Raw genomic sequence first — 144,179 nt, forward strand, 5'->3', positions numbered from 1 at the left:
GGATGTGGCTCCTGGGGGCAGGGGAGGGATGCTGTCCCGAGGTGGAGGGGGGATTTGGCTGTGTCAGAGTCCCTTTGAAGTGATCGTTCCGCTCTTTGCCATAGCAGCGCTGTGGCCTCCTTGCATTAATATCCCCCACAGTCCTCTTTTCGAATCCTCTTTCTTGCTCATTTTGGCTCAGTGAGGCATCTGTTACGAGGCTCCAGCTCAGGTCAAGACACTTCGTTGGATGTGGCTTTTCTTGGCGGAGGGAAGCCATGTGGAATTCTAGTGCCTCCTCGTGGTATCTCTGACATTTCCAGCTCTGCCTCACCCTCTAGGAAAAATCACAAGTTTTTCAATGGCTAGTATTTAGGAAGCAAAAATAATCTTTCTCCATGGATTAATGTACCCATCCATCCATCCCTCCCACAAACTTTACTGAGTATCTATTATATTTCAGCTGGACCCTAGAGATAATACTAATAAAGAGATAAGCCACTGTCTTCACAGACTTCACAATCTGGCTATGGGAAGGGGAAAAAACAAGTGAATAGCTCCTAGTAGGACAAAGAGCTCATGGGAGAGTGACCGAGGGAGGGACCCACCGTCTGGGGAAGTCGTTTAAGTTATGGAACCAGAAGATATTTTTGAGCTGGATGTTCAAAGATGCTGTCCCTCAAGGTTGAAAGGTGAAATAATGACAGTAGTTGATCAAACAGGGGATTCCGCCTTCAAAATAAACCAGAGTATAACACGTAATAACACCCGCCTTTACCTGGGTTCATATGCTTGCTGCCTTCCAAGCAGGTCTGCAGTCAGGAGCAGGTACAAAGACAGTGCTGGTGGGAAAGTCCGGGAAGAAGCTGTCAGTATTAGACTAAATGTAGCACAGCATTGTTGGCTGACACCTGGAGCAGAGACGACAGGCACCTCCTGGAAGGACCAGGCTCTTCACTGGGCAGACGATGGGGTGTGTGTGTGAGCAGAGAGGCACAAACAGAGGCTGGGAGGAAGGCACAGACTCGCCCCCAAGAGCAGGGGGCGTTGTGAGCTGGTCAGAGGAGGTGGCACTTTAATCTGAAGGCTATGCAATCATTGAAAGATTTTAAGCAGGGTATTGATATAATCAAATGTGTATATTACAAAGGTCATTTTTATGGCATTATATTCACGACGCTCACAAGTTCGAGAATGACTCCCGGGCTCTGGATTGGGTGAATTTGTCGAAGCTGGTGCCCATTCACAGAAAGAGCGATATAGGAGGAGAGGCTGGAACAGGGCAGCTACACCTACTGGTTTCTTGTGTGTTCTCCCCTAGGTATTCTTTGCTTCTACAAGCGTATTTCCCTTGAAAGCAATTAATGAATTCTATTTTGGTCATGTGTTTGAAGTGCCGGTGGAACATCCAAGAGGAGGTTGGTGGCAGGGGATTTAGAGTTACTGAAAGCAGGCTGCCTCGAGATTGAGCTCTGAGGCTTGTGAGTCTCTAGAGGGAAAACAAAGTCACAGGCGAATGAGCAGAACAGGAAGAGAAGACAACTTTGAAGAGCATCTGTATTTAAGTGATGGGTAGATAAAAAGCCAGTGATGAAGGCCTGTGGTGGACCCAAGGGACTGATTGTTCAACACCACTCCTTCTAGAACTGCCCCCAACACCATGTTTATTGAAAGAACTGCCATGTTCTTTGGAATTGACACCCTCAACCTCATCCAGCCCGGTGGGCCCCTGACACTAACGAGAACAAGAATGCCTCCTCCAGTCTAGCGACAGTCCATCATTGATCCAGGGGTGGGCGGCAGACCCAAGCCAAGCCTGAGTCCTCCCAAGGAATTTGTTTGTCCTCCCAAACAAATTATTATTTGTTTAGGAGATGAAACATTTTTAAATTTCGGTACATAGCTACAGCATTCGTGTGCCCTGGCCTGGGGACGGAGTGGGGTGTACTTAGTTTGCCCTGTCGCCAAGGAGTGGGTAAATAGCTGAGTCACCTTTTACCCCCAGCAGAGACCCTCAGAGGACCCAGATCCTGAGCTCCAAACATCAGGATCCAGATATCAGGGCTCACTCGGCTCCAAAGAAGATTGAAAAACCTGCTCCCAGGAAGGCCAGCCCTCTGCTCCTTTGTCCCCTGCCCACTCTAAGACATGAAGCCCTCTGTCTGGCCAGCCAGGCAGGTCTGTTTGTGAAGCCCAGGAGAATGTAATCATCCTTCCATGTGTAGGAGCCATACTAGGTCTCTGATACCTCATTTTGGAGCACCCTGAGGTCAGTTTCTGTATCCCCACAGGGGGCAGCTGGGGATATAGCTCTAAGCCCTCTGGGAGGGTGAAATTGGGAAGCTTCTAGTGGAGGAGGTGCTGCCTGAGATCCTCATCTGCCAGCAGCCAAGTTTTCTGCAGCATGTTCCCCAAGGCTGCCTCCACTTCATCTGAGGTCTTTGGGTCCTGGGAGATGAGCCAGTTGACATGAGCCACAGCCACAGCATAGAGCACAGAGCACCAGCACAGACGGAGTGCACCAGGAACAAGAAGAGAACAGAACAAAACAGAGAAGAGTGGAAGGAGGGCCACGTTGTCCTCCCTGGGAATTTTCATGTCAAAATGGAAAAAAGAGCCAGTCTTCTAGGTGTGGCTGAAGTTGTAAGACATCAAGTTCAAAGTTGTTAATGGCCATGCTCCCTACCACGTGAAGATCAGCCTGCGGGACTGAGACTGATGACCTAGAAACTTAGAGGGGAGCAGATTTAGAACAGTCTCAAGGGCTAGAGACCCTGATTCCATTGGCTCCTAGAGCCCAGAAGCATCCTTGCCTTTCCTGAGCTCTGTGTTCACGTCTTCCTTCCAGCCTCTGAATGACCCAGGTTTTCTCCCATAAAAGTCCCCTAGATTGAATTGAGCTTCTGCCCGTGCTAACAAGAGTACTGACTAATAACATAAGGAGACTTAGACCAGGCATACCAATAGGAGACAAAGCTAGAGAGTGGGGCTACAGAAGCAAAGGGGTAAGAGTTTCAAGAAGAAGGGAGTGATCACTCCAAAAATGTTGCATTCAAGTTGAAAAATACTGTTAGATTTACCCTCAAAAAGGTCACTGAAAACCTTAATGACAACACTTTTAATGGACTGATTAGGGATGCCAAACTGAAGCAGGTTTGTTTTTATTTTAACATTACGAAAGTTTTAAGAGAGTACAGGGCTCATCCACTAAGGATATACTGGTTTCTTTTTTTTAATTATGATTTAAAGTTACAAAATTGAAAAGGTACAAAAAAATCTGTAGTGAAAAATAAGTCTCTTCTTTTCTAAAGTATCCCAGTTATTCAGTTTTCCTTCCTAGGGGCCCAGAGACAATCACTCTTCTGGGTTTCTCCACTACATTTACAAAGATGTTCTAAGTAACACACACACACACGCATTCTTTTTCCTTCCTCCTTCCCTCCCTTCCTGTTTTTCTCTTTTGGGAACATGCTATTCTGTACCTCAGTAGTTTCACTTGATATGTCCTGGAGATGGCTCCATATCAGGATCTATAGAACTGACTCATTCTTTTAGACAGCACAGTTGTGTTCCACAGAATGGAGGCAACAAAGTTTTTTATAACCAGTCCACTACTGATGGGCATTAACCTCTTGCTATTGCAAAAAATGCTCAATTAAAATTCACATGCCATTTCACACTTGTGTGAGTATATTTGTAGGATAAACTCCTAGCAGTGGAATTCTTTTGTATGTCATTTTTATGGATATGGACAAATTTCCCTCTACAGAGGCCACCCCTACTGACAATCGTATCAGCAATGTATGAGAGAAAGCATTTCCCACCACCGGTGCCAGCACAGGGTATTAACATTTTTTTTTTTTTTTTTAACTTCTGCTAATCTGTTAGGTGAAAAGTGATTTCTCATTGTAGTTTTAGTTTGCATTTCTTTTTTATGGGTAAGGTTGATTTTCTTTTCATAAACTTAAGAACCAGTTCGTTTCTGTGAAGCCTGCATTCATCTTTGCCCATTTGCTTCCTAAGTTTTTTTCTTGTGGAATTTTTCCTATTGACTTTTATCAGCGATTCAAATGCTAAGGAAATCAGGCTTTCGTGTGTGATGTGAATTGCAAATATTCATTTGTCTTTTGACTATGCTTTCTCCACAGAATTTTTCTTTAATATAGTCCAATTTGTCAATGCTTTATTTTAGATGTTATGTTGTCTTTAGCAGCCCTTGTCCATTCTGAGATTATAAAAATAAATTTGCCTTTTTCTTCCATTTCTACGGTTTCATTTTTTACATTTAAAAATATTTAATCTATCTGGAATTCATTTTGATCTACAGTGTGAGACAGAGATCCAATCTATTTGTCCCCTCCATGTCTACCCTGTAGTCTCAACACCATTTATTGAGTAATCTATATTCCCCCCCCAACTGATTTGAAATGCCTCCTTTATATTTGTGTCTGTTTCATAACTTTCTATGGCAGAGGAGCTTTAATTCCATTCCCAACCTCATCCTTAAAGAAAGGTTCATTGATATTGTTTCACTTTTAAATATGGGAGAGACTTGAGCGTGTCTGTATGTGGAAGGAGAAGAGCAAGTGGTGAAGAAATGCAGATGAGGCACATGTGGGGTTGTGAAGGGAAAATGGGTTAGGATAATTCATGACAGATCCGAAGAGCTGGTCCATGTGCCCACCTCCAGCAAGAGAGACTGTGCTCTGTGTTTTTCAAGGTTTTCTTGCATAATGTGAGGTAGCTTCCCCTCCCGCTCAGGTAGTTCTCCCTCCCAGTTCGTCAGTCCTCTTGGCCTCTCTTCTTCCCCATCCAGTCTGGAATTTGCGTTAATCCCTTGTGTTCCCTCATGGGCATTCCACTTCTCTTGACACCCAACCTAGATCAATGCTATGACTCATCTTGCCTTCTGCTCATCTCTGTTTCAGTTCCTCTTGCTTGTCTCTTGGTGTGTATTCCAAACCTTCCAGACTCTGACCTCTTCCTCTCAGCAAATGACCTGTCTCATCTGAGTGGAATGCAGGTTCTCAACCTGGAGTCTGTGATTGGGATTCAGGAGGTTAGGAAACTGAAATTATATGTAAAAATTTGAGTAACATGTATTTTTGAGGAGTGAAACATCCATAATTTTCATCAGATTCTCAATACCCCAAAAGGTCAAAAAGCCTTTAACTCAGCAAATTGAGTACGCCAGGTATAACCTCCCTTCACTTTTGACCTTTACCTAAAAACGTACCTACACCCATAACCACAGTCATTTCCTTTTTCTACTTTTTGGAGCATGGGATCCCTCTTCCAGTTTATTCAAAGCCAAACCCCTATACATCATCCTTTAACTCCAGCCTTTCAGCTAGATCATTTTCTCTTACTTACTCCATCTCTCCTCTCCACTGCTCCTTCCTTTCAAATTGTTCTCTCTCACGCCTACGCATACACATAACAACAGCAACTTCACCACCTGAAGCCCCTCTGCTGGCCTCTCTCTTTCTGTTTTGCTCTCAGCTCACCCCTCAGCGGAGCCTGGTACCTCTCCTCTGTGATCTCATAACGTCCTGTACCGTCTCTGTCCTGTGCTTGCGCTGCGTTATTATAGCTGTTTCTGTGTATCTGTCTCTCCCATCAGGCTGTGAAGTCGAGGACCACATCTTATTTATATTTGTTTCCGTAGAACGGCGTCTTGCACACTGTGGGAGCTCGATAAGGATTTGTAGACAGCAGTTAATGGATTTAGCTGTTCTTCTCTGGATCTCCTTCTTCTCTATTATGTCTTTTCTTGAGGTACAGAAACTAGAACAGGAAACAGTTCTCTAGGTAAATACACCCCAGGTTTTTCTAAATGTAGCACAACTTTTTTTTCTTGTATTTCTGTTACCTCTTATAGTACCCAATACTCTACTGGCATTTTGGCTATAGACCAACCCTGAGTTGGTCTAAATGACTTCTGAATCGCTTTCTGCACTATAACCAAAAACTCAAACTCATACTCTTAATAAATCTAATTTGCATTATTAATGCCTAAATTAATGTCATTACTGCCCACACGGAAACCCAGTTCCGTGCAAGGCAGTACTGGCAAAGCTCATTTAGGAACAGTTACCTTTGTAAGAAAAAACACCTTTTATTCTCTTCAGAATGATACATTTACAAATTATCTGATCGCCATATATAGGAGGCCAGCAGCACTATGGCAATAGATTTGATTGCTAATTCTAAACTATTTATTAGAGAACTACCTCCACTTGACAACACTTTAAAAAATCCATTTCTAACTAGTCCACATCAGGCTTTTTATTGATTGTAGTGGATTCGGGTTTTTCCCCACATTTTTGCCTGCCCAGAGTATATTCCCTTCTTTTGGTAACAACACCTCCAGTTTCCTTTAGAGAACCATTATGGCACAGAGGCTAGACACTTGCAGAGCACCTGACGAATCTAGTGGCCCACCAGTGCCCTCAATCAATGACGAATGGTTAACTAGAGTTGCTAACATCAGGCCCCATCTTGGGCCTGAAGAAGCGAAGGGAACTTTGGCTCCTATCTTCTTATATTAGTTTTCTAGGGCTGCTGCAAAAAACGACCACAAACTTGGTAGCTTAAAATAAGAGCACTTCTCTCTCATGGTTCTGGAGGCCAGAAGTCTGAACTCAAGGTGTCGGCAGGGCCACGCTGCCTCTGAAGGCTGTGGGGGAGAATCCTTCCTTGCCTCTTCCAGCTTCTGGTGGCTTGTAGAGTTCCTTGGCTCATGGCGGCACCACTCCAATTGCTGCCTCCATCTTCTCATGGCCTTCTTCCTGGTGTGTCTTTGTGTCTCAAATCTCCCTTTCCTTTCTTGGATAAGAACACCAGTCATTGGATGTAAGGCCCATCCTAAATCGAGGATGATCTCATCTGGACATCTTTAATTTAATTACATCTGCAAAGACCCTTATTCCAAATAAGGTCACATTCTGAGGTTCCGGGTAGACGTGTCTTTGGGAGCACTGTCTGGCTCACTACGCTTGCCTCTGGCACTCCTGCAGACCCAGCTCTCCGGGTGCTCAGGAGACGAATCTGAGAATCTCCTATTCCCTTCCTGCTTCCTCCTAGTTATGCAAGTTGGGGATTAGTGTGGCCCCGACTTTGGATAACCTCTCTTGAGGGCTGGCTCAGAGATTAGACACCTTCTGTCCAAGACACATGATTAATTGGCAATGTCAGGAAAGTTTCCTTGCTATTGATTGGGTGGAAGCTGGCAATTCTTCATTTTGTTTCATTTCCCTGTCTTCTTTTTTCTTGTCTTGTTCGTAAATGGAAAAGCTAAATAAATCATCTTGAATTGTATTGTGATTTATAAATTGCAGCAGAGTGGGGTGAATAAACGGTGACAGCCTCATTTCTCATCTACTGTGTGATAAATGTACTTCTCCATGTCAGAGGATCTGATTGAAGCAAATAAGTAGGCGACAAGCAGTACTGTCTTATTGGGCAGAACCCACCCCGGCCAAGTCATCTCGAAAGCACGTCAGCATGTGCATGCTGTCTGCCTACACCCCTCCGCACAGAGACTCTTACCATGAGAACTGGACTGGAAGATACTTCATGAAAAGGGGATTCACAAATTTACCAGACACATTGGTAAACCTGGGGTGAACTGACAGGTAGGTGGGTAATATCCCATTTTGATAAACAAAATACTGGTCTTCTCATTAGAAAATGGGTGGGAATAAAAAATGAGATGGGGGCTATAGCAAATATCAGACATTTTTGCCTTTGTAGCATGTGTTATCTTGTTTCCAATCACAGCACTCTTATTTTCTTTAAGAGAACTACCCTCCCATGTTCTCAGTCCATGTGGTTTTGGTAGGGTTTAACCCACTCTTTGGCTCCACAGGTAAGGATGTGAACTGGCCTGGGTTATTGGGTGTTGTGTCTCCTGACCATATGATTGATTCCTGGTGAACAGGTGGCCAAAGCTGGTCCTTAGAGCCAATCAGCATCAGTCCTTGGGCGTTGGCTGTAACAAGTGGGAAAGAGAAGCTTTCTTTTCATTGGGTTGCTAAGCTGGTAGGATGTCACTCTAGAGGTGCTGCTATCTACATTTGTCACCAGCTGGGAAGGCCACCTAACAAAGTCCACACAAAGGAAAGCAGGCTGAGGGGATGAGAACAGAATCCTGATGACGTAATTTGCACCTCCAGATCCAGTTGTACCTAAAGCCAGGGCTACTTTCTGGACTTTTCAGTACATGAGTGAATAAATTGTCTTTTTTTGCTTAAGCCTGTTTGAGCCACGTTTCCATCACTTGTTGCCAAGAGTCCTGATAAATATAGGAATTTTTCTGAGGTCATAGAAGTGAGTGGGTCTGTCTACAAAAGTTGTCTGAACGGGCCTGTTATCCAGCGGTCTGCAATGACAACCATCATTTACTGCTGGATTTTGAGCTAATTGCTTAAATGTGTCATCTTGTAACCATCACAACACCCTGTAAGGTATTATTGCCTCCATTTTAAGACAAATTACAGCTGAGCTAGGTTGATGAACTTGATCTCAAGTTTACACACTTAATGGCAGGGCCAGAATTTGATTCCAGGCTGCTATTTCCAAAGTTTATGCTCTGAACCAGCACAGTATAATTCCCTTATGGTAATCAGGGCTCTCAGCAGCAAATGAAATAATGTACCTGGCCAGTGTAAGCAGGCCCAGAAGCTATGTGACCAGGGATACGTCCAACCACTCTGCAGTGCTCCTCCAGTAAGGCAGTGTCACCACCACTCCACACATCACTGGTCTCCAACATGGTGGGTCACACTAGCGATGCTTGGGACTGGGTACCAGAAGTGCGACCTCTGCTGCTGCTGAAGATCTGGCCACCTCTACCACTATGCCTACCAGAAGATGATTCTAGGAATGTCTGTTTCTTCACTTTCCTCCCCTTGGAATCCCAATTCCACCTCGGTGCATCTGACTGGCAGAGCCCCGGCCACATCCCTGTGCCCTAGCAGCAAGGGAGGCTGGGAAATGAGTTTTGCCTTCTATCCTTTGAATCAAGAGGCTCAGTGGCCACAGCACGATAGCAATTTGAATTTTTTTGATTCTGGAAATCTTAATATGCCATGTTTGGACCAAATCGAGTTTGCTTCTTGTACTTTGGAGTGCATCAGAATTACCTGGGGAACTTGCCGAAAATAGATGCCCCACCTCAAATCTACACACAGAATCAAAATCTCGATAATAAGGCTAGGGCATCTGTATTTTTATTAAGCCCCCAGGGGATTCTGATGAACACCAAAGTTTGAAAAACATTGATTTAGAGGTTTTTGCTGACTAAATTGGTCCACACAATGTTTCTTCAGCTACTGTCCTTCATCCCTCTAAACTTAGGTATTACTCAGTTCTGGTAAATGCTGAACTAAAGATGCAGTCCTTCTGGGGGTTGATATGTGCTTACTGGAAAGAATATAAATGTGATTTTTAAAAAGCTCTTTATGATCAGCAGATAAAAGGAAATACCCTGAATCCATCTTTTCATGTTATTTTCTTGGAAGCGTCACAGTATAAATGGGTCAACTAACATGTCATAAATTGATAAGAGAGTTCTAATCTGCCTTTATTGACAAACTGGTTTGACTGGCAAACATTTTTAACTCTAAGAATCTGTTTTCAAATACGACAATTTTATTAACCAGTATACAAGTCTGTTGGGAAAGACTAATTTAAAAGACTAGAACATATCTAGTTAAAATGAAGACTGAAGAATGGCCACAAATTCTGGAGTTATTTTCTGGCCAATATCAAACTAATTATGACTGTATCTATTGTAATAAGTAGCAAACTTAGGTTAACAAACTGCTTTCTTTATATGTGTGGTGTGGATGAGTTGTTATAGTAGTATGTATTGTTCAGTGAGCAAAATGTGTTGCTTTCAGCCATTACCCCAAAAGATAAAAATCATCATAAGTTATATATATAGGCAACTCCATTTCTTCTTTTGTGCCTGGTGATAAAAGGCGCAAGTTTATTTTCATCTCAGGACTGACTGTATGAAGAGAAAACTTTCAGACTAAATATCTCATCACATGGCCTGTTTGGCCAACATTACCCCATCCTAAGGAAACCAAATGGAAGCTCTATAAAGGGCTGGACAGTGGAAGGTGATCATAAGAGATACTTGAAAATGAGCTTTGAAATGTTTTTCAATATTCTAGTATAGGTCCTTGAAAATTTTCAGTCTTCGAACAATCATGTACTTTTGCTTTTTGACATTATTTTATCTATTATCTTTCATTAGCAAATGGAGAAACTGATATCTAAAAGTAAACTTACTACTTTTCAAGTTCTTTAGTAAAATAATACCTTAGCTGTCAAAGGTCAGTTACCTAAGACCTCAAAGTACCACAGGAACATTAACTGGTTAATTCTCCCAAGGGAAATAGTCATAAGGTAGAGACCACCCCTGGAGTTCATCTTTAGCATCCCTCACCCTTTCAATGTTCTGCACTTGCAAGGTGTTCCATGATCTCATGGGGCCCCAGTCACCAAGGACAAAGATCTTCTAAGCTAACCATTCCTCCCAGGGACGTTTCCATTTTTTTTTTTTTAAAGTTCTATGATGAATTGCATGAACCTTACTTTTTGTTTTTTTAAGATTTTTTATTTTTTTCCTTTTTCTCCCCAAAGCCCCCCTGGTACATAGTTGTATAGTCTTCGTTGTGGGTCCTTCTAGTTGTGGCATGTGGGACGCTGCCTCAGCGTGGTTTGATGAGCAGTACCACGTCTGCGCCCAGGATTCGAACCAACGAAACACTGGGTCACCTGCAGCAGAGTGCGCGAACTTAACCACTCAGCCACAGGGCCAGCCCCCGTTTCCATTTTAAAAGGTGCCTAAGAGAAGGCAGAGTCCATGTCAATAGAACTAAACTTCCATTGACAGTAGAATCTTGAGCCCTGGAGCAGCTGGCCAGTAAAAATGTTTGAAGAATGAAAAGTTTTAGGCATCAATTCACTTGATAGAAATGATAATCCCCTCTTCATAATGCAAGTATTATTGGTACTGGTGATTGTAGCTTTGCAACATAAAATGATCATGTATTTAAGAAAATTTAATACAGGAAAGAGGAACATAAAACAAGGGCAAAGGGACTGTTTACAGGAACATATTATAATAAGTGCAGTGACTCTCAAACTGGACTTGACAAAGAATGACAGGGTATAATTATTAAAAATGATACCCTGACTCTAACCTCAGATTCCCATTCGATAGAGGTGGGTTTGGGAATGTGCATTTAAACAAGCTCCCCAGTTGATCTGATGGAGGCAGTTCAAAGACTACAAATTAAGAAACAGATCTACTGTATTCTCCAGCCCCTAAATGAAAAGTTACCGCCATGTCCTGGAATTCTAAAGATTAACTGATATCAATCAATCAACTGATTGATATAATCAATGGGTATCAGTTGAATTCATCTGGTGCTATTTAGCTCTTAAAAAAATGTATATAATCCTCAATAATTAGGCCTAAGAGAAGTGAACAATAACTAATAACAAATTCGGGCAAAAAAACTCACCCACCAAAACCAAAATTTAAGCTCTACTTAAATTACTGCAGTTTTGGTGATAAACTATAGGCAGAAGTTCAGTGTACTAATATTCTGATAGCTGATGACTGTTATTGGGGTTACATGCAGGTTTTCAGAGCAGGGACCTAAGGCATGCATTCACATGTTTGGGAAATTCTGGAAGGCCAGTAGGGTAGACCTTTGGTATTAGGCCCCATCTGGCCAACTCCTACGAGACGTTTCTGACTTGGCTGAGAAGTACTCTCCTCTAGGAGGCTCCTTCCACCTTCTGGATTGGGTTAAATGCCCTCATATGGGCTTCCTAGTGTCAGTAGCAAGGACCAACCCTGAGCATTTGCCACTACACACCACTCACTGGCGTGGTTCTTCAAACACCACAGAACCAATGCTTCAGAGCCTTGGCACAAGTGGTCAGTCATTTTTCACACTGCCAGCTTCTTTTTCATTTTTTAGGTTTCAGCTGAAATGCCATCTTTTCAGAATGACTTTCCTTATCACCTTACTTAAATAGGATTCCTATCCTCAACGACCTGTTACAGTCTCTCACTACCCTGTTTTCTTTATAACACCTATCACAATTTACAAATACTTGATCTTTTTTTCCAGTTGTATTGAGAAAGAATTGGCATACACCACCGTATAAGTTTAAGGCATACAGCATGATGGTGTAATTCACGTATATTGTAAAATGATTCCCAGAATAGGTTCAGCTAACATCCATCTTCTCATATAGACACAACGAAAAGGAAGAGGAAAAGAGAAAAAAAATTTCTCCTTGTGATGAGAACTCTTAGGATTTGCCTCTGACAACTTTCCTATATACCATATAGCAGTGTGAGCTAGTCATCATGTTGTACATTTACTTGATCTTTTCTACTGAGGTCTTTTTCTGCTCTCCCACTACCATATAACATCTTGAGGCAGGGAATGTGTACTTACCTTTGAATACCCTGTAGTGACCAGCACAGAATCTCCTCTCAAGGAGGAAGGCTCTAAGTGTCTGGTTCACCACTGCGTTCTTAGCACCTAGCACACCCTCAGGCATTTAATAAATGTCACTGAATGAATGAAAACACACTATTCCCTCAAGAAATACTTATTACAGGGAAGTAATCTGAAAACTCAAGGGCTTTCTTTTGTTGCTCCTGTATGTCCAGATTTCTATCATTTAATGCTGAGCTTTTGTACCGTAAAGTATCTCCTTTGATCACTTTCCCAGTCCTGTCTCCCTAGTAGTTCAGTTTCTAACTCTGACCCCATATAATAAAAAACCAGGACTTAAAAAAAAAAAGAGGTTAATTTCCTCTCGAAATTGTAAGAGAATACAAGCTTTCTGAAAGAATTTGGGAAAGAGAGAAAGCAAAAAAAAAAGGAGCTCATAATCACCAAACCAGAAAAAACCCACCAACTGTTACATAACCCTATGATATGCAGAGAAATGGATTCTTGGTTATAACCCAGCACCAGCCCCTCTGGTGCCATGCTGCTCTTAAAAGCATTTCCAATTTGACTGTCTCGCACTTATAAACAAATTGTTAATATTTGTAGTTATACTGGGATAATGAAAATCTGGCAAATGAGTTGGAGTAAGGATCTTTTTTCACAATAGCCCAATGATCTGGTTGGTCAGAATACATCTTTACAATACTGTCTGCTTCAGATAAGCGAATACTATTAAAACAAAAGCAAAAGACCACAACTTCTCAGATACAGATGAAACTTTATTTATACATAAAAAAATTACACTTCAGGAATTCTTCTCTTCTAAAAACGTCTTTTAATTGTAAATTTCAAAATGAAAAGATTGAAAGGGGCAGTGTATAGCTTTTTAATTTTCTACATAATACAATCACATTTAATGTTTCAAGCTGCAAAAAATATACCTCTCCTATAATAGGAAATGCATGACCTTTATAACTGCGGACTTAAATCACAAGATGGCATCAAAAGGCAAAATAAAACAAATTAATATTCTGAGACAGAAGACCTGGTGCTGATGTGCATGGGTCCTATCTCTAACCACTTCCCTCCGTGGTAATTCTTCCTTGTAGGTTTATAACTCAACAGAGAATTTTTTACTAACAACACCTATCATTACCATGGAAAAAGTGAAAAGAGAAGTGATAAGGGCTCTTGTAAACAGTCTAAAAATTATCTCCCATGATCATAGATTTCTGAGTAATAATATTAACATTATCCACCCTATAAAAGAAACAAAAAGTGCCATAATGTTTTGGGATCAAATAATTTATATAATAGTCATTAATCTAATCTGGAGCATGTAAGCCTCAGTACCATTGAAAGCTCAACCTCACTTCTAAAAAAGAAATTAATTCAAAGAACCATTAAATGTTTGTGATAAATTAAAAGTCAAGTGGTTGCTACATCCCAACGAGATTAAAAACTCTTAGAAGACTGTGGCTTTTTTTTTTTTTTTTTAACAGCAGGGCTTAATTTACAATGTTTTGCCCGATACAAAAAGGATTTAATTTATCTGATAAAACAGTCTTTTTATGGGTGCAGCCACCATCTCTCACCTTTTGTCTCCCCTTCCAATTCCACTTGCTAAAGCCATTTATTTACCAGTAACATGGTTATTATTTGAAGCATCTAAATCTATCTGAGACGACAATTTAGAGAGCTGGACAAAATTATATAATTTTAAGTACAATGAACTTAAATGTCACCTTCAACAGTTCAAGCAAACTTTTGAATTTAGTGTTGCTCTTTTTTCTTCACTTTTAAGTTTCAAAAGAGGTATCAGTTCTACAAAATTTGGCCAAGAGGTGTAGGAAATTAAAAAGTTCTTATTAGAAAATGTCCACAATCTCAATTTTCTGCCAGATGGACAGGAGACTTGATTTAATGAGGCCATTTGCAGCTTTGGAAGATGGGACGGGATGAAGTGAAGAACACCTTGCCATGCTGTGCCAATAGCCCCTTTGCTCTTTATCATCAATGTTGTTGGGGTTAGTCTCTCCAAGGGGCAAAAAACCCTCTGATCTGGGCTTAAACTTCGTTAAAACTGTCCTGGGGGGGGGGGGGGCAGGAAAAAGCTTCAGACCTGAGGGGCCAGTGAGGTGGTATCTCACGGCAAGGATCAGGCAGAAGAAGCTCTGCTCCCTTTTGCTAAGGTCATGGACACTCCAAGGGGGAGGGAAGAAAGAGTGAACACGTAATACAGAAACACCCCTATCCCCTTGAGATGAGAGCAAAGCAAAAATAAGTATCCAGAGACGACATTTTCACCTTAAAAAATACCAAACTTCCCAAAAATATATGTTGAGAATTCACATAAGGATGAGGAACTAGAAAATATTTCTTCCTTCCATTGGGGAAAAAATTGTAAGAAAATTACATGAAAGCAATAGAGGTTCTTGTACAAAGTTTTGTGTTCAGAAAATATCACCTACTAAAAATGACATCTTCAGTCAAATGGTAGTTCTGTCCAATTCTGCTTAGACTAGAAGCTTTTTCAATTTGCTCAGGAGAATAATTCATTTTGTTAATAGCGACACTCCTTGAGTAGGCTACTGTTTGCACTGATGTTACAGAAAGCATTATTGTACTGCTATGATTAGAAGGAGGGTAATTTGTACCATAATTGGACTGGACAGTGTACTCAACTTCCGTAAAGCCTAAATCAACTAGGACTCAGAATCATTTTCCATTAAAACCTCGTGCTTCATCAAAATTAGGACACACACCTAGCAGAACAACTGGGCTTAATCTGTAAGAAAATATAACTTACAGAATTTGAATTTAGGCTTTAACTATTTAGCATTTCCCATGTCACATCTTAAGAGGCAGTGCTGAAAGCATTACAAACTCATTATACTCCCATTGGAGTGCTTATGACTACAGTTTCCAGTTACATTTTTGTATTCAGGGATTATGAGTCTGACTTTTTAAAAAGGCTATATTCATGATTGATATAAAAGATCTGTCCTCAATAAATTAGCTAAAATCTGTTAACTATAAATGGGTGAAGTAAGATCATCCCAAAGCAGAGCTTAAAGACTTAGAAAGCTTTGGCTGAGATCACAGAGTCTGAGTCTGGACTTGACACTGCTAATGGTTAATGGCGTATCTTGTCCCTCAGATGGCCTCCCCTAGAAATACTCATTAAAGTTGGAAAAATCAAAATAGTTTTTCCTTAGCACACAAGACAACACAGAGGTCCCTCTTTCTCACTTAAATAACCAAAAAACCCAAACGACAAATAAAAAGCCCTGAGTGCCCAAACAAGCAAACTGATGACAAAACAGACAAAACCTCTACACCCTCTGGTTTCAAGTAAACGTGTCGTCACCAGCTGCAGTATAGAGGGAAGACCCAAATGATTTCAAAGTCGTGGATTTCCCGTTAAGGACCTGACACACGTACTCCAGCGTAGCTTAGGAACCTCCGACGAGGAGGTCCCGGGGTACTTGTGAGACACCAGAGAAGTTCAGGGAGTAGGGGGGAATCTTCGAAATAATTATTTGAAGAAAAGCCCAGGCTTCCTCAGAAGCCAAAGACACATGAAACTCTACTCTACATAAGGAACACAGATCTTATGTTTCCACATGACTTTAAACGACGCACAGAACAAGGTAAGTTTGTATGGTTCTTAAGACTAAAGATATTGCTGATCTTAAGAAACTCAAAACAAAGGAATAAAGGTGGACAGACAGATAAAAGAGTATTCTTCAACTTTTCTTCACTGCACAGGGAAATCCCCCTGAAGTAAGAATAAGAAAATTCAGTAAGTTGGAAAATATTTCTAACTTTAACTGTATTTTCTCTTAATACCACATTTTAATATTGTGTATTTAATTCTAATATTTAATATTAAAGCCACATTTAATATTTAATATTGATGTAGGCTTCATATAATTAAAACTCATAAAAATTTTAAGAAGCAACTTCAGCTTTTATGTAATTCTTTAATCACCATTATGAACCCTTGTCAGATTGGGCTATGGATGAATGATGTGATGGTTTTGAACCTGAGCTTACAGAGAACCTTTCAAATCAGTGAACATTTTCTAATTGCGATATTGTTTAACATAAAAAGACTGCTAGCAAACCTCCTTTCTTCATTCTTGAATAAAGCATGCATATTTACCCAAGCTCCAAACCACACTTTCCTTTGCCATTTCTCATAAACTAAACTTTTATTTTAGCATTTTTAACAGCAAGGCCCTGTTAGGTTATTATGAGGACAAGGCTGCTTTACCAGTAAACCACATTTTTCACCCTACAGGCCAAATTTTCAAAAATCACAGTTTATTTATAAAAAAAGAATTGCAGGCTTATAATCTACTTTATTATAAAAGGAAATAGATTTTTGCACACAATTTATAGATAGCGTATTTAGAAAAGTTCAAATTTATCAGTATGAAAACAAATCTCACCGAAAGATACTTACTTATAAAAACATATTGCCTTTGCCATGTGAAAATCTGGTGTTCAGTTCTCTAGATTTCTTTATCAGGGCTTTTTTCTGAGCTTCATCAAACCGATTAACTTTGAGATCCTTATCACGGTCAAATGGTATTCTTTCTTGGGGCTTATTTTTATCTTCAGCAGCCTTGTTCTTTAATTTTTTATGATGAATGTCCATAAGAGATTCTGATCTTTTTGATTCCTGGTGAAAGAGAGTAGAAATAAAAATCTTAGTTTGTATAGATTATTGACAGAATATGATCATGAAACAAAGTAAGTAGTAATGGTCAACATTAAGAAGGGCTATTTATAAAACCCAGTAGGTTTTTCCAAATGCAAGACAGCATCTATGAAGAAAATATGTACCAGAGCAAATTCAATCCAACCACAATGAAGATACCAACTAACTACGTGCCACACCATAAAAAAAGAGCAAGACAGAGAGGAAACAAATGTTTAAATAACCATAATGAGAAGCATCGTATGATGTGTCAAGATTAGAGTCTGAACCAAGAACACAGGTGAGAAGGGAAGAGCAATTACACTCTTGCTTGGGAGCCTGGTTAAAGCTTCACAGATGCAATGGTCTGAAGTAAAAACAAGGGCAAATCAGAAAAATCACGGCACAGAGGTGATAACATTCAAGACCTGTGCAGGTTAAGCTGAAATATTCTATATGCTAAGACAATTTTCACTCCTTTTAGTCTTCTGTTTTTTCTCTTACCTCTCCCATTTTCATTCTTCTTAGCTGAAATAGGTATTCACATTTTCAAATCTATCTAGTAGGATGAAGTCTGATCAAAGGCAATTGGTTTCATACATCAGAGATTCATTGCAGACCTTTCAGTATTGACTAAAGTAAAAGACAGAATGGCTGTGGACTGAAGAACAGGGAGTGGACGCAGGAATAGATGCAGGCAGTATAGACCAGCGGCCTTCAAAGTGGGCTATATGTATCCCTGGGGGCTACACGGAGCAGATTCCATGGGGTATGAATGCATGGATAATTCTAACGTTATTCACCCACAATTCCCAACCTCTTCATGAAGCCCTTCTTAAAACTGAGTTTGCTCAATAATTCACCTGGTGAGGATGTCTCCCTTTTCATTATGGCCCCTTCCCACTTAACAGAGGAGAAGTCTTTCCGAATCTCACTATAGAGTATTGCCCAGCAGAGCGAGCCTCCAGGGCGTCAGACAAAGAAATCTGAAACACTTGTCTGAAGGAAGCTGCCTCCAACGGAGGAACTGTAAACTGGAAGGACTTTGTGTCCTGTTGTGCCGTAAACATATTTCTCTTAAAAGTGTAACGTCCTTTAGAAATGGGTGCTTTGGTTCTTGTTGGAATGTTCTGAATGCAGATATACTGAAGAGTGGAAGTATGGAAGAAAGGGCAATTTTCGCTTAACAACCACATCTCTTCTAGGCCCTGCCTCCTGCCAAAGAAGATACCTGAGAGCAAAGATGTGAAAAGAGCTCAGTGCAAGCAACACCACAAGGCACCGGTAAGAAACGGGGAAAGTGGCAGCATCTTCTCTCATCCAGAAGACAAGCTCATGGTTCCTACTTACCTGCTTTACAACCCAGAAGTGTCACTGGAGTGATCATTAACACATCTATGTGAATGGAAAAATGACGTCAGACTTTCTGAGGGACAGTAAGTCTGACGTGGCTGATTCGACAGTGAGAACTGACCTCATCAATTAGGTTATGTGCCAATTATTTCTTATAAATTGGATGAGCTCAATCTAGAGCTAAAGGTTTGAGCAGAATGTACAAAAGACGTTGTATTAGTAAATATTTATTTAAATTAGCACTATTTCCACTTTCTCAATCCCTCTAACTCCATAAATTAGTCATTTCATAAACCTTGGTAAAGTCTTTTAGAAACAAATTGATTTGCAAGTCAAGTACTTTCTACTTCTTCAGAGTTAAAAAAAATCAGATATTGCTAAGAAAAAACAGGCTATCAATATATACAGTATATGGAGAAATAGTGAGGAGCTTAAGTTCTGAATTCAGAAAGATCTGGATAGCAATGAGGGTTCTGCTGTTTTCAACACTGGTGACCTTAGGCAAGCAATTTAAGCCGCAATTTCTCAGCTGTAAAATGCTAGTAATAATAGTAATGATTTCCAAATATTTGGATGCGGGAGGAGTTAAGTGATCTAAAGAAGACAAAGGACATAGTGCAGTGTAGGGTACACAAGAGTCACTCAATAAATGTCACGTGTTAGATTTATTAAGCCTTTGCTATACTGTAATCCTCACAATATCTCTGTAAATTAAATGTTATTATTCCCATTAGACAAATTTGGAAAGACAGAACCAGAGAACAAATGAATGAGACCAATGTGAAAAGAAAATCAAAGAGAGCTGACAGTTGAGAGATCATTAATAACAATTTTTGTGAATGGATCACTATGAGGTTTAAGTAAATAACTCAAATTGTTTAAAGAACTGAATGACATTGCTGTAACAAACTGCATTCCATTCTCATCCACTACTTTATGTAAACATGATTTCTTAACTCTTAACTCTAAAACTCTTAACTAAAAAAACAAATACACAGGGCTGGCTAGTGGCAAAGTGGTTAGGTGTGCATGCTCCACTTCAGCGTCCTGGGGTTCGCCAGTTCAGATTCTGGGCGTGCACCTACACACAGCCCATCAAGCCATGCTGCGGTGGCATCCCACATACAAAATAGAGGAAGACTGGCACAGATGTTAGCTCAGGCCAATCTTCCTCACCAAAAAAAAGAAGAAAAACAAACAAAATTATACATTTGATGTTGATAGCTGTCTTATTCAAGCACTAAGTAAGTAACATTCATCCAAAGACCAGGAACTAACTGGAAAAAAAGTCATTAAACATGAAATTAAATTTACATTTTACTTTTTATGTTTAATAATTATTTATAAAAACCTGCAACATGTTTACATTGTTTTGATCAAATGAAATTACAACTTAATCCTGAAGGAAAAACAGCATAAGCATTTAAAGACTTAGACACAGGAAATAAAAAAAAATCAAGTTATGTGCATATTTCTATTATAATGAAATATGACATCAAATATAATCAGAAAAAACTTTCAAGCGTGAAAGTGAATTCCGATAGGATAAAATTCTGTGGCAGAAGAGAAATGAAATTATGAATTCAAGGAGAAAAAAGAATGAAATAAAATTTCCAACTGTTAAGGAAATGCTTCTTTATATATATTTTTAATGGATAATAACAGATATTGAATTGCTAGGGTATTTAGATGTCATTTGAAACATTTAATAGAGTGATATAATATGCTAATATATATAAATTACATCTTTGGTAACTACTGAGACTTACAATGAAAATTTTCAGACGTCAAGTAAAAAGCTTGTTTTAGGGGATACCAAGCAAATACACTTGACCATATCTGACTAGCTGAAAAGAAATACAGAGTCCTGAGCCCCATCACAGACTCAGTGAATCGAAGTTGCCAACTGTGGGTCTCAGAAACCTGTGCACTTAAAAATCACCCCGTTATCATACAGGTGACCTATCAGATGTGGACCCCACTGTCAGGTCATTCTTTCTGGTAGTTTGGTATTAACAGAGAGAGGAGAGAATGGCAATACAAAGGAGAAGTGAAGTAGGATGAATTTTAGGATGGGGAACTATAATGTAATATAATTATACATAAATGTATAAATGTAAAAAAGCTATGCTATAGGGCCGGCTCTGTGGCTGAGTGGTTAATTTGGTGCGTTCCACTTCGGTGGCCTGGGGTTCACCGGTTTGGATCCTGGGCCTGGACCTATGCACCACTCATCAGGCCATGCTGTGGCGGCATCCCACATAGAAGAACCAGAATGACTTCCAACTAGGATACACAGCTATGTCCTGGGAGTTTGGGGAGGAAAAAAAACGCACTATACTATAAAAACTTGATCTTCTAGCACCATTTCTCCGCATTTGTCCACCCTTTCCCTGCTAATGAGAAAATAATAACTCATTAATGAGATAATAATGATGAAGGTAGATAGGCTGTCAGGAGTTGGAAGGGGAAGGCCTGAAGGTATAAGAAAGAGCTGGAGAAAACAGAACAAAGTGTGGAGGAGACGTGAGAAAGAATGAAGCAGTAGAGGCCCTACTCTACCTAGAGACACTACCGGGAGAAATGATTTATATTGATGAGCAAAACTGTATAAAAGGTAACAAAAAGCAAATAGAAATGGAGAAACAAAGACGGCAAGTTTCAATTTACTGATCCCCCCATCTTAGTAAATTAAACATCAATAAAGTCAGACGAATACATTAAACCACTGGATTACTATAATTAATTCAAACCACTCAAGTGCTCAGATTTGTTAAGATAAAGGAAATGAACTGTTGTGTCACTTATTTCAGGTGTTCTGCCTGTGTGGTTGAGCGTATCCGCATATTGTGGCATGCATGACCAAACCAGCACTACTACTATAAAAAACAACAGAAACACCCGGAAGCAGTCAGTTCACTTAAATTCACAGCTGAAAGCCAACTCATGCAGAGATCAATTTGCTAAATGACCAGTTTGCTGATTTACCAAATTTAATCACTTAACAAAAATGTGTGTGTTTTGCAATGTTTATAAAATCCAGAGCAATTATTTTGAATGGAGTGGTTTTTCAGCAGCTTTTGAAAATTCCATGCTAAGATTCTACTTGCTTAGTTTTTATTTTGTCTTCAGGGTAATATTTTCAAGAGTGTTCAATTAATCAAAACTAAGAGTTACTGAGTGGTTAATCTTGAGACTCTATTAATATTTTGAAAAGTAAATCTCATAAGTAACCAAAATTTCAGCATGAGTAGAATCCTAACTTTTTTGATGCATTTTAAAGTAAACTGCAGACATCATTTACATGTACACCTCAGTATTTCAGTATGCATTTCATTAACTAGGGTTTAATATTTCTTTACAAGTTTTTCTTTCAAGGTAAATTTCCATACAATGAAATGCACAAATTGTAAGTGTACATTCACTGAGTTTCACAATCCGAACTCCTATCAAGATCTGGAGCATCTCCATCACCCCAGAAAGCTCCGCATGCCCCTAGGTTCCTAGTCAATCCCCACTCCACTCCAACAACCATGATTCTGATGTTTTCCTACCGTGGATTCATTTTGCTTATTTTAGATCAAATTCATATAAATAGAATCGTATAGTATGTACTTGCTTGTGCAAGACTTCTTTCACTCTGCACGATAACTTTGAGATTCATCCACGTTGTCACATTTATTTGTAACTTGCTCCTTTTAATTGCTGAACAGTATTTCATTGTATACACGTTTGGTTTCTCTTTCTCTTATGATGGACACCTGGCTGTTTACAGAATTTAGCTTATAAATAAAGCTTCTAGGAACGTTCCCGTATAAGTTTTTTGAGGCTATTATGAATGAAGCACGTTCAGGTCTTTATGGGGACGGGTTTTCATTTGTCTGAAGTAAATACCCAGGGCTGGAGCTGTAGGGTCATGGGGTGGGTGTATGCTTAGTTTTATAAGAAATGCTCATTTCTGGTAACAGAAAAAGGCCCAGCTTGTTAATTTTCAGCTATCGTTCTTTTCTAGTATAACTAACTATGGCTATAAATTTTGACTCTTCAGTACCACTTTATTTTGCATGCCACAGATTTTGATGTGTTCTATTTCTGTTATCATTCAGTCCAGGTATTTTCTAACTTTCGTTATCATGTCTTTGACGTAATGTTTAAATTTTGCATTTTTCTAATTTCCAATTGTATAGGGCCTTTAAGTTATTCTGAATTTTAACTTAAATTCCTGTGGTCAGAGAATATGGTTTGAATGATAGAGATTCTTCCAATTTTGTTAAGACAACTTTTGAGCTGGTCAGTTTTTATAAATGTTCTATGTGGGTTGAGTTTTTGGTCAGTTTCCAAAAATGTTTCACGTATGCTTCTCTGTGTGGTGCTGGTCTACCGACATCCAATAAATCTTGCTCACTATATTTTTAGTATTCATGGAAATTTCATAATTTTGGAACAGAAGGTAATTCTCCTGAACACCTTTCAGGGGCTGACAGATTCAGTGATTTACACTGATTCTTCGAGCTGGAACACTCACCAGTTTTTTTTATGAGTAAGAGACTATAACAAAATAATGATATGCTAAATGAACACTGACTGGTTAGTTTATAAATTTAGATTGAACCATATTTGAAAACATTTTTCCTCCCACATTTAAATCGTCACATCAAACATTCCAAATCTGCTTATAGTTTACAAATTTATGAACTGAGGATCTCTAGGAGTTGGTAGGGCTCTTGCTTTCTGACCACATGCTACTGGTCTCTAGGAGTTAAATTTCTGATCTATGAGATCAGTAAAATATGAACTCAAAACAGTATATGAAATGCATTAAAAAGCCCTACACAAATGGATTTTATACAAACATATAAATACAAAAGAGTTGAGTATTTTTCAGGATGTGGGTACAGAAAAAGACTGAGGTAAATAGGAAGACATATAAAAGAAAGAGAAACGAGAGAGAAAAAATAAGAGCATTAAAAGACAGAGGAAAATAAACGGTTATATAGTTTTTCCTCTTACTTACATTGTATGAGGATACCTGCTCAGCCAATCTCTTTTCCCTTCCTGACAGCACGTGCTCTTCGTCCTTCTTATTCAATGACTTCCTTGCTTCTTGTGTTTCCTGAGGAACAAACATAGATAATACATTACTGAATCATATAATCAAGAGAAAATAAAAAAGAAATAGTATTATTTTTACTCAGATTGAGTAATAAGAGACTAACGTCAGCCAGGCTTGTTGAATCTCTTCCCACTAGAAATATTAATATCCTTGATATGGGATCAGTTAGTGTTCTACCCTGTAGTTTCCCTGAAAACATGAAAAATTTTTTTAGCCAATCAACAACTAGAAGAAATCATCTATTTATAAAACTCACAAATGAGTCTGACAGTGATGAAAAGTAGGAAAGGAAATCAGGCTTTAAAAGAAATACTACATTTTCTGTTTTCAAAACTAGTAAGATCACTCAAGGGAAAAAAGTAAAGAAAAAGAAAAGTTTACATTTGGAAAAGAAGAAATAAAACTATCTTTATTCACAGATGACATGATTGTTTACGTAGAAAACTCCAAAGAATCTACAAAAAAACTGGAACTAATAAGCAAACATGGGAAAGCCGCAGGACACAAGGTTGATATATAAAATATACTAGCAACAAACAACTGGAATTTGAACTTATAAAAAAATACCATTTACAACAGTGCACACACAAAAATGAAGGATGTAGGTAAATTTCCAACAAGTTTTAATTAGAAAAAAATATATTCTAGAGAATACATTCCCAACCAGGAATGAGGTAAGCCCACATAAAAACAATTGAAAACCACTATTCTCAAAGCATATATATATCTATTTTTAAAGATTTTATTTTTTCCTTTTTCTCCCCAAAGCCCCCTGGTATATAGTTGTATATTTTTAGTTGTGGGGCCTTTTAGTTGTGGCATGTGGGACGCCACCTCAGCATGGCCTGATGAGCAGTGCCACGTCCGTGCCCAGGATTCGAACCAGCGAAACCCTGGGCCACTGAAGCACAGCACGCAAACTTAACCACTCGGCCACGGGGCCGGTCCCCTCAAAGCATATTTTTATACTGTTGGAATTTGCTTAAGAAAACCATGGAGGCCTTCTACAATTTTTATCTAAATAATGTACTAAGACGCCACGGTATTTAATAAAGTACATTAAAAACATAGGAATAAAAACAAAGAAACCCCCCCCAAAACCCATAGGAATGGCCCATTTCTTATTTTTCCCTAAAAACTTTCCCAGAAAACAGATGCTTTTACTTATAAATATTAAGAGGAAAATGACGTTATGGTAAGGATGGAGATAAAAAGCTAACCATCTAATATGAAGGGTTAGTAGATCTAGTCAAGACTGGGAGGCGAGGACATAAGAGATCTTAGTCAACTAGCTTGTGCGCAGCACTTCCATTTCTTATCACAGAGCAATCTTAATTCTTTTAGGCCACGTTGGCTAATGTGAAAACATTAGTGGTATGGGAGATGTATGCTGGGAAATAAAAAAAAAAAAGTAAGATGAGTGGAGAGAACCTATCAAAAAGGAAATTGGCTAAGATCTGCCATGACAAAAATTAGTCAGGAACTTTACACAAGATCAAAGATACTAGAAAATGAATAGCTGTGTGATACTACACAGTTTGTGCCACAGATATAAGTCCATGGCACTATGTGCTGTAGTATACTATCACATAAAAGTTAAGGAGTAACAACGATCCCTTTATGAGTCCACTATAAACACTGAACAAAACATTTTCAGCACTGAAAAGAATGACCGGATCTAAGGAACTCGGTCACTGGGCCTGAAATCACTTAAGTTCCGTTTACTCCATTTTGCTGAGATATTTTCCTCTGAAGAAGACTCCCTGCAATTCTGGCTGTAGGCTAGACACCTTTTCACCTACAGCGAGGGACAGACGGGCGGAAAAAAGCACAAATAAACGGAGGCACAAATAAGTCCATGTAAGCAAGGGAATGAACTGTCTTTTTGGAGACAATCTTAAAGGCTAAATTATAAAAATGCCAATACATTATTTTTATAAAACACCGGCTAAGAAAGAGTAGACAGGCATTCCAACACTAGTCGTTCCGGGCGTGCGGCTCACTTCTGTACCACATCTTTTGTTACCTCTTCTGCACCACGTGGGTTGGCTCACCTCACCTTTCTATTACAACGCTCAGATTTTCTGTAATCTTCAGGACACAAGAGAACTTATGATTTTGAGACATATTCAGGGTAGGGTGCTAAACCAATTCTCTTCTAAAATGTAAGCTCCTTAAGGAGCTTTTTCATCTTTCTATTACCTGTGTGAGGGATCAGAATTGGTCACTCCAAAATGTGTCTCTTTGCCTTATTTTTAAGAACAGGAGACTCTGAAAGAAACTTTGACCTTTCCCCTAACTGCCTAAAAGAATTTAAGATAAAAGGCCTGTCCCCAGGACAGATCATCACCATAGATAGCTCTGGGTGACGGTCCTTGCTAAGCCTAGTCTTATTTACCAAACATTTGCTTTTCTATTTCCACGTGAATTGCCTTCCTCCACTTTGAAGTCCCAAACCACTGCCCTCGAACACCCTCCTTTGTCTTTAGCCGAAGATGATATTTAAGGTGGCAGCTTTGGCCATTCTGGCTGAGTTGGTCAATTTTCCTGGGTTTCTCCCACGTAACTTGATATAAAGCTTTGTTTGATTTTCTCCTGTTATTCTGTCTCACATCAATTTAATTTGTAGACCAGAGAGAAGGACCTAAAGTGGGTAGAGGAATTGTCTTCCTCCCTCACACCTGCAACCAAACACAATGCCTGGCAGAGGAGGTATTTAATTTATAGTTACAGAATGAAAATAGAAATCTCCATAATTTTAGGCACGGATGAACAAGATTAAACAGAGTTAGGGGAATGAATTAAGTGTGGAACTAAGTCAGAACTGATAAAGCTACGATCATAAACTGCCAATTAGTCAAGTATTTAAGATTTGAATGGATATCTTAAGGGAATTAAGACCTTGGGATGGAGTAAATTTAAGAGGTAGTGTTGGGGAAATTGGCTCAAGTCCTAACTTTACAATGGAATTTTCATAATAAACAGATTCAAGAAAAAAATAATAATGTATTTTATGCATACTTTCTTGGGTTTTTTTTGGGTAAATTATTTAATGTATTAATGACAGAGCTTCTTTTCTTTAATTGAGGTATAATTGACATAACATTATATTAGTTACAGGTGTACAACGTAATGATTTAATACTTGTATATATTGCAAAATGATCACCACAAAAAGTCCAGTTAACATCCATCACCATTCATAGTTACAAAAAAACTTTTTTTCTGGTGATGATAACTTTCAAGATGCACTAGCTACCTTCAAATATGCAATATGGTATTAACTATAGTCACAGTGCTGTACATTACATCCCCGTGGCTTATTCATTTTACAAGTGGAAATCTGTACCTTTTGATCCCCTTCACCCATTTCACCCAACCCTCCCCCAGCTCAGAAAACCACCAATCTGTTCTCCCTATCCATGAGCTTTTTGTTTGTTCATTTGTTTTTAGACTCCACATATGCGAGCATACAGTATTTAACACTATTAAGGAAAGTGCTTCTTGCCTATCTTGACAGTAACACAAAGCTTAGTACAGCTGAGATATGGTCATTTTGAGAGTCTCTACGTATCATCTAACTTGCTCGGTTAATCTGCGGCTTTGGTTTTTTCAGGATATCTTAAAAGATACACTTTCAAGGAGATGGTATGATGTTGTTTAAAGACCAGGGGATTTGGAATTATAGAAAGGTCTAGAATGGAATTATTGTGCATCACTTACCAGCATTGCAATTCTAGAGAAGTCGACCTCAGAGAGGTTAGTTTCTTCCTCTATAAAATGAGGTCAATAAACCCATGTTTCTGGGTTTTCTTGAGATTTAAATGACACAATTTATTGGGAAATAGTAAGCAAATAGTTAGCTATTGGCGTCACTTTCCTTCCTTATAACTTTTCTTCAGGGGGAAATCTGTGTTTTCTTTTTGGAATCATAATTTTAAAAATAGTTTGTTGTTTGTGCCATGGAATTGATTTCGACTCCTAGGGATCCTGTATACAGCAGAGTGGAACCCTGCCTGGTCTTTTTGTGCCATCCTCTCACCCTCTGGTGCTATTCATAGGGGTCCCAGAGCCTACTCTGTCTTAGTCTAGAAGCTCTAAGGAACCCTGTCTACCATGGGTGACCCTGCTAGTATTTGAAATAATAGTGGCATAACTTTCAGCATCACAGCAACATGCAGCCACTACAGTTTGACAACCAACAGATGGGTGGTGTGGCTCTTGGATTAGGAAATGAACCTGGGCTGCGGCAGCGAGAGTGCTGATTCTTGACCACTAGACCACCAGGGCTGGCTTTTAAAAACAGTAGCCTTAAATAATTCTGCCTTCTACCTTCAAAATAGAGCCAAGAGGAACAGAAATACGTGAACAAACCACCCTCTCACCTTAGCTTTCCTTTCCCTGTCAGCTGGCGTATCTGTCCAGACTGATCGATCTCCAGATTTGTCATCAGCTCTTCTTTTAAAAGCTCTGGGCCCAAGACCAAAGTCCTTCATTTCCGGGGGAAGCTCAGTCATCCACGACTCCCTTGTAATTGGTTTAGATAAATCCTTTAAGAGAAATAAAATGTTAAAAAAAAGAAAAAAAGTAGTTGGAAAGTGTGTGTGTGCACATAAAATATTGAATAAGAGACAATGTTTCTTAACTGAGGTTTTAAAGTTAAATAACAGACTTCAAGAGAAAAGATTAATAGAAGGGAATAATATTTTTGTCATATTGCTACAAATACTTTCACCTAATCTATTGTTCTTTTGACTTTGTTATCTTTTGCCATATAGAAATTTTTAGATAGGCAAATTTGCTGGTCTTTCCTTATAGTTTCTGTGACCTAGCTCCTAAATTTTCTTTATACACATACATACACACACACAAGCATACATACATACAGACATATATATACACACACATATATTAATGTCTATTTTTAAAATTTAGATTTTTAATCTATTTAGTCTATTTCTCAGAGTAAAATATATTTAAAACTTACATCATCTCCTTTAGTCAGTTTCTCTTTCATCCGCTGGGCCCTTTTTTCAAACTCTGTCGTTACACTGTAGCTCACAGGTCCTTTTGCAGGCATTGGTCCAACAATGTCCTCATCTTCACTGCTATCTGTTCCCTTTTGAAACAAGACATTACCTTTAAACCAAGAGCAGAACTACAGATTATAGAAAATGATCCTAAATTACTCAAAATTTAACTGAAACTGATTAGCTAGAGACAATAAAATAAAAAAGCAAACAATGTATTCCTGGCTCATCACAGTGACCTTTTCTCTGCCTTCCTCAAGGGCACAGTGCAGAGAGGACAAATCCATGGCACGTGGATTGTCCCACCTCTCCTCCTATGTCCAGGGCAGACCTCTTAAATGCTTTCAGCTCTCTTTCTGATGGACACAGATGTGACCTCAGAATTCTCAACATGGTATTCTAGGCCATTATCACTGACTGGTCAGAGATGACACAAGTTGAAACCATTTTCCTTCCTGGTACCGAATAAGCTTCTTGGAATAAGATGCACACAAGTAAGACATTCTTGGAAGCTGTATCAGCCTTCGTGATTTAGTATAGTTCACTGAAATAGAAATGCTGTGCAATATCTCACACATGCTAACCTGAATGAGTTAATTTGGTTCCCAAAGTACTTCACTTACTCAAAAGATATAACAGTATTGTAATAATTGAATTCAACTTGTTCGTAATCAATCACTTTAATAAAGGGTTTTCACGTAAGACTCTGTGTTAGATGATACATACACTAGGGCTGAAAGCAGTCCTTGTCCTCAAGCAGAAGCTAGATTGAGACAAACAACAATAACACGTTTGTTCTCCAGCTCTGAAAGGCAGCTGCTTCCTCTTATTTTTTTCAAACTACCAGGATCAGGAGTTCATTTGTATTGTTTACATTTTCCCCACTAACCACTAAAGGTAACTTCCATCTGTGGTTTCTTCTCTGAACCCTTACAGCAATTGCTATTGGTATGAATAATTAGATAATTATATATGGTCTAGTGGCTTACTCTAAATGTCTCTCACACACACACACACACTCTTAATAATTACGGACTTTGGTATACAACGCCTGATTTGGTCCTCATAACAAAACTGTGAAATGACCCTACTACTCTTGTTTTCTTTTTGAGGAAACCTAGGTTTAGAGAATTCTATTTTGAAAGGTTAAACAACTTGTCCGAGGTTATAAAACTAGCATCTAAGACCCAAATATTCTAAGATCCAGGCCAGTATTTTTTCTACTAATACTACAGCAACCCCTCTATTATTTTCTTTATTTCAACTGTTAATGATTTAACTTTAAGTGTGTATAGCTTATCTATACAACAGGAAGCTCTTCAATGTCAAAGACATGACCTTAAACATATTTATAACCCCCTACACATATAATACTTGGTGCTGTAAATGAGAAGATATAATAGATATAATGAACTTTTAAAACTATAAGAGATAGGGTATCAATATAGTGCTGAAGTTTAAGATGATGGGATAAGCTAATGGTATTTTTACTTTCATCTAACACGCGATGATTTTATGAAGGTAGAACATCAGCACGTCTTGCATATCTTGGTAGGATGATACCCAAACTTTTTAGAAATAAAAATCACTTAGGATGTTGGGAGACACAAACTAAATGGGTGGTTGGAGGTGCAAGTAGAAAATCAGGCCCAACGCGCTAAACCGAAAATGAGAAACCAGAATCATAAACCCAAATCCAATCTAGGTATTAAATCATTTTGGTGTCCTAGATGAGTTATTTAAACTTTTTTTAAAAAGCTGAGTTATTTAATTAAAAAATACAATACAAATTATGTCCCCTGTTGGTTTAGAGTTTGGGCTGCGAGGCAGTTAGACCTAGTTTCAAGGCCCCAATTTGCCATTGTGTTAGCCCTGGGACCTCAGGCACAGTAACCTTTCTAGGTCTCATTTTGTCTTCCAGATGGGGATTATAACAGCTCCAACCAATAACTACTCTATTGCTAAGAGAACCCCGTGTTTTGTTTGTCCTCTTTGGAGCCATGCTTTTCTCAGGAAACTGGGACTGTCTCCAACTCCTGGAGAAAAATGTTGATAATTCTAAGCCAATCACTTTGGTCTGTAGGGGAGGAAGACATTTCCTCTACCCACTCTGGGTCCTTCTGGCCAGAGAATGAATTAAATTCACATGAGACAGAATAATAGGAGAAAATTAAACAAAGCTTTATAACGTGTACACATGGGAGAGCCTCAGGCAACTTGCCAAAATGGCTGAAGCCACCACCTTAAATATCATCTTCAGCTAAAGGCAGAGGAGGATGTTGGGGGTGGGGGGAGTCAGTTACTGGAGTATACCAGTACCAGACAAGCACAGTAAACAAGAGTAACATTATTATGCAGATTTAAGTCCTTGTCTTCCGCATTACGAGTTTTTAGAAGATAAGGTCATCCCCCCTCCTTCTTCCTGGTACAGAAAGGGAGACAGCTTTACAGATGGAGATTTCCTTTACAAATGTAAAGGTCTCTTAACAAAGGGTAAGTAAATTCTACTTTTCAGAGTTTCTTTCCTGTCTGCAGCTTTTTTAAAAGTAACCAGCCCAAAATATTCCTCATGCAAAAGAGACATATCTTGGGGTGGCCAATTCCAGTCCCCTACAGGTCTCATTCTTCTTGCCCAACTGACTGGCTTAGGTATGGGCATATGATTCCATTTTGGCAAAAGAAACGCGAGGAGAAGTCTATAGGAAACCTGGGAAAGTTTTCCTCCCTCTAAAAAAGGGACACAGGATAGGGACCATTCCCCTTCCGTGTCTGGACATTGTCATCTGCATGTGAATCTTAGAATTTTGGCAGGCTTCTTGGTATAATGAAGGGGTCAGCCTAAGAGGAATCAACATACTGGCAATGATAGAGAAGATGGAAAAAAACTGGAGCCCTGGATGATTTCATTAAGCTGTTGAATTAATGAACCCTGGAATGACCCCACCTCTAGACCTCTTATGATGTCTGAAACACATTTCCCTTATTTTGGAAATATAGATTAGATACCACCCAAGAAATTACAAAAACAACCCATTTGCTGAGTAGACTAAGACAAAGTTCCATTTTGAGTTGGATTTTCTGTTATTTGCAGCTAAAAGCATTGTGGCTGACACACCATAACCTAGGATTGCTGTTTGAATTAAATTAAGTTTATACAGTTATGCAAATATAATTGAGTCATGCAAACCTAAGTTTGTGTTGTGCTTTACAGCATCTGGCTTATGGCAAGTACTCAACAAATGTTAACTGTTAGCATTATTATGTATGTCTTAATTTGGGAGTATACATTGTGAATGAGAGACTAAGAGAAGCCTCTCTTTGAGAAAGGAAACTATGAAATCAGAAAAAGAAGTGTCTTTTGAAAAAGGTTTTGTTAACGGGAAATCATAAACCGAGAAATTCAGAATCAAGATTACCCTGAACAGGCATACTCTGAAGTCATCCCTGCCCCATCCTTACCCCTTACCTTTTGCTAAGAGAAGCTAGAGAATGTAGAATAGATACCATCTAGGGAATTACCTAAACTATCCACTTGTTAGCTAGGTGGGTTAGGATAGAATTCCAAGTATGAATAAAGTTGAATTACGCTACATCTTTAAAAAATTTTTATTTTGAAAAATGTAGTGCCAAGACAAGTAGAATGAACACCCAGGTATCTCCACCCCAATTCATCAGTTGCTAACATTTTACTACGTTCATCTTTCTTTCCCTACCCCTCTGGCCTCTCTCTGTGAGGCAGACACACACACAAACACACACACACACACTTTTTTGGGACTCATTTGAAAGTAGGTTACAGATAGCATGAAAAGGCCTTAGACTAAAGCAAACTTCCTTCCCACTTTCCAGAGGACAGTGGGTTCCATTTCTCTAGTACTCTTTTTGCAGACAGAGCAGTACTTTGAGGCTGTGGGTTTGATTCAGGAAGCTCACAGGGAGCTCAATTCACTCTACTCTGCCTACCGGAGCCTGTCCCCGGGCCCAGTCCTCTAGAGTTTATGGCTGGGTTGATAAAACCACGCTGGTCCCCTGCTGTGTAAACTTGTGTTTACTGCTCTAGCTTTGAATTCTCTCAATGTTATTAGCACCTGTGGATTTCCCTTTCTTTCTTTGGAGCTTAGCTCTCTATTCTTTGTTGCTATTTTATTTTTCCCCAGCATTCCTCTGTGTTTGTGGCAGGGCGAGCCTAGCCTGACCATGTCAGCTCAGTCTCCCATATGGCTGGAAGCTGTCCTCTAGTAACTTATTCTTGTATTTAACAATTTTGTTAGAAAGGATTCCTTATAGTTAATGTAAATTCTTCAAGGTTACTCTCACGGCACATGTAGTAGAGGTAATAATAATAACAGTAGTTATTATAAGTTGAATAGCTACTGTTCTGATTTAACCCTTACAACAACCCTATAAGATAACAACCTGCATGTTCCTGATAACAAAACTAAACTCAGCCAGGATTCCAAGCTTGACTGGCTCTTGTCTACCTCTCTCTCTCTTCCACCTTTCTCCTCATTCTCTCCACTCTAACCACACTGGACTTCTTTAACCCTCATTTTCTTTCTCTCTGCACTCTTCTGCCCTCACATAAACTATCTGTAGTCTCTGGAACAATCTTTCCTGCCCTTTCTGCTGAGCTATCTCCAACTCATCAATCTTCAGTTTAGACATTTTCTCAGAGAAAAAGACTTTTTCTCATTTCTTCAGATTAGGGTGCCCTGTCACGGTTCCACTATATTTTGTCTCACCTTTTGAATCACTCATAGTATCACAAATTATTTCTTTAATAAATGTATTCCTTACTACGCTGTAAGTGTGACAACGGCAAGGACTGTGTCTAACTTACTCATTCATTCAGTAAATACTTTTGAATGGCCACTGGAGATAACACAAAAAGTCTCTGTCCTCAACGGCCTCACATTCTAGTGGGGAGAGGTTGACAATACAGAAAAAGAAGTGGTATCTTAGGTGATAAATGCTGTGGAGCAAATTAAAGGAGCGAAGAGGACAGGAGTAAAGGGAAGAGAGGTTAGCAATTTTAAATTAGGAGGCCAGAAATGACTTCATTGAGAAGGTGACATTCCAGGAAAAACTGAAAGTCTGGGAGGGAGGCAAGCCACACAGACATCCAGGAGAAGACCATTTTCAAGAGACTTGGTAGGTATAAGGGCTCCAGGGCAGGAGTGCACCTGATGTATTTAAGGAGGTATAACAAGGAGCCCAGTGTGGCCAGATTAAAATAAGAGAGAAAACCAGGGAACTAATAGGGGCCAGACTGTAGACGGCTCTCTAAGGCCTTTGGCTTTTACACAGAGCGAGAAGTAGAATATTTGATAGTTTTGAGTGTGAGTGACAGCATCTGACTTTATTTCATCCAGGCAGCTACAGCTGCAGGGCTGAGAAGAGGCAGTAGAGGAACGAGGGCGAAAGCATGAAGATCATAAAACAGGTGAGATATGATGTCGACCTGGAGCAGGGCGGTTGCAGAAGTAGCTGGATTCTGGATGTGTGTTAAAGGTAGGAACAACAGAATTTGTTGACAGATCCATTTCCGTGACTATGTGCCTGACACATTGTAGGTACTCACAAATATCATTGAGAGAAAGAGTAAATGACTCTGAAGTTCATGATCTTAACCCCTGCGTTACATTGCCTTTAGTGACAAGCTCAGTGGAACTGTTGAATTCTCAGTGGAGACACAGAGGAGTCTCTTGATCAGATGAATTCACACACAGGAAGCCACTGCACAAGAATTTAAAGTCATAAGAACTGGGTGATTTAAAGTCGTAAGAACTGGGTTTGAGTCTTGGCTTTGATAAGTCCAAATTGTGCAAACTTGGGTAAGCTACCAATTTCTCTGGTTTTTAGCACCTGTAAGATGTAGATCATATCTGTTTCATAAGGCCATGGAGAAGATAAAATAATATCCATATAAGCGAAAATGCACTACAAATTATAAAGTACTTTACAAATCTCAGCTACTGTTCAAGACCACACCTTTAACAAGAAAATAGCCTTCATATTTGACTCTAAAATCATTTCATCTATTTTTTCATAAAATCACATATCCACCAATGCCTTCATCATAAACAGGCATCAGAGCTGGATAGAGTTAATTTCAACATAAAGATCATTATTAACAAGTTCCTCAGCTTTCTCTCTTCCAGATCAAATCACAATGACTCCTTAAACTTTTCATCATGTTCTTTTTTCTAGCACTTTATTTAGAGCTTCCCTTCAAGGACGAGAAGCATGAAAAGGTAACACCCTGTCAACATGCAACTGCCTTGTGATTTTTCTAAGAGCATCTCGGATCTATGATAAGCCTTTGATTTCATCTACCGACGTTACAACCTTAAATTCATCTGAGCATGACTGCATCTGCCATTACATCTGAGGCAAACGACTGCAGCTAGCACTACATAATGTTTTGAGTTTGTTACATCTTATTCTTTAAACAAAAATTTTCCAAACCTCGGAGTCGAAATATGATGATACTTGTCCTGGATCATCTCTGCCTTTGTCACTTTTCTGTATAGACTTAATAAAACCAGGCGGCAATGCAGGACCTATGATAGGCCTGAAAAACAAAATGCACCTTTATCATTCTCCCTGACTTTAGAAAGCAGTTTCCAAAATAAAAGGTCACACACACACACACACACACACACACACACACACACACAAAGCCAGAAAATAACAAATGTTGAAAATCAGAATTTCATTCAACATATTTTTACTAGATAACCTGGTATTTTTCAACTTAGCATCTTTAAAAAATCTCATTTTTGCATTTTAACTTTCTGCCTGTTAGTCAATGATTAGAGACAAAACCAGGAATTTTCAACCTGTCAGTGGTGTATACTCACTTCCTAAAAGAACTACATTAAATAAAAACATTTTTTAAAAAAACAAGTCCTTACTATGGACTAAAGCCTGTGAAGATCTTTTCTACTTTGTACCTTAGCTCTCAGTTTTGAAATTCACTGTCCACTGAAAAATGCCTTAGGAGCATTACAATTGTAGTGAGAACCACTTAGGTGGAAACTGAGTTTTAAGGACATATACAGCACACGCATATGCCAGACGCTACAACTGATGGTCCATGTGCCAAGGTGGTATAAAAATCTAAACACTCCCCTCACTAATAACCCAATAACGACGTGGAAGTGTACAGGAATGAAAAGAGCTCATTTGAGACCCACAGGAAAGGGAAAGGTTGGGGGCTAACCATATTTCAGCCAGTGCCCCTTTCTGTTTCTTCAAAACAGCCCTGGTTGGTATAAGTCACTCCATTTTCAAGGTGAGCAAAATAATGCCCAAGGACAACACAAACTAGTAAATGACACAGCTGGAGTCTGACCCCTGGTCTCCTGGATGAAAAAGTTCATGTTTTTCAAGCTGCCCTGTTGCCACATTCGGAGTGAACTATCATTAGTTCAAAAGGGAGAACTCCCTAAATTCTGCATCTTAAAAAGAGAAAGTCTTACTTTGTGTAGGGAAAAATAAAACAGAAAGACACTTTCCTCTTTCTTTCACAGTTTTAAGTTTCTTCATCCTTTCTTTCATACCAATGTTTTTTCCAGAGAGTCACTGTGCCAGTATTACCAACCAACAGGACACTGCAGGCCTAAGCCCAATTTTCCAAATTGCACTGTGTTCAATTAGAGCCTCTCAGACAGGCTTCCTGGCAGGGGAAAGACAGTACTGAGAGTCAGAAGGCCCAGGTTCCGCTCCTGGCCATTTAACAACCTCTTGTCTTGGTTCATAAAACCTCTTTGAGCCAAAACAATTTTGCATATGAAAAACAGGCAGGTTTGGCATTGTTAGAAAGATCAAATTAGCTATGACTTATAAGCTATAAGGAAGTACTGCATGGGTTTTTTCTGAGTACAATTTTTAGCAGATCTACAAATGCAATTACAGCTCAATTCTCTGGTCTCAGGGAATTTGTGAGGATAAAATTACTGGTACACAAAATCTTAAAATATGGTAAAGGAATATAACCATGGCATGTTATGGCTGTATAAAAAGTTTATGCCTACAATATATGCTACCACCTGTTTACTTCATACATATACTTTATTATTGCCAAAAGAGAATTCTCAAGAAAGAAACTGCTATACATCTAACAATGTATTTTCTTGAAAGGAATGTTATATCCCAGCAGTCAGCAAATTTTCTATAAAGAGCCAGATAGGAAATTTTAGGCTTTGAGGGTCAGATTTGGGTCTCTGTTGCATATCTGTCTTTGCTTTTTTAATGACGTTTTTTTTTCCTTGTATGGAAGATTCACCCTGAGCTGACAGCTGTTGCCAATCTTCCTCTTTTTTTTTTTTTTTGGCTTGAGGAAGATTTGACCTGAGCTAACATCTGTGTCAGTCTTCCTCTATTTTGTATGTCGGTTGCCACCTCAGCATGGCCACTGATGAGTGGTGTAGGTCTATGCCTGGAAACAGAACCCAGGCCACCGAAGTGGAGCGCACCAAACTTAATCACTAGGCCACAGGGCCGGCCTCCTAATAACCCTTTAAAGATCATTCTTAGCTTGGGGGCCATACAAAAACAGGCAGTAGATTGTCTATCCTTGTTATTTCTAAAAGGACCAAAGTTATATGAAAGTTAGGAGCTGACAAATGTGATTATAAACTCTGAATACAAAATGTATGACAGCCTTTTCTATTTATTCTTGCATATTGGTAAATAGTGTTCTGAATTATAAGCAATTTGGTGTGCAATTTCATACTCAGCATTTAAAAATTTTACAATTCCAAGAAGAAGACAAGAATCAATATTTACCATATGTTCACTCTGTGCTAGGCACCATATAAGATACAGACATGTATGTAATATGTACATAAATATGAACTCTCAATCACTACAACAATTCTGTAAGGTGCATGTTGTTTTCCTGTTTCACAGATGACAAATTTGAGGTTCAGAGAAGTTAGTCAAATTGTCTAAGTTAGCACAAAGGGATTTATTTCTTTTATCAATAAATAATTAAGAAAACGCCCGAATTAGAAGTCAAATACCAGGATTCTAGCCCCAGGTCTACCATTTACTATGTGTGCACCCTTATTTGTTTAAAAAAAAGGGGAAGAAAGATAACGTTCCACACAGCCTACCAAAAACCCTTTGTGAGTACCAAAAAGATGTGGAAGATTTTATACACTATGAATGTGTCATAAACATGTAAATAATTATTTTTATTATAGGAATTTTTCATTATAATTATTTTTATTTAAATAATTATTTAAAATAGTATTTAAATAATTTTTATTTATATGAATATTGACTGTTATATAAATATATGTTAAAAACAATTTCAGACTGTTCTTTAATGAATTAACAGACACTAGTTGAAATACTCAGAAAAGACTGGCCTGAAATACTACACATTATCACCTTGGAGGAGAATCGTCCTGTTTTTTAAATCCAGGAGGAAGGGCTGGTCCAAAAAAGCCTTCATCATCATCATCGTCATCTTCATTTCTGCTCTGTTTTCTGAAAACATGGTAGTATAACTTTATGCACATACGTCAAAATTTCTTTCAGAGAAATTTTAATTTTTAAATGAAGCATTAACTTCAACCAGTTATATAAATACCGAAACAACAAATTAATCTTGCCAAATAAGAAAAAGTGGACACCAGATAGATCTTCTACTAATCTTTTCTTGGAATTCATTTTGGCCTAAAATAGTTAGAGATTGGTTATTTCTTTACAGCAGTAATATATCAATTTTCTATCATTTTATGTGGTGTTGAAGACTCTACTCAATGAAGTTTCAAATAGTCTACTTGCTAGATAATTTTGAGCAAAAAGTTTACGACTTTGGCTTTTAATCTCATTCTTTTTTTTTTTTTTGAGGAAGATTAGCCCTGAGCTAACACCTGCTGCCAATCCCCCTCTTTTTGCTGAGGAAGACTGGCCCTGGGCTAACATCCGTGCCCATCTTCCTTTACTTTATATATGGGACGCCTGCCACAGCATGGCTTGACAAGCGGTGTGTAGGTCTGCACCTGGGATCCAAACCCATGAACCCCAAGCTGCTGAAGCAGAACGTGTGAACTTAACTGCTGTGCCACCGCACTGGCCCCTAATCTCATTCTTTAAACGAGGCTTAAGTTGCTATTTCTGTCTCATAATCTTTTAAAATGCATCAAAAAAACTTGCTACCCAATAATAAACAAAGGTTTGACATGTTACTTACACGGACCTGTGGCAAGTAAGGCTAGGCTAGAGGGAAATCATTCATTTACTTAAACAAAAAACATATACTGCACAGACAGTTTTTAAAAAGAAATCCTATGGTTTATCTAGAATACTTAGTCACTTTAAGGAAAAATTCTTTTTAGAAGAATTTTATTGAAATTCTAGGTATCTCCACAGCTACATACTACTAGAATAAATTTCTTTGTAAAAGGTACAGTTCATGAGGAAATGCCACAAGAAATGATTTGTTCCTCCACTGTATAAATGCAGATATGATATCCCCTTACTAGCTATCTGTTCCAGCCAGTGTATACCAGGTTTGAAGACTGATTTATTATTCATTTTAAGTAAGTGACTGACCTTGCACTTGGACCAGTGTCCTCTTCTTCTGATTCTTGATTTCCTTCTTCAAAAGAACTACTGTCCTCATCGCTGTCTGACGACTCTGAACTACTGCTTTTATAATTAGGGGGCAGAGCTGGTCCTGCAACTAAAGAAGATTTTGTGTATAATTTTGTCTTTCCAACTCCAGGAAGGCATAAATCATGTCTGACACAGTATCACTACGAGATGCACAAAAACTTTAATACCCAAACTTATAAATATAACAATAGCATATAATTTCCCTGACATATTACAATTTTTGCATTAGTTGCAATTTTGGTTGGTACAACTGCCAAAACAGTTTCATGGGTTTTTTTCTTACAGACAGCAAATGGTAGACAATATTTACATCACAGTGCTAACCAAACAATGAAATTGCCACTCCGTAATCTAATATATAAAAAATGAAAATTATCCATTTTGGTTTCTAAGAACAACTACTTTAAAAAATATCTTTACTGGCATCATCATACTTCTCAGTTTTCTTTTCAAGATGATTGTTCAAGCAGAAACAAACTTAGAGTGACTCTAAGTTTTACTGCTTACTAGTAGAGATAAAGAGAAGAGAATGAGGCTGCGCTGGGATGGAGATGCTGCGAAGGAGCGGGGCAAGGGTCTTCTGGGCCCACACATCAGAGTGACTTGCTCTAACTTCATGTCTCAGCAAAATTACAGATTATTGCATGATGTCTCTGCATGATGTCAGGATGTCACATAGACACAACTATCTATGTTGGTACTGAGCAGTAATGCTAAAATTCTACTGCCATAGTTTCCAAGCCTGGATGTTTATCAGAATCGGCAAAATACTTTTTAAAAAGAGATTCCTGGGGCCGGCCCCGTGGCCGAGTGGTTAAGTTCGTGTGCTCTGCTGCAGGTGGCCCAGTGTTTCATCGGTTTGAATCCTGGACGCGGACATGGTACTGCTTATCGGCGTCCCACATGCCACAATTAGAAGGACCCACAACTAAGAATATACAACTATGTACTGGGGGGCTTTGGGAAGAAAAAGGAAAAAAAAAAAAGGGGATTCCTGGGCCCTTTCCCCAGAGATTCTGACTCAGTTGGCCTAGAGGAGGGCCTGGAAATATAATCTTGCAAAGTACTTCCCAGGGATGCTATTCATTCACTATTAATAATAACAAAAACTTAAAAATAATAAAAGAAAAATAACATGTCGAGTCTAATGTGCTATGCACTGTTTTAAGAGATTTATATGCATTAACCTATTTAATTCTGACAACAACCATATTAGGGAAGTATTATTATTTCTATCTCACAGATGAAGAAACAGATGCAGAGAGAATGTATCTTGCCCAACTTCACACAACTAAATAGTGAGATATGAACCCCAGAGTCTGATTTCAGAGCCTATACCCTTAACCACTATACTAGACAACATTCAACTGAGTCAGCATCCATGCATCCAACAGATACTTATTGAATAAACACTTCTAGAGAAACAACATAAAAAAGAAACAAATGAAGAAGGTGACTGTGAATACGTGGGAAGGTAATTTTAAAGACAGAGGTCAGGAGCATGGCAGTGCTATTCTCTAATACGGGCAAGACTAGAAGGAAAGCAGGTTTGGGGGAGGAGTCAAGAGCTTGGTTTTCTCATCTTAAGTTTAACACGCACATTAAAAAAGTCAGTGGTACCATCCGTGGTACTTGGGTATAGCAGTATAAAGCTCAGGAGAGAAGCTAAGGCCAGTTTCAGAACCACGGGTCTATTTCTGAAATTTTTTCTGATCCCCCCATGTTGTATTACTAAAGAGCAAGCGCTTAATACACACTAAAAATTCAAACTTTTATCTTAAAAAATTTGATACATTTTAAAATATTTTTCTATACATCATTACATGAAGGAAGGAATTTTAGAAAATAAATGCTGAACTTGTAATACAGCACACCTAGAAAAGAACAATCAAGCAGCAAAAAGAGGGAACCATTAAGAACTAAGGGGTAGGATTCACATCTCCAAGTGCTGTTTAAGATTGAAGAATAGTTATGTCTTAATATAACTTATTAGAATAAGTTATGTCTTAGTATGTAAGTATACCCCAACTACAAATGGAGACTATATTTGACTTCTGACTCTAATGAATAATGTCTTTACTGAGTTCTAGTTTATCTCTTTATGTACTACTAATTCCTAGAGACAGCACCTTTTAGAACACAGCAAGAAGGGGAGGACACCACCTTCCACGAATATCCCTTTCTTCAAAATTCTAGGGGTCACAGCTTTAACACGAAGGAACCTGGGGGACTGCATTTCACTCTCATAGTGACTGACTCTGCCCATCTCCCTCTTGATTCTAAATATTAAAAAGAGAAGATTTTTTTCTTTTTTGCTTCTTTCTTTTCTTATTTGTGGGTGCTATCAATGTAATTTGTCAATTTGACACTACTGGCTAATTTTCAATTGGTTTGGATTAAGAAGAGATTTTATTATTCTTTTATATAGTTCAAGTGATTAAAAGGCTAAATGTTCTAAATATGTGCTGTCCTTGGTATTACAACTAATAGGTAAATTCGTCTTGAATTTTTAAAGAAACAAGTGGGATATAAGTTTAAAAAAGAGAATAAACAGATGAAGATAAAACTCATCCAAGAAGAACATAGGGCCTTATTTTTTTTAATGATCACAGGAAAAATAATGTAACAAAGTGGCATTCAGAACATAGAATTATTTACTTTCCATTTGGTTTGTGTCAAAAGAAATAACTAGTAGATAATACTACAGGACACTAAGAGATGGTAACATAAAAAAGAGAAGAATTTGAAAGTATAAGTTAGTATAAGCCACATTACAGACTTTCTAATAAAATTAAGGGCATGCCTGGCTTCACTATTTTATAGGTATTCTTCTTCACAACTATATAAATTGTGTCAAAAAATTAGTTTAGGCACTTGTAACAAACTATTCCATCTCTCTCCTAAAGCAGTGATGCTATACTATCATTATTACTCCTGCTGTGATAGTAATTTTTTCAAATAGATTATAAATTCCACGAGAATAGGGGTTATGCCTCCTAGTTCATTATTTTTCCCTTGTGATATCTATCACACAGAATTATGCATACAAAAAATACACTCAATATAGCACATAAAATCTCATTATAGATCAGGAATTGATTTTGATGAAAGGAAACACTCACCTTGGACCCCAATTAAATGAAATGTTATTCCCCCAACAGCAATTTCATTCTTCTCATTAGTAGACTTATACTACAAAAAAATTGTACTCTATCATGTTTTGAATTTCAACAATAAAAATTTATGAAAATTTGTTTTCTCTTGTTATATAACATACTTCCATAATAATCTTGACTTTGCCTATTAACCTGCACAGTCTAAAATATTTATTACTGGTCCTTTACAGGCAAAGCTTGCTGACCCCATGACAGGATTAAGTCATGGAAATATTTATAAGTAGCACCCAACCCAGTCTTTTGCAGGGGGTAGGCAGTACCGTCAGAGAATGTGTCCTAGAAAAAGGGATGTTTGGTCTGGGGCTAAAGGACAAGACTGAGGTAGCTGGGCAAAGTGGGTGGGGACTTGAGGGAGAGTAGTCCAGGCAGAGAGAAAAGTGTCTGCCGAGAACTCAAAAGCCTCGAAGCCTAGCTAATTTAGAAAACAGAAATGTGTTCAGGGTGGCTGGAACCAAGACAGGACAGAAGGCAGCATTAAGGTAAATGTTGCTGTGAGGTTAAGGAAGGTCAGGACTAAAGGGTGCCTTGAATTTAGCAAAAAGGTGCTGAGAAATAAGCGGCAGGTGGTCTCCGTTTATTCCCACAGTGAAATTGGTGAGAGCGGTCTCCATGGACTGGCAAGCACAGAAGCCAGGATCTAGTGGGTTAAGGAAAAAATGGGGAGGATCCAGAGAAAAAGAAGATTACCGATAGGGGGATGTGGACTAGAGGCTTCATAAAGGTGGGAAAGACTTGAATGTTTTGGCTAAATGCTAAGGGCAAGGAGCCCAGAGGACAAGCAAAGGAAATGATTCAGAGTAGAAATGGAAGGATTAGCCTTAGAAGAAGGCAGTACACCTCTCCTATCGTAACCAAAGGGAAGACAAAAAAGCTGGGCACACATTCAGGAAATTTTTCATGCACAGTGACAGAACATTGAGGAAGTTCTCTTGAGATGGTATCTACCTTTCCAGTGAAGTAGAGGAAGAGAGAGTCTAAGAAAGAAAGAGAAGGTTTTAACAAGCCATGGTGGACAATGGGGAAGAGAGCTGCATGGGGAAACCTCTGAGGATTGCGGAGCAGAGCTGAGGACCCAATTAGGGATGTGATAAAATATAAAGTTCACAGCTTTCTAAAATACAGTATTTTCTTCTTAACCAAGGTATTCTTAAAATAATTTTTCTTTTTTTGTTAACTTAGGGTCATTATTCTAAGAATCACATAATGTGTATCTTTAGACAATTAGAAATTTGAGGCATCGGGGAGAACAATGTTATTTAAATTTTTTTACTTTGGAAATGAGACTATGAATTCAAGTTTCTTAAAACTAGATGCACAGGCCAATAAGCACATGAAAAGATGCTCAAAGTCACTCATCATTAGGGAAATATAAATTGAAACCACAGTGAGATATCATTTTGCACCCCTTAAAATGGCTATTATAAAAAAAGAAAACAGGAGGCAACAAGTGTTGGTGAGGATGTAGAGAAACTGGAACTCTTGTGCATTGCTAGTAGGAATGTAAAATGGTGCAGCCACTATGGAAAACAGTATGGTGACTCCTCAAAAAATTAAACACAGAACAACCATATGCTCTAGAATTCTACTTCTGGGAATATATCCAAAAGAACTGAAAGCAGGGACTCAAATAAGCTATTTGTATACCCATGTGCACAGCAGCATTATTCACAGTAGCCAAAAGGTGGAAGCAATCCATGTGTGCATCAACAGATGAATGGATAAACAAAATGTGGTCTATATGGTCTATACATATGTGGAATATTATCCAGCCTTAAAAAGGAAATTGTGACACACGCTACAACATAGATGAAACTTAAAGATACTACGCTAAACGAAATAAGCCAGACCCAAAAGGATAAATATTGTATGATTCCATTTGTATGCAGGACCTAGAGTAGTCAAAATCATAGAGACAGAACATAGAACGGTGGTAACCAGGGGCTGGGGGAAGGAGAGTGTGGGGACTTATTGTTTAACGGGTATAGCGTTTCAGTCTTGCAAGAGGAAAAGAGTCCTGGAGATGGAGAGTGGTGATGCTGGCACAACACTGTGAATGTACTTAATGATGAATTATACACTTAAACATGATTAAGTGAACATATTTTCTTCGATTTGACTGGAAATGTATAATTTAGCATGACAGCAATGCTTGCTATCTTGTGTTAATGAGAAATTCTGGGAAACCATTTTAGACATTTTAAAATTAAAATATACTAGAAAAACACTAAAAAAAATGGTTAAGATGGTAAATGTCACATTATGTATATTTTACCAGAATGAGAAAGAAAAAAACGAGATGCACATATATGGTCACCTGATTTATAAGGCAAGTGATATTGCAGTACAGTGAAGAAGGAAAGGTGACGCATCAATTGGATATCCATATGGGAAAAAAATAAATCTTCACCCCTACCTCACACCATACACAAAAATCAATTCCAGATGAACTTCAAATGTGAAAGCTGAAAGCATAAGGCTTCTGAAGAAAACATAGGAGAACAACTCTGTAGCTTTGGAGTAGGCAAAGATACTTAAATGGAATACAGAAAGCTCTACCCATTAAAGAAAAAACTTAAAAATCAGAATATTTTAAAATTAAAAACTTCTCTTCATCAAAACATACTAACGAGAGAGTGAAAAGGCAACCCATAGAATTAGAAAAGATACTTGCAATACACATTTCTGAAAAATGCCTTGTATCCAGACTATAAAAAGAATTCTACAAATCAGTAGGAAAAGACAGACAACTCAGTGGAAAAATGAGCAAAAGACTTGGACATGACACACATCCAAATGGCCACAAAAATGTATGAAAAGATAATCAACTTCATTCATTGCCAGGGAAAGGCAAATGAAAACTACCATGAGACAGTGCTGCAAACCACCAGATTAGAAAGACAGGGAAAACTAAGTACTAGTGAGAACAAGGAATGACAGGAATTCTCATACATGCTGGTGGGGGTGTAAATTGGTACTACGTTGGAAACTGGCAGTATCTACTAAAGCTGAACATATGCATATCCAACGATCCAACAATTTCAAAAGAAATGTAACATGTGTTCACCGAAAGACATGTACTAGGATGCATAGCAGCACTTTTTTACCAGCCAAAAAAGGGAAAATACTCAAATGTCCATCAATAGTAAAATGGATAAACTGCAGAACATTCACACAATGGACTACTCGATAGCAATGACAATAAACAATCTATAATCATATCAACAATTCAGCAACATGACGAATCTCACAAAATGTTATGCCAAAATACGAAGCCAATTACAAAAGAGTTCATGTTGTGTTTTTCCACTTACATAAAGCACAAAAGCATGCAAAACTAATCTATGAGATGATAAGTTAGAATCACGGTTATCCTTTGGTTGAAGGAGGGATAGGGAGGCAAGTAGTGACTGGAAGATGACACATGGGAAACTTCTATGGTGTGATACAGTGAATTTCAAGGATACTGGTACTGATAAACTTCTTAAAAGTCCAAATAGAAGAATAATGAGATAAAAAATGATATCTCAAGATTTTTTGGCAACTGCTTTAGGATAAGCCATCTAGAAGGTTATGAGAAGACTGGAATTATAGTGGGGGGGGACTATGTTTTAAAAATGACATGCTATGTGCAAGATCTTGTGCTTGATGAAGAGGTAAAGTCATTCAACAAATGTCTACCAAGGATCTTTTATGTGCCAGGTGGGCTGGGGTAAAACTTGGTCAAGGTACAGGGTGATGCACATGTGTACATAGCGTTAAGTGCTGAGGGTGGCAGTGGGGAGAGAATGATGCCACAAAACAAATAAAGGAGAGTGAACAGAGGAAGGAGTACCTGAAGTAAATGCAAGCAGAATGATGGAAGCAAATCATAATAGAACTATCTATTAGGGAGTTGGTGTTTGCTTACCTGCAAATCCTGCCTTGGTTTAAAATCAGGTAATATGGTGAACCCAAAACAACACACACCTAGGAACCCAACTAAAAAACTTAGTTAACCCCACTTTTCTTCAACTTCAGTTGAACAGAACTTTTGCCGCTAAAATAAAAGCCTGACTTTTTGTTGTTGGTGGTGGTGGTGAGGAAGATTGGCCCTGAGCAAATATCTGCTGCCCATCTTCGTCTTTCGCTTGAGGGAGATTGTTGCTGAGCTAACATCTGCGCCAAGCTTCCTCTATTCTGTACATGGGACACCACCGCAGCATGGCTTGATGAGCGGTGTGTAGGTCTGTGGCTGGGATCTGAACCCGCCAACCCTGGGCCACCAAAGCAGAGGGCCGGAAGTCGACCACTACGCCACTGGGCAGGCCTCCAGAAACCCGACTTTTTATCTGCTATAACGAGATGAGATCTGGAAAGAAATCTCTAGGCGGAAACATCACCTCGGGATTTTCAAAGAACGCAAATTAGATTCAGAAATGGGAGAGTTACTCTTCCAGCTCTACTCTCTTCCAACGTTAGCGTCAGTCCCAGTCTATAAATTAGAACAAACATTAAAGGAGACAGATGGGCTTGGAGGAGTCTGAGAAGCATTTATTTGGCAAACACGAAGTGTTAAGGCCAGAAGACCATAATGCAATGATGAAGACGTATATGTCAACAAGTTATTTAAAAACTTGAAGAATGGGGTAGGAGTTCCTCAGGTGTCAAGAAGTGCAGAGTCAGACCAGAAGGAGCCTGGATAATTGAGCAACTACGCAGAAACTCAGATTGGTTTGAGCACTGGGCTGTGTGTCATATGCAATGACAGAATGAAAGGGTAGGTCGGGGGCTGGAGAGTAAGGCATCTTCTCCAAGAGCCAAGGGCATTGTACGTCAGAAGGCAAGTTGCCACAAAGGTTAGGAGCACGGGCTTCGTTCTAACTCTGCTCCACCACTTACTAGCTGTGCGCTCGGGGCCAGAGCTTGGGCCTCACTGTCCCCACTTGTAACACAAAAGTAATCATCTTCACCGTATACAATTGCTAGGGGGATTAAACGACGGTGTCATCGATCGTTTAGCACAGCATCCAGCCCATTAAGCGCTAAATGGGACTATATCATCATTATGATTACCAGGCCCAAACTCTTTTCTGAAGCCCCAGGGCCTGCTCTCCACTGCTACGGTTTGGAAAAGAAAGTTAGCTCGGTCGGGGCCGCGCCCATTACCCGCTCCTTCGGCCTCCCAGACCTCAGACCTGTCTCAAAAGCAAGGCCGGGCCAGAGCACGGGTGGGCGGGCCTGGCGGTCAGGGACCGCGCCGCCGCTTACCCGGGCTCGGGTCCCGTTCCTCGTCCTCCGTTGTCCCGCGGGCCTTGAAGCCGGGTGGCAGCGCGGGCCCGATCAGATCCCTCGCCATCCGCGGTGGCAGGCACTGATCACGCATACACGTCTATCCACGCAGAGTCCAGTCTACCCAGAACGCAGCCTGTGATCTGCCGCAAATGGGGAAGTTTTTCCGGCGGCGACCAATGACGTAGAAGCCTGTGGTTGGCTGAGCCGTGTAATTCGCGATAACGGAAGTGACGCCTAAGGCTGGTTCCACACTCGCACGCTGAGTTTCCTAGCTGGCGGGCGGCATGGCTGAGCAGTCTAGTGGTTTCGTGACTCCCTCGGGGTGGTTTCCAGCCCCCGAGCTGACTCCCACGTTGGGTCCGCTGGGCGACACTGCCCCACTGCCGAACAACTGGATGGCCTGGGCAATGCTGCCGCCGCCACCCCCACCGCCTGCGTCGTCGCCCTCCGCAGCCGGACCAGAGCCTTCCTCCAAGGCGCAGCCCCCTAGGGAGGCCCAGGTTCTCCCCGAGGCGCCTCCCCCCTTCGACACCCAGATTCTTCCCGGGGCGCAGCCCCCCTTTGACGCCAAGTTCCCCCTTGATTCTCAGCCTCAGCTCAACGGCCAGCCTTCCTGGAATTTCCAGGCTTCGACATCGTGGTACTGGGGACAGCCTTCTGGTATTTTTCCTCGGCATCAGGAGTCCCCCAACGCTCCGGGTAGGCTGTTACTCCTCTCAGGATCACTCTTTTACCTTCCTTCTCCTCTTCTTCCTGGCTCGTTTCTCTCTCCACTTCTGATTCTGCTCTGCACTTTAACAGTTTGGTCACTAAGTCTCATCATTTGTCCGACAGGAGTGCTTTCCCTGCCTGTTCATTCAGTTTAGCAGCTATGTGTTGAATTCCAGCTGTGTAGCAGGAACTGGGAATAGAGCAGTGAGTAAAATATACAAAAATCCTAATTTTTATGGAACTTAACATTTGATGTAGGAAGACAGGCACTAAACAATAAAGCGGTGTGGAGAAGAAGGCATGAGTGCTAACGAGAGAGAGAGAGAGCAAAGAAGAATGATAGGTAGTGCAGTTTAAATGTCAGTGTCAGAGGCCTTAAGGCCTGAGCTATAGGTAAGAGTGGAAGCCAGTGTGGCTAGAGAAGACTGAGCCTGGGGTAGAATTGCAGGAGATTGGAGAAGAGGGCAGACCTGTTAGGGCCTTGTAGACCAGGGAAGCTTGACTTTTACTGTTGTGAGATGAGTAGTGCAGGGGAGTGACATGATTTGACTTATGGGATTAATGTGGCTACCGATGGGAATTAACCGAAAGGGAGAGAAGTGAGGAAACTATTGTAATTATCCAAGTGAAGGATATTGGGGAATTGGACCAGGGTGAAGCTCAGGAGGTGATGAGAGGTAGTCAGATTGTAGACATGTTTTGAAGACAGAGTAGGGCCAACATGATTTGCTGAAGGGTCAGGTGTGGGGTGTGAGATAAAGAGGAGAGATAAGGCTAATTTAAAGTTTTTTGCCAAACAACCGGAAGGATGTAAATGAAGCAGATTTGGAAAGAAGACCAGAAATGAGTTTGGAATATGTTTGTGTCAAGTAGAGATACTGAATAGGCTGTTAGCTATTGGTTTGTACTTTCAGGGGAGATTTGTGGCTGGAGCTGTCAGTTTGGGTGTCAGGATTTAGATCATATTTAAAGTCATGAAATTGTTCACTTAAAACCATTCTCCAAGTCTGTGTACGATTCAGTTTACATTGAATCCAAATCAGTGTTTACTGTGTACCAAATGCTGGGAATATGAATGTGCCTAAGACAGTCCTAAGTCAGGTGAGGTGGGTTCATAAATATTAATCACACTTCAGTGTGACTGGTAATAGAGGCATATAAAAGGTGATTTCAGAGCGCTGAGGAAGTTGGGAAAAACTCTTTGAAGAAGTGTCTTGGGAGAGGTTTAGAATTTGGGAAGAGGTGCTTTTTAGGTAGAGGCAAAGAGGTTGTCAGTACAAGGTGAGTTCTGACGATGGCAGTGTTCTGGTGTGACTGAAGCAGAGTATGTGGAGGGAATGGAGGAAGTGGGGGGTGAGGAAATAAACTGGGATCTCATAGAAGGACTCTAGGAAGCCATTTGCAGATTTTTGAGCAAGCTTGTGATGGTTGGAGGATGGTTTTTGTGGTGTCAGTGTGCAGGGTGTGTTGGAAGAGAGGGCTTAGGAACTGGAAGACATTCGGAGAGGCTGCCACGGTAATCTAGGAGAAAGATCAGGGGCTTTGAGATTCAGAGTTGGGTCATGGCACTAAGAAAGGAAAAGAATTAGAAAATGTATTTCACAGAGTTCTGTCTTCCTGGTGTAAAATTGATGCTGAAAGAGCTGTATTAGGGATTTTACAGCTTACATTTCTAATGTTTGAAATAACTGCAGGGAATTTCATCAGGTTAGCTTGTCCATTCCTTTACTTAGATGCTTATAGCATCTATTGGATGTGTAATCTTACCAATGTATATTAATTTGAAACATTTATTTAGCAGACTAATCTTAATCTTTGATAATTTGTTTGAACTACTATTCTTCCTAGAAGGAGTAGTTTAGCACTGTTATCACTCAAGTAATTGTGACATGTTATAGCAAATAAAATTTTAAATAATTGTATAGTTGCAAACATTTATGGATCTCTTTTTGTTTTTTAGTTAAACATTCTTATTTTCCACAAAAATATGACGCAAAGTTCGCTGACTTCAACTTCCCTCCCACGAGAAAACCAAAAAGAAAGGTATTTTTAAAGATGTTTTTGAATGTGACACTTTGGTCCCTACATCACTGTTTCATGCTTTGTGTTTCTATCGTAACTGCCTCAGTGTTTTGCATCTGTTGTTGACACAGCAGAGCCTTGCTATAACAGAATCTTTAAGGATCTTAGCTGTAAGTAAAAACTTTAAGCAGAATCTTTTTGAGAAATAAGTGGAGAAATTGTAAATAAAGAAAACATTGAATTCATTTCAATATAGTATCAGGAGTAAATAGGGAATTATGATTACAGATAAATGTAAATGCAATGAAACCTTGATGAAATAGAAATATGTATATATTACTTGCAGATTGGGAGCAGAGGGATGGAATAACAAGTCTTTTTATTTTCTTGAATGAGGAACAACTCTTGGTGATGCTTCAGAAACCAGATCTTAAAATAGGCTTCCTTTATTCTGATGTAGCTTAAAAATCTGGTCTTTCAGATTTTAAGGGGTATAAATAATGTCATTAGTTTAGAATGAGTTGAGTAAGGTCTACAGCATAAAATTAGTATTGTTCATTTTGGCATGAAAACTAGGGCTAACGTTAACAAAATATTGAGTAAGTGTAATATGTTTATTAACAGTCCCAACATTAAACAATTGACCATTTCCTATATAGTCTATCATTGTAATAATCTTTTTTTTGTTTTATGTTTAAGCATAAAGATAGAAAATTGAGAAGAAAAAAATAGCTTATCTTTATCTAAATGATTCTTTTTTTCTCCTGTGGTTTTAAAAAAATATGTGATAAAGTTGTTTTTCCTAAACGATGAAATGCTGTTTTTACCCTGAATATTTATTTTTAGATCATCTTGACATAGGCAGTACTAAGTCTTATTTGGATTACTAATTTGGAATGTACTCACAGTTTACATTAGGTCTACTCAGATTTAAAAATTTTTGTCATGCCTGGTTTTTCCTAACACATCTCCTAAAAATAAAAGAAAACAGAATCATCCCTTCATTAGAAATGTATTCAGAAGTTTCTCCCACAAATAGGGGTTATGTGAAAAATCGAAGTATGCATTACTAGAAGGATAGTTATATTTTTATTGTTGATTAAAGATTTTTCCCTGAAAGCCTATCATCTCTTTTTGTTTGCAGAAAAGAAAGGAACCAGTTTTTCACTATTTTTGTGATACCTGTGATCGTGGTTTTAAAAATCAAGAGAAGTATGATAAACACATGTCTGAACATACAAAAGTAGGTTTTCTTGGTTGTCCTGAAATTTATTTAGCAAAATGGGTATATTTGGTAGAAATCCTGAGCTTTTTTCAGTAAAAGTTTATTGTTTTCGTAGAAATGTTGTTTTATAACTTGACTTGAGACAGTGGCCCTGGGATTTGCAGTTTGATGGGGAGCCCATTGCTTCAGGAGGATGTAAAGTGGGAGCACAGAGGAAGGGAGGTCTGGCAGCTGTTGCGTGTGTGCACCTCCTCTGCTTTGTGAGAGGGCTGGGCACTCCCTCAGTTGCTCTGTACACCTTTCTGAGTTTGTTTCCCTTTAAGGCTGCCTTTGACCATTTAACTACACTGTGAAACTTGCCATGTCCTATTGCCCTCTAAGGATCTGGACCTTATTAAGTATTTCATAAAAAATTTTAACCAGGGGACCAGCCTGGTGGTGTAGTGGTTAAGTTTGTGTGCCCCACTTTGGTGGCCTAGGGTTCGTGGGTTTGGATCTCAGGTGCAGACGTACACACCTCTTGTCAAGTCATGCTGTAGCAGCATCCCACATACAAAGTAAGGAAGATAGGCACAGTTTTAGCTCAGCGACAATCTTCCTCACTAAAAAGAAAAGAAAAATTTTTAATGAGAATATTCTTAATTTGGAAAGATTCTCTTTCAGTTTATAGGAATGCCCTTCAGCTTAGGAATTAAGAACATTTTACAACATTGCTGATGTCAAGCACTCACTCAAGTGGAAGAGTAAATGATACATATTAGTTTACTATATACTTTGAGAATGTCATTCCTTTTTAAATGGAACTCTGTTTTAGAGTGATCTTTGTTAGGCTGTTGACACAAGCATGCAGTGATAACACCGTATAGATGAGATAACTATGTAATATGACTGGAATATGTCCGTATGTGTGGTAGTAGGGGAAATTTAATAGGGAAAACATTTCATAGTCATTTTTTTTTTTTTTAATTCTCATAGTGCCCTGAAGTAGATTGCTCTTTTAGTGCTCATGAGAAGATTGTCCAATTCCATTGGAGAAATGTAAGTTCATGTGGTTTTTTAACACATATTCTTTTTATTTCATTGATCTGTCATCTTCACAGCTCTTCATTTACATAGCCTAATAATAAGTAACATTCATGGAGTAGTTTGTACTTCTTAAGGTGTTTTTACATCTATTAAATCAATTTTATCCTCACAAACCACTATGTAAAGTAGATAAATATTGGCTCTATTTAATGGATAAAAAAATGGTTTGCCCAGGGCCTCAGAACTGATTGTTGCACTTGAGTTTCTTAACTCCAAATTCTGTGCTTGTTTTGCTACACCATGCTACTTCAAATTGTTTTGCTTATTCATTATGTCTTTAGCTGCCTCCCTCAATTTTGGTTGGTAGGTCATTTAATGTCAATTTTATTTAGTGTCAATTGGAGACCTGGGTAATATATTTACTTTGTAACTAAAATTAATTATTAATAGCACTAATCTAAATACATGAAAAATTCTTCCTTTTTCTTTAAAGGAAAAGTGGTTGTAAGGATGGATAAAACCTGCTTAGTTAGTTTTAAAACGGTCTCTGCTAGTAAATTTAATGTTGGGTACAGCGCCTCCATTATCCACCATAATACTTGAAATTTAGTCAAAGCATACAGTATACTTCCTGATGATCAGCAGGCTTTTTCCCCTAGATGCATGCTCCTGGTATGAAGAAGATCAAGTTAGACACTCCGGAGGAGATTGCAAGATGGAGGGAAGAAAGGAGAAAGTGAGTAAGGAGTTCAGAACTATGAAATAACTTTCTTTTACTGTGATAAGGCTGAGTGCTTCAAAGTTATGACCATTCTGGCCCTAATGAATAATTTAAAAAAGGAAATTTGGTCTTTTGTGATGTTGCAAATATTCAACTGAAAATGATTAGTTCTAATTTGTTTTTCTTCAGAATTGGTATATAGTGACTTTGAGAATATTGTTACTTGATGTATGATAAACATACAATTTTGTTAGCATATTTTTGATTTATTGAATTCCCTTATAATGTTAGTACTAGGAAACAGGACTGTAGACTATAATATATGAGGCTGTTGTTGAATGTAGTTTTTGGGGAGGTAATACTTTACAATGTTTATTCTTTTGATTACTTTAAAAAAATTTGTTGAATAACTGCAGTATGCTAGGCAGAGGGAGTACAGTAGTAACAAGATAGACACGTGCTGTCCTTAACTATAAAAAGACCAGGAATTCTTCCCTGTAATTAAAATATAAGAAATTTGAGCCTTACCATGTGACTTGTGGCTTTCTACTTAATAGGAAAGAAAGTTTAGGAGATGTCTAGCGAGAATATACTTATGAAGAATCCCACTAGGACTCTCTCTCATTGTCTTCTCAGGAAGGACTAGGATACCTCACCCTGAAGCAGAAGACCAAGGCAGAACTATTAGGATGGTCAGGTGCACTTTTAAGTCAAATACTGTTTTTCTGGAATTAAAAAATGAGAAGAGCCTGACATAGATTTGATAGGAAGAGTTATCCTCAGAGGTCAGGAAAGATAGTTAAAACTCTTTTGACCAGCAGGTTAGATTTGTACTTCATTCCACTTAGGTTAAGTCTTCAGTTTAAATCCACTTGGGTATGTAGCCATGCCAGATGTTACACTTTATGTGAAAACGTTAGTGACTGCCCTTTAAAGCTTTAGAGGTAAATCTGAGGAAAATCAGTATAAACATAAAGATTTAGACTGAGAACAAATAAAGTTTAGTAATGTGTACATAAATACCAGTTATTAATACCATGTGCAGAGTTGGATGGGGGTGAAGGGACAGTCAGAGGAATTTAATTCTTAACCAAGTAGAGTCCAGCCCGTCAACGCAGACTCAGTGGATTTCAGAGAATATCAGGAGCATCTTTGGCTAACAAATGAAATCATCTGGGCTACCAGGAATAGGCTACACTGGAATGCCTTTTTCTCTTTGTCCCCTGGTGGAATCTCCTCTTATCTTGTGAGACCTGTCTTAAATGTCACCTGATTGGTCACTCTCTTCTTACTCTTCATTTCCTCTGTCTCAGTGCTGCGAGAGTGCCAGTCTGTAACAAGATAAGGAACTTGTACCAGAGTGTAAATCTTAACCTTACTTCCTTCATTGAAAATGTCTTGCTAAGAAAAAAAAGTCAGCTGAACTAAATATTTTGCTTAGTGATGTAGTTGATTTATACTTTGGCATAAGTGTCAGTTGGCTGCCAGTTGGTGGACCAACCTACCCTAAAGCGTTATTCACTACCTTTTTTGTGAATATGTAGCTTAGTAATACGACCACAATAGCGTTTGCTGCTTTATGTTATAACTGGCCTTAGTCTTAGACATCTTTGATTCTGCTGCACTTTGAACAGTGCCTGGAATTTAGTATGTGGAGAATAAGTATTTGCTGACTGAATTACTGTTAAATGGTGCAGTTTGGGAAGGTGGTCCAGTCTTGGCATTGATAAGGGAGCCTTAGCCAATTGCGTGGTCAAACTTAGAAGTCAGTGGAGTTGGGACCATGGAGTGCTTTGACTTAGTGAAGAATTCGGAAGTATTGCCTATGAAGCTCCTCCCCTCTCTAGGTGGCTGCTTTACACAGACAATTTTTTCTCCTCATGACTTCACTCCCTAAGTACCTGGGTTTTTGTTTCACTTCTTTTTTTAATCTGTTGGCTGTATCTTTTTCTTCTTATTTTGCACAGAGGAATAATCAGACAAAAATACTTAATTCCACTTCCTGTCTGATGCTTTGTTTTCAAAGAGCTGATGATGGTGGTATTGAAGATTATATCCTGCTAGATGGGATGGAAGCAGCCTAACTGCTAAGACACTAGGTTTTTCCCCCTGCTACTTGGCCCTGACTTTGATCAGTTAGAAGTTAGTGCAGCTTACTGGTGCCAGGACGGTGTTTACTAGTCAGCAATAATTTAGAGCAATTAAGAAGTTAACTAGGGGCCGGCCCCATGGCCGAGTGGTAAGTTCGCATGCTCCGCTTCAGTGGCCCAGGGCTTTGCTGGTTCGGATCCTGGGTGTGGACATGGCACCACGTGGCAAGCCATGCTGTGGCAGGCATCCCACGTATAAAGGAGAGGAAGATGGGCACGGATATTAGCTCAGGGCCAGTCTTCCTCAGAAAAAAGAGGAGGATTGGCAGATGTTAGCTCAGGGCTAATCTTCCTCGAAAAGAAAAAAAAGTTTTAGGGGGCTGGGCACAAAGGGTGAAGGGGTGCACCTACAACATGGCTGACAAGCAATAATGTACAACTGAAATTTCACAAGGTTGTAAACTATCATAATCTTAATAAAAAGTAAAAAAAAAAAAAAAAGGCAGTTGTGGGGACAGAGAGAACTAGGTGGATACAGAACATTTGGGAGATAAAAATGGGCCCCAGTGGTGATTGAACAATTGTGAGGTTGGGGAGGAAAGAGGTTTTGAGGAGCCTTCCCAGCTCCTGGTATGAGCACCTCTGTGAAAGGTGGTGCTGTTACTGAGGTAGGGAATGCTGAAAGGGGACCAGGTTTAGGGGAGGTGATTTTGGACATTGTTGAGTGTGAGGAGATTGAGACATCTTTTTGAAGATGCTGCATAGGCATTGGGACTCAGATCAGACTGGGCTGGAGACAGATATTTTTAAATCCTGAAACCATGAATGTAGAAGACCTTCACCACAGAGAGAAGGTAGAGAAAAAGAGAAGATAGCCTAACAGAGAGTAAAAACCAACCAGACTGCCGACTGAGAGCCAGCGAGGTAGAAGAAAACTGAGAATATGACATGTCATGGAAGAGGGGAGAATTTCAAGAAGGAAGATGTGATTAGCAGTGCGGATTGCTGTGGAAGGGTCAAATAACACAAGAACAAATGTGACTGATTTTGTGATAAGTGGGGCCTCCTTGCTGCGCAGTCCGGATGATTGCTCTTGCGCCCTTCTCCTCTGAGTTTCCTGCCCTCTGTCTGCAGGGCTGTCTGCAGTTCTAGCAGGTGATTGTAAACCAGACCGGGTGCGGTTGCCTTCGCCACCGTGCCCGTGGCATATTAGATGCTCCAATGGAAGTGTGTATACTTTGAATTCCGCTGACTTTATAAGATTCATAACTTATAATAAGAGTTCACTTAGCACCTTTTTGCCTTCAGCTTGCCAGTGTCCTTCACTTCCATGCAGTTTTAGCCACTTATTTTCATGGCCACACTCTGGATCTTATATTTGGGACTTTCTGCCCGGGAAATCTTAAAGTTGGGCACACTCCTCTCTGACCATGACTTCCCTTCCGTCCAGCTCTCACTGTCACCTCTCCCTGGTCTTGGACTAGTTGAGGCCTCCCACCCCTTAACCCTTTTACCCTCTTTTTCTCTCATCCCCCTTCTTTCTTTACTTCCCTACCCAGGTTAAATCACTTCAATCACTCTCAGTATCTCAGCTGCCTTGTCCCATCACCTTTCATGGCACCCACCTGGCAAAATCTCAGCTCTGGCTCAGTTGTCAAGTGTCGTATAAGAACCACACCGTTGAAGTGTACTCTGGAAGTGAATCCTCAGCCGTGCTGTCGCACTTAAGGAACTGTCCTGACCAATGAGAAAGTCAGGCTTTAATGAGAAGGTTAGGCTATTTTCTTTATATTTGTTCTTTTTTGTGCAAAGTTGCATGTTCAGTATGCATATATTTCTTAGTTATATAGGTGACGATGTAGAATAAAATTTAAAAATAAAGTTGTTAATCTGATTTTATTTTAGCCAGCTAAAATGCTGTGGAAACAGGGCTCCTTAGAACTGGCAGTCAGGATTCTGTAATGTGGGTTTAACATGACTTTTCTGATTATTCCCACGTTACTTGCTTATAGGAGCTCTTTGTCCCAGACACACTTGTTATTTATCATGTCCCAAGTCGGTTTTTTTACCTTTCAACTTCAGTTTTGCTCATGCTGCTGTTTCTAGAAAATCTTATCTTTTCCATCTTGGAAGTTCTGCTCATTGCTTTAGTGTAGCTGAAATCCTGCTGCTTTGGGGATATTTTTCCTCATCTGCCTAGAGGAACGTCTTGTCCTTCTTTGAGTATAGTATCCCCTCTGCCTCTTTTGCATTAGATGCTCCTTATTGTGGTCCTATTGATTAACTTCTTTGCATATGTGTCTTTTTTTAAAAAAAATGAATTACAAGCTTTAGAAATATATGGTAGAAAAAGCATGGTAAACCATGGTAGAAAACCATGTAGAAAACATGGTAGAAACGATGTATTTCGTGGCTATTTATATCCTCTGGTGCCATAGGTATAAAGGATGCTTATACATGTTGACATATGTAAATGGAGCTTGAAAATATTTGTATTATAGGTATAATTCTATTTTGGTACATAAAAGTAAGTAGAGGAATCTTGCTGAGACTCATATTTTTAATTCATGCTTTAAACTATACCTTTGTCATTTTAAAAGAAATTGGGCAGAAATGTGTTGATCTGATTAGTAACTGTAGTTGGCAATCAGTAATGTAACTAATAGTACTTAATAGTACTTAAACTGCTGTGGTTTTGAACATTAAATTCTCACCACATGGGACAGACCATCACCGAGATAAACTAAATTGATCTATATTTGGATGCATTGCTTCCTAAAGTACTTTCCCCATATGAATGTGAACTATGCCCCCTTGTGGCTTTGTGCAACAAGTGCTTTAAGGGAAAAAGCTCCACTGGCTAGAGAAACTTAAGGAACATTAACATTTGAAGATGCAAACTAGCTTAGGTAGCATGTGTTGATATAAAGTCCCTGGCAGAAAACCAGTTTGATTTTCTAATGTTAGCAAGAAATCTCAGCGATCTTTAAATTTGTGTTAACGTACATTATATCTTTGAATAACTTCTTGACAATTGTTTAGCTTGAAAATTAGAGGTAAACATTCAGTATTTGAGGCAAAGATTTTATTATATATGGCCAAGGTCACTGAAAACAGATGGGGGTAGGCTGTTGCCTTTAAGACTCTCACTCTTATCCTGTGAGACATAGGATAAATGTACATGAGGTGCCTGTGAGACCATACGCAGCTAAAGCATTAACTTTCACCATGTGGGGATGATAATGTTGAGTTAAGGGGTACTTGGAGTCTTTGGAATGCAGGGCCATCAGTTCATTTTGTGAGGCTTTTTCTAAGAGGTGTAGGGCGCCCCCTCCCCATGTCTTTTAAGGTATATTATACAGTCAGTGAAATTCGCCCTTTTTGTAGTGCATTGTTCTGACAAACATACATAGTTGTGTAATCACCACCACAATCAAGATATAGAACAGTATTCTCTCACCTCAGAAGATTCCCTTGCATCCTTTGTGGTCACCCTTGTCCCCTGCCTCTAGCTCCTGGCAACCGCTGATCTGTTTTCTGTTCTTATATTTGTGCCTTTGCAGAATATCATATAAATGGCATCATAGAGTACGTGGCTTTTTGAGTCTGACTCTTTCACTCAGCATAGTGCATTTGAGATTCGCTTATGTTGTTGACGTGGCAGTAGTTCATTCCTTTTATTGCTGTTACTCTGTTCCATTATATGGGTGTACCACAGTTTGTTTATCCATTTCCCAGTTAAGGGGCATTTGGGATGTTTCCGGTATTTGGCGATTATGAATAAAGCCTTCGTGAACGGTGATGTACAGGCTTTTGTTTGGAACGTGGGTTTTTATTTGACTTGGGTAAATACTGGGGAATGGGATTGGTTGGTCATATGGTAAGCATATGTTTAACTTTACAAGAAACTGCGAAACATTTTACGAGGTGAGTTTTTAAATCAAGATGTGCCTTGTTGGGCATGGAGAGCGTTCAGATTAAAGAGGACAGCTAGGGTACAGTAGTACTTGAATCAGTTAGGATCCTGCTACAGTAAATGGAACAGCACCCTCACTCTGTGGCTTAGCACAAAGAGGTCTGTTCTTTCCCGAGTAGAAAAAAGTACAGGGCTACTCCTGCTGCTCAACAGTACCATTAGGCACAGGCTCTCTCCTATTGCTCCTTAGTAGGTGGTTTTCATCTTCGTGTCTACCAGGAGCTTCCTGTGTATCCAAATATTAATCCCACATTCTAGGCAGGAAGAAGAGAAAAAGGCTAAAGGCACACATTGCTGAGTTTGCCCTTTCCATTAGAAAAATAATAGCTTTGTCTTTAGCCCCAGCCAGGAAGCTTCGTGTAGCTCTCTCTAGCTAGAAGTGGATGCCTTGGCCGCCTTTGGTGACAGCAGTCGATAGAGCATTCCCAAACAAAATTGTTAAGGAGGAGAGGAGGGCAGGCAGGCAGCAGTGTTGGCCTCAGTGCTTGGTGGCAAAGTTTAAAGCTTGTTCAATTTCAAAACTCTAAGTGATACTTGAAAGCAACTCTATCCTTCTGAATAAAGGATGGACTTGAGCAAGTGTTTAATGTGCTGATTGGTGATTCTTTTCATGCAGAATAAGTGAGGGCAGAGGGGAGAGAGTCTAGCTCTAGCGTCTAGACTGTAGGCTGTAGGTATGACGCTGACAGTGGACAGAAATGCCTTGAAAGAGGAATGGGCAAAATCTATGGCGTGGATAAGTGAGGTTACAGATTTGTGAAATTTAGAGATGCTTAAAGAGAATGAGGAAATTGGGTGAGGATGACAATTTTGGATGAAGTTTATTTGTACCTTGATGTTACCTTGTTAATAAAGTGTTCTGAAATTATCTTTTAGTGCTTGCTGAATTCATCTGAGCTTCTTCCATATCTTCTTTCTCAAGATCTTGCTCTTGAACATATTCATACATTATTTCTATAAGTGTATTTTATTAATAAAAAGTATGGGAAACATTTCTTTTGGCACATTTGATAGATTTCTCAAAAATAGGCTAACATCCTCCCCACTAGCAGTTTTTAAAAAATGTGTTATGAAAATATTTTTACTTTCTAAATTTCTGTCATTCTCAATTTTTTTTTAAATGTCACTGAACTCCTAAAAAGAGTAAACTTCACATTGCTATGGCAGAATAGTTCTTATGTCTTCATTTTTGTCTTTCTTGTGAGAGCTACATTCTTTCTGTGGAAACTACTGTATTCTTTGACATGCAGGAAAGATAAAGTCTTTGTACAATCACTGTTCGAAGACCTTGTAAAAGATTTTGATGGAGTAAGAGTTTTAGAGCTGAGGGAAAACATTAAAGATTTGCTTGATGTATTGCTCCTTAATCTTTAAAGAAAGTACATCTTTGCCTTTATTCCTTCATTATTTTTTTCAGATGTCAAACTCAGAGGTGCCCACTGTGTTTAATTAGAAACTTAAAGGCTTTCTACTAATAACCTGCAAAAAAAGTGATTATTTCTTAAGTCCTGACCTATGAGGTACAAATGCTATAATTTGGCATTAGGGAAAATGAGCGGTAGAGGTTTGTTTCCAAAAACCTCAATTTTGGAAACAATTAAAACATATTTTATATTACCTTGGGAGTCCACTAGGTGGAGTAGTTTTGTGATATTTATTACAATAGTTCCTGTGGCTCTGAGGAAATCCTTTTAAGTTGTGTCCCCAGTTCTTTCAGAATTCCAACAGACGGGGTCTGCTCTTAAAGAATGCTGTATCTTTTTGAAGTTCAGAAAGACTTTGAAAGAAAAATACAGTAGTATGCCTTGTGTTGAAGCAGTTGCAGTTCAGTGCAAGTAAAGAAGGATTATGTTTTATAGAGATTGGCTAAGGGGAAAAGTCAATTAAATGGGTGGTGATTTGAGCATAAGGAAGGAGTTAAAGAGTATAATGTAACCAGAATGATATGTGCTAAGATCATGGTTGGCACTTTTGCTCATTTATTGACTCTAGTGCTTAAGAATTGTCACTGGAGGTTTAAGGCTTAGGCAAGGGGAAGGCAAAGAGGAGGTAAGAAATGAAAGAGGGAGAAGAGAGAAAGAAAAAGGGCATATGATTCTAGGGCCAGTTCCTCTTGAGGTGTTGGGGAAAGATGGAAGTACAGGGAGAAAAGTGATTTTAGCAGATGAAAATAGAGAAACCAACTATGAAAATATCACTTGTCACAGTCTTTATAACTTCCTTACATCCATTCTCTAACAGGAGATATTGAACTAAGTTTTATCTGTTTGTAATTGTGCAATGTTAGACAGTTTGTGGGTTTTGTCCAACAGTCTTTGGATTTGTTATGTCCAGTGTACTTTAGGAACCTGAACTCTGTCCTTTCTCGAAGCTCCCAACTTTTCCCTGTTCTTGTGTCTCGGTATTGTGTTGCTGGAGGGGCCTCTTGATTGTCGATGTCTTTGTAACTAGGTCTTGTGTTTCTGGGATTCCTTTTTTGGGATAATTTGTTTTCTAGTACCCTTGTTTTTCTTAGTTTTTAGTCTCTAAGTTCTGTGTAAATGAGAATGGTATAAATTTTGGAAGAGGATTTTACTAATTTAAGCACTGAAAAATAGAATCTTATAGCTTTAGAAAGGGTATTGAAAGATCTCTTACCTTTAGGAAACTGATACTTCAGTCTGCCAGAAAGAGAAAGTGAGTTGTTTTAAAAGACTTCCACCGAAGGAGTTTCCACAACATCCTTGATGTCTTGTTTAAGGAATTCTTTCTTATATCTCACCTAAAACCCACTTGCTATAACAAACGTTTACATTCTTTACCATCAAGAAGCACTGACGTAGCGCCTGCTTGCTTGCACATGGTATGCTGTAGTACCAACTCTTTGTTGTTTAGCATATGGCCCAACATGTTAAGGGCTTGCAGTACTCAGAAGAAACAAGTGGTAAGAATAAGTGAATTTCAGAGATGTGAGGGGCATTGAGTAGCTGTGAGTTACATGCCTAGACACTGTGGGGCCTGTGAAAGTCATCACCCTTTTTCTCATCATTTTTCCCCCTGCATATTCTGTCTTCAGATTGAGAACAGCTGGCTACCATCCTCTCTGTGAGATATCATTTATTGTCACTCCTCTTCCTCTTTTTAAAGGCTGCACATAGTTTCAGTTCCTTTCATCTTTCTTCAGAGGTTTTATTTTTCATCCTGTTCATCATCTTTGAGTCTCCTCTGAATCCCTTTGGGGTGTTATTTTTCCTCAACATTCCTTCTCAGTTTAGAAGTACAAAACTGGACACAGTGCCCTGACACTCTCTATTTTTGAGTATTGTAAGAGGAAGATTTCACACTCGTATGTGTGCCAGAGTCCATTTCTTATAACCTTAGATTATGTTTGCTTTCCGAAGTGTGGTCATGTGGTGCTGACTGGCTGTCAGATTTTTATCTCCTGTGACCTTGATCTTTTCCTCTTATGTTTATTTATAGCTTGTACAATCATCATCTTTTATTTATGAAGTTTATTTTTCTTGGCTGGATAGATTGCTTTGCATCATCTCATTGAAATTCATTGCCTTTTTTTCTGATTACTTCACCACTTACTCAATGTCATTTCCATTCTTATCTTCCAGTGTGGCCAACCCATAGGCTTCATATTGTCTGTGCTATTAAAGTCCAGTGAGGCAGATGTTAAAAAAAAAAAAAGAGGGTGGAAACAGTGTCCTAGAAACAATGGCAGAACATGATTTCTTAATGTTTCTCAAAACTTAGTCTGATGGGCAGCCAGGCTGAGTGGTAGAAAACTGTCTGTGTTCTCTCTTTCTATGACTTCTGTACTCCTAGGATCTGTTCCCCTCACCATCAGAGTTTGGTGCCTGCATCTCTCCACACAACTGTGCCAAGGAACAAAGAAAGCTTTGACAGAGCAGTTCATCTTGCACACTGCTGTCAGATTTAATCTTAATCACTGCCTTGTTCATAACTTTCAGTGGCTCGCCATTGCCACTGAATTAAATATAAACTTTCTAGTCTGGCGTTCAAGACACATTTTGACCTCAGCATCCCTTTCTGCTCTGATTGCTTTTAACTCTGTTTCATACAAAATGAACCACTTGTTCCCTGGATATCGCTCGCACTGTCTGGGGCCCTAGTTCATTTGCATTGTTTGCTCTGCTTAGAACACTTGCAAGTTTTTCCGCATGATATCTGTCTTAATACCATTTAAGACCAACTTCTTTCATCTTCCTTTCTTTCTGGATTTTTCCAGCTAGATAGGATCTTTCCCTTTCACCCTCCAATCTTTATATTCTTGGGGGTACTTACTGTGTTTTGTCCTTTGTTATAGCTATTTTTGTGCTTTTCTCATCCTTCCTGGTAGACTATACCTTTTTTGAGAGCTGTCTCCTTCATCTTGGTAACTTTGGATGTACCTAGTATGTATTTGCATAAGTAATTGCATAGACTTAGTTTTTTCCTATGGTATTTATGGATATAGGCCAAATAAATGAATTAGATCAGTTTGAGCACATTGTTTGATATATTTGATTTAAATTCTAGTGTAAGCTCCTTAGTAAATCACAGACCGGTAACAAAGTTTGTGGACTGGTAGCTGCTCTACACTTTGAGTAGCATTGTTATAGTTTACTTTTTCTCACTGAAAAAATTCTGGAAGGAATTAAAGGTTTATAGTGATTTACTGTATTAGTCGTTAAACAAAAATGGCTAAATGCAGCAGTTGCTTGATTGTGTGATTAAAGTCACTCTAAAAGCCCTTTTATAATTGACTTTTGTTGTTTTCTAGAAACTACCCAACTCTGGCCAATATTGAAAGGAAGAAAAAGTTAAAACTTGAAAAAGAAAAGAGAGGAGAAGTATTGACAACGACACAGTATGGGTAAGTTCCTTAAAATGGCTTGCATTCTCAATGCCTATCTTAAACAAGTATCCTTATAAATAATAAAAAAAGAGCGTACACCATAATTTTAAAATCTCTATACTCCTAATTCTGAAAATTTTGCTTTTGTAACCTTTTTTACTTAAAAAAATTTTTAAATTCTATTTTAAGATAAGAAAGCCCTATATTCATACGGTTTTCAAAAAGATTTATAGTTAACAGGTCTTTTCTGTCTTTGTCTCCTAGCTAAACAATTCTCCTTCCCAGAGACAATCCATTTTATCCTTTCAGAGATACTTCATTTGTATACAGCACATAGATAATAGACTTTTTTTTACTTTTTTTTTACTTGCTGAGGAAGATTTGCCCTGAGCCAGCATCTATACTAGTCTTCCTCTATTTTATATGTGGGTCACTGCCGTAGCATGGCTGCTAATGAGTGGTCTAGGTCTACACCCAGGAACTGAACCCTGGCTGCTGAAGCTGAGTGGGTTGGACTTAACCCTTAGGGCATGGGGCCAGACCCCTCCTTTTTTCCCTTTCCTTTTTTTTTTTTTTTTCGTTGAGGAAGATTTGCCCTGAGCCAACCTCCATTGCTAATCCTCCTCTTTTTTTTGCTTGAGGAAGATTAGCCCTGAGCTAACATCTGTTCCAGTTTTCCTCTACTTTATATTTTTTCCTTTTTTGACACTATTCTACACCTTACTTTTTTAGCCAAATCATATGCTTGGAGATTGTCCCATATTAATATGTAAGAAACCTCCTCATTCTTTAAAGATGTGTAGGAAGCTTAAGGATATCCCACATGGTCTTTTTTTTTTTTTAATCAATTTGTTATTGACAGACATTTAAGTTCTTACCAGTCTTTTACTAATAAAAAGTTGCCCATTATTTCCTTGTACATATATTTTATACATGTGCAGGTATTTCTGAGGATGGATTCCTAGAAATGGATTTGCTGAGTCAAAAGATACATGCATATTTCTAATATTGATAGCTAACTGCCAAATACATATCACAGAAGCTGTCTTAGTTTACTCCTCCCACCAGCAATGTATGACACTATTCTCCCCAACCCCTCACTTTCATAGAAGTTTTTTCGTTTTATTTTTTGTTGAGGCATATTTTTAATATAAATAAAATATACAAATCTTAAATGTATAACTCGATGAATTTATGCACATACACATACCTATACACACCCATGTAACCTCCACACAGGTTAATAATATACAGAACATCTTCACCTCACAAAGCTCTCCTAAGCCCTGGCTAGTTCAATGCCTCTCCACAAAGGTAACCTCTTTTCTGATCATCATAGATTTATTTTGCCTGTTCTTGGAACCTTGTATAAGTAGAATCATATAGTCTGTATTCTTTGGTGTCTGATTTCTGTGGTCCAAAATTATTTTGTGAGATTCATCCACATTGTTGTGTGTAGCCATAAATTGTTCATTCTTATTGCTATATAACCCTCAATTGTGAGAATATATATCCATTCTACTATTGGACATTTGGGTTGTTTCCATTTTGGGCTATTATGAATAAAGCTGCTATGAACATTCTTTTACATTTCTTTTGAGGACACAAGTACTAATTTTCATTTGTTTTATATATGTATGTGTACACACACACACAGTCATAGGGATCTATATGTTTATCTTTAATTTTAATAGATACAGCCAAATAGTTTTCCAAAATGGTTGTATCAATTTACAGTCCTACTAATTCTGCATCTAATTGCCCTGTATCCTGGTCAATTCTTGATATCATTACACCTTTTCCTCATATCATACCATTTCCCCCATTATTAATGATGTTAGATATCTTTTTATATGCTTATTGGCCATTTTGATTCTCTCTTGTGAAGTGCCGGTTCAAATCTTTGACCAGTTTTTAACTGGGTTGCTTTTTTTGATTTGTAGGGAGTTATTAGATACAAATCCTTTTTTGAGTAGAGTATGTGTATTGCAGATATAGTTTCACAATTTGTGACTTGGCCTTTCTACTCTCTTAATAGGGTCCTTTTTTTTCATACAGGCAGTATTTGTGACTCTGTATGAAGATTAGGCCCTGGTACCTCTTCTTTTTGGGTGGTTCTTTCCAGGCCTTTTGGTAATTTCATCATACATATATGTGCTGATGAGTCCTCTGCCAGATACTCTGGGACAGTCCTCTGCAAATCTCCAGAGTTCTCTTTGTGGAGCTTTTTCTTCTCTGGTACTCTTTCCTGCAAACTCTAGATATCTTGGTTTCTCTGGAGTCTCAGCTGTTTCCTCAGTTCAGGAAGTCTGCCAGACTCTCTTCTTCCTTGCTGCACTGCAATCTGAAAGCTTTCAGGCAGTAAGCTAGGGCAGTTATAGCGCTCACCACTCATTTATTTCCCGTTTTTCAGAGATCACTCTTCTTGTTACTTGATGTCCAGTGTCTTAAAACCTGTTGTTTCTGCTTTTTGCCTAGTTTTTTTTGATGGTTTCAGGTAGGAGGATAAATTCAGTCCCAGTTACTTTATTTTACCTGGAAACAGAAGTCCCTAATGATAATAAATCATTTTGATAATAAAAGTTCTTAATTTTCATGAAGTCCGATTCATGAGCAGTGCCATTTGTGTTCTGAAGAAATCTTTGCCTACCCCAAGGTCATGAAGCTATTCTTCTGTGTTTTCTTCTAGAAGACTTATTGCTTTACCATTCACATTATGTCTAGAATTAATTTTTATGTAAAATACAGGGATTGAGATCCTTCCCCCAAAACTGTATGAATTATGGTTGATCCAGCACCAATTGTTATACTATGCAAACACCAACCAAAAGTAATCTGATGTAGTAATGTTAATATTAGACAAAATAGATGTCAAATCGAGAAGTATTACTAGAAACAAATAGGGTCATTTTATCATGTTAAAAGGGTCAATGCAACAGGAAGACATAACAATCCTAAATCTTTATGCAGCTGATAACATAACTTTAAAATATATAAAGCAAAAATTGTTGACTGCCTCAAAGGAAAACTAGATAAATTTACAGAAATGAAGACTTTTAACACACTTCTGTCTTTAATTATTAGAAAATAATCTATAAGATTACAGAAGATTTGAATACAACCAACCTAATCTAGAATAATTCTGTACCCAACAAATTTTTGTTTATACAAAGAATACACATTTTACCAAAAAGATCATATAATAAATATCAACAAATTTTAAAGGATTGAAGCAATACAAAACAACTTAACTTTGACCAGAGTGAAATTAAACTAGAAATCAATAACAAAAAGATAACTAGAAAAATCCCAAATGCTTAGAAATTAAGCAACACCTTTAAAATATAAATTACTAAAACCAACTCAAGAAATAAAAAATCAGGCTAGTTCTATATCTATTGGGAAAACTGAATCTATAATTAAAAACCTTATAAAAACTTCCATGTCCAGATAGCTTTATTATTAAATTCTTCCAAACATTTATAGAACAAATACCAATCTTACAAAAACTCTTCCAGCAAATAGAAAATGAGGGAACACTTTCCAACTTGTTTTAAGTGGCCAGTATAATCTTTTTATTTTTATTTTTTGTGAGGAAGATTGGCCCTGAGCTAACGTCTGTTGCTCATCCTCCTCTTTTTGCTTGAGGAAGATTGTCGCTGAGCTAACATCTGTACCAGTCTTCCTCCATTTTATATGGGACACTGCCACTGCATGGCTTGACAAGTGGTGCTAGGTCTGTGCCTGAGATCTGGGCCAGCCCTGCCAGTTTAATCTTGCTACCAAAACCTGACATTACAAATAAAGGAAAATCACAAGTGAATATCTGTTGAGCAGAGACACAAAAATCCTACACAAAATGTTAGTAAGTCAGTCTGGCAGTATGAAAAAAGGATATACGTCATTACCAAATGGGATTTATTTTAGAAGCAAGGTTATCTTGGTATTTGCAAATCAAATATTATTCACCACATTAACAGAATGGAGGAGTAAAATGATACGATTACCCTATTAAATAAGGAGAATTTCTTTGATAAAATTCAACACCTATTCATGAAAAAAAAAACTCAACAAACCAGTAATAAAAGATAATGTTGTTAATCTAATAAACGATATCTACTAACAACCTACAGCCAAATCATACTTAATAGTGAAATACTGGTGATTTTCCCCCTGAGATTGAGAACAAGACTAGAATGTCCACTAATGCCACTTTTATTCAGCATTATATTGGAGGTCCTAGACAATGTAATAAAGCAAGAAAAAGTAAAACATATAAAATTTGAAAAGGAAGAAGTAAAACTGTCAGATCTTTGTGTATGTAAAAAATCCGAAAAGATCTACAGTTAGAATTAATAAGTGAATTTAGCAAGGGTGCTAAATACATATAAGATCAATGTTTTAAAAATAAATTGTATTTCTGCATACTGGCAACAATTAGGAAGTGAAATTTTAAGATACTGTTTACAGTAGCATCAAACAAATACCTAGGAATACATTTTCGTAAAGATTTGCAAAACATCTGTGCTGAAAACTACAAAATATTGCACAGAAAAATAAAACCTGAATAAATGGAGGGATATGTGATGCTCACGGCCTGGAAGACTTGATATGAGGGTGTCACTTCTCCCCAAATTAATCCCAATCAAAATCCCAGCAAGTTCTGTTTTCGTTTTTTGTTTTTTTTTTCAGGTTAGCAGAGGGAGGCAGTACAGATAAGCTTTAAAAGTTATATGAAAGTTAGAGGGATCAGGTTAGCGTGATGTTCGTCAAGGATAGATAAATAGAACAGAACAGAGTCCACAAACAGATCCACTGATAATCACCTGGTTTATGACAAAGGTGGCAGTATGATGCAGTGGGGAAGGAATCATGTTTTCAACCTGTCATTTTAAACTTTTCTGTCTGTATATTTAAAAGTGTACTCTTAGAGGATATATAATTTGGTCTTATTTTTTTATTATCTAGGCTGAAAATCTTTATCTTTTAACTAGGATTTGGTTCATTTACATTTAATGTAATTACTGATATAGTTGGGTTTCAGTCTACCATTGTCCTATTTGTTTTTTTTTATTTTTCCTATTGGTTCTTTGTTTCCTTTCTTGCCTTCTTTTGGATTAATTGAATAATCTTTTAGTATTCTATTTTCCCTTCTATTAGCTTTTTAGTTATAATTATTCCTTTTCTCTCCATTTCACATGCATCTACATTTTTAGTTACATTATACTTTGTATAATTATTTTTAAGTGTTGATTAAATAAACTTTTCCTTTTAAATGATTGTCAAGCAATGATTTAACAGAACTACTCCTTCAAAGGTGGGGTGGAGTGCAACTACCAGATATACCACTTTTTCAATGAAGTCTTGCTGATCTCATCAGTTAGGGCTCATTCTAACTTATTACTTATTAATGAATACCTTAAAGATGATCATTCAAAAGCCAGCTGTGGTCATGTGTTATATGAGCAGGATCCAGGAAAGGCATCTGTAAGTGGCAGCCTAAGGAAAGTGGCATCTCTTCATTATCCTCATGGGAACAGTGGGCCAGTGACAGAAACTGTATTTATTTTACCTGTGATGACGCTGTTGAGGTGTTAGTCTGACATCTGTGGTTGCACATTGTAAATTGATCCATGGCTTTCTGCAAAATTTGGAGTATATATATGGCTTTTTGGACTGAGACTCTATAAGAATTGTGGTGACCCTAAAAGGATTAAGAACCTCTGGATTGCAGAGATGTTAACTGAATATGTTGGTTTCACAAATAATTTAGAAAAAGTTATGAGAACAACTAACATTTATTAAGGGCTCAATGTGTTACCTTGTTCTAGATGCAAAGAAACTTTATATTAATTCTCTGGATGTCTCTATTGATTCCCTTTCTACAGATGAGGAAGTAAACAGACTCAGGGATATTAATGTTGTCCAAGAGACACAGCTAGTAAGTGGCAAAATTGGGATTTGAACCTAGATTTCTAATTTCTCTACTCGTAACTGTAGCCTCTGTTATTAATGAAAAAAATGAATTTTGCTTGGTAAATGACAGCTTAGGTAAAACATATGTATCTTTGTGAAAACTCACCCACACCAAAGGATACTTTGTATTATTGTCTATTGAGAATGTATGTAATGAATCTTTTTTTTTCTGCACATAGTTTACATTAGAATATGCTCACATAGATATTCGTTTCCTTTTAAGAGGAGTAACTGTAGTGGTGGAGGGGCACTTGATTTGAGCTAGCTGTGAAATTGTGCTCAGTCTATGATCCTTAAGTTGCCCCCTGTAAAGTGAAGAGAATAGTAACTGTCTGCTCTATTTCAAAGAGTTGTCTTGAAGATCATACAAGTTAGTATATTTGTAAATTCTTCAGAAACTATAAAGTTACTTAAAAATAAGAAGACAAGAGTTAACACACTTTGTAAAGTTTAAGAAACACTTTTATTTTATGCGCAATAGGAATGAAAGAAAGCTGCCGGTGAAATTCACCTGCTGTTGATTGTGTGCAACAGAACCCAATTTCAGAGGGCTTAAAATATGGGAGGAAATGTGCATCTGGGACTTGATAAAGTATGGTATATTGTGGTGTGTTGTTCTTTTAAAGTTCTGCAATAGAGTTCTCTGTCTTTGGAAGCCATTGAATTTGTTTTATTCTGGTCTCTTTAATGTACTAGGCTACAAGTGATTGATTTGACAGCTAGGTTTCTTTTGCATTCAGTAGTCTTTTTCAAATTTTTCTTGAAAGGTCAGTGCGTTTTATGTTAAGAATTGCGTTTTTCTTACTCCAGTAAGATGAAAGGGATGTGCAGACATTCACAGATGGCAAAGATCAAAAGTCCTGGCAGACATCACAAATGGAAAAATGGCCGCGCTGGCCGGAGAGCAGATCCCGCATCAGGCAATGGCTTGTGTGATTCGAAGCCTGAAGGTCCACCTGAGGCAAATGCAGACCCTCTGGGTGTTTTGGTAAACACGGATTCTGGTAAGCTAAACAGGAGAACAGCGTGTTTATAAGTGTATAGATGCTGCTGAAATTGATTCTTCACAGCATTGTTTGTGGAGCGTTTAATGGCAAATGTGTAAAAAAGTAGAATGCTGCTTCTGTTTTTATTGGTAATTGGAGTGTCTTATGAAAAACCGCATTTGAGGGCATCTTTCTTGAATCTTGGGGGTGGGTGCATGAGGCAGGCAGGATATGGAAAAAGATTATATTTATCGGATAATTTCCATAGTATGATGTAATCTTGGAAATTTTCTTAAGACTGTTCTGAATGTATTGCTGCTGTAGATTCATTTTTGCTCACTTACAGGGCTGGCCCCGTGGCCGAGTGGTTGGGTTTGCACGCTCCACTTCGGCAGCCCAGGGTTCGTTGGTTTGGATCCTGGGCGTGAACATGACACTGCTCGTTAGTTCACACTGAATCAGCGTCCCACTTAACACAACCAGAAGAGCCTGCAACCAGAATATACAACTATGTACTGGGGGGCTTTGGGGATAAGAAGAAGAAGAAAAAAAGAAGGTTGGCAGCAGATGTTAGCTCAGGTGCCAATCTTTAAAAAAAAAAAAAATTTGCTCAGTTATGTGAATTTCTTTCCCACCTATAAAATAGTTAATTCCAACAGAAGCCAGTATTAATTATGCTGCTGAGTGTGAACATACTCTCTTTGGGTAAAATATTAATTCACCACTTGGCCACGGGGCCGGCCCCTGTGAATATTTCTACCAGCTTTTCTTCCAATAACATTGTGAGGCTTTACCTAATGGCATTACCTATACTGAGGATCTTCACACGAATGTTATTAGTGAGTGGACTGATGTTACATTGTAGGTTTTGCCAGCAGGCTCTGTTCAGCTTGGAAGACAATGTCTTCTATGATAATCACATGGCAAATTATTGAACTTATAGATGGCGAGTAATGGGAAGACAGCTGATTCATTGATTGAATTAGGATGGAAAAGGGTCTTGACATAAGGGACTGTTGGGCTAAGAATAATAAGGTAAAATTTAGTAGGAATAATAATAAATTATTTTAACACCAACTAACAGTTATTGAATAAGGTACTTATTCTGCTCTAAATGCTTTATATATGTTAACTCTTTTCTGCATGACAAACCTTTTATGTATGTACTCTTGCTACTTCCATTTTAGAACTGAGGAACACAGAGTAAGTAATTGGTCTTAGTCATGCTGCTAGTTAGTGGTAGAGCTAGAGTTTGCACTTAGGAGTCTGGCTCCACTAGTATACTATACTTCCTCTAAATGTGAAGTCCAAATTTGTCTAAAAAAATATTGTATGAACCTAGGATAGTTGAGATGTGGGAGAGAGTTTAGAAAAGGCATCTTCTTATTCTTGCTGATAGCACAGAAAAGGCAGATGACATTTTGGGCCAACGCTGAGTTTACTCTTGGGCACTGATTCTTTCCCTTCAAAAAATGTTAGAGAGAGCCCACATACTTCTTCAGATTTGCAGTGTGTGACCTTGATGGTAAAATACCATCTGTACCCAAATATAAACTTTCATGTCATTAATATACTTGAAACACTAATAGAAGACTACCATTATAATCAGTAAGTTACTGATTTGAAAATTATGTAATTCTTCACTTTATGCAATTCTCTAAATGAATAATTGAGGGACTCCGTAACATTGAATAGTCTTTGTTGTTTTTGTTTTGTTAGCTTTGGTAGATGGGTGGTTGTGTTTTCTCATTTTTAAAGAAATATTGCAATGTGTGTTAATCTGGTGAAATATCAGTGAAAAGATGGTTATATATCTTGCTTCTAGTTAAGCCTGTATTTAGGTCTTCAAGAGACACTTTAGACATGAGAAATAGGAGTAAATAACTTCACCCTCATGGTAGGAAGCGTTCAGTCAGGTTCCTAGGAGCAGTTGAATGAGAGATCTCAAGTAATTTTGTTTTGGCTTAAATGTTGAAACCCTTACATATACCGAGGATCAAAAAGGGAACGTACCTGTATCGAGGGTCAGAGATGAGAACGTAAGTCTTGAATGTAAATATCTTACAAGTAAGCTATAAATTTATAATATTCTTCTTCAAGGAAATCACAATACTAACGATCAAATTATGGTACCTTAATTTTGCAAGAAAGATTCCATTTAAACTCATGTTTTCTTTTTCCTGGGATTTCTTTCTAGACTTTTACATTTTCCAAATCAATGTTTAGACTAGTTGGTTCTTCAATTTTTCACTCTGGGTATAGCTACAGAAAACCAACTTTTCACATGCCTTAAATATTCTCCGCATCTCTGCTCTCCAGCAGCTCAGTCTGACATTTGTTGGAGGCAGCTTCCTTCACCTGGGGCCAAGCCAACCAACCTTAGATCTAGTTGTTGTTCTTATTATTCAAGTTGTTGGTGGCAGAGCAGCACTCTGATAATGCGGCCCTGTTCGTGCTCTCACGTGGCTGTTAATGCTTTTCACCACTAAGCTTACTTTAAAAATGAAGATCTCCCAATTCCTTAATTTTTTTGCCTTTTTTCTGCTCAGAACCTTATCCAGACATCAGCATTCACATTTTGGACAAGATAACAGTTCTCAAGGATCTTTATAAACCTCTTGTCATCCTTAGAAAATCATTGCCTGAACCCAGCTTCCTTTGTGATAGTTGGTAGTATGTGAACTCTCATTAATTATGCAGATGCTTTAAACTGGGGATTGACATTTTTTAAAAGGGAAAGCCTCTCGTTTGGAGTCTCCCAGCTGATAAGTTTTGAGTATGGTCTGTTGTCACTAGATTTTCTTAATGGTGCTATGTTTTTTATTTCCTTGTATATTCTGCTAACTAGTCTCCTCAAGGTGTTTTTGGGTTTTTTTTAAATCTTTTTTTTTTTTTTGGTATCTTATTAGTTAGGACTATAATTATTTTGTTGCTGTTGTTTAAATATATATAGAACATGTTTTATGGCTTTCCTGGCCTGTGGATTTAATATGTGTTGTCTGAGCTAGAAAGAAAGAAGCTGGTCAGTAATGTATCACCGAGCATCACTGGCTGCGAGCATCACTGACTGTGAGCATCACTGACTGTGCTGCCTCCGCATCCATAAGACAAAAGGAGCCAACTTGTTAGCCATTAGTCACAATATGAATATAGATATTGTCATAGAGCACTGGGACATCGGTCTAACTATGCACTGACACAAGCTAGCTGGGCTTCCGTTATTTAAAAGGTAGATGTTAAAGTAAGAAAATAAGCTGGTCCAGTGCATCGGCTGTCATGAAAGCCCATTGTTAAATACCTGTTTTTGAACGTTGGAAACCATAAAGCAAAGTTCCCGTTTTTGGGGGTGACTTTTTCAATATATAGTGTTTTCTTTGGGAGACTTAATTCATAAATCTTCTTAGTGCAAGAGCATATAATTGTGCTTTGCTCCATAAAGGCAATAGGAAATAGTAGGGGGAGGGAAAAGGAAGAGGCAAGTAAAGAAATAAGTTGTAGAAAGAAGCCAGGTGGGAAGTTTTTAAAACTAATGTTTAGAGTTGGGCAAGACATTCAAAGGGCAAATTTTTTTGCTGTTTTCATTTCAATAGGGATTTACTGAGGTCCTACATTTTGCTTGCGTAGCACCATAATTCAGAGAAGTCTCTCTTTGCCTTCAAGAAATTCATAGTCTAATGATAATTTTTAGATTATTGTATTTTTGTTTTGGTCAATGGGAACATGATATGTGTGAATGAGAGAGAGAGGTGAGATTTACCCAAAGAAAAGTGTCACCCACTAATATTTTAATAGTAAGAGAAATTATTCAAGCTGGTGTTTTTAATCATTTGAAAATTTGATTTTATCATCTTCATTGCTACCATTTTTATACTGGTACTTTTAGTTTAGAGAGATGTCTGGCTGTTTTTTTAAAAAGTGAGTGAAGTTTCTTGAGTATTGTTTGTCAGCCAGTACAGTGCCTTCAGCATAGTGTTTCCAGGATAGCTGCTAAAAATGCCTGTGGTACATAGAACTGCTAGGTGGATCTGAAGAATGTTTTTTTTAGATGAAAAGCCACAGTAGAAGATGTTTTGGTAGTGCTGAAAGGATCATACCCCTTTTCACAGTGTTATTACATGTGGTGGACCCCTGAAGTGAGACTGAGGGGGAAGGAAGTAGGGGAAGAGTTGTGAAACTCCTAACTCTTACCCTTGGGGGGGGCAGTCAAGTATAGTGAGCTTTGTGACACTCCTGGTAATGAGTACACCAAGCACCCAGATTGTGGTTTTACCATTCTCCAATGAAAGGAATCAGGGCCTTGGAGAGGTTGATTATAGGGCTGGGACAGGGAAAATACAGGGTGAGCCTAGAGCATCTCATACAGTGCCAGAAAGTAAGGAAGTGCTCAAAAAATGTCAGGACGTGGGCGTGTCAGGATATAGGGACCAACTGGAAAGTGGTCCCAATGGCCAAAGTTGGGACAATTTGAGCCACAAAGTAAATAGTAGTAGATTATAACCCAAAGAATAAAATAAGTATCCATGAGTCTGTACTGATATAAATAAAGATGAGGGAGGAGTGACAAATCTTTATTACAGAAGAATTCCAATTAATAAATGTAGAAGAAATGAGGGAAATAGAAAGTTACCATTAGAACACAGTAATAATTGTTTCAGGCAAGATCCACTGGTGAATGGTAAAATTAGTGGCAAAATCTTTGAGGTAAAACAGAGTATTTATATAGTCTCAAAACATCTCCCCCTGAGTATTAATTACTGTGGTGGTTTTAACATATGTCCAAAATTTTTTGATATTCCATACTCCAAGAAGTGGCACTTAATTCCCCTCCCCTTGAATGTATGCTGGACTTAGCAACTCATTTCAAGAAAGAGAATAATGAAAGAGAAAGTCAGTAACTTTATAGTGGAGAAACCAGGCAGACTACCAAGTGATCAAGATCAACATCCCCAGTAACGTCATGTTGAAATCATGGACCCCCTGATATGATGTGAGAAAAGGCACTACCTAAAATCCATGCCTCAGTCTAATCCTCAGAAAACATCAGACAGACCCAAGCTGAGGAATATTCTACTATAACTGACCAGTAGTCTTCAAAAGTGTCAAGTTCATGAAAGACAAGGAAATACTGAGAAATTGTCACAGATTTGGAGAAGACACAGATAAAGAGGCATGACGACTGAATGCAGTGTGATATGGTGGGTTGGATCCTAGAACAGAAAAAGGACATTAGTGGAAAAACTGACGAAATTGCAATACAGTCTGTAGTTTAGGTAGTAATAGTATACCAGTGTTAATTTGTTAACTGTGATAAATATACCGTGGTTATGTAAGATGTTAACATTAGGGGAAGCTAGGTGAAGGGCATGTGGAAATTCTCTGTACTATCTTTGCAACACTTGTGTAAATCTAAAATGGTTTCAAAATATAAAGTTTAAAAAAAGGGAGGTAGGAAAAGGGGTGATATGTAGGCCAATTTAAGTCTTGCCCTCCACTTCTTGAATTGAATTATGAGGAAACACTTTCCTCCAGGGTTTATTTCTCTATATTTTTCTTTTTCTATTATTTTCTGTTTACAAAAGTAATACAGAAAATGTGAGAAAAAAACTGAAAAGCATAAAATAGCCTACTTTCTTAACTTACAGAGATAGCCACTGCTCACATTTTGTTGTATATCCTTCCAATATTTTTCTTATGCTCCTGTATATGTTTTTAAAATAAAAATGGAATCATGTTATTAAAAAGGAAAAAGAATGAGCTTTGAATGCAAACAGAACTAGGTTTCTATCGTGGCTCCACCTCTTCTTACCTCTGTCATTCTATACCAGTTAGCCTTTTTGAACTTATCTTTACTCATTCATGCGACAGCTTGTTCTTCAAATATTTGTTGAGCACTTATGTGCTGTTCCAGACTCTGAGGATACAGTGCTGAACAAAGCCAAACCCCTTCTCTCATGTAGCTCATGTTCTGGTTAGGGGAGGTACAGTAAATAAATATGGGTTGACAGAAGCATCATGAAGTTGAGTAAAGCTAAGTAAAGGGTAGAGAATGGTGACTGGAGAAAGGGGTGTGCTATTTTATGTAATCAGTGAAGGCATCTCTGGTAAGGTGACATTAAGAAATCTGAATGAAGTTAGGAGCTGATACCTGAGGGGCTAGCTTTCCAAGCAGAGAAAGTAACAGGTGCAAACACCTAATGGTGAGAGTATGCTTCTTGTGTTCAGGGAGCAACAAGATTGGAGTGGAGTAAGCTGGGAAGAAAGTGGTAGTATTTTAGTTAAGAGAAAAGTGAAGGACCAGATCAAGTAGGGCCTTGTAGGCCAGGAAAGGACTTGGGACTTTACTCTGAGGTTGAGCAGAGAGGTGATATGATCTTGTTTATGTGGTTAGGTAGAGAATAGACTGTAGGGATCTGTGGGCAAGGTCCTATCAGGGATATCTTTTAGGAGGCTGTTAGAATTGTCCAGGCAAGAAATGTTGACTTGGACTAGGGTTGTAGTAGTGGAAATAATGAGAAGGCATATGATTCTGAATATATTTCCAAAATAGAGCTGGCAGTATTTGTTGATAGATTGGATATGGTACCCAGTCTATTGGGTTAGGAAGGAAGGGTTGATTGAGATGGAGACTACTGGAGGGCATGTTTGGAGTAGGAATCAAGTGCTTGTTTTTGACCGTGTTAACCTTTGAGATGCCTGTTTAACATCAAAGTAGAGATGTTGAATGGGCAGTTAGATTATTGTGGAGTTTAGGGGAAAATTGGTGGCTGGAGGTATAAAATTTGTGATTCACCACTGTCTAGATAGTATTTTAAGATTGGAGATAAAATGAGATCATAAGAGGAGGAGGAGGAACAGAGAGAAAAATGTTGCTGAGGATTGACACCAGGGGCACTCAAGAATTTTAGAAGTAAGTTAGTGAGGAGAGTTCACCAGGGAGACTGGGAAAGGAGAGCCAAGAGAAGAGGTTCTGGAAGCCAAGTGAAGCAAATGTTTTTAAAACTAAAATATGATTACTGTCAGATGTTGTCATTAAGTTAAATAAGATGAGAGCCAAGAAATGACCTCTAGGTTGGCAGTAGAAGAATCAGGTGAACTTGGAAGGAAACGTTTCGCTGGTGTGGTGGGCCTGAAAGACAGATTGGAGTAGATTCTGGAGTGGGTCAGACAGCTGGAGGAAATTTCATGCCCAGGTGACTTCCCTGCTGAATTGTATAAATAGTTGTTTAGAGTTTTGCTGTAAAAAGGAACAGAGAAGTGGAGCTGTAGCTGGAAGAAGGCATTTATTAGCCCTATTATTGACTGTAGAGACATTTTGGTAGGATGGCTTCCTTTTAAGAAGAGGACTGTATACATCTGTAGGAGATATTCCAATCCACTAGTTAGGAACTGGGATTTGGGGGTCAGCCTGGTGGCGTAGTGGTTGGGTTCCTGTCCTCTGCTTCAGTGGCCTGGGGTTTGTGGGTTCGGATCCTGGGCATGGACCCACACACCGTTCATCAAGCCATGCTGTGGTGGCGTCCCACATATAAAGTAGAAGAAGATTGGCACAGATGTTAGCTCAGGGACAGTCTTCTTCATCAAGAAAAAAAAAAAAGAATTGAGATTTGGGGTCAGATAGCCAGGATTTAAATTTGACGTAACTGTTGTATAGTTTTGTTACCTGAAGGAAAAGTTACTCAGAGTCTCTGAATTTTGGTTTCATCACCTGTAATTAAGAGTGAAAGTGATATCTCATAAAGATTAAATGAGTTCATGCTTTTAAAGAGCGTTATAGGGGCCAGCCTGGTGGCGCAGTGGTTAAGTGCGCATGTTCCACTTCAGCGGCCCGGGGTTCACTGGTTCAGATCCCCGGCACGGACATGGCACCACTTGGCACGCCATGCTGTGGCAGGCGTCCCACATATAAAGTAGAGCAAGATGGGCATGGATGTTAGCTCAGGGCCAGGCTTCCTCAGCAAAATGAGGATGATTGGCAGTAGTTAGTTCAGGGCTAATCTTCCTCAAAAAAAAAAAAGAGCATTATACTCAACTGTATTGTAGTTTTTGCCATCTCTCTTTGTGTCATGGAAGGAAATACTACAGTTTGGCCTATCATTATTCAAACAATGAGATAAACAGTCTCCATGGTAATGTAGATTTTTTTTAATCCACTAGTAATTTATATATATAAGACTGCATACTTTCCTTTCCCTGTATTAACTCAGGAGAAAAGGTCATAAGTTAGCCTAACACTGACAAGGAGCAGTTTTTGGGGGGTGTGGTGCTGGGTAGTGTGGATGGGTGTAGGAGAGAGGATTTAACTTCATCCCCTAGAAGGCGGTGGATCCATGTTCACCTAACAGTGGACTCCTGTTTCCTACTGGCATGTTTTAGTTTGCTCCAGGCTGACTCAGTGAGCTTGAAATGCTATCTTGAAACATTTCATATTGGTTGTGAGTTGAGTTGGTTCATTACATGGACAAGTTACTTATTGTCTTCATTCTTCAGTCAGGCTTTATTTTTATTGGTTGTTTAGAATAGACTTAATACATTTTTAGAGCTGCCAAAAATAAGTGTAATAGGTGGTGTCCTGGGGCTACAACTAGGTTCTCTGGACTCTGATCAAATACTTTACCTTTGGCAGGCTCTGCAGTACTTGCTGAACTCTCATGCTTGGCTTGTTTACTTAAATTCTTAGAAGTTCTAAATAATAAAAACTTTGGGTGGATTAATTTCATCATGGCTCTTTGACTAAGCCTTTATCTAGAGAATGGTTTAAATATTATTTGTGCCCTCAAAACCTGTCTTAAAAAAACAAAAAGGTGGATATTGTTATATTTATTCCTAAATCTAATTTTCAGAGTTAGTGATCCTAACCTAGTACAGTTAAATAAATTTCTGGCCTTCTTACTACCTTAATAAAATTAATTAATAGCCTAAATAAAATAAATTAATAGCAAAGACTGTATAATTAATTTAGAGAATGCCCAAATTCCATGACCTGTGAAGCATGGTAAATAACTGAGCTGTGTATAGCTTCCATCTGCCCTTGTGTTTTCTCTTTGGGGCAAATAGCTTCTCTGAACATGAAGATTTAAACCAAGGGGAAATTTTTCAGGTCTTCTGGATTTTGTTTTTTGGGAAGATTAAGCAAATGATCAGAAATTACTTTGTTTTCATTAACACATGAGGGAGTGGGGGACTATCAGCTTTCTTTTTTATGGTGGTAGATGTTTTTGGTATACTGTTTTACTGTTAGTTCTTTCCCTTTCTATTTCAGAGTCTGATAAAGAGGAGAAACCACAAAGTACTATCATACCCAAGGAAGTGACACCAGCCCTGTGCTCACTAATGAGCAGCTATGGCAATCTCTCAGGGTCAGACAGTGAGCCAGAAGGTAAGTCGTGGCCTGAGTTGTTACAGTTAGGTCTGTTTTGTTTTGTTGCTTTTTGCCTTTGCTGTTTACTGTGTATCAGTAGCATCCTTGTATGTGTGTGTATCTGAGGACAAGGTGTGTCATGCACATTCTCTATCTGATCTTCAAATTGCTTTGCTGTTTGATTCAGAAGTAAAGTTAACATGGGATAAAGGAATGCTGGAGAAATAGGGAAATGTGTTTCTACTCTGGGAGAAAAAGGCAAAAATAATACAATGAAAGAATAAGAAGGGGAAGAGGTACTGTCCACTAATGGAAGAGAAGAAAATTCTAAAAGATATAGCAAAGAAAGTTAATTTCTTCTCTCTGCTCTCAAGAACCATTGTGTTAACATGTTTAGCACCTTTGGTAGGTGAAGAGAGGTCATTTATGACAAAGAGGATGATGGAATTCCTTACATGTGTATAGGGCGTTGCTCTTTATAGAGTACATTTACGTAAATGATCTCATTTGGAGAACATGGTAACCCTATATTTGTGGTTGCGTTAGCCTGTGTATTTTAAAGGTTGGAAGAAAAATCCTTTCAAGAATCTTTCTGGGAAGTCAGCAGTGTTCAGGATACCTTTAAAGATGACGGTAAACCAGCTGAACCTCTAGCGTCTCTTCTAGGGCTACCTAAAAGAGCTGTGAAATAGGCCGTTCATCTGTGGTGGTGTGGCAGTTCTTAACCCAAGGTTCATATCAATAATCCAGCATGTGTTTAGTGAATGAGCCTGTGTCCTACTGTTGAAACCTGGTTCTGCATGGCAGTTTTATTTAGGCTTTACGAACCATGAGAGAATTCATGTGTATGTATCTCAGGACAATATGTGTAATCACAGTAGGAGCTGTACTGAAGTGAATATATAGAATGAAGAGAAGATTTGAATGTAATTGGATGAAGATGGCAGCACTTTTAATGTTGACTAGGCTATAGATAATGTTTGTGTAGTTGGAAGATGTTGAAGAAGGAAGAGTTGGGCTTTAATATGAAGGATAATTTTTAGATCTATCTGTAACATGGGATTTTTTTTCTCTTTTAGTGGGCTGTGTTTTACTGTGGTAGGTGGTTAAAAGCTACTTGAATTTTGAAATATAAACTACTTTGGCTTTATCAGAGTGTTCCTTAACAGATGGCTGCCTCTTCTTAGTTTTTTAATTTTAAGAAAAACAATATTTATTTCTTTACTCTTGTTTCCAGTATACTGATTTGAAGATGGAGTTATTATTTAAACACATATTACATTTCCTGCTTATCAGTTGTATTTATGACAGGTGATAGCAAAGAAAGCTATTTTACCAGATTACATGAATCCCATAAAAACAAGCTATACTGATGCTTGCTTCTCTCTCTTTTAAGATAAAACATTTAATACTTTTATTCTCACGTCTTTGTTTTGAGGCTGCCACATTTTTAAATTACAAGGGAAAAAGGAATCCAGAAGGGATCTTGGAGGTCCCACTCCTTCATTTTATAGAACCTTAAGCTTAGAGAGGATAAGTTTGCGAAGCCAGTATGTGGCATAGCTCATGTAAAGCCTAGGTTTAGGGACCTAAAAGTTCAAAGAAGCCAACTATATTGCCTTCTATTATAGTCTTTCTCTGTGTGGCATTTACTTCTTCCTGCACAGCCTTTTCTTACAGATAGCAGAGGATATTAGCTATTAAAAGATGTATTTGATTTTGTATGAATACATTTTGACTAATTGTCTAAAATGCTCTGCCTTAAGGAAACAGCCCTTGCTTCACACTTCTAAGCCTTAAGAATCATTTTATGTACTTTGAATTCGGCTTTATTAAGCCATCTAGGTCACTACCAAATTTCTAGCTTACAGTGGTAATTCTGGGCTTTAGGATAGGATGTTGAGGCATAGAGACTTTGGAATAAATAAACCAAGGAAATAAAGTGAACCTTCTCTGAAGCATGAAATAGCATCTAGAAGCTGCTTATTTAAGTGGATTCAGAATGGAGGGGAGCAGTCTGATTCTTCCTCACAGATTTTAACAATTGTGTCTTCATAGTTGAAGATCTGTCTCAACTTAGGAATTAAGATAAAAGTGTATAGAGGATCTTAAACATGAGTAGTGCTTTTCCAGAAAGAGTTTTAAACTAGGAACGGGTCCTTCAGGAAAGACTGAAGCAAAAGAAGAGGCTATGCCTGGTTCTGGGGCTGTCGGAAGCATTAAAATATACATAGGAAAGAAAGTTTCAATGAGTAGTACTTCCAAATGGATTAGTTTGATGTCTCCTGGGTTTTGCAAGTTAGTTGGGTTTTTTTTCTCTTTTTAAAGATTGGCACCTGAGCTAACATCTGTTGCAAATCTTCCTTTTTTCCCCCCTTCTCCCCAAAACCCCCCAGTACATAGTTGTATATGCTAGTTGTAGGTCCTTCTGGTTGTGCTATGTGGGACACTGCCTCAGCATGGCTTGATGGGAGGTGCTAGAGCCATGCCCAGGATCTGAACTGGCAAAACTCTGGGCCCCGGCAGCATAGTGCATGAACTTAACCACTTGGCCGTGGGGCCAGCCCCTAGTTGTTTGTTTTTGCTTTTGTTTTGCCATATTAGAAGTAAAGCACAGCTTTGCCACTCCCCAAAATTGTTTCTTAAAACTGGTTTGGCTATGAGTGGGCGACCTCCAAATTGAAAATGCATTCAAAAGACCACAAACCAAAAAGAATGATTTAAGTGTGAAAAAACTCAATGGCTATATTTTAAATTTATTTGGATTTATAAATATTACATTAAAATATAATCTTAGCTGGTAAATGTTGTGAACCAAATGGTCCCAGTTCCTCATTCCTTGGCAGAAAATTGACTATATGTATAAGGGCTGATTCATTTGACTTGTATTCCTATATTGGGAGATCAGTGCTTGAAGGGGGAAGGAATAATAGAAAGTAGTGCCTTGGTTTCCTTTTGTCTTTGATTATTATTCCCATAGTTTTGAACTCTACAAACCACTTTGTGAATTCTTAGCTCCATTCTTTTATGGTTATATTTCTCTTCTTTTTCTCTTTTCCCCATTACTTTGAAGGCACATCAAAGCCACTGTCATGATAGCAAATTCTTATATAGTGCTTACTCTGTCAGGCCCTGTTTTATGTGCTTTACTCATTTAATTACTGCAATAACCTCATGGACTAGGTGCCATTATTTATGGGGAAATTTAGGCAGAGATAAGTAGCTTGCCACAAAGACGCAGTTAGTAAGTGATGGAACTAGAATTGAACCTAACAGTTGGGGACCAGAGTCTGTGCTTCTAACACTTACCCTATATAGACGGTCCCCAACTTATAGTGGTTGGACTTAAGATTTTTCCACTTTATGATGGTGTGAAAGTGATATGCATTTAATAGAAACCATGCTTTGAATTTTGATCTTTTTCCAGACCAGCAATGTGTGGTATGATACCCTCTCATGATGGCTGGGCAGTGGCAGCAAGCTGCAGCTCCCAGTCAGCCATGCCATCACGAGGGTGCACAACCAATAGACTTACACCCATTCTGTCCCCATACATCCATTCTGTTTCTCACTTTCAGTACAGTATTCAGTAATTACATGAGATATTCAACACTTTATTATAAAATAGACTTTGTATTAGATGATTTTGCCCAAATGTAGGCTAATGTAACTGTTCTGAATAGGTTTAATGTAGGCTGGACTAAGCTATGATGTTCAGTAGGTTGGGTGTATTAAATGTACTTTCAACTTAGGGTATTTTCAACTTACAGTGGGCTTATTGGGATGTAACGCCATTGTAAGTGAGGAAAGATCTATACTTCCTTTCAATTTAATTTCCAATTAATTCAGTCCTATGTAACACTTGAGTGTTGAGGGCTTTGAGGGATATGATTAGACTCGCTCACTCTTGTCCAGGCAATTGAACCTAGTCCCCCAGCTTTTAGAATAGAACTCTTTATATCACATCAGCCTATAAGTCATGGTAATTGAAAATGTAGAATAACCATTTGAGGAGTGAGAGGAGGGGATTCCTGTCCTAAAACTTGTGAATTTTCAATTGATCATATGGTTTTTCTTCTTTATCAATATGGTGAAATACACTGATTAATATTCAAATGTCAAACCAATCTTGTATTCCTGGGATAAAATCTATTTGGTCATGATGTATTACCTTTTTAATACATTGCTGGATTTGATTTGCTAATTTTTTTTTTTTTTTTTATTAATGTTATGATGGATTACAAGCTTGTGAAATTTCAGTTGTACATTTTTGTTAGTCATGTTGTGGGTACACCACTTCCCCCTCCGTACCCTCCCCCCTGATTTGCTAATGTTTTATTGAGGATTTTTGCGTCCATGTTCATGAGGGATATTGGTCTGTGTTTTACTTTTCCTGTAATGGCTTTGTCTGGATTTGGTATGATTTGGGATATATTTTCTCCTCTTCCTTTTTTAAGGGTTTGTGTAGGATTACTACCATTTTTTCTTGTTTGTAGAATTCAGTAGAGAAGCCCTCTATACCTAGCATTTTCTTTTGGGGAAGATTTTAAATTACGAATTAAATTTCCTTAATAGGTATAGGACTGTTCAGAGTTTTTATTTTCTCTTGAGTCTGTTTTGGTAATTTGTGCTTTTCAAAAGAATTTGTCTGTTCCATCTAAGTCTTAGAATTTATTGGCTTAAACTTATTCATAGTATTTTCTTGTGATATCTATAGGATCTATAGTGATGTCTCCTCTTTGAGTCCTCATGTTGTTAAATGGTGTTTTTTTCCCTTTTTTCTTGATCAGTCTTGTTAGGTGTTTATTAATTTTACTAATCTTTTCAAGGAACCAACTTCTGGCTTTGTTGACTTTTCTCTGTTGTTTGTTTCCAATTCATTGATTTTCCTTCTTTGTTATTTCTTCCCTCTTCTCTATGTCATTATAGTGGAAGCTTAGATCATTGATTTTAGACTTTGCTTCATTTCTAATATTAGCATTCAAAGCTATAAATTTGCCTTCATACATTGCTTTAGTTGGATCCCACAAATTTGACACATTATGTTTTCATTTGTATTTATTTCAAAATATTTTCTAATTTCTCTTGTAATGTGTTCTTTAACTCATGAGTTATTTAGATGTATATGTTTAGTTTTCATATATTTGGAGACTTTCTAGATAGTTTTCTGTCATTGATTTTATTTTAGTTCTATTATGGTCACAGAACATAGTCTGTATGCTTTCACTTTTTTCAATTTATTGAGACTTGTTTTATAGCCCAACACACAAGATGAGTGTTCATGTGAACTTGACAAGAGTGTGTATTGAGTCAAGTGTTCTTTATCATTTGAGTTGATTGTTAGAGGTACTCAGGTCTTACATATCCTTGCACATTTTCTGTTTAATTATTCTTCACTTACTAAGAGCAGAGTGTTTAAGTCTCCAATGTTTATATTGGATTTGTCTATTTCTTCTTTAAGCTCACAGAGTTGATTGTTAGAGGTACTCAGGTCTTACATATCCTTGCACATTTTCTGTTTAATTATGCATGTATATTGAAACTCTGATATTAGGTGTTACTATTTTGTCTTCTTGATGGATTAACTTCGTTAGCATTATGAACTGTCCCTCTTTATCCCTGGTGATAATCACTGTTCTGAGGTCTCCTTTATCTGATATTGTTATAGTCATTCCAGCTTTCTTATGGTTGCTGTATGTGTGGTATCTTGTTCCATCTTTTACTTTTAACCTGACTACACAGGTGGTCCTCGCTTTGCTCTGTTCCTTGGTAACTGAGATTTAATCACAGCTCAAAGTGTGTAAAGCAAGGACTGCCTGCAATTTAAATTGATTTCTTGTAGACATTAAGTAGTTGATCTTGTTTCTTTTTTTCTGCCTCAGTCTGACCACCCAGCCTTTCAGGTGAGGTTTTAAACTGTTTACATATATTATAATTATTGATATGGTTTGTTTCTTTTTGTCTCATCTGTTTTTTTGTTCTGTTTTCCTTCTTTTCCTGCCTTTGGATTAATCCTGTATTTTTAGGGCAGTACTAATATTGGTTTATTAATTATACCTCTTTTATTTTTGTGGGAGTTAATCTAGAGGTTATAGAATGCAACTTTAACCTATCACAGTATACTTTCAAATGATACTATACCACTTCACATATAATTTAAGAATTTTATGGCAATATATTTATGTTTTTCCTCTTCCCTTCTTTTGTGGTATTGTAATTATATATTTTATTTCTACAGATGTTATAAACCCCACATACATTGTTATTGTTTTTGCTTTAAATAGTCATTTATCTTTAAAAAATTTTTCAAATGAGAAAAAAATGACTTTTGTATTTATCTGCATATTGACTGTTTCCAGCACTCTGCATTCCTTTGTGTAGATCCAGGTTTCCATTTGGTATTATTTTCTTCATAGGGATCACTCTGTAGTTCTTTGTGGTAATCTTCTCAATTCTTGGCAATTATAGCTCCCAATTTGAAAAATAGTGTAATACATTGTAAATGTCTGGTTTTAATTAATAAATAGCCAGTATTATGGCTGGAAGGGGGATGGTCATTATGGCTTTTTGGTTAATTTTTGGAAGTTTTACCTGTGTGTTTGCTTTTTCTTTTTGTATTTGTTTTTCCTCACATTTAGAAACTCCCATCAAGACTGAAGCAGACATTCTGGCAGACGACCAGGTTCTTCACAGCAAAACTCCTGAGAGACCAAGTCAAGATGTTAAAGCGACTGTTAGAAACTTCTCAGAAGCCAAGTATGAAAGCCAAAAGAAAAGTTTTAAAAAGACAAACCCTAAGAGGAAAAAAGATTATCACAACTATCACACATTATTTGAACCAAGAACACACCATCCTTATCTCCTGGAAATGGTAAATGATTTTTCTTTACATTCTAACCTTATGTCATGAAGATAGAGCCACTGGGTTTGTGCTTGTGTACCTTCCTGTTTGTTAAGGTTATGAGAGACATACATATGTTCCTTAAAGACTCATCTGTGTATCCTAATTCTGAAGCTGCATTTGGCATTTTGCTGATGTTCAGTAAATGTGGTACAATTACAATTTTCAAAACTCCTTAAAGTAAAGGAATCTAAGTTTAACTGATTGGTAAGGAAATATGTGTTGAGGTGTACTGACATTTTTAAAGTTTTCATTGAAAGCACAGTTAAATACAATGCCAAACTGAAGGGAGAAGAAGGTTTTTATGTGTTTATTTTGTGTATTATTGGCTTTATTCTCAGTGTGATGTGCTCAAAAATCTATTATCTTTCTTCACATTATAAAGAGGAAGCAATACATCTTTTGATTCTAAGTAATGGACATGAAGCTGTTCAAAGATCCAAGACTTTCATGTCTAAGAGTGATAGAAATACTCCAGATTTTTTAGTGGAGTTGTAAAACTGTTGACATTCTGTGAAAAGTCTCTTTTTGCCTTGTCAGATACGTGCTTATGCTGTAGCTAAAGTGTTCTGTGGCTATACTCTGTGAGGTGTCACATGTAGATACAGTCGCTTCCTATTAAAATTGATCTGAAATATAATCTCTATTTTGTAATGCTATGCTCTGTTTTCTGTGCTGTTTTTAAATATTTACGTTTTTAAAATGTTTACCTTATAAGTGTAAATTAAATCATCTTTCTACTGAAAGTTCCTGTGTGATGTTTCTGAACTACATTAATGACATCAGAAAATAAATTGAATGGTCACTTTATCCTTTTTTGCTGAATCACATATGATTCCTTGGTTATGTACTTATTCTAAATACCAGGGATTTTAAGCTTTCTTTTAATTACTATAAGCACAAAAATGGGACATTATGAAAGTCCAGGAATGTTGGGACTTTTTACTGCTTGTTTCATTATTACTATATTTACTATATCTACTTAACAGTTTCTACACTGTTTATAGATTTGAGTTTGGGAGGATCCTCCTTTATATGATTTTTAGGTTAAAGAATTACAGACTTTGAACCTATTTTTCCTGTCCCTTCTTAGATACTCCTAGAGAGGAGCCCAAATGTGAACATTTGTGCTATTCAAAAAGCTAGATAGTCCTGATATAAATTAAAAGGAAATGTTCTTACATTGTTTTTTAGCAAAATAATTAGTAAATATAATACACATCTCTATTATTCTGTGTTCTTCATATGGCGAAAGCACACATAATATTTTAGATTGCATTTCTTGGATTTACTTTATTTACTAACTAATCTTGTTATTTATTGTTTTTAGCTTTTAGCTCCGGACATTCGACATGAAAGGAATGTGATTTTGCAATGTGTTCGATACATCATCAAAAAAGACTTTTTTGGACTTAATACTAATTCTGCGAAAACTAAGGATGTATAGGGGTCTGATGTTTCAGCACTCATAACTAAGCATGTGAATTAGTGCCGTCCTCAAGTTATTGGAGGAAAGGCTTTTTTTAAAACCTGGATTAGTAATTAAATTGTAAGCCTCATGGGATATTATGTTGGATTTTCAAATATTTCCTTTGAATCTATGCAAATAAATACATAACTGATTTTTAAGACTGTGTCTGTATTGTTGGAATGGTACATAATATTTGCTGGCAGAATTGTGTTTTATTTGTATGTGTTGCTGACATGTAAGGAATTTTGCTCTTGGGCCAGTTAAGAATTGAAGATACTGGTTTAGTAGTTAAGAAATAAGCCGTAGGGGCTGGCCCCGTGGCTGCGTGGTTAAAGTTCGCCCACTCTGCTTGGGCAGACCAGGGTTTCGCTGGTTCTGATCCTGGGTGAGGACGTGGCACCGCTCGTCAGGCGACATTGAGGTGGCGTCCCACATGCCACAACTAGAAGGACCCAGAACTAAGATATACAACTATGTACTGGGCGGATTTGAGGAGAAAAAGCAGAAAAGGAAAAAAAAAAAAAAAAGATTGGCAACAGTTGTTAACAAGCTCAGGTGCCAGTCTTTAAAAAGAAAGAAAAAAGCTTTAAAAATTTTAATTCAGCTGAGCAAAGCTGTAAGTTAGGGAGAGAAATACAGTCATATTGTTTTTAATGCAGGAGAGGAAGAATCGTTCTTTAACTGTAGCAAGGGGCGATATTTTAAAAATAAACCAGATCAAATTAATACAATCAGAAGGTCTTGAACTTTAAATTTTCCCTGTTTATTTCAAAGGACATTTTGAAATTCACCTATTGGCACTACTTAAGTAGCTCAAATATTGAACACTGGAAATATTAATATAGATATGGCCTCTGTGTATGTTTAAATTAAATGAAAGTGCTTCTTTTTGGTATGGTTCAAAATTGGACCTTTTTTATTTCCCTGTGAAAAAGTATGTAAAGTATAGTACTTGATGAGGTTCAACCAATTTCTTATAGCAGAACAGTATTTTGTGAAATAGTTACCTTAGTTTTAAGGTTTAAATAAAATTCATCTTATAAAAATAGTAATTGAACCCTTTTAAAATGTTTTAAATAAATAAAAGCTATTGAGATTTTTGTGTGTCTTATAATACTAGAGATTTTGATCATATGTCCTAGTCACTTGTGCTTGCTAGAGCTCTCCCGTTTTGACATAGAGCTAAAAGAGGCAAGGTTTTTAAAAATTAGTCTGTTGTTGTAGTTGAAAAATTAATTTTATCTGACATTGTGACTGTTGAAGTCTGTGAATCTTGCCTGCAAGAAGAAAGACAAGCCAAGAGCAGCTCTCAAGAAAGACCTCTTGCTCATCTGCATTTGTAAGATTCTGTCCAGAATCCTGGAACACCTGCTGTGAAACACTGTGACATCACAGACCTGAGATTAAAATTCATATGTAGGTCATTGTTTCCCAACCTTGTAACCAACCATACACACCTTTTTATTCTGTTTCACTCTATTCCTCCAATGAGCCCCATATTCTGGAAAATTATCTGTCCAATACGTTAATTAATTCAGTTCTTATAATACTGTTGAGTGCTTACCCATGTGCCACCATTGTGCATGGATTAAAGATGTAAAAATCAACAAGGCCTTGCCTGATTTCAGGGAACTTAGTTTAATTTTTATATTATTAAAGGTGTGACCCCTAACCCAGTTCATTTCATCAAGATGAAGTAACCAATGTTACAAACTGAGTTGATTTTCTAAAAAATGACTTACTCTGCAGTTTCCTCACTGGTTTGCATGCAAATTCCAAAAGCTTTAAATACATAAATGCAGATTCTTAGGCTGCTTTCACAGCCTACCATATCTCCAGGGATGTTGACAGTCACTGCTTTAAGGTTTATTGTGTAAAGTTTTATCCTCAATCTTTGTTTTCTAAGGTATTTAAGACTCAAAATGCTCCCCTGAGTACTGCCTGGGCTATGTCTGACACTCTTTAGCTGTGGTGACTCTTGTTTACTTCTAGTGGGTAATTTCAGATTCAGTTGTCTTTATATTTAACCCCGGAGTTACTTAAGTGCATTTAAAATTTCCAAGCAGATAGAGTGTAGGCTGTATGGTTTCTACTTTGTGGCCCATGTGGTCAATATTTGTAAATATTCTGAGTTTTGGGGGGGGGGGGTGCTTTGCCTGTTCTTGCATACAGGAGTTTTTTGGATTTAGCTTGTTAATTGTTCAACTTTCTAGAATTTCTATCTTATTGTCCCTTTAATGAATTGATTTTTGAGATGTGAAAGCATGATATAACTGTTGGTGAGTTGTGCATTTTATAATTCACATATTCTTTTTCATCCTTATTACTCTCTGCATTGACTCCTATTTTCCCCAATTAATGTAGTCAAATCAGTTTTTTGGGAGTTCATTCTAAGTGTCTCTGGGGAATTTAATCCATTCATACTAATTGAAATTTTCGACATGTTCGAACTATTCCTGCCGTCTTATTTTCTATGTATTGTGCTTTCTTGTTTTTATTTCAGCATTTTATTGGCTTGTTTGAGTGTTATTTTTTTCTCCTTGTTTTTCCTCCTAAGTGCTTTGGAAATAATTAAAACTATTGCTATTCCTTTAGTGGTTGCCCTTTTTCTCTATATTTAGAGTGAGTTAGTAGCCATATCTTCTCCTTATCTCCCAGTTAAGTAAAAAACCTTCGAATTCTTTCACTTCCCCACCTGGACCTCTTCTCCTGGTGTTGTCATGTGGGATTTGTGTTAGATAGTCCGTATCTTGGTGTGTGTTTTAACATTATGCATAGCTATTTGGGCAACTGTAAGCTTTACTGTTCCTTCTCACAGCTTTTTCTTTCATCCCAGGGTTGGTTTTTTGGTTACTGCAGCATATCATCGAGTAATTAAATGTTGACTCTTCCATTTGAATTTTTTAAAATTGAATTTAGGATGTTAGGTTCAAAATCATTTCCCTTCAGAATTTTGAACATGATTCTTTGCTAGCATCCAGCGTTGCTGATTAAAAGTCAGCACCAATCTGATTCTCTCTCTCTTTATTTATTGATAAAACCTGTTTTTCCCCTCATGAAAAACGTTAGGATTTTCTTTTTATGCTTGGAGTCCTAAAGTTTCACCAGTATGTTCCTACATATGTGGGACATTTGTCATTCTTTTTCCTCACCCCCTGGTCCTTTCACCCTGAAGAATTGTACTATGCTCGGACTAAGGGCAATTTCAAAATGCTTTATTTAATTGTTTTCTTTTCATCTGTTTTATTTTTATGGAACTCTTATCAAGTGAATATGGGACCTCCTGACTTGATCCTCTGTCACCGGACTTTTATATTTTGTCTTGGTCCTTTTGCTCTGTTCTGAAAGCTTTCTTCAAATGTTATCTTCCAGATCACTAATTTCCTCTTTGGATGTGTCCATTACAACATTATTTAGCTTTTCTGTTTCGTTTTTAAGTTTAGTAATTTCTTTTTAAATATTTAAGATTGCTTTCTTGTTCTAACTTCTTTTTTTCATAGATGTAGTACCCTTACATTTCTGAGAATACCAGTTAGAATATTCACATTATTTTCTATTCTTTGAATTATTTCTGTTTTCCCCATTGACTGTCACTAGTTCTGTTTGTTCAATTTACTAACTTTACTGCTATTTGTTGTTCTTAAAAGATCGCTCTTACGTATGAAAGAGATTCACTTGGTTAATGTATTGGTAGTTGGTGTGGAGGATTTTTCCCACGTTTGTATAAGCCGCCTTTTCTCTAGTGGCATTTACCTTGTCTGAGAAAAGGGCACTTGTTAATGCAGACTTTTTAGAATACATGGATAGGAAGTGGGCAGAAGACCTGGGCTCTTGTCCCATCCTCACGCCCATCTCTGCCAGAATACAAAGAGCTTTATTCTGAGGATGGAGCTCTTCTCTCCCGGGCCTCACTACCCCCCACTCCCACCAACCACTTGGTTTTGGGGGTGGGCAAGGGTAGGACTTGACTGTCCCAGCTGGAGTCCTTCAGTTTTCTGTCACTTGCTGACTCAGGGTATTGCTGGAATTGCTTCTGCCTTTCCAATTGTCTCCAGGGCTGGTTTGGGCTGAGGCTTTCCTCTCGTTTCTTCTCAGTCTGATCAGCTGTACAATGGTTCTCAAACCTCAGTGGGCCCCAGAATCACCTGAAGGGATTGCTAAAACCCAGATTGCAGGGTCCTACCCCATAAAGGTTATGATTATTAAGGAGGGTTGGGATGTGGCCTGAGAATTTGCATTTCTAACAAGTTTCCAGATGATGCTGATGAGCTTTGGTGGACCACATTTTGAGAACTGCTGAGGAATTGAGGAGCCTCTCAAAACCACTGGTATCCTGAAATCACCCTTTGTCTTGTACATCTTCAGTTCTTTTTAAAAATATCATATCAAGGAATTTGGGGCATAAGGAGAGAAGTAGCTGACTGTTGTAGTCTAGACTTTTAACTGAATCTCTTTGTTCATTATATTCCTCAGTTTTTTGAGTGAGCATCTTTGTTTAAATTTTTTTTCTCCTTTTTATTGCTTTTTAAAAAAGCATTTTATTTTGGAAAATTTCAAACATAGTGAAGGTATAAAGAGTAATGTGATGACACCCCTCTTCCCAGCCATCATGCAGCTTCAACACTTTATCAATCTCTGGCCAGTCATGTTTTCATCTACACTTCACCCATTCCTCCCCACCCTCCCCAACCCTAACCCACCCAATCTGAGATGATTTTTTAGCAAATGCACAGGCATCTTTATTATTTTGTTCCTATATATTTCAGTATATAGTTCCAGAAGATAAGGACTTTAAAAAGAAAAAACGCTCTATCTTGAAAAATTCATAATTTCTTAAGACTATCAACTGTCCAATGAAATTAAGTGTCTATAACTTTTTAAGATATCAGTAGAGATCATTCCATATATTTCATTTTGTGCCTTATTTTGTATATCAAAAGTGCCATATTGGAAAACTATATTTTGGACGTATTTAAAAGCTCAACTCATTTATTGTATTTACTATTATTATCACCTTTGTCTTTTCCATTAAAAAACAGACATTTAAATTCTGAAATGGATGATGTGTTTTAATTTAAATGCGAAAATGGTGGTGCCCAGTGCTTAGAGCTCACTGCCCTCAGCGCCATCTCGGGAGAGGGAGAGGAAACCCCTGTGGACGCTGCCGGCCAGGGCAGTTGTTTTTGTCATGGTTTTTAATTAGCATTTGAAAGTTGCCCTGCTCACTTCCTTTGTCCAGTAACTATCTGCCTGATACACCAGGCTGAAATGGATTGAAAGGTCACTCAAAGAGGAGAAACTACTTCAACTGTGCTGGAAATGGGTGCTTTAGAGGGCAGACTTGCTCCAGAACGTCTGTTAGCCCAGCTGGAGGTTTTTGGGGACTAGCGTAGGGAAAGGATGGTTATTTCTTCCTTAAAATTGGGAGAGGAAAAAAATGGTAAATGTGAATAAATGGTGTAATACGACAGATATTCAGAATGTACAGAGGAAAGACCGCAAGTTGAAATTCTGTTCTTTTAGCTGGTGCCATGGCCTCTGCCCTGTTGCAGTGCAGTGCATCCTCTGAAACACCAGTGGTGGCTAATGTGTGGAACAAGTTGTGGGTCTTCTCATAAAGAGAGTGACAAATGTCTTCTAGTGCTCTTCTGTACCCAGTCGATTTAAATAAACCTTTGTACACACCCAGGAAAAACTCCATGTCTTCACTTTAGGACCTCTCGTAGATTGAGTGAAGGTTTCCACATTCTAGTGTCTGGCAGTCTTCATCTCTGGTTATTAGCAGGTAATGCCTCCATGTCCCGGGGCAAGTGTTTGCATTTTGGTGTCTGTATGTTTTTCTGATTATTTATATGTTTTTATTTAATTCGTAAAGCTAAACTATAGCCTTTATTGGATTTCACCGGTTTTCCACAAATGTCCTTTTTGTTGATTCAGTCCAGTTGCTGTGTCCCTTAGTTACCTTATTTTTATTTTTTAATGATGAAAATAATGTTTATTGAAAAAATTAAAATAAGTAGTCTATAAAATAGAAAAGTGAGGTTTGTTCTGTCTTATTCCCTTCTGATCATATTCCCCAGAGATACCGCTGTTAACAGTTTGGTGAGCTTTTCAAGACTTGTAAAATATGTATATTTACAAGTATCTAAATATGTTCATATAAATTTTGTTTTTAAATAGAAAAGTCATCCTAGATATTGCTTTGCAATTTTTTCACTTGACAATGTCATGAATATTTATACATGTGTATATAAATATATGCATATGTATGCATTTATGTATATTTATGCTTTCACTTTTTAAATCATTCCCCTGTGGGGAAATTTGTTTCCATTTTTTCTCTAACGTTAGTGGTATCACAGTGAACACTGATGAATGTACAGTGATACACACTCTGTGTGTGTGTATACACCTATGAATATTTTTGTAGGAAGAGCCTTAGGATCAAAGGTTAAATGGACTTTAGAAGGCTATATCAAATTATATTTTTATTAAAAATGTTCAAAAAACAAATTGAAACTTGAAATAAGGAAAATGGATTACTGCATGTTCTTTCAATGTCACACTAGAACAATGCTTCTCAAACTATGGTCCAGGGACCTTTGAGGGTGTCCAAGACCCTTTCATGAATCTGGGAAATTGAAACTATTTTCATAATTCTAAGACGTTATTTGCCTTCTTCACTCTCATTTCTTTTATGAATGTGTGGTGGAGTTTTCAAAGGCTACGTGATGTGCGATGCTGTCATCACTATGACAGCTAATGAGAAGTGTGCTTCTGTTCTCGTGTTTTCTAGGATTTTCTAAGGTGGTAGGTTGAAGATATACACATATGAGTTTTTAGAGATTAACTTAGGTTGTTCTTAGTACTTTTACGGTACTCTTATTAATAAGCTAAATTTGGTTATCCCTGCTGTAGTCTCTGTAACCTCTGTAATTGTTATCATCAATGAATTGTTATTTTAAAATCCCAGTGATTTGCAAAACCTTAAAACAATGCCACTCAGCTCACTAATATTTTTTGTATTGGAAAATAGAGGGTTTTAAAAAAATTTTATGTTAATATGTAAATAGATTTATTGTTTTTAAGTGAATTAATATGTTTAAATTTTGCTAACTTCTACTGCTATGGATATTAATAGACATAACCCACACAAACAAAAGCTCTTGGAGATCCTCAATAAGTCTTAAGAGTGAAGAAGTCCTGAGACCAAAATGTTGGGGAAACCACTGTACTAGAGTGTTGACTAACAAACCTACCTAAACGTTAACTGACACATTTCGTTTGTGATTGATTAGGTCCCAGATTCTGTAAAGCCTGGTGTTAACTTGTACTATCTTGATAAGCTAGCTGCGAATGATTTTTATTGGGTAGAGTAACCTGTTGTTTTTCTCTGGTAGGAAAGAGGTTATGATTGTTTAGCTTTGTAGGACATTAACCACTTTAGCATCCAACTTTGTAATCTTACCCCAGCATCCTTTGCTGGTGTCTCTTTTGTCATCCTTCAAGGTCCTTTGGTAATAAGTTAAATAAATCTTTTGACCTGCGCTTGCTATGTTATGTTTCCAACTTCTTGAAAATTATTCTGTGACAAGTACATGAGAGTTTCTTTTTACCCATGCTCTTACCAATGTATTACAAATCTTTTTACTGGTTTTGCTAATGCATGAAATGTGCCAGTGTGTAACACTTAAGTACTTAGGGTTAAAAAAAGAATTGAAACATTTCCTCAGAGTTCACTTGGGGCTTGGCAATCAGGTACCTAAGGAGGATGTGAGACTGTAAGAAGGACGAGGTGACGCTGGCTTCCCTTTCCATACCCCGGGGCACTGGTTGGGGAGGTGTGCCTTTCCTTTAAATACTCCTAGCCCCTGAGCTGGTCCTGTCAGCAGCCCCCAGTCCAGAGCAGTAGTAGTGTGGTCCCCAGGGCTGGACCCTTAGACTAACACAGGTTATATTTAGATGACCTTGTCGAGAGACAAGAACATCTGTAAACAGCAAATGTAGTCATTTTGTTACTCTGTTAGGTGAGAGAAAGACATCTTTTTTTTTCGCCTTTGTATTCTGTGAATTGCCTGTTCTAATTCTTTATTTTCCTGTTGGTTGCTTGTCTTTTTCTTTTTGATTTGTAAAAACACTTTGTTATAGATATCAATCTTTCATTAAATATTTCAGTCCCTTGCTAGTATTTTAATTTTCAGGAATGTTTAATCTATTACTTTTTCTTTGATGGCTTTGGGGCTTTGTGTCACCCCAAAATATATATTGTTTTTCTTCTAATACTTGTGATATTATCCTTTGGTCTTTCATCTATTTTGCATATGGTATGAGATAGGAATTGCTTACTTTTTAAAAAATTTCCCGATTTTGTAGAACTATAGAAGAGTATCTTAGTATCTTTTTTTATTTTTGCTCTAATCCCTTTATTTTTATAGGTAAAATGGTTTACCTTCTTGATACTACCTTCTAGGTTTTGTGCTCTACAGAAGGCTTTCTGTTTTTTGTTTGTTTGTTTTTTGAGGAAGATTAGCCCTGAGCTAACATCCACCACCAATCTTCCTCCTTTTGCTGAGGAAGCTTGGCCCTGAGTTAATATCTGTGCCCATCTTCCTCCATTTTTTTTTTTTAATATGTGGGACGCCACCACAGCATGGCTTGATAAGCAGTGCTAGGTCTGCGCCCAGGATCCGAACCAGCGAACCCTGGGCTGCCCAAGGGGAGCACACGAACTTAGCTGCTGTGCCACTGGGATGGCCCCTGTTTTTCTTTTCTTTAAAAATGATGATACCATATAAGAGGAAGCAATCCATTATTATTATGTAATTTTACAGTTAGTGATTTCTTTTTAATATCTTAAGGTCAGAGTTATTTAATCAAGGCTAGTTTTCTTCCTTCCTATGCTCTTTTCCATTTTCTTAAAACTACTGAAATTGCTTCCTTGTTGTATTGAAGTGGTAGCAGCCTCCACTTCACAAATTCTGATTTTACACAATTAAAGATTGTTGGCCCTAACCACTAAGCTATCTGAAAATAACCAATAATTAGGGCCTTTTTTATGTTACAGTAACTGCTCATTTTTTTGTCCCTTCTCACCAGACTGTGGCCTTCGTATATCTTGAGAGAATTAAGTCATCTATCACTATTTTGCTTAAGAGCTTCTGAGACACGTAAAATTACCTAAGGTAGACCAGTCAATATTTTCTGTTTATTTTGTGGTTAGCATGAGGTTTATATAAAAGACCTCATAGATGAGATAGTCCTTTTTCTGCTGATGGCATCTTATTTCCATTAGCCCAAGCAGGTTCTGTCCTTTTCCTCTTCCCCTTCTACGTTTTTGTTTTCACAAATTATTCTTCTTTGTATGGTGAGTTTGTTATCAAATTAAAGTGGTAATAGTTATTTTTGATGCTTTCTTTCCCTGTAGGCTTTATGTTATAATTAAGTGTTTACTAATTTATTCTGATATAGAGCTGCAATCTTCTGATTTTTTGTTTCAGGTGGGAGAGCTCCTTTCAACATTTCTTGTAAAGTAGGTCTAGTTTCGATGAACTCTGTTAGCTTTTGTCTGTCTGGGAAAGCCTTTATTTCTCCTTCATATCTGAAGGATAACTTTGCTGGATAGAGTGTTCTTGGCTGATAGTTTTTTTGTTTTGTTTTGTTTTTTTGAGGAAGATTAGCCCTGAGCTAACATCCGTGCCCATCTTCCTCTACTTTATATGTGGGATGCCTACCACAGCATGGGTTGTCAAGAGATGACATGTCTGCACCCAGGATCCGAACCAGCGAACCCCAGGCCGCTGAAGCGGAATGTGCACACTTAACCGCTGTGCCACTGGGCCAGCCCCATTGGCTGATAGTTTTTGTCTTTCAGCATTTTGAATCTATTATTCCACTCTCACCTAGCCTATAGAGTTCTATAGGGTTCCTTTGTAAGTTATTTTCTTCTCTCTGGCCACCCTTAATGTTCTTTCTTTGTCATTGACTTTGACAGTTTTAATATAATCTGCCTTGGAGAAGGTCTTTTTGCATTGAGATAATTAAGAGTTCTATTAACTTCATGTACTTGTGTATCCAGTTCCTTCCCTAGGTTTGGGAAGTTCTCAGCTATTATTTCTCTAAATAAGCTCTCTACTTCTTTCTCCCTCTCTTCTCCTTCTGAGATACCCATTATTCTTATGTTGCTTTTTGAATTGAGTTGGATATTTCTTGTAGAATTTCTTCATTTTTTAAAATCTTAGTTCTCTCTCACCTGACCTCACCCGATCATTTCTAGATTTCTATCTTTGAGCTGGCTAATTCTCTCTTCCATATGGTCTACTCTATTTCCAATGCTGTATACTTTATTTTTCATCTCATTAACTGTGTTCTTCGTTTCCGGAATTTGTTTGGTTTTTATTTTTGGAGTTTCAATCTCTTCCATGAAGTACTCCTTCTGTTCATTAATTTCATTCCTGAGCTCACTGAATCGGCTTTCTGAGTTTTCTTGTAACTCACTGAATTTCTTCATGACAGCTATTTTGAATTCTCCGTCATTGAGAGTATAATCTTCTGTGACTGGACAACTGTCATTTTCTTTCTGTTCTACCCTGTTACTGTACTTCTTCATGGTGCCTGCACCAGCACATTCATGGTAGTAAACACCTTTCTTTTTTGAGTAAGACTTTGGTTTCTTTGGTTCTGAGCTGCTTCTGGTTGGATTTGAGAGCCTGCACTTTCCACCCTCCACTGCCTCAGTAGAGGCATCGTCGATGCCCTCCTTGTGCTGCTTGTGTCTCTGAGGTTGCTGGTGCCTTGCTGCTTATGATGTCACTGTAGTCACAGGTATTGCCACTGGAGTCACCAGGCTGTGAGCACCTCTGCTGCTTCTGGGGTCGCCTGGGTCTCATGTTCCCCCGCTGGTTCTCTGTGGGCTTAGGTGCTGCTGCCCTGTGCACCACCTGTGCTGCTGCTCCTAGGTTGTCTGGGGGGTGCTGGGTTCATGGGTGTCACTGCCACTGCCACTGCCAGGGGTCTGGGGTCTTGTATGCAGCCCCCATGCTGGTAGGGCTGGTGTCATGGGTACTGCCACTAAGGGCTGGTGGACTAGTCAATATTATTTGTAGATGAGTCGCATAAATCCCAGCATATAGAAGAGTTCTAAGATGGGAAAATTCTTGAAAATAGTTTTGCTTGAAAATGAATCCAGGACAATATCTATTCTTTCAGCTCTGGAAGTATTTTCTGGTTTTTCTTTTTAGACAAAATATTGTCTCAATTCCTCCCAGGTTTATTTGTACGTTTATTTAAAACAATGCTGAATCACTATAATAGAAAATCTATTTCCTTGCAGAAGCAGGAAGAAGCAAAGGTTCTGAATTAGATGCATATTTGTATTACAAGACTGGGTGCTTGTCTTTTGGACATTTTGAAACTTGGATATATTTTCAAGAATAGATTTTTAAACCATAACTAAAATAACAAGGTTAGAATTTGGTAAGCACTTATTAGATCTCATACAGGTTTTGGTATATATGATAATATGAAACTGTGAGACAAGAAGACATTCATCAAAAACCATGAAAATAAGAAATCTCTGAAAGATACTGTTTTAAAATTGAAGAGCTGAGAAGATAGAAGATATCAATCAAATTATGCACTGAGTCTGGCTTGTACAGCCTGTGGTACTTATTTCCCTTAATTACCTAGCAAGGAAAAATGGCATTTGAAAATTACTTTCTCACCGTCAGACACTGTATTACTTTGATGTAGATCAGTGGCTCCCAAACCAGGCTGATCTTCTGAATATAGGTTCATACCCAGAAATTATGATTTTTGTAGACTTTGGAGTGTAGCCCAGGACCATTTTTTACAGGTTCCCCAGGTGATTAGGACGGTCTAACAAGTTTGGGAACCACTGATGTGGACCACTGTGTGTGCATTAGAAGCCCCCGCAGGGCATCTTGCTTGTTAAGACACAGGCTGCTAGGCCCCACCTTCCAAGTTTCTGACTCATAGGTCTTTGGCGGGGCCTGAGAATTTGCAGTTCCACTGAGTTCCCAGGAGATGCAGCAGCTGCTGATCCAGGGACCACACTTTGAGTACTACTGACATAGACCAACCCCAAGACTCCCCAGCTCCAGACTAGTCACACTTAACAAAGAAACAACAAACTGAATTTCATGGCAAGGTCTTCAGTTTATATGGCTTAAGCCTTTGCATTTCTTTCACATGTTCTACTTGGTGATTTTCTTCCTTCGGAGTGAGCAGTAATTGATGGACCGCTGTCCCTATGGAAAGTTTTGAATGGGAAGAAAAAGATGTTTCTGGCTAGGGTGGCTTGGTAGTGGAATGAAAATAGCCAAGGAGTTGTGCAGATCTTGGCTGAAGTCCCCATTCTTTCACCCTGGCTTTCTGTGATCTGGGCAGGTCGCCTAATCTTTCTGCACCCCAGCCATGGAGCTCCAGCCGTGGCTGCTTGCAGTGCTTCCCCCTGCCACGAGGCCTTGGCTCTTCTCCATGCCTGGAAAGTTCTTCCCCTTTCCCTAATGTCTTGTTACTGCTTGCTTAAACTTGGGTGTCTGCTCAATCATCACTTCCTCAGGAAAGCCTTTCCTGACCTCCCTAAGTAGGTCAGGCCCTCCTTTTTCACACATGCAGCACCATGTACCTGTGCTTCTCAGCATTGCCGCAGTTGCAGTTTCATCTTTCCTTGGGTGATAACTTGATTTGTCTCTCTCCACTAGACTGTAAGCTACGGGACTTACAGTGTACACTTTACAGTGTAAAATAAGGTATCATTTTTTGTTTCCTATTGTGTTCCAGCCACAAGCACTGTGCCTGCAACAGCAGTTGAATGAATGGCAATGAATGGGGTCCCAGTATACAAAGAGAGCTGCAGGGCAAGGTAAGCATTCCAAAATGGGCTGCATTCCTACCAGTGGGTTTCTAGAAGACACTCAGTTATTCTATAGGAAATTCCCTATTTTACACAACTGCACTTGTTAGTTTCTGTTCTTTGCCAGAGCCCTGGCAGTACAACTACCATTTATTGAGTTCTTACTATATATGTCAGGCACCACATTTGACATTGATCTAGGAGGTCGAGAATCTTAGTGTACTAATATCTGGGGCATTATTTTTTCATAAGATTCTAAAAACCAATGTGTATTGTAATGATATAACCTATAAATAGAAGATATATTTCCTTAGTTCTAAATTAAGGAAAAACAGCAGGAAGCAATTTTTTGCTCAAACTAGATCTCTAAGGGGGGTCTACAGGATCTGGGCTAAGTGATACCAAGGGATAGCAAGGTAATTTCCAACTCCTTGCAAATATGACAGCCCTCTCTCTATAGTAAAATCTCATAAGGAGTAACACCCAGAAAGTGCACTCACTTTCCAGAGACAGGGTGGTTTAGTTATTGGCCCAAACAAGACTTGAGTAACAATATTTATATATCCAAATCACATCTATGTCAATAAGAAAAGGGATTAATATCCTGAAATTTAGAAAAATCTAGATTCAGAGAGACGATGGCACTAAATAAGAAAGAGGGGACCCTGGCCCAAAGACTCAACCATTCTAGGTCCTGCAGACAGACCCGTGTGGTGGAAACGTAAGCAGTTCAATTATCCAGCTAATCATCCTGGCTCTGAGTCTATGTTCACAGGCAAGTTTCAGATGAATGTTGGGAGACAGTTCTCCCAGGGTCTCTTGGGTTTCCTTTGTTCTGGACAATCTTTTCAAGGGTATTTGTATAGCGTGCAGGCCTGAAAAGAGAGAGTGTCTCTGGAGCATAGGGCAGGCATGCTTATAGAAGATTCGGGTTCCCTAAGCTCAGGGTTCCTCTTCTATAACTAAACCCACTGCATGAGAAGGTGTCATCTAGCCCTCTTCTCAGTGTCATGTGGGAATTGCGGCTTGAGGAACCAATGCAAAGGCTAACACTCAGGCTACTAGTATTTCCCTAAGTGGAAAGTCCTTTGTCTGATCTAGGAGCTTTGTGTCTTCCAGCATCCATGAAACTGTGGCAGGCTAACTTGCGGTCATGCTGGCTTAGGTGTCTCTTTCCTCATGACAGTGATATGAGGGACTGATTTGCTTTTATTTGCTGACATAGTCAATTCTGATTCTACCAAACTGGGGACCAGTCCCTGGTCTTGGAGCATGAATTAATAGAGATAAATAAAGATGACCTGGAAGATAGCAACCAGCACCTCTGTTCTTAAAGAACTGTTGTTATAAAACCAGACTAAATGAGTTCCTTTACTGGACTGGTATCAGTGTTCAGCCAGGAGACAGAAACCACAGCAGGTATTTTAACAGGGAATTTAACGTGAAGGTTTGTTAGCCAGGTATTAGGGAAGAGTAAAGGTAAAGAGGGGATACTGAAGTATCACAGAGGTAAGAATTACAGGAAGCAGCCATCACCTCTAGGGCTGGGGCAACAAAAGTAAGAGGCTTGGATTTTTTTGAACTCAGAAGCTGGGAGTGGGGCCCTGCAGACCTGAGACACAGACCTCTGAGCTGGAGAAGATGCTGCTTGGTTGGTCCTGGTTCCTCAGAAACTTTATGGGGAGAGTATGGAGCTGGCACTCAGAACTCTGATGAGCAGATGCTGGCCAGTTAATGCTGGTGTCTCTGAGCAGGGAGGAGAGGTGGTGATGAGGCTGATTCTGGAAGTGTTGGAAGCAACTGGGGCCACTGGAACCAACTGCTGCTGCTAGGATGAAGCAGGGTTGTGTGGTCAAGATCACACGCTTGGGAGCTGGAAACAAACAGCTTCCCAGATTCCCTCTAGTGCCTCCTATGAGCTGAGCCAAACAGGGAGCCAGCTGGCAAAGGAAGTATGGTGACAGAGTCCCAGCCCCAGCATCACAGAGCGGAGGATAGAAATAGCTAGCTCAGGATTTTTAAAAGCCTGTTTGACAAGAGGTTGGAAGGTAGGAGGAGGAAACGATTTGCTACCTGGGGGCTGTTAGGCAATTGCCTGAAGAATCTCCAGCATTAACTTGAACTTAATATCTTTTTTAGGTCAGGGAAGGGAGCAGCCATGGGCAGCTCACTTCGGAATCCCGTGTTATTACTTAGCAGCATGGACAATTATCTGGCCTACGTTGTGGGGTATGTTGGATGGAGGCAGGAAGAAACATGTTCATCTGAGCCAGGAGATGGGCCCGTTGGCAACTTTGTTAGATTGCACACAATTTTATGGGCTTGTCATAGAGCTTGTGCAAATTCTCATGTCTGTCCCACACCCTGATAAAGAGTGATATCTTCTAAGAGAGAGAACACCACAGATGTTTGATTACATCTCACCCATAATTTGTGGTCCACATGACTTCATTGTATACGGGCTGATTTATAAACTGTAAAGCATGACGCAAATGAGAAGTGGTATTTATTATTTGAATCCTTTCTGTCCTTGGCTGAGTTCCAGGGAGGTGATGGGTTTCCATTTCTAAGGGAGGATTTCAGAGGAAATAAAGAGAATGGAGAGCAGAAGCTCAGAACTTACAAAATGAAGACAGTTGTTTTCTACGTTTAAGATTTGGTATTTACAAATAATGGCCCTCCTGACTATTCCTTTTGAAGCCAGAATTTGGACCCAGATAAACAGGACAAATATCTCAATAGAGAGCACTAGTCCATGTATTGTTGCTGATTTTAAATAACAGTGACTGACTTTGTCCATATAAGTATTTGAAAGTTTTATAATGGACTTTTTTTTTCCAAAATCCATTCATTTTAACTGAATGGAATTTATTTACAATCTGGTACCAGAATTGGACAAAAACTCATGCCATATCAAGCTTCCATGGTGGATGACAAGGTCTGAGGTGTTCTAGGAGTTGGTCTGGGTCTAGGTAAGGGGCGTTGTTATAATGCTATGCCGTTACATCAGCCTTTACTACATTTATCCAGTTTATTTTGTAGATCTGATTGTGAATGTGGAAGGCCTATTTCATTCTAATTATTGCCATATGACTTTCAGTTTAATAGTTGTCATAAGTGAGAATTTAATTAAATCAGCATCTGGATAAAATACGTATATATAATAACTTGACTACTCTTCAAACGGAGCTTGGAAACTTTTTTTCCAAATGTGGAGGTGCACACACTTCCTTTGCTTTGTTTCTAAACTTAAAAAGAAAGAAGGTCTGAGGAGAGAAAGAGCCCATTCTGGGTGAAACAGTTTACCCGAAACTCTTCTGAGTGGTTGACTGGAATTGCTCTCCCTTTCCTAAGGCACTCCTCATGTCATCAATCATCAGAACCATTTACTAAACCCCTCTCTGGGTGTGGCACTATCCCAGGCCCTGGACAGTCTCGGGAAATGGGCACAGTCACTGCTATTTATGTTCATACTCTATGATAAGTACACATGCCTGTAAATAAATAAATGACATGGCAACACTGCAGAAAGAGAAGGGGAATAAGTATTCTGGGGAGGCCTGTCATCAGAGACTGCATAGGAGTGATTTCAAAGTGGTTTTGAGAGTAAAGGAGAGCTCTTGCTCAAACAGGCAAGGTAGGAGGAGTGGTTCAGAAAGAACAAAGGGAAGAGTCTGCCTTGCTGGGCCTTGGGTGAGGGGCCCAGTCTGGCAAGCAGACGGAAGGAGTGAGAAGTTGGTTGTGTGTCTTGGCCTGAAGAAGAGCTTTGAAACTATGGGATCCTGCTAACCCTCTTTGAAATCAGAGACTGAGTATTCACACGGAAAATGGCCAGACCATATATAAACATAGAACTCTGGCCCGTGACCTGCAGCAGCCTGCCCAAAAAACCAACCCATGACCTACAATAAAACACCCAGGGAGCCAGCCTCCGGTAAGTCAGGCTTGTAGGAAGTCAGACTGCTATCTCTAGTAACAATCCAGGAAGCCAAACAGTGACTTCTGTAACAATCAGCCCCAAATGGCCAGTGCTTGATTAATAACTGACGGCTTCCCTATTTTGTCTCCACTTCCAACTAAGGACCAATCAGAGAAACCCAAATATGCATCCCTAACCAATCACATAGGATGCTCTGCTTCTAGTTAGCCTGACTCCAGCCTCCAATCAGGACACACCTGCAGCCTTCCCTTTGTCTCACTATAACACTTTCTTGCTCCTCTGCCAAACTGTGAGTCTCCGTCAAAACTCAAGGGACAGTGGCTGACGCCCTTGCTACCACAAGGTCTGAACAAATAGCCTTTGCTTTTCTCATTTGGTTGATCTTCATTTATCTCCACAGAAATATTGCTGTTGCCAGTTCTGACTCATCTGCTGCATAGCTTCCCCCTTGCATTTCTGTTTCTACTTTAACAAGCATTGTTTGTTCTTTATGTGGCATTTTTCCCAGAGAAATAATAGAAAAAGACAGATTAACAGCAATGCTGATGGGTGTCTGCTTTTTGAGGGTCACTAGGAAATGCTGTTGAGTGTCTCCTGTTAAGTAGAGTGGGAAGAACACGGGCTCCGATGGAACCGGCAATGCGAGAGAGCGCTGTTCTGATGGCGTCTGAGTAGCTTTTTACTTTTCAAGGACTGCTAAGGGGATATGCAGCTCCTCTTGGATCAGCAATCAGGAGTTGTTACCCTGTACTTAGTAGTACATCCTAGTCCTCTTTCTAAAAGTTTTATTATCCTGAGAGCGGCTCCGAAGGAAGATATTATTACTGTTCAACACTGCTAATGGTTGAGAACTGTCTATCAGCTACCAGGAAGTTAACCTTCTACTGAATGCCCTCTCGAAAACCATATTTGCTTAAAGGTGTGGGGCAATACTTAGGCTGCTTGCTAATTTGCCGAGTCTCAGACATATACACCTAATAGTAATATAAAGAAAATCATAATATACTAACTGTAATAAGAATTCCAATTTGTCCTTGAATTTTCTTTTTACAACTCTAATGTGTGCATTGCTAAAAATTATAGTCTCAGCCTCCAGATGTCTAAGTCAAACTGCTTTTCTGTTCTCGAGAACAGTAAATTAACTAGTAATACAGATTCTGTGAGTAGCAAATGGTCAGTAAATATTACTATCTGACTGATGAGAAATCCTGATATTTACTTTCCTTATGCCCTCTCATCACATCAGGTATTCCATACACTGTGTGGTGGAGCCAATTATGATTATGGCATGGACAAATGAAGTGAAAAGTAAGACTGCATGTGGAATCCCAAGCTCCTTGGGTTGCCCCAGCCTAACTCTTCAGCATTATCTTCCTCTAGGAATCTCCATTCTGGGCACACTGGTCTGGCCACTACTGTCTACCGGCATGTCTTATGTGTACCTGCTTCCAAAGTTTTCTCATGTTACACCCTCACTCGCTATGTTCTCCCCACCACCTACACCTTCCCAAAGGTCCCTCATTTTTAAAAGCCCAGCTCAGATCTCACCTCCTTTTTGACATTTCTGTGATTGTCCTTACAAAAAGTGATCTTTTACCTCTTACTTCTCGTAGTAGTTATTGTCCATACCACTTGGAGTGCCCTTCAGTGTAGTCATCTGTGTAACTGTCTTCATTCATTCATTTGGCCAACAAACATTTAGTGAATGCCTACTAAATTCCAAGTTTTGTTCAAGGCAGGAGATACAGCAGTGAACAAAAAAGCTGAAATATTTTCACACTGGTAGGAAAGATTGACAATGAGCAAGATAAATACATGAAACACATAGTGTGTCAAATGTCAGTAAATGCTAATGAGAAAACGTAAGTCTGGAAAAGGTAGGTTACTGAGATTTTAGATAGGATGAACAGAGAGGGTCCCACTGAGAAGATAATTTCTAAAGGACCTGAGGGAGCAAGCCGTGAAGATGTACCCTCAGTGTGGAATGCTCTTTCCTCCCCACACAAGTACAATGGCCCTGAGATGGCAGTTTATCTAGAGGATTCAAAGAATGACAAGGAGGGTAGTGTGGCTGGAGTGGCCAAGTGCATGGGGGGATAATTAATGGGAGGGGGCGATTGCCATGTAGGGATTTTGACATCTATTCTGTGTGAGATGGGAAGCCGTTGGAGGGTTTGAGAAGTGACACACTCTAATTTGTTTTACAAGTATCTCTTTAGCTGCAGTGCTGAGAATAGGTTGTGGGGGTGGGGGGCTTGGGGGCAGAAGCAAGAGTGACACTATTTCAGTAATCCAGGTGAGACATGGTGGTAGCTCAGGCTAGAGGAATGGGGAGAAGTAATCAAATTCTGTATCTATTTTCATGATAGGGTCAGTAGGATTTCCTGAGGGTCTGGATGTAGAATGAGAGAGAATGGACTCAACGGTGATTCCAGGACTTATGGCAGGAGCAACTGGGAGAATGGAGCTGCCATTAATGGGAATGGGGAAGAATGCAGAAGAGGCTGGTTGGAGGGACTGGGGGCGGTGGATTCTCAAGAGCTCAGTTTTAAACATGTTAAGTTTGAGATTCTCATTAGTCATCCATGTGCAGACGTCAAGTAGGTGGATGCTTCAGAAGGGCAGAATGCCTTATGCCCCATGAACCTTTGTGCCTGGTTTGTTGATTGCTTGGATCAATCAATTAATCAGCAGTGAACAATAATTCTGAATAGAGATTAGAGAGAAAAGCTATAAGATTTCGAACCCTAGACCGTGAGACAGGGAAAATATTAATTTAGTTTTGGATAGTCATGATGGTGATATTTCTGAAAATGGGTAGCTGATAAGGAAGAAGGGACCAGAAGTGTCATCTCTGTGCCATTGTCAGCATCTATGAAGTCTTAGATCATGAAATATTTATTTTCATTGGTTTAAGAAGAGCCCATAACATCTTCACTCTCCCCTGAAGACGCCATCAGGCCTCAGAATGTATGTTGTCATTGTTGCTTAAGGCATTATCATTACTACTATCAATGACCATCCCCTATTTTATGCAATATGTGTAATAGTAGAGGCAGTTTGATATTAAGAGTTCAGATTCTGGAGATAAAATGCCTGGATTTGAATCTTGCTTCTACTATTTATAAATTGTAAGACTTTTAGCAAGTTACTTAATCTTCCCGTGTTTCAGTTTTCTAATCTGTAAAATGGGAATAATACTAGACTTATCTCATTGACTCATTGGGAGAATTAAATTGTTAATATATTGAAGTGTTTAGAACAGTCTGGCACATAGTGAATCCTATATGTGATAGCTATTATTTTTATATCAAGCACTGTCACTGGGTGCCATGATGAACACTGAACTTGACATAATCCCTGGCCATGGATCTATTGATGATAATTGAGACAGATTATCTCACTGGGAAAGAAGAAAATGAGTTTAGAAGGCTCACTCAACTCAGAACTGCTGGTGGGGAGTCCAGAAATAGTTTTAACCTCTCATACAAAGTTCAACTTGATTTCCACCTAGCACTTAAATGGCAAAGCAAACTAATTGAGGGTCTCAGAGAGCCATAATTTTAATATTTGAGCAACTGCCATACGGAACAGAAAACTACAATGCTGGGCAAGTTTTCTAGACACCAGGCCATGGAGTACCCGGACTCGCACAATGCCTGAGTGTGGTCCTCCAGGAAAACGAGAGCAGTTCATCTCTGCCCCAGGGTTGAGCCCAGGAGGAGCAAACAGATAGGGCTGAGTATGAGGATGGTCTGCTGGAGCTGCCCCTGCCTTGTGCCATCAAAGCAGATGAAGGGAAGGTGTGGTGGAAAAAGAGAGTGTCTGTGAGGTGGGGAAAGATATCAGGAGATAGCGACGTGGTTTCTTGTTCTATGTTATAGTTGCTCAGATATTGAGATTATGGCCCAGTGAGACCCTCAGTTAGCTGCTTTGTCACTTAGGTGCTAGGTGAAAACCGAGACTATTCCTCTGGGACTGACTGATTGATTGATTACTGAATGAATGAATGAATTGAGGAAGCAACCACTCAAACATTTACTGAATGTTGCTGATGTGTCAGGAAAAGATACCATGCTGTGGGGCTACTTTTACCTGGCTGAGGAATATGTCTTCTTGCTATCTGCTGATTTAAGGAAAAAAGTAGTTATTATAGGAGAGTCCCCAAAGAAACGAAGATATTTTAGGAGATTGATTCATTCAGTAAATGATTAAGTGTGCCAAGCACTGTGCTAAAAGCTGGATATACAACAGACTAAGACCTAGACTCTGCCATCAGGAGCTTACAGTGCTGGAGAGGGAAGCAGGGAAATTCACGTACCCCAAGGACTGAGGGGCTGGGCCCACAGAACAAGCACCTAACCCAGTTTCAGGAGTTCAAGGGTATGTGCCCTGAGTCATAGGACGAGTAGGAGCTGCGGGATTTGGGGTAGGGGTGAAGGGCAGAGTTGTATAATCTAAACAAGCCCTGAGGAAGCTCTGTCATCCCAGTGGTCGCCTGAGCTCAGATGCAATTTTAGAAACTGAACCTAGTGTTAGGCCATGAAGATTAAGTCACCCCAACTGGGCAGCAGGGGCAGGTGCTGTTACCCAAAAGAGCTTTCAGGTTAACCTCGTGCGGCAGGCTGGGTCTGTGCTGGCCAGGGCTCTCCTGGGAAGAGTGGAATTTAATTGGTGCTTATTTTCAATGCCCTTATAAAGGTGACTCTGGGGCCCACTGAAATGGAAACCATCCTAACTTCTAAATGACTGGCAGCCGGGGACCTGAATTGCCCCCACCACTTTGACTAATGTAGATGCCCGGCAAGCACAATATGTTTGGGGCTTTTTTCCAGTATCAAATGGTGGATGAAATGGGAGAACTGCCCGGTGAGAGTCAGCCTTAGATGCATGGGAACAAGAATAGCTGTTCCTTATGTCAACAAGGAGGCTTTTTTTGAGTGTGTGCGGAACTAAAGAAATGCAGCTCACTTACTGGTCTGGCTAAACTTCAAAAATTTGTGTTTTTTTCCTCCTCCCAGGAACATTTTGTTCACACTGGTGGTTAAAAGGGGGCAGCTTTCACATAGAAGTACAGCAGGAAGTATTTAAGTTAGATAAAAGGAAGGACTACTTGGCAGAATGATTGAGTGCAGGACTGGGTTCCCAGGGGGATTATGGAATCTGAGTTTTATTCATAGACTTTCCTATTAAATAACTTAAATAGTAAGGGCAGCAGGGCATTAGCCTATATCACCAGTGTTTAAAGGCCTGTGCTTTGGGATTCAGAGGAAACTGGAGTGACTTTTGACCAGGAGGACCTGAGGCGGTTTCATGGGGCTGAGATGGCCTTGGAGTTGGGGTCAGATGTGGAACGAAGAGTGGGGAGGGCAGTGCAGAGAGAGGTGGAGCAAAGGAACCAGGGCAGGAAAGAACGAGGGACAAGTGGGACAGAGCAAGTGGGGTAATTTGGAATTAATATTAGCAGGTCACGTGAGGGCCTGCATAATGGAAAGCCTGGAAGTCTTGGCTGTGGAATTTGGATTTTACTCAACAGGCAACCAGAAGCCATTTTTTTTCCTTTTTTTTTTTTTTTTTTTTCAGGTTTTGAGTAAGAAAGGGAAGTGATAGAAATTGTGCTTCAGGGATCATGGTCTTTTAGAAATTGAAGGGAACTTACAGTCGTGTTACATAATCCAACATCATTGAAATTTCATGAAGCTCTGAAGACAAACTGGAAGCACTGACTACAAACCTATTCTGTTCAAATATGTTTTGCTCATTCACTTCTCACAGTAGACCTATGAGGTGGGTCTTACCCCTTCTTTGGTGGTTCTTCCTGTCCTGTCTTTGCATCTTTGAACACAGTTTTCATTTGTTTCTTTTGTTTTTGTTTCTTTTTTGAAGAAGATTAGCCCTGAGCTAACGTCTGCTGTCAATCCTCTTCTTTTTGTTGAGGAAGACTGGCCCTGAGCTAACATCCGTGTCCATCTTCCTCTACTTTATATGTGGACGCCTGCCACAGCATGGCCTGCCAAGCAGTGCGTAGGTCTGCACCCGGGATCTGAATTGGCAAACCCCTGGCCGCTGAACCAGAATGTGTGAGCTTAACAGCTGCGCCACCGGGGTGGCCCCCGTTTGTTTGTTTCTTATTCAGTGAGACAGCCACCTTCCTTCGCGGGACATCTGCTTTGGAACACTAAACTCTGCAAATCAAATCTCATCCATGACAGAATACCCTGCATGTGGTTCTCCATGTGGAGGCCGAGATTTCACACTTTGTATTTCCACTTGATGATAATTCTTTTTAAAAAGTATTTTACCACTTTTAAAGAAAAAAGTCCCCAATGTAACCCATACATTGGACAGGCACCATCCTTAGGATAGAATCAAAATGCAACTTTACTTTTGCCTCTAATTATCCCCAAACTGAAATTTGTTTGGTTTTTCCCTTGGCACTGGATGAAAACTCGAGCAGTAACAGGGAGCTCTATGGTCACTTTAAATAATAAAGCACAGTTCGGGGCAAGATACTATTCAACAACTCAATCTTGATTCTAGATCGTTCTTCTCCCAACCACTCCAGCTCGGGCACGATTTCAGGCTAGGACTCGTGGTGAGCTGGCTGGAGCTCCCAGCAGCTCACAGGGTCCACTTGTGGGCTTCTCTTCCCAACTCCGTCTTCAGTGGCATCCCCTTGGTAGCTGAGACGGCCAGGCCCGGAGTATCTGCACCACGGAAATGGGCAAACGCTCCGAGGCAGGATTTTACACCTTGGAGAGCCTGTGTGCTGGTTCAACATTTACCAGCACAACACTGCCGTCCAAGAAAGACCTATGATCCACTTCTCATTTCTTTCTTTGCCCTTCCTCCCTTCCAGGCTCCAAGGGCCTCCAGGATCGGAGTGTAGAAAGGGCAAGAAGTAGGAGGCCTGCAAGTTCCTCCTGGCCTGGTGCTGTCAAAAGCCAGCTTCCCGCTTTCCCGGGCCTGAAAGCGTTTTCCTCAATGCTTCCCTGCTCGGGGCCCGGAACAGCGTCTCCCAGGAGACCCGCAGTGTTCTCGCAGCGTGGGTTACCCCAGGGGCACCAGGACCACCAGCGGCTTTAACTGCAGATTCTTGGCCCCACGCTGAACTTCCAAACGAGAGCGGGGCCCGGAGTCTGAACTTTGACAAGAACGCGCGCCCAAACGATGCTGACGCCACCGGAGTTTGAGCAACACTGAAGGGCGCTTCATCCGTGTGAATACACGAGACGACGGTTTCCGTTTCGGGTCCCTTCCCGGCCTTCCCCTCTTGCCATGAACGTCACAACTGAAGCCTTTAGAGCCTCAGCTAAGGGACAGCGAGGGCCTTCTGAGTCCCTTGCAGGTGGGGAGTGAGGAGGGAGGAGAACCAGAGTCAGCTTTTCAGGGGGCTCCAAAGCGCCCCGCGCTCGTCAGCGGCGCCCGCGCGGTCGCGGCCTCCGCGGGATCCCGGGCCCGTGGTCGCCGACGCTCCGCGCTTTCCCGGCCCAAACGGCCGGTCGTGCCGCCTCCACGGCTCCGCGGGAACCGCCACCGAAATCGAGGACGGGTTTGGAAACCACAGGGCATTTCCATCCCTCCTGAGTGCTGGCAGGGAGGGACTTTCTCCGGGCTTATACGCCACCTTTACAAGCCCACCACTGCCTACTTTCGGCGACACAGTTCCTGCCTTTGGCCGTTGAGTCAACAGAACAGGCCCGGAATGTTCCAGGCCTCTGGGCAGCCCTCGCTCCTGTTTCTTGAAAGACGAACTTTGAGGGGCCGGGCCGGGGCCCAGCCCGGGGCAGTGCGGGGAGAGGGGACGGCGGCCTGGCCGGGCAGGGCCGGAGGCACCAGGGACAGGGTGCCAGCCCCGCTGCGGCCTCGGCGGGGGCGGCTTTACAGCCCCCCGATCCCAGGCCCTTGTTCTTATGAACGAGGCTAAAATTCAAACACCGGCGCTTTTGTCCTCTGCAGGATTTCTTGTGAGGAATTATGAAGGATGACTCGTCCAATCCAGGGTCTACATCGGTGTAATGTGCTATCTAGAACTAGGAGACCGGAGAAGTCCACAAAAGACGCGAACGGAGAAAGAACAGAGACCTGAAGGCGCCCCCCCAACTTGAGGGGACGACTGGCGGGCAGCCCGGAACGGTTGAAGCGGCCGCGAGGTGTGCGCAGGCGCACAAGCAGGTCCGCTGCCGGAAGCTCAGTGTGGCTGGGCGGGCCGAAGCCGCTGCGGCAGACTCAATTTGTCTAGGTTCAGCGTCGCTCTTGTCGTCTCCCACATGGTCTAGCGGTTAGGATTCCTGGTTTTCACCCAGGCGGCCCGGGTTCGACTCCCGGTGTGGGAAGGCAAGTTCTTTTTAAGAGAAAAATCCATTTTCGGCGCTCCTGAGTAAGGAGAAGACGTGTTTTTAGAAAACGCCATACCGCATTTCAGAGCAGCCCGGGGAGATCGGGGCTCAAGGGACTCAGAGCCTAGCCAAACCCGGCGCCCGGCAGGAGCGGGAGGGAAGGAAACAGCTCGCCATAGTGTGAAGTTAGGTTTTGAAATAAGGGATTAATTCTGAAGTGAAAAGCCAGAAACCAAACAGTCCCTGCTAAGGTATATGTTCCAGTTGGTTTTCCTGCCGTGATTTCTCCTTGCATCGTGGATATGGAGTAAATTACCAACAAGTGCTCTTCTTTGAAAGAAAAAAGACGTATTTTAGGTCATTATAGGGCTTTTAAGTTGCCTAAAGCCATTCCTTTGAGGACAGCAAGATTTCCAGAAAAGTCATTATTAAGGGCAGAGTAGTTCAGTGTACAATCAATCCATTGTGTGTGCGATTCAAAGAGCTCACTAAACCAGTGATGGGGGGGTGGCGGGAGGAAAAAAGAAATTTAGGTTATTACAGATATTGAGGAGTGAGGCAATGGCAGAGACCAACACTTTCTTCTCAGGCCCTAACATATTTCTTTGACACATTCTGTTTGAAAAACTTAAAAGATTTCATGATACGCTCAACTGGAATTAGAAATCTTAGTATTGATGTGTGACAAGACCGTTTCCAACTGTTAACCCAAGTAAGTGCCTCCTCTGCTGTATCATCTAGCTTTCCTCTCCCAGCATGTCCCTTTAGGAATAACCTCCAGGCGTTTTGAAGCCACACTTCTGTCCCACTGGCGGGACTCTTTAAAACTTCCCCAGTTTGTTCCCAGACTGCCATTAACACTGAGAAGTAACTGTGAAAAAGACTTGGCGTCCATCTGACTTTTTTTGAAATTTGCTCTTTTTAAAGTCCTTTGGGATTTCAAGGGACACAAAAGGAAGTGTCATCTTTCATGAGAGAAATACTAGGCTAAATATACATTTGTTCAAAATTCCTAATAAAGATCTTGGGGAGAAATTGATCATCAGCAGGTAGTCTGTATTTATCCAACCAAGTAGGGCTGAGTTCCTAGGAAAATAAAAAACCCAATAATAATGATAATAATAGGTAATGTTTATTGAGCACATACTATGAACCAGGCTAAATGCCTTACACACCTTTTTCAATTTAATCTTAATTTCGTTATTAGATAATATTATTCCTCTATGAGCCAGGAGCCTAGAAGGAAACTGATGACACCTTCTTAGCAGACAGTTTAATAAAGGGACTATTTAGGCTTTATTTACTATATTTGTTTTTGGGGAAGCAACAAGGGATAATGCAGTCCTCAGGGCTCCTGGGAGGGAGGATAGCTGATGGAGAGGGCTGCCAGCAAGGAGTTGTGTTTTTTTCATTGTTTGTTTTAAAGCTTGCTTTTATGTGGCTGGTGAGTTCCGTTCAAATGAAGATTGTCAAATCTGTTTATCCTATTAATCATTCGTTTTCGTAAAATAGATTTTTGGCCTCAAGGATTTGACAAGTCTTTCTTTGGATCCCTATGATACTCAAGGGATTCAGAGCATGGTAGATACTTCCAAAGACATGTACTTAATAAAATGAAAGGGTTTAACTTTGTGGGGAGATGGTTCTTTGAGTTATATTTGGCATTTTTACAGCCTTGCATTTTTGATTTTGCCATAATTTTCATTAATCACCCTCATAATCAGTCTTTAGATTCATTTACTATTTGAGCTGCAAAGGCCCTTAGCAGTCACCTAATTGGGCTCCCCATTTTACCCATGAGGCGTCAGGGCTGAGATTTTATTTCTCTGATTCTCTGGTATTGAACTTTAGATTGTCTGCAAAAAATGGAATCTCTGCGTGGTCTCCTGGCCAGATACCTCTTCCTCCAAATCCTGGCTTCAGGGAAGGGGACTGGGTGCAGAGAAGATAAAGTTTTAAATTTTATTGTGTCTTGGTTTGGTCAGTGTTCACAGAATAACTACATGAACACAATCATAACAATATTTCTGTTTAAAGTTTTGAGTTAAAAATTTTTTTTTTATTTACCATATAAACATTTCTAGAAAGTGACAATCTTTATTTCGGATATTTGATCTAGTCATAGATTCTCAGTATGCTTCCATGTTTGCTTATGATCTTAAACGCTGAGGGAGTCTGCATGAAGTCTGCTGCATGCCCATCCATATGTGTATATATAACCAGATAGATTTGTGTGTATGTTCCCTCAGAGTTACATGCTGCGTGCAAAAAATTCCTAAATAATCACAACGTTAAAACTTCATTTTAACACAGGAAGGGGAAGGCAAATATGAATTTTAACTCACCCACATTGTAAAGCTGAATAACTTGGAAAAACACTGAATACTTGGAAAATCACTGGAACAAATAATGAAAAAATCAATTTGCAAACACCTAGAAGACCACAGGATACTGGGTAATCATCCCACATAGCTTTGTGAAAAACAAAGCTTACCAAATGAATCTAATTTCCTTTTGTCACAGAGTGACAGGCATGGTGGATGGGGGGAGCAGTCAAGATAATTTATCCTGATTTAAGAAAGCTTGGGATTTTGTACTTTGTGCTGTACTTATGAGGAAAATGTAGGTAAGACCATTGCTGTCTGGCAGGGACACATTCAAACCAAAGTTCAGGACTAGCCTTCACCCAGATAGGCCACTTACACTCTGTCTGTGCAGCAGTGACCTCATCCTCCTTCCCAAGTCTCCTCTTCCTGGATTCTTTATTTTTTTAAGTGTGATTCATATTCTCTTCGTGCAAATTACTTCATCTTTCTGTTTCTTAGTTTCCTCAACTCTAAAATGGGGTTAATAATAGCACCCGCCTCGTGGGGTTGTGAAGATTACATGAGATAATGCATAATAAAGTGCTTGGCGCAGTTTGCGGCCAATGAATCCTGGTTGCCATCACCATTACCATTATCATCATCATGATCATGTTTAGCTCCTCTTTCTCCTCTATTTCTAATCACAACGATAATTCCGATCGTTTCTACTTCTTCAATGGCACCCACAGATGTTCTTATCTATTTCCCCTGCCACTGTGCTGGGTCACATCTTCTTGTTCCTTGGGCTACTGCAATAGGCACCAAACTGGTTTTCCTGACCCCCATCTCACCGATCTTTTCTATCTCGCATTCTCCTGCCCGTCACAGCTCAGTGCTGAGCATGCTGCTCCCTGCGCCTAAACTCCCAGGGCTTTGACCTGCCATGTGCTCCCAACCTACCATTGCAGCCTAATTCCTACCTCTTCCCTCCATGCCCTCCAGATGTTGGTTAATTTCTCACTGTGTCCTGTATCTGGCCTTTGCTTAATTTTTCCTCTACTGAAATGCTCTTGTGCCCTTTCTTGAAATATCTGAATCTTATGCCTTTAAGGCTTAATTTAAATGTTATGTCCTTCACGTAGCTTCCCTTACCTCTCCTGCTGATGGGAATCTTCTGTGATTCTCCATAGCAACCTGTGTACTTCTCTTTTGATAATCATTCCTCTCTATCTTTAGGTCTTAGCTTAGGTGTCATTTCTTCCAAAAGTCCCTCCTGCCCCAGGAAAGTGGGTGACACCCACCGACAGTAGGCGAGATGCTCTGCTCTACACGTTTCCCTCTCATTGCATTTACCACGCTTGCCATGACTCACTAGACTGTACGCTCTAAGGCCAGTGCCCTGCACAAGGTAAATACTTAATAAACATGTGTTGAGGGAATGTGTGAGCTGCACAAGGACTGTATTGTCCCAAGGAATACCTTAGGTTCCAAGTTACAGAAAACCACTGGAACTAGTTCGGGCCTGAGAGAGAATCATTGACTTATGTAACCAAACTGTGGGAAGTGAAGTGCTGTGTCTGGCCTTAGGGACAACCAGAACGAGTGTTCCCTCTGTCTCTTGTGTGTCAGATTTATTCGCACCTTTATGGACCAGCTGCTTCCACATGGCAGGGGATCTGGGTACCAGCAGCTCCATACTCATTCCTCACAGCTCCCCTGACCAAGAGGGAAGGCTTTTCTTTTCTTAGTTTCTGTTGGAAAGTGCTGGGGAGGAATGTGTCCTCATTCCTCTCCCCCCCGATGGTTGATGCACATGGGGTATTATCATTGGCACCCTCATTAGAACCACATGGTGGAGAGGAAAGAGGAACAAGGATTAAAATTAAGCCAGAGAAGTTAAATCATGGTGATGGTTGCACAACTTCGTGGATATACTAAAAAGTGCTGAATTGTAACAGGCTGAATTTTATGGTATGTGAATTGTATCTCAATAAAAAAAATGAAAAAAAATTAAGCCAGAGATAAAAATCTTCCTGGCAAAATAAGCATTTTTATAGTCCTTTTATTTGAACCATTCATTTATTCAGCAAACATTTATGGTATGCCAGCACTGACCTAGATTTAGATTTTAGCTGGGGAATCGCACACACAAAAACACATAAATAAGGTAAGAAGTTTGGATTTCACTCTCAATGTGATGGGAAACGTCTGGAGGTTGAAGTGCACAGAGAGTTCCGCCTCCAGGATGAGACTCCCTGGATCTGAGAGGCCCTGAGAGTCTTCTGGCCTTGTCCTCTGCTGTGGTCAGCACGAACCACATTTTCATAGGAAGATGAGAATGTTTTAACAGGTCTCTTGAGATGGCATCCATAACCTCATTTTTCAGAATTTGGCAACTTTGTCATAAAATAAATTTTCCTTCTGGCCTAACCCAGATCACATTATACTTTGCTTTCAGCCCATTTGCCCGGAGTTAGCCAAATTGCCAAGTTTGAACGCACAGTCCCCAAGACTGCCCTCACTTTGGACACCAACTGCAAGTTTAGCAGGTTGCCAAAACTACCCTGAGGTTTGATGATGTGCTGGAGGGACCCACAAAACTCACCGAAAGCTGTAGTGCTCATGGTTATGGTTTATTACAGGGAAAGGATACAGGCTGAAATCAACCATTGGAAGAGACATACACAGCAGAGTCTGGGAGGGTTCCAAATGTCAAACTTTTGTTGTCCTCTGTCCCCATGGAGTCAGGATGCATTACCCTCTCTGTATGGATGTGTGACAATATGCATGGAATGTGGCCAACCAGAGAAGCTCATCTGAGCTTTTATTGGGGCTTCCCTATGTAGGCATGACTGACTGATTCACCCACGTGGTTGAACCTTGTCTCTAGGTTGACTGAAACATGTGACCCAGAGCCCCCACCCTAAATCACATGATTGGTCCTTTTGGCATGGCCAGTTCCTACCCTAAAACTATCAGATGTAGCCAGCCCTTGCCCTAAACAAAGGCACCTCTCTCACGTCTGACATAGATTACTTCCCAGAAGCTGAAGGCAAAGGCCAGACATCTCTTTGGGTGAGGCCAAATTCTTTGCTATGCAATATTTTTTTCTAGTTTCCTCCTCAAGGGAGATGGAGGAGAAAGAACTGGTTATTGCCACAAACTGTTTGCCCAAACATGGGTAAGTGCTCAGGGCTGCAGCTCCTGCTGGCTCTGGCTGCTCTCCCGTATTTTCTCCAGACTTCCTAAGGGGAAGTTCCAAAAGGTGGGTGAGGTGGGGCTGTGGGGAAGAGCCAGTTTTCTCTGAGGCTCACACTATTGGGCTGGCTGTTACAACGCCATGCTCTGATCTTAAAATGGAAACAGTGCCTCCTTGCAGTGTGTCTGGTGCTGGGGATTTCTGCCTCATCAGAACTGCAGGTTAGTTTGAGGGATGTTACCTGCATCAGGATTTCCAGGGAAGCTCAAAAGCGAAGTTGTGGAATTGCATGCAGAAAATGGAGACCTGTCAGGATTTTGTCTGGATCTGGCAGCATTGGACAATGGACCTGGAGAGTTCACCTTGTTATTATCAGGGAACCCCACTCTCCACCCCCAGTGGGTTTTGGCTACGTTGGCCCAACACCTGCAGCAGCCCGGGTGCATCACCTTCTACCCTGACTCTCTCATTGTGTATAAACTTAGCAAGTCTATTTGCCAAAGGCAGTGACCGCCAACATTTATTTCTTGCCCCTGGGTGCCTCTCCGTCTAGCGCCATTCTAAACTCTACTACAGGAGGGTGACGGGGTGTAGAGGAAGGCAGGAGCTTTTGTACGCATGAAATGTGTTCATTGAGTCTGGGGTGGCAATGGAGAAGCTGGCAGTTATCAGAAGCTGGAGTACTTTTCCATAACCTGTGCTCATTAAGGTCCTGATTGGGGTTAATGGATTCCAGGGAGGCGGAGACAGCGGTGCACGACAGGAAGGGAAGGAGGAATAATCAGAATTTGGCAACAGCCCAACGGTGGGGTGTGAAGGGAAGGGATGATTTGTTGACAACCCCAAGATGATAAGCATCCCCAGAGAGACAGAGAAGTGGGGCAGAGAGAATGAGATTTGTCTCCTCTGACAAATCCGAGGCACTGCTGGGACGTCTAAATGGAGCAACCTAAGAGCGCAGGAAATCCAGACTGGAACACCTGTGAAAGCAGACACCGACAGGCGCCATTGTCATTTTCAGGCAAATGGGAGGCTTGGGGGTTTTCAATCCAAACAGGCCTGTTTGTTGCACACAGTGGGGTGGTGGAAAGAGAGCGTGCATGAGATGGGAGCGGTTCTGTCGTGTATCTGGCCTGCAGTGACAGAAACAAACTTTTGTATGTAAACCTCTAGACCTGCAGTGACACATCTCAAGGGCACCAACTGTGCCCTACACAGCTCCAAGGGCCTCCAGGCCCATCACAGTCATCACAGATTTGACATTTATTATGATAATTTTCTGGCAGATGGCAGCAAAGTGTCTTGAGGAAGGTGTGACTTTTTCTAATTTGTGCAAAGGTAGTAAATGAGCCACAAGGGCCTCTAGGGTGCTTGTTAGGCTAGTTTTTGAAGGTCTTGGTTGATAAAGCCTGCAAGTTTTCCAGTCCCTTTTGATCTTGCTACATTATGGGAGGAATCAAAGAACCCGAGCTACTAATTATTTTGTAAACTGGGCACCTTAATGTTGGCTCCTAGCTTCTTGCATATGCTTTGTGTATGGTTGCGGGAAACGGGAGTTGGTACAAATTTCAGGGAAAACTGTTTAGCATGTAATACATATCGAGAAGCATAAACATGTTTCTTCTTTGTATCTGGTTATTCTACTTCCAGAAATCTACATCAAGGGAAGAATCAGAGAAAAGCAAAGATACAGATTTATGAACAAGGATGTTTTCCTTACAGCACCATCTGTCATTAAAAATATTTGAAATGATAAAAAGATCCTGCAATAGGAGAATGAGTGAACAAATGGCACACTCATACGATGGAGTATTGGACATCCGGTATTCTTTACAGCCTAGATTATTTAATGACACAGAAAAAAGCAGGATCCCAAACTATACGTATAGTTTGAGTCCAACTTTATATTACATGTTGATGTGTTATGTATCAGTAAACACACCTACATAATAACAGGAAGGAAATACACCAAAAAGTTAACAGTTGTTGTTTCTGGATGGTAGAATAAAAAGTGATTTTGAGCCCGCTAATTGGGAAAAAATATTTACAAGTTATTTATCCGACAAAGGATTAATCTCCATAATATATAAAGAACTCACACAGCTCAACAACAAAAAATCAAACAACCCAATCAAAAAATGGGCAGGGGACATGAACAGACATTTCTCCAAAGAAGATATACGGATGGCCAATAGACACATGAAAAGATGCTCATCATCACTAATCATCAGGGAAATGCAAATCAAAACTACACTAAGATATCACCTTACACCTGTTAGAATGGCGAAAATATCCAAAACCAAGAGTGACAAATGTTGGAGAGGCTGTGGAGAAAAAGGAGCCCTCATACACTGTTGGTGGAAATGCAAACTGGTGCAGCCACTATGGAAAACAGTATGGAGATTTCTCAAAAAGTTAAAAATAGAAATACTTTATGACCCAGCCATCCCACTACTGGGTATCTATCCTAAGAACCTGAAATCAGCAATTCCAAGAGTCCCATGCACCCCTATGTTCATCGCAGCATTATTCACAATAGCCAAGTCGTGGAACCCACCTAAGTGCCCAGCAACTGATGATTGGATAAAGAAGATATGGTGTATATATATACAATGGAATACTACTCAGCCATAAAAAAGGACAAAGTCGTCCCATTCACAACAACATGGATAGACCTTGAGGGTATTATGTTGAGTGAAATAAGCCAGACAGAGAAAGACAAACTCTGTATGACTCCACTCATAGGTGGTAGTTAACATATAGACAAAGAGAACTGATCGCTGGTTGCCAGGGGAAAGGGGGGGGTGGGGGGAGGGCACTAGGGGTGAAGTGGTATACCTACAACATGACTAATAATGATGTACAACTGTAATTTCACAAGGTTGTTAACTATCATAATCTTAATAAAAAAAAAGTGATTGTGTTTTTTTCCTTGTACTTATTTTAATTTTCCAGCTTTTTTGAGATGAGTATATAATTGCTTTTGTAGCCAGGAGCTTTTTTCCCTGAAATAAACACATGCAGCTGGGGAGTCTGTGTTGCGTGGTATGAGAGGTCCTATCGTGTGCTCTCAGCAACCTCCCCAGCACAAGGATATGTCAGAGGCAATCTTCTGCTGGCCTTTGTTGCTCTCACCCTTTAGACCTGGGTTACTGGGCTGACCCCTGCAGTGGGCAGGGCTGTCAAAGGAGGGACAAGGCTCTGAGCCCATTGTCTTACTCCCTCATGTCCTCACCCAGGGTGATGTGGGTAGTCCATGCTCTCATCTGAAAACAATACCTGGATACCCTGGGCCTCACACAGGAAATGCCATTTTAGCTGTATGTGACATTCTTCTAGTAACCAAAATTGTCTGTTAACCATTCACTAAAAATCTTCTCCAGGGTCTAAAGGCTTTTCACCACACAACCTAGATCCTCTTAGGTCCTTTTCATCTGCTGACTTCTCTCTTTTCACAATACTGCCTTGCCTTGTTGTGTTTTTCAAATGAAAATCAAAGTGTTTAAAAAAGATTTTTTTTAAGGTGGAGTTTTGATTCCCTGTTCCTTAGCTGGGTGTGGAAGGCCCTGGGGAGATTTATCAAAATGAATTTCTCTATCAAGAATCACAATAATTTGAGTTGTTATTTGAAGGTTAGCAGAAACAACTGGTACTTTCACAAGCTGAAAGAGGTCCATGTCAGATATGACAAATAAAGTAATAAAAAGGGAAAATAAAATTCATTGCATATTAGGCTCAGCAATAGTAAAAACATAATGAAAAACTTGGATATTTATAGAGAGTTCTCTGCCTTTTAAACACAATCTTCTGAGAACATGATATAAATATACCTATATACATACACACATATACGTAGAAAATTATTCCACTTCTCAGAAAGTTAGATCCCAACGGTTCATAAATTTCCAGCCTCCTATTCAATTACTCCTTCCCTCAGGTTGTGTCCCCCCAAGGGCAAAGAGACCCGCAGGGAAGGGGGAAGCAGCAAGTAAGACTTCAGCTCTTCTCTCGGGTAAAGTACTATTAAAATGTAAATATTTTGCAGCTTCTAGTGAGTCTATAATTATTTCAAAATAGAAAGTTAAAAGAAGTGAACTGAGAATGATAAACATAAGGAGCCTAAGAACTGTGGAGATTCAACGTACAACTACAAGTTTGCCACCGTCCCTAGGTATGTGACATACAGGTGAAGTTAGATGCTGGTGAGTGGAGAGTAACCGGCTTAGGAGTAGGGGGCAGAGAGGATGCAGAGACCAGAAGAGAAAACCTAGGGTTCCACTGTTCTGCCACCACACAGAGGAAGCAACGGTTGTATTTCCTTGCGTAATTTGGTGGGGGTGGGGAGTTGGATGGAGCAAAGGAGCAGTGCTAGAGTTGGTTGTATGGGTTTTTTTTTGGTTGTTTAGTTTTAGATGACTAGGTGTAGAGGCACGTCCCAGGCAGTGCGGTTGAATTCCAGTGTAGACGACAGGGGTCCTCTTTTCCATTCGTCACCACCAACTGCTTGCCTGTTCCATGCAATGCTGAGCTGGGTAGAACAAGTTCAACAGCTCTTGGGGATGCTCTGAGGAATCCGGTGTTTGGCCAATGGAAGATTCTTTTTTAATTTCAGGTCATGGATTCATTTTCCAACTTCTGCTTGGGTCACAGGCCACTGGTGAGTAAAATGACCTCAATGACCTGACGCCAAGAAGAAGGCATTGCACACGCAGCAATGTTACTTCACAGAGCTGAAGCTAGACCCAACTTTCTCCGGCAAGATTCCCAGCCAGTTGGAATTTTTCAAATCTAGCAGTTCTGGTCAGAGAACCTTGGCTACTTCCACGAGTCTTTTTGAGCACAAAAGCTGGTTCCCTGCAGGAAGCGGTTGCCCAGCGCCCAGCTCTGAATGGAGCCCTTCGAAAATCTTTTCCCTTCGTAACCTGAGCTCATGCTCCCTTTCTGGCAAGGACGCTGTGGAAAATTCCCTGTACATAGAGAGCTGGCTCCATTTCCTAGCAATTCTACGAAGTTCTCTCTGTGCTGGTAAAAATCCAGTAGCCTAAACATCTCCAAAGCACTGGGATCTAAAACAAAGAGCACATGGGACACTTTTAACAAGAGACAGAGTTCCACCTCTCAGCATGGAGGTTTCAGAATTTAGAATAAATCTGGCACAGCAGGTTTGGCCACAGTGACTGCTTCACCTTGGGGCCTGCTGGGACATTAGCGGGTCCCCGAATATTTCAAGTTTCTTGGCAAAGCTGTCTCAGATCCTGTAACCTTTCTTTATTTTGTCATCTGTAATCGTATGCAAACAGCTACCAATTTTATGGAGAAATAAGGCTGGGAGGGAATCAAATAGCCCTGGGGTGCAGCTTCAACTTTGACACACAACTTGGGATCCATCAGTTCTGTCAATGCATGTCCTGGGGCGAAATTTGGTATTTTCTTCAAATCCCATTTCTTCACCTAAGAAACAATAGAAAATGCAATGCCTGTGTGATAAGGTCAATGTGGGAATGAATAAACTACCATGCAAGGTGCCCAGTAGGCATGCCAAGATTCTTACCCTTCCCTCTCTCTCCTCCTCCTGCTCTCCATCCCCTCCTCCTTTCTCCAGAGCTATGATTTTCACACTACTTTAACTGCTGGAACTTATCAAATAATATGTATGGAGAATCCAAATATAGAAAACAGATAAAACCCTGTAGCTGCTGCAAAGGAAGCATCTGGTTTGTCCCCTCTTCTCGGTGGTAGAAATTTCCTGCAATTTAAGCGCCGTGGGCATGGCCTCTCTGGTTTACCTGGAGACCCTGGGGAACATGGGCAGGCCTCAATTGCACTGCTGGGCTCTGTGCTGCTTCCACCTTCCGTTGCCCCCGCCCCCTCCCAGATCTGGGCAACTTAAGTCTTCCCATGGAAGGCTCCCATGTGTTTTGGGTTTAAATCAAAGCACCTTGGGCCAGAGTTCTTTCCATTCTGGTGTTGTCTCTGATGACCTCACTTTCTGGAGGGATGGCGTGGCTAGCTGCCTGGAGCTCTTCCCAAGCCCGAGACCTGAGTGATCTTGCTCCACAGTTTGATGAGAGCTGTGTGAGTTCTTGTTTTGTGCTTATGTGTCAGAAAGCGGGGAGGTGCTTGGTGCCCATAACCCTTTACTCAGGTTTGTGTGCTTACCGGAGTTTTCTTGGCACAGGGAAAGACTGATGGAATGAGGCATGCTGGTGCAAGAGGAGGTCAAAGGGAAAATCACAAAACGCTTGGCTGTGAACGGGGCTCTAGTAGGGCCTGCTCCTGCTGGGTGGGCCTCTACCTCTGAAGTGGCCTTCACAGGAGACTGTTCCTGCAGGGATGGCATCAGAGGGTGTTCAGCTAGGCAGGGAACCCCCCAGGGCCACGAGGGCTCCAGCAGGTGCGCCCCCACCCCACCGGGCCTGACTTGCCCTGTCCCTGCCTCCTCCTCATGTTGGCCGGCTACCTCCTTCCTGCAGAAGCATTCAGAGGCTTGGGAGAAGCAGCACATTCCTCCCTCCCAGGGAGGAGGAACATCCAAGGGCTGGGAAAGGGCTTCTCCCCTTTCAGTGGCTCTGATTATAGATTGCTGGGTCTGGAGGACAAGGACAGCCTGGAGTCCTGCCCTGGGCTGGGAGTCGGAATGTACAGTAGTGCTTTCAAGATCTTAGTCATCAGTAAACAGGGCTATTATGCTCTCTTCTCTTCTGCTGGGCGGCCTGTGGTTGCTATGGATATGGCTTTGTCTTTGGAGGCCTATCACCAAGGAGGATTTAAGTAAATCCTCATGGGTCAATATTTCCATAAAACTAAGAGAAAAAAAAAAAGAAGAGAAAGAAAAAAAGGGCACACTTTCTTAAGCAACTCCAAGAAATCCTTAAACAGTTCTGAAATCATCACAAAACAAGGAAAAACTCAGGCTTTAATTGCCAGAAAGTAGAGGGGCACATGTTTTTAAAAAATAATCCAGATTGGAAAGATGAGGTCCATTAATGACTCTGATTGCAGCAAGTAAAAATGATGGTATTTCCTGGCTGAGTGTTTTGGACAAGATAAAATTGCATTTTTTTCTTGCCAGTGCTTATTTTTCAGAATGCTGCTTGATTTGCTCTTTCTAAGATGTGTCATATTCCAGCATATAAATGAACCCATGTTTCAAGCAAACAGTAGTTGTTTCTATCTGACACAGGGGATTCCATGACATTTGGTAATGACTATGGAAGATGGGTAGGTTGATTTAAGAAGGCTAAGAAAAAAAAAAAAAAGAAGAAGAAGAAGCTGCACACAGTCCTGTGCAGTAACCAAAGGGCTCTGGTGTCTTTGTTTGAAAACACATGCATACTCTCCTGGGATTCCTCGTAAGTCACTCTAGAGAAAGATACTGTTGCCTGGTAAAGCAGAGGTCGGAGGCTAAGAGCCGGGTGCAGCCACAGCCCCTCCATGCTTTAGTTCTCTGCTCAAAGGCTGCATCCTTTTTAACAGGATGCCCTTTGTGTATGTTTCCAGGGACCAAGCTGCCTTGTCCAGGGAAGCAAGCTGTGGACCCTGGGATGAGGACCCTGGCTGAGGTGCCCACAGCTCGGAACGGGCTGCTTCCCTAGCAGTGTTCACGCCGGCATCACCAGGCTGCCCCCTCCCCTCATGGTAACAACTCAGGGTTTTGTCATCCATCCCTCTTGCCTCCCCGTTCATTGTCATTGGCAGCAAGATACTTCCAATGAAGAAGGTGCAATTACCCAGCAACCTCTTTCACTGAAGTGGGAAAAAAGTGATATTAATTTCCTTTCCATGTGCTTGAGTTTTCACGTGTTTGTACTTAAACTCCGGATTAATCCACAGCCTCTCCCTGCTTGCCTTCCTCAGGAATTCTCCCCAATCCCCGCCTATGATGTCACCTGGCAACTGCTGGAACTTCCTGGGCGGAGGATTATGGCACTCTTGCTCTGACTCAAGTGCCCGGTGCAAAGCCCTCTGTGATTATTAGGATCAGAGAGGGCAGAAACACTGCTGGCCAGTTGCCACCAGTGTCGGTGGTGGCCTGCCTGGACGAAAAAGGGATGTTCTCGCTTGAGCTGCCTCTGGCTGGTCCTGGAAGAAACGGCCTGCCTCCCAGGCTCCCAGGCCAGGTGTGCATTGGCTCCCCCCCCCCGTCCTGCTGCAAACTGCCTGGGAGGTTGAGGTGATGTTCTGTGGCGCGGGCCAGCAAGCGGAGACCTAGCTTCTCCGTTTGATGAGGCCCGTTGGGAGGAGGGTCTGGGAGCCCTAAGAAAACTCTGGGGTGTGAGGAGAGTCCCCATATAAACAGCCGCTAGGTTCTCTGAGTCACTATATCAGACCCTCAAGGGAATTCTGATCCCCATGGCTTCCATATAGTTCCTCCAGGGCCACCGTCAAATGGGATAGATGTCATGGAAAAGGTGAGGGCTACACTGATCCTCACTTCACACAGGCTGAGGGAGAGAATTTTGATCTGAATCAAAAAGAGTTTTCTGATTTTCCAAGTTGGTAAATGGAATAGGGGAATGTCTAGGATTTAGATTTGAGGGTGACTCTGAAAGGACTTGGGAAGGCTATGAAGCTTTAAATGACATCCTATCTGTCCCAGTGCAAAAAATCACAAGGAAGAAAAGGGAGAGGCAGCTGAAGGAACCAACATGGCGGTGGGAGAGTGCTGTTAAGCTCTGATTTTAAATGAACACAAACAAAAGCTGGAAGGAGGGGCATATAATGAAGGGTGTCACAAAAGAATAGCAGGAATCTGTATATTAGTGTCAGGGAAAGCTGAAGTCCAGAATATGCTACGACTTGTGAAATAGCAGCTGACATGAGAATAATGCTCCATAGTTTACAAAGCATTTTCATGTAAATGATCACATGTATCCTCAATAATACTGGGAGGGGGTAGGAGTTATTATCTTTAGAATGCGTGGGGACGTCTCAGAGGCAGAGCTGGGATATGAGCCCAGATCATCTCGGGCCAAACGCTGGGTCTTTCCACCACTCCAAATCACTTTCTGTTACATTGATTGAAAGTATATTTAGAGTAAGAAAGATGGGGTGGGGCAGTGCTTAAGGAGATAGTGTCATGCAGGCAGGTGTTAGAAAGCAAAACTAGTTGCTCCTATTTTTTCTTCAATGTTCATCACAAAGCAAAACAATCTACAAAGGATAGAACCCATTTCTCAAGACTGGTGAGACCTTTAGGAGGGTCAAGTTCTCCAGGCCCAGACCTGGACATGGTAGATGGCTGTTTCCAAAGGGACCTGAATTTCTCCTGCACGGCACTTACTCTAGAAATTACTTAGTATCTGTCTTCTCCATTACATTTAAGCTTCTTGAAGGCAGAGACCATGGCCATCCTGTTAATGTATCCCCATTGACCACACAGGCAATGAATAAATAACTGAACACAGACCATTACACTTGTCAGTGGTAATTTCTGTGAAATTATAGATAATGGGAAGTATGCCACAGAGAGAGGCAGAAACTATTACGATTTACAAAAAAAGAGAAAAGGTAGATTCTAGAGTGTACTTAGCAGTTAGCTGACATTAGTCTCTAAGGTATTTATCTTCATTTCAAAGATAAAACTGAGGCTCAAAGACATAAAATGAGTCACGTGAGCCCATGTCAGTCACCCCAGAGACCGGATCAGACCCTTTGTTTTGAGTCACTCAAGGCTGAGATGGGGCCATCTGGGCTACAATGTCATAAATGCAGCCAAAACAGTGTTTCAAGGCAAGAATCTTCTGTTTCAGGCTCTAGGCCCTGCTTTTAGGCTGAGTTGCTCCATTAAGTATTTCACTTTAGTAGGAGAGGAAGTTTTACTTTCTGCTTGTGCTAGAATGTACATATTTTAGAGAAGTTGGAAAGGAAGACATTTAACACCAAAGTTTAGCAATGCTGTCATTGTCAGCACTTATTATCATCACAGTTACCCCACATACAAGTGTAAACACAGGCAGAGCGCCCTCTAAAGGACATTGAGAGGATGAGAAACCAGGCGCAATTGAACCCAGGTTTCCAGAGCTCTCTCATGCTCCTCTCTTCTTGGGAAGGATGTTAGTTAAGGGCAGGCTTCTCATTTTCTCTTTTCCTGACCTCCAGGCCCATCTTTCCTATGTGTGAACTTTTGAGGGGCTGGAGGGAACCTGAGCTGACCCCATCTCATGCCCTTCTCCTCCTCACGCACTTCACTGTAGCCACAAGGGTCTTCCCTTTGCCTCTCCACCCACCTAGGTGTTCCCACCCCAGGGCATTGGCATCTGCTCTTCCCTCTTCCAGAGCCCTTCCTAGATCATTATCCCCATGACTGCGTTGGTGTCATTCAAGTCTCAGCTCAATCAGTATGTCCTGGGACAGACCTGCCTGAAATTCATTCCCCATTGTTTTTCTTCATAGCACTTGCATCACAATGTGAAATTAATTTCTCTTCTCCCTGTTCTGCCTCCCCTTCTCCTCTCTCTCTTCATCCTTGTTCCTTCTCTTCTTCTTCCTTGTTTGTCTCCCCCACTACAGTGGGAGCTCCAGGAGGCAGGGACCTCATCTGTCTTGCTCACTGATGTACAATCAGTGCCTAGGATGGTACCCGAGCAGATGCTCAACATACATTTGTTGCGTGAACAAGTTGACTTACCCACCTTCTTTCTTGGCTGCGTCCATTTGGAACACTTAGGGACACTACAATCATCTATTTTCAACAGCTGGTGAACGGGGGAAGGTAAATGGAGATCATTTGAAAGCATTTTGATATCAGTAAGGAGTATTAATGTTTGAGGGGTCTCTGATAAACCTGAAAACAATCCACAGTAACAGGCTCAGATCACAAGTTCTGGAGGCATCTCTGAGGCTTAAGGAACTGTGTTGTCTTGGTGCTGTAAATGAAACCTCAGGGAAAGCTGAGAAAAAGGAATGGGGCAAGTTCCATCTGGGAATGTAAAAAGCACTGCTGGCAGGAGATAAACCTCCTCAGGGTCTCTCAAAATATCCTTTATTTGGATCGTGTTGTGCCACCTGATCAGTGCTCATGGGCAAGATCAAGGTTGGAAGGAGCTAAGAGAAGGCCAAGGATAAGCAGTAAAAGAGAGGCTTGGCTGGCAGAGGAGGCCAAGGAAAACTCGTCCCAGGAGGTACTGGCTCAGCTCTAGCATTTCTCCAGATTTTATTGAACGATGTGGGCATGCCCCCTCTTTACCTCGGTTTGGCAAAATGGGGTGGTACTGCTGATTTGCTTAGTGGGGAAGGCAGGAAGGGGGATGGCTATCAGGTCGTCTTTTGGAACAAGATTCCAAATGACAGTCAATTAAGCAAGACAGAAAGTTTTCTCTTTCATGGAAACTTCTGAGCCTAAGCAATTCAGGGCTGTACAGCAGCTACAATGTTGTTAAGCTACAATGTCATTAACCCAATTGCCTTCCACCTTATTGTTCTGCCGTCTTCGGACATTGCCCACATGGTGGACACTACCAAGTCCACATTTAGGCCAGAAGAGGGAAAGAAGGGGAAGGCACTCACCTTTCAAGCTCACCATCAGGAAGCTGCACACATACCTTCTTTTCACATCCCATTGGCCAGAACTTTGCCTCATGGCCATACTTCAGTGCAAAGGAATCTGGGAAATGTCTTTAATGGGGCAGCAGTGTCCCAATTAAAAATTCTACAACCTTGCAAGAAGAGAAAAAGGGGTATCTGGAGACAGTTAGCATTTCTGCCACAGGTGCCTGGAGGAAATTGTGGCCAAATGCCTTGTAAGCACAGTGATGGTTATCTTTCGTAACTGCCCCAGCGGAGGACAATCAAATGGGAATTGAGATGCTCCCTGCCAGGTCATTGCAGACCATGAAATTGCATAGATTTTGATAAACAGCTCAATGGAAATTTTTTTCCTAGAAAGACTGTAAAACCCAGCGATAATAAGCAAGGTATGTTAATGTCAAAAAAAAAAGAAGTGTAGCAATTTTGAAATCTTCATCAGAATGTAGTACCTACCAGGTAATTTACTTAATCAGTCAGAATACTGCTTCCTGCTTCCACCATCAACCATTAGAATGAACTATAAAGCAGGTCTGCTGTGGAGTTTAAATCTAGAAATACTAGAAAGCTCTATACATATTAAATTTGTGGCAGGCACTCATTCATCCAGTGGATAATTACTAGACAATTAGCAAATACATCACGCTGTTCTATGGGGGTGGGGCAGCTCTGCTCTTGAGAATGAGAGAGATGGACCTCAAGAGTTCAGTAATAAAACACCCATGTATAAGTTAAGGCACTCATTCATTCATTCATCAAATATTTATTGAACACCTATTTTGAGTCAGACTCATGGTATTGTAAAGGGGCTGGGACATATTGATGAGCAAGCTAGACAAGGTTCCTGCCCTCAGGCAGTATATTCTGGTGCGAGAAAAAAAAGGCAGGAAAGAAGTAGGCAAGCATGTGAACTGACAGGATCCGATAATATAGTGATGAGTACTGTGAAGGAACCAAGTGGAGTAATGACGGAGAACTTGGGCAGTGGAGAGGAGTCCCAGTGAAGGCCTTTCAGAGGTGATGACATTTAAGCTGAAACCCAAAGAGTAAGAAGCCAGTCACACAAGGAGCCAGGAGAAGAGGGGTGGAAAAGAGCTTGGTGTGGTAGCAGGGCAGCAAGGAGGCGAGTGCAGCTGGAGTGTACTGAGTAAGGGGAAAGGGATGCAAGACGGGACTGAGAGGAGAGGGCTAGTCCCAGAGAGTTTCTGGAAGGGCTGGAGCTTGAGCTGATCCTTGAAGGACAAGTCAGGTTTGAGTCTGAAAGAGGGAAACATTTTCAAAATAGGGTGAGCTGTGAAGGGCTTGAGCAGTGTCTGTGCAGGCCCAGGGTGGTAGGTAAGAAGGGTTCATATTGAGAGCAGTGAGAGAGAAGGCTGGAAAGGCAAACTTGGGAACTTCTGGAAGGTCTTAAGGGCCACGGACCTTGAATTCTCAAAGATAATGTGCAGCCATCTGAGCGGGAAGGAAACATGATCCAAGTGCAGTTTTAGATTTTCTGTGAGCCTGTCCAGGGCTTCTCAATCTTGGCACAACTGATGTTTGGGACCTGATTGTTATTTGTCGTGAAGGGCTTTCCTGTGCATTATAGGATGTTTAGCAGCATCCCTGGTCTCTAAGATGCCTGTAGCACCTTTCCTAGTCATGACAACTAAAAATGCCTCCGGGTATTGCTAAATGTCCCCTGGGGGGCAAAGTCCTCCTAGTTGAGAGCCAGTGCTTCTTTTTTTTTTTTTTTTTTTTTTTAAATTGGTTTAGTTTATTTTTATGTATTTGTTTTTGAAATCAGGTTTTGGACCTGAAGTATCTTACTGATTGACTAGACTTCTTTCACTACGATTGTGTGGACACAGGAACGGGAAATTGAAGTAGTAGGAAGGCAACTTCGGTTCTAGTCACTGAATATTATTTAACTCTATTTTAAGAAACGCTCATATGAAGTTTCTACAAATAAATTTTAATTCACTCTAAAATGAGGCTTTGAAAGCCCTGAGGGATGTTTCTTTCACACACAGCCTCTCGGTGTTTTTGCTCTTCTTAGAGTGTGCCCCTCTCTTCTCAGGTGAGGAGGCAGCAAGGGCAGCCCTGGGTCTGGGAGGTGGGAGGGGTGAAGCCCAGAAGGAGAGGACCCTTTTCCAAGGAGGAGATGTGTAAACTGAGCGGGAAAAAAAACGTTAAGTATTGTTTTGAATTTCTTTTTCTTGAGGCCCCCAAATTTAAATTACCTTTGTGGGAACTCTTTGGGATTAAAAAAAAACCCTTGAAAGTAAAATACATCCTTTCATTGTTTCCCTTCTCCTCCGGATGATGTTTGAGAATATGAAGAAATCCAGAAAAAATATTTTAAAAATCTGTCTTCCTATGTCTTTTAAAAGTGTTCAGGGTTGAACAGTATCCCTCCCAAATTCACGTGCCCTTGGAACCTCAGACTGGGAAATAGAGTCTTGGTAGCTGTAATTCATTAAGAGGAGATCCTACGGGATTGAAGCAGATTCTAAACCCAGTGAAAGGTGTCCTTAAAAGAAGAGGAGGGAACAGACACCCTGGGAAGAAGCCTGCGTGGAGATGGAGGCAGAGAGTGGAGTGATGCATCCACAAGCCAGAGAACACCAAGGATTGCCGGGAGCCCCCAGGGAGGTAAGCGGAGGCGAGGACACGTCCTCCCACACAAACTTCAGAGGGAGTACGGCCTCCTGATGTCTTGATTTTGGACTTCCAGCCTCTAGAACTCCGAGAGAATACATTTCTGTTGCTGTAAGCCACCCAGTTTGTGGTAATTTGGAGCCCTAGGAAACTAGCACAAATGGTAATTTTATAATTGCTTTTTGTTTTTTATTAACCCTTGGGCTTGCTAGTTCCTCCTTTTCAGAGCTGGCGTCCACTTGCAGCAAAAGGTTAACCTTTGGTCCCCTGCTTCACCGCTGCTGCACTGGCCTTCAACACGAGCACTTACAAGTTCAGTTCCCCATTGCACCGAAAAACCACAGCCACAAACTCTGTGTGACACACAGTTTTCCTGCCAGAAGGCTGCACGTGGCAGTAACGCTGCCTTCAGACCAAATTCTGAGACAAGCGAGGTGGGCAGCCCTCTGTGGTGGGTGGTGGCGGGTGATGGCTCTGGTCTTCTAAATAAAGCTTAGCGACCTGGCCAGAGAAGACATCGCAACCCTAAATTAAAAGGGAATGGGGGAGATTCCTGGTCAGATCCTAGAGGAAAACCCTGGGAGATGAGTCAGGTGGATACTGGGTGTGGGAAGAGGAGGGAGAGCTCAGCGTGGAGGGGTGGGGGGAACAGCAGAGTGGGAAGGCAGGGGAGGGAGTAGGGGAGGGAGTGGAGGAGGGGTCGGGGGAGGGGAGAAAGAATCAGGACAGCTGAATCCTTTCAAGAGGAGAGGGACATGATCTTATTTACCATAGGCAAAAACAAAAAGGGAAGATTACGCAACGCTTTAATGACAGTGTTTCTGTCACTCACCCTGATGGTAGTAATTATGTCTATTATGCAGATTGGGTGGTGAAGGTGCTGTCCTGTGGGCCGTGCTCCTGAGGGGATTACTGGGGGGAGGTTTAGTGTCACCAAATAGAGCCTGGGAGTCTGGAAGTTCTCATTGATAATCCTACAAAGACACAGTTCCTTATAAAATAAGCTCTTCAGATCAACTAGAACAGGTAGACATTGTCTCCTCCTTTAAGCCGTGTCCTCACTACGTCCCACGTTATTTTTCTGCCGTTGAGGGGGCTAGACATCTGCCTGGCTTGATCTTCAGCCAAAATGATGATTGGCACACACATTTTTAGAGGAGGTGGAAGTGAATGTATTGTTTCTCCAGAGAACGACTCAGAAATCCATCTAGATTTTAGGTGAGGGATGAGGGGGATGGGGTGCCGGCGGTGGGCAGGGGAGCAGAGGATCTTCAGGGCAGCCCAGGAACAAACCCTGCCTGCTGTCGGCATTGGAAACTTTTGCCTCATTCAGAAACGTTTATTCAGTACCTACTGTGTGTCAGGCACTGGTATAGGGGTTTTGGACATAAAAAAGATTTCTTAAAAGGTGTCTACTGTTTAGTAGAAAGAGTGATGATTAAATTATTCATTCATTCATTTATTCATCAAATAGTTATGGAATCTTTCCCATGTGCCAGAGACTGTTCTAGCACGTAGAGTACCAGTGTAAACCCAGCAGATAAAGGTCCTGCCTTCTGCTGATGAAATGGAGGAGGCGGGTGTCCCGGGGATGGAGGAGGCATCCGTCGGGCCTGGAGCAGCCAGGGGGGCTCTCTCAGCACACCCATCTGCAAAGGCTCAGAGGGTGATGAGGAGTGACTGCTGACTGTTCTTTTAACTGTGACTTTAAAGTTTTTGTGAAGTTTATATGTGAGGTGTCACCATTGCACTTCCTAACAACCCAAAAGGGACCTGGCAGAGGAAACATAGCATCTCAACAAAGGACATTTTGAGGTGAGTTTTTTGTTATCCATCTTCCCAGCCTGCGCACTTCTGCTATGCAAACTCATCTGCCTTCCAAGTGTTAGCTCCCCCTGCTAACTGATGACCCCCGAGCTCAACCCCTCTATCTACCTGCCAGCTGGCTGTGCCCACCTCCCAACCTCAGTGACTGGCGTCTCCCAGACACTGTGCCCAGCCTGGAGCCCTGTGACATTCCTCTCCTCACTCCCCTAATGTGAAATCATTCTCTGAACTGTCTCCTTCTCTCTACTGCATGGGATTGACTGTCCCTGTCCATAGGACCAGGGCAGAAGCCTGTCCTTACCTACCTAGCCTTTGTATTTGCCCAGGACTTGAGGAGCCAGGGGAGGACCTGGATGGTTTCCCAGCAGCCTCTGGGCCGTCCCCCCACTCCCCTGACACGCAGCACATGGCACATGACACACAGCACATGACACATGGCACACGACACATGGCACACAACATATGACACCCACCACATGGCACATGACACACGGCACATGGTACCAGGAACAGGACACACAGCACATGATACTTGGCACATGGCACACGGCACATGGTACATGACACATGGCACACAGCACACAACACATGGCGTGGGCAGAGAGTGGAAGAGGCTCCTTTCCCTGGCCACTCCCCAGGGGCCTTCTTCTCCAGCTCTCCAACCACCTTTACTGTGAAACTCTGGTGGGACCCCTGCTCAGGTGAGTTCCCACATCTCAGGCTCTGAGGACCCATCAGAGACTTTCTCTGAGGGCTCAGGACAGAACCAACAGACTGACAGCCCCTGAGCTAGGGGAGGGAGTGGGAGAACGCCCTCCTGCCTTCAGAGGTCACTGGCTCCTGGAGGGGGGTCAGATCACTCTCATCTCTGCAGGGTCCTCCCTCCTGATGCAGGACTCCCCTTTTTGACTGCAGCGTTGCTGTTTTCTGTGGAGACAGGAGGCTGGAGGGTTGGCCTGTGTGTGTTCCGGAGGTGTGACAAGCACAGTGCCCGCCCTAGTTCTGCTGCTGAATGAACCTTGTTAACCTAATGCTTGGAGGCAGCCTCCTTCTGCACCAGGGCTACACCCCACCCCAGGTGAGGAGGGCCTTCTGAGCGGGATCTGTTTACACAGTTCTCCACCAGGCCTCACTCCGTGCACCACCTCCTGCCTCCCTGTCACTGTAACCGCTGCAACGGAGGTATCTGAGGGCCATCAGTAATTCACCAGGTGTCCTCCTTCAGCCTGGGCATGCATTTTTAATTAATGTTTATAGCAAGACTCAGGTGACACAGCCCTGCCCCCTTCTCAGTCCTCATGGAACACAGCTGAAGTCAGCTCCGAGCTGATGTTCCACGCAGGGGAGCTCTCTCCAGCCACCTCCTTGCGAAGCAGCACTTGAACCTCCTCTAAATTTTTCAGACTTTTAAAATGGTCATAGAATTAATTTCAGATTTAGTGCCTTCATCAGATTGCTAGAAGAGTCCCTATAGATTAATAAGTCCAACCCCCCCAATTTTATAGTTGAAAAAATGAGACTCAGAGACCTTAAATCATGTTTCCAAGGTCACACAGCAAGTTTGTAGCAGCGGCAATATTAATACCCAGGTCTTCTGAGTCCCAAACATATGCCCCTTTATCGTACTATGAGGTTTCTGAAATGATCAATTTAAATCCAGATGGACTGGCTGGCCGCGCCCCACCCCCCGCCCCGATTCTAAGTGAATGCATGAAACAAATCTCTAAAATGACCAGATCTCCAAGAGAAATGCTGAAGTGCGGTTATTCATCTGAGAGTGGGCAACAGTCTCTGTTATTTGGTTCCTTTGTTTTGTTAGACCTGTAGACATAAAGTGTTTAAACTCTTAATGCAGAAACCGAAAGTGCAGGGAGAAGACCGAGAGAAAGTATAAAATAAGATATCAAAAAAGGAGAAACCGGAATAGAAATCAAGCTCCAGAAAGCCATCGGAAGTGGAAATGCAGGGAGGCCTCAGGGCATATTAGAAAAGGTGGGACACACATTTGAATCTCAGCTTTAGCATTCACTAAGTGTGATTTGGGGGCGGTTAATTTTTGAGAGCTTCCTCGTCCTCCTTTGTAAAATGAAGCTAATATCTGTATTGGAGTGCTGATGTGGTGATTAAGTGAGAAAATGCATGTAAGCACCCTGTGGTGCTTGTAGAAAGCACTCAGTAAGTGGTAAGGCTTGAGATTACATTCAACTTGAATTAGAGGGGAGCCCCTGGCACCTCTGAGGCCAGCTCTGAGCAAAGTTTTGGAGCAGGACTGGACGATCTCTGGATCTGGTGCCAAATGTCCAGTAACCCAATTCTCCTGCCCAGGATTACAGCTGTGCAGACCTCAGACTGCAAAGGGACCCAGCTGCACCAGGTGACCTGGGTTTGTCTTTCCTGGTTAGTATTTAGAACCTCTCTTTTCTGTTCTCATGCCTTCTCATATGGTGGTTGTAACCAGGGGACGGGGACATTTGGCAATGTCTGGAGACACTTTTACTCCAACAACTGGAGTTAGGGGTGGGGTGGTATTGGCAACTAGTGGGTACGGACCAGGGATGCTGCTAAACCTCTTACAGTGCCCAGGGCAGACCTCCCACAACAAAGAATGACTCAGCCCCCAATGTCAATAGCATCAAGGTTGGGAAACCCTCTTCTGCTACATCAAACTGTGTGCTTATCCTTTTACGTGGATGTTCAGGTCTGTATTGTGGATGCAAAGCTAAGCCTCACAGAAGATGGGAGAAAGAGCTCTGATATTTTTGGCTTCTTAGTTTGTATCGTATGGTGACTTTTTTAAAACCTCTGTTGCAATGTATGTGGTCCTAGGCTAGGCTGCTGATCGGACCCTTTCATGGACATCTCTTGGCTCCTCCCTCTGGTAGGAGCGTCCTGATTTTCCTTGAGAAACTCACTGTCCCGAACTCACGGTCCTTGTTGTTTGGGTGAAGCTGATTTCAGGTGGGGGAATGTACTTCCTGTCCACAGGGGTTACTTCAGCAATGGACGTGGACCAATTAGAGCCAGGCGAGATGCCATTCCAGAATTTCCACGAACTGTCGGGGAATGAGACTCTGTCTTTTCTCTGGGTGCACTGAGAGGAGAGGATACAAGCCTCAAGATGCAGAAAGGTGTCTTGCCACCATGACAGAGAGAGCCATATTGATGATGGAGGGCCTTCTGGTGAAAGCAGAACAGAGACACGGAGAGAGAACGAGCCCAGTGCTATCAGTCAGGCCTTGAACCCAAACACACCTGTACTTTTTATGTATTTGAGCCAATAACTCCCCTCTTTTCTAAAAAGCATAAAATGGTTTTAATTAAGTTCTGTCACTTGTAACTAAGAGTCCTGATTAAGACAAACCAGGAGGTTGAATATAACAGCTTGGAGGAAGCAAGAGTCATCTGGGAGCACTTTTCAGACTTACAAGTATCCATAGAACCACATTTCTCTAGAAGCATTTTTCTTCTGGGAAGGCAATTTGCAGCTTTTAACTTTTTTTTTTGCCTGCCCAACATCTGAACCCCTTTCCTCTAGGAGTCATGATGGGACCAGAACGGCTGGAAAAGTCAGACATATACCCCCTTCCCGAGAAGGCAAGGCTTGAATGCTCAATCTAAGTGTGGCCAATAAGATTCTCTGGTCTAGGCTCAGAATCGGGAGCAAGAGAAGCAAAGACAGTGGGGAATTTGTTCTGCAGCAACAATGGATTCCAGGGCAATAGTGGCCACAGTGACAAGGTCAGTGTCCAGCAGTGTCCACAGAAGTGGTCTCTTCAAGTGGTTCCTGGGGTGTAATTTTGGGCTATGAGTCCAACCGCCTAGCTTCCCCTCTCCCTGCCTGTTTTCCTGAGGCTGCCTCTCCAGCCTTCCCCTGATTCTGTCAGCTACCCAATATCCTCTCAATTTCTCAATTTCCTGCTTAAACCAGCCAGTCACTTCCTGTTGCTAGAACCATGAAATGGCCTGATGAGAGGTGTTCTACATGCTACCTGTATCAGCAGCTATTGCTGCATAACAATATAATGCAGTGGCTTAAAACAATAGATATTACTAAATAATTTGGTAGCTTGAAGAGGATAGAATTTTCTTTCTTTCTCACATAATAGTATGAGGTCAACGTCCCAGGCTGGCAGGTGGGTCTGCTCCATATAGTCATTCAAGGATTTACGTTTTTTCCATTTCATTTCTCCCCTGTATCTTAGCATCTTGCTGTTCTCCGCATGGTTGAAGCTTGGTTGCCTCTATGTTAATGTCCAGCCAGCAAGGAAGGAAAAGAGTGCAACGGAGACCCACCCATGTTCTTGAGGCTCAGGCCAGAAGCAGCACACGTCACTTCTTCTCATATTCCACTGCTAACTGCAAGGGGGGCTAGTTACTGAGGAGGGGAAATTGGCTACTGGTGGACAATTAGCATTTTCTTCAATAATATCATAATTTTGAAGGAATGGGTCAAATGGTGCAAATTTGAAGCACAGTGGTAGGTAGGTGAAAAACTTACTTTTTTGTGTTTGTGTGTGAGGACGACTGGCCCTGAGCTAACATCTGTTGCCAATCCTCCTCTTTTTTGCTTGAGGAAGATTGTCGCTGAGCTAACATCCATGCCAGTCTTCCTCTGTTTTTTGTAAGATGCCAACACAGCACGGCTTGATGAGCAGTGCTAGGTCCACACCTGGGATCTGAACCTACGAACCCTGGGCCTCCAAAGCAGAGTGTGCGAACTTAACCGCTACACCACCAGGCCAGCTCCAGAAAACTTACATTTTTGAGGATGAAGGTGATTCAGAGTCTTTCAATTTTTTAAATTTATACTTAAGATGATATTGTTAAAGGGTACATAACATGGTATAGTCATACTACAGTACGTAACATGACATGGCACATAATATGGATATAGTCAAAGGGAACAACCAGCAGTAGGGGAGACCTGGATTTGCATTTAGGCTCTGGTGTGTTCTAACTTTCTATTTCTCTTGGCCTCAGTTTCCTTCTTTGTAAGATAGGGATTATAATAACTACCTGATTCGATTGGTGCAAGGATTCAATGAATTAAGTTATGGGACCAGAACAGTCCCTGGTGCATGTTAGATGCTCAGTTATGATCGAGGCTGCTTTATAGGGCAGTGTGCTGGAGTGTGAACAGGAGACGAGGAGTTTATTCTTCCACTTACTAGCTCTGGAAATTTGGGAAAGTCCCTTCACTTTTCTGGGTCTTGGGAGCTTCCTCTGTTAAAAGGGACAATACACAATGGACTACTACTCAGCCATAAGAAATCATGAAATCCGGCCATTTGTGACAACATGGGTGGACCTTGAGGGTATTATGCTAAGTGAAATAAGTCAGAAGGAGAAAGTCAAATACCATATGATCTCACTCATAAGTAGAAGATAAAAACAACGAAAAACACATAGCAACAGAGATTGGATTGGTGGTTACCAGACGGGAAGTGGGGAGTGGGGAGGGCAAAAGCGGGGATTAGGCACACATGTGTTGTGATGGATTATAATTAGTCTTTGGGTGGTGAACACGATGTAATCTACACAGAATTCAAAATATATTATGATGTACATCTGAAAGTTATATAATGTTATAATCCAATGTTACTGCTATAAAAATAAAAATTAAAAAAAGGGGACAATAAATTTTTATCTGCCATTTGTGGTTTCTTTAAGAACCTATACCTCTATGGAAATTATCCATATCTTATCTTATACTTTGAATATCTCATTTAATCCTATGGCTGTCTTGTAGGAAATTTTGGTTCTGCCACTTACTATCTGTGACAATGCTGGGCAATTTACTTAACCTTTCTAAATCTGCTTTTCTGTTTTGTGAATTGTGAATAATTTCTCCACTGAAGGATTGTAACAAACGTTAATTGGGATCACATGTGTGAAAGAGTACTCAGGGAAGTATTCACCAAGAGACTTAAGAGGCATTAGACATTATTGCTATTATTAAATGTAAGAATACATTTGTGTATTCTTGTGTATTTTGCATATTGTATGTAAGCACAATTCTATTTTGTGCTTTCCTTAAAAACAAATTTGCCACAAACACTGATGTGGAAACAGAATCTTTCCTCTCCTTCTACGGTTTATTCCTCAACCAGTGTTATAATCCTTTGTTTGTGACACCACAATTAGTTGCCACAGGAGAGGATTATAATATTGCAAACAGAAGATTAGGACTTTAGGGGCCAGCCCAGTGGCGCAGCGGTTAAGTGCGCACGTTCTGCTTTGGTGGCCCGGGGTTCGCCGGTTCAGATCCCACGTGCGGACACGGCACTGCTTGGCACTCCATGCTGTGGCAGGCGTCCCACATATAAAGTAGAGGAAGATGGGCGTGGATGTTAGCTCAGGGCCAGTCTTACTCAGCAAAAAGAGGAGAATTGGCAAATGTTAGCTCAGGGCTGAGCTTCCTCAAAAAAAAAAAAAAAAAAAGATTAGGACTTCAGGCAAGATGTAAATGAGGGCAAGGGACTATTTTAAAGTTTGAGTTTTTCTTTCCATTTGTTAATGATGTTTTTCCTTGTCCTGCCATTCTACAGGGACAGCCAGGTAAAAGAAGACGGTGGTATGAAGGTCTTGCAGAAAGAATATAAGATTTGAGTCTGGAGAAGTTTCCAGCCTCAGGTCTTCACAAATATACCATATTGAATATTTAATAGACACATTAGTATATGTGTTATGGAAATATACAGCGGAATGCCATGAGGTGCTATGATGAGTGTCCAATTATTCGTCCATCTCTGCCCAGCGCAAGAGCTAGGCTATTGGCGGTCCCTCTGCAGCAATCGATATTATTTGTAATTTGGTGACTTGAAGAGGATAGAATTTTCTTTCATAGATAATAGTATGAGGTCAATGTCCCAGGCTGGCAGATGGGTCTGCTCCACACAGTCATTAAAGGATTTACATTTTTTCCATTTAATTTCTCAAATTCTATGTGATATGCAGAATAGCTTAAGGTGAAATACACTAGGCTTCTAGATAAAACTCAGTTTAAGAGGAGACTTTGGATGCAGGGCAAGGATCAAAGTCCTGGGAGGCTGGGAACTGGGTTCTAATCCCAGCTCTGCCATTAACTGGCTGTGTCCTTGGACAATTTTTGGAAATTCTCTTGATATTTGTTCCCTGGCTTCTAAGAGAGGCCCTGGACTAGACTTGTGCCATCACTAGCTGATCCCTTAGGTCCCTTCTTGTTCTAAGCTCTGTGCTGCTACGGCTGCCTTTTCGGATCTCGGCAGACCTGGTTTGTTTTGGCCTTAGCTAGGTTAAGTGCCCTGTTTATTAACCTTGGAAACTTTGATTCCAACACTGGAACAAAAACAGCCTGTGAGAACACATTTTGCAAAGGAACAATGAGGATTAGAGAAAAGAGAAATTGCTTCCCTACGGGCAGTACATTTGTGTTCAGAGATCATACATGAATGCCCAGCCCCCAGAACAGAGGGGGAAATTCAGTTCACCACATACTGATTGAGTGACTTAACATATCAGAGGCTGAATGGGGATCTGATGACAAAGAACCCAAGTCCTGTCCAGCCCCTGCCCTTGAGCAGCTAGATCAAGTTAGGGAGATCAGACATGGCCACACACATGCACGCGCACGCACACACACACACACACGCTTATTAATAGACATGATACTTCCACAAACACTGACTGAATCTGGTGCAAGACACTAGCCAGGCCACTCAGGGGTACTTCACTTCATCTTCAAGGTGAAAAATATCCCCACCCTCAAGAATCTTAGGGACGGCAGGTACCTAAAAATGATCTAAGAAAAGGGAGAGAGAGAGATGAGAGCCCCAAATGATAACAATAAAGCATACCTACATAATACTTTACTAAGTACTTTTGTATATAGTCCACATACTCTCTCCTAGGTGGCTTTTAGAACATCACTTCTGCTTTTTCTCCACCTCTCTGGCCACCCTTCTCAGTCTCCTTCGTGGAACCCTTTCCTCCACTTGCCCAGGCCAACATTCCTGGGTGATGGCCGTGCACATTTATGGCCTTAGCCGGCACTTACCTGCTAATGACTCTGGCTGGAGCATCAGGTCCATGTGGTCAGAAGTCTTGCCTACTGTGCTGATCTGTTTATCTCCAGTACTTAACACAGTGCCCTGCCCACATTAATCCATATAGTTTAAGTGGGATTGATAAAAATCTTAAAAAATATTTATTGCTAACTGAATCCTTATCTCTAGTTCAGAGCTACACCTCGTTTGCTATCCATCACATCTGGGTGGGTATGGCAAAGTGATGCTGTATGACTTCAGAGTCTAGGTCACAAAAGGTGATATGGCTTCTGCCTGTTCCTCTTGGGATGCTCTCTCTTGGAGCCCAGCCACTATGTCGTGAGGAAGCCAAACAAGCTGTGGAGCGGCCATGTGGAGGGGAACCCTATCCTGAGTGCTGGCTGAGTACCCAGGCAGCTGAGTCCTCCTAGCTT

The 144,179-nt window shown here is 40.2% G+C and overlaps 2 protein-coding genes and 1 non-coding gene across 3 annotated transcripts; 2 read left to right on the top strand and 1 right to left on the bottom strand.

Annotated features, from left to right (window-relative positions):
- Window positions 1-13,234: 13,234 nt before the first annotated feature.
- On the bottom strand, window positions 13,235-47,962 carry GPALPP1 (GPALPP motifs containing 1). The gene is made up of 9 exons (XM_014838873.3): window positions 47,738-47,962; window positions 39,252-39,381; window positions 38,082-38,180; window positions 35,148-35,253; window positions 28,637-28,768; window positions 28,035-28,199; window positions 23,552-23,650; window positions 16,948-17,166; window positions 13,235-16,257 (listed from the first exon to the last, which is right to left on the bottom strand). The coding sequence occupies exons 1-8, from the start codon at window positions 47,850-47,852 to the stop codon at window positions 16,948-16,950; spliced, it is 1,065 nt and encodes a 354-aa protein (XP_014694359.2). The 5' UTR covers window positions 47,853-47,962; the 3' UTR covers window positions 13,235-16,257.
- Window positions 47,963-47,988: 26 nt separating this feature from the next.
- Window positions 47,989-89,228, top strand: NUFIP1 (nuclear FMR1 interacting protein 1). The gene is made up of 10 exons (XM_014838872.3): window positions 47,989-48,460; window positions 50,433-50,515; window positions 51,639-51,737; window positions 52,695-52,757; window positions 53,405-53,481; window positions 64,304-64,396; window positions 71,165-71,358; window positions 80,600-80,716; window positions 87,337-87,569; window positions 88,930-89,228. The coding sequence occupies exons 1-10, from the start codon at window positions 48,046-48,048 to the stop codon at window positions 89,044-89,046; spliced, it is 1,491 nt and encodes a 496-aa protein (XP_014694358.3). The 5' UTR covers window positions 47,989-48,045; the 3' UTR covers window positions 89,047-89,228.
- A 24,920-nt stretch (window positions 89,229-114,148) lies between these two features.
- Window positions 114,149-114,220, top strand: TRNAE-UUC (transfer RNA glutamic acid (anticodon UUC)). Its single transcript has one exon. It is a non-coding gene; the product is annotated as a tRNA-Glu (tRNA).
- The last annotated feature ends 29,959 nt before the right edge of the window (window positions 114,221-144,179 follow it).

Source organism: Equus asinus, chromosome 11 (assembly GCF_041296235.1).
Source record: "Equus asinus isolate D_3611 breed Donkey chromosome 11, EquAss-T2T_v2, whole genome shotgun sequence".
In the NCBI taxonomy this organism is placed as follows: Eukaryota; Metazoa; Chordata; class Mammalia; order Perissodactyla; family Equidae; genus Equus; species Equus asinus.

What these genes read in the sequence shown, in the direction of transcription:
- GPALPP1 (XM_014838873.3), bottom strand. Translation starts at nt 47,852, where the DNA reads ATGCGTGATCAGTGCCTGCCACCGCGGATGGCGAGGGATCTGATCGGG. An exon ending in ACAGGGAAAGGAAAGCTAAG is followed by an intron (nt 23,651 to 28,034) that starts GTGAGAGGGTGG and finishes TTTGTTCCTCAG; the next exon opens with GAAACACAAGAAGCAAGGAA. An exon ending in AGCAGGTATCCTCATACAAT is followed by an intron (nt 17,167 to 23,551) that starts GTAAGTAAGAGG and finishes CTCTTTCACCAG; the next exon opens with GAATCAAAAAGATCAGAATC.
- NUFIP1 (XM_014838872.3), top strand. Translation starts at nt 48,046, where the DNA reads ATGGCTGAGCAGTCTAGTGGTTTCGTGACTCCCTCGGGGTGGTTTCCA. An exon ending in GGAGTCCCCCAACGCTCCGG is followed by an intron (nt 48,461 to 50,432) that starts GTAGGCTGTTAC and finishes TTTGTTTTTTAG; the next exon opens with TTAAACATTCTTATTTTCCA. An exon ending in TTGACAACGACACAGTATGG is followed by an intron (nt 64,397 to 71,164) that starts GTAAGTTCCTTA and finishes TTCTTACTCCAG; the next exon opens with TAAGATGAAAGGGATGTGCA.